At 47.6% G+C, this 143,702-nt stretch overlaps 1 protein-coding gene across 5 annotated transcripts; it reads right to left on the bottom strand.

Moving 5' to 3' along the window:
* Nucleotides 1-56,065: 56,065 nt before the first annotated feature.
* SYT6 (synaptotagmin 6) lies at nucleotides 56,066-113,458 on the bottom strand. 5 transcript variants are annotated; one of them, XR_001367229.2, is made up of 8 exons: nucleotides 113,211-113,458; nucleotides 102,099-102,447; nucleotides 100,032-100,590; nucleotides 68,363-68,483; nucleotides 64,412-64,583; nucleotides 63,089-63,239; nucleotides 59,376-59,444; nucleotides 56,066-57,746 (listed from the first exon to the last, which is right to left on the bottom strand). XR_001367229.2 is itself a non-coding variant. In XM_014566394.2 (7 exons), exons 1-7 carry the CDS (start codon nucleotides 113,371-113,373, stop codon nucleotides 57,675-57,677), a joined length of 1,587 nt encoding a protein of 528 aa, XP_014421880.2. In that variant the 5' UTR covers nucleotides 113,374-113,458; the 3' UTR covers nucleotides 56,066-57,674. The 5 variants fall into 5 exon arrangements, 3 of the variants coding, with proteins under 3 accessions (XP_014421880.2, XP_014421883.2, XP_032342879.1); XR_001367230.2 differs by having other exon boundaries at nucleotides 63,110-63,239; XM_014566394.2 differs by lacking the exon at nucleotides 59,376-59,444.
* Nucleotides 113,459-143,702: the final 30,244 nt, after the last annotated feature.

Here is a 143,702-nt window from a genome sequence, read left to right as displayed (position 1 = left end):
TAAAGGCATCAGTTTTGGGGGTGTTGGAATCCACATCGGCCAGGGTTGTGGGGTGATGGCTGATTGTGTATAACAAACACTTGCTTCTCCTTTCTTCAGTAACTTCCCTGAGCCGTGGCAGAGTCACTAGCAGGAAAGTGGCCCCCATCCCCACAGAGCCCAGTCCCCTGGAATCCACCCCATCTGCTCACCATAGTCCCTCCTTGTCTCGGGTGCAGGTGTCCTCGCTGCACGTTCCGAAAAGAGACACCTGTGCTTGTTTTCTAATTAAAACTATATAGGACTATAAATGCCAGGTGAACCCTTGGTAGATCCTCCCCATGAGGGAGTTTCCAGGGGCTCAGGCTGCTGCCTTTCACCCTGTGCTCTTTCTGTTGCTGGAAAAATACATGATTATAGTTACAACTATATATGCTTATTTAATATATATTATATATTATTCATTATAAATATGTATTATTTATTGAAATTAGATATATTTCTACGTACAGATATATAAAGATATAGACATAATAATACATATCTATATGTAGATATATATAAAGATATATAATATTATGAAGATATAATATTTGTGATTAATCACAAATACACTGTTTACAAAGCATCTATTACCTCATTTAATACTCACATCTCTAGTACATGTTGTTCCCACTATCCCATTTTCAGAGATGAGAAAATTGAGGCTCAGAGAGACTAAATAACTTCCCCAAGGTCACACAGCAAAAAAGTAGCACAACTGGGAACTCAGATCTCGATCTTCTGATCACAGATGCTATGGCTCATGCACAACACCCTATCAAGGGCAGATGTCCAATTTTCTCCAGGAGAATTCCAGGTTGGTGCCTGAGACTCAGCATGAAGATGATATTATAAAAGGAAATGGCTCACGTCTCACCAGTGAGTACCCTACCTGGGGCAACACTGTCATCCATCATTTAGCAACTCTGCCCTGAGCACTGCTGGGTGTGCAGCCAGCCCTCAGGTCTCCTTCTGTCTTCAGAGTAACAGAGTCATCTCCCAGTGAATCATAGGTGACTAATAAAAACGCATGCCCTCCTGGGCTCCCTGGTTAGCGTTTTCCCAAACCAGGGGTTGGGGGCGGGGGTGGAGTTACTGCACCATCTAAAGAAAGCAGAAAAGAAGGACAAAAGGAATGGAAGGGGAGAAAGAGAGAAAAAGACTGGAGGGAGGGAAAGAAAGAAGGCAGGAAAGAAGGAGGGAAGTGTTTGCCTATGTTTCTCAAGGAAAACCGGTAAACTTCCTGAGTCTAACAAATTTACATTTGCTTGCGTTTTATAAAGTGCTTGCAGGTATGTGACCCTATGAACCTCATCAAGAACTTGCGTTTTAAGTAAAATATTATTATTTAAAAAATATTTATAAACAAGGAAGTTGAGATTCTTGGAGGTTAGAGATCATTTAACCTTAGGAGTAGCCTAGAACAGGAAAGACCCTAAGTTGAAGCCGGGTAGACCTGGATTCGAATCCAGACTAACTATGAATTATAAGCATGGTCTTTGTCACATTCCTTGGCACCTCTGAACTTTGGTTTCCTCTTCTGGAAAACCGAAGGCAGTGACAGCACCAATTCCTCAGGGTTATTCTGAGGATTAAATATGACATTGCATGGAACAAGAGCTCAACAGATGCTAGCTATCTTATTTCTACTGATTCTGTATGTTTGCCATTATTACTACTATTACTGAAGTATCAGGCAGTATTAGTACTTATAATGGTATACACTCAGTAAGTGTTAGTTACCTGTACGACCCCATGTCCTCACTTCCCTGAGGTGTCATGGCAATTTCTTGTTGGAGGCAGGCTGACCATGGCTTTGACTTTACTACCAGTGCTCATCCGTGACATCTTGTTGCCCACCTCTCTTTTTATTTCTTTTTTTTTTTTTAACTGAAGTATAGTCGGCTTACAAGGTTGTGCCAATTTCTGGTGTACAGCATAGTGATTCAGTCATACATATACATACCTATATTTGTTTTCATATTCTTTTAAATTATAGGTTACTACAAGATACTGAATATAGTTCTATGTGCTAGACAGTAGAAACTTGTTGTTTATCTATTTTATATATAGTAGTTAGTATCTGCAAATCCTGAACTTCCAATTTATCCCCTTCCACCCTCTTTCCCCTTGGTAACCATAAATTTGTTTTCTATGTCTGTGAGTCTGTTTCTGTTTTGTAAATATGTTCATTTGTGCCTTTTCTTTTTTCGGATTCCACATATGAGTGATATCATGTGGTATTTTTCTTTCTCTTTCTGGCTTACTTCACTTAGAATGACAATCTCTAGGTCCATCCATGTTGCTGCAAATGGCATTCTTTTATTCTTTTTTATGGCTGACTGGTATTCCATTTTATAAGTATACCACAGCTTCTTTATCCAGTCATCTGTTTATGGATACTTAGGTTGTTTCCATGTCATGGCTATTGTAAATAGTGCTGCTATGAACATTGGGGTGCATGTATCTTTTTGAATTAGAGTTCCCTCCAGATATATGCCCAGGAGTGGGATTGCTGGATCACACAGTAAGTCTACTTTTAGTTTTTTGAGGAATCTCCATACTGTTTTCCATAATGGCTGCATCAAATCACATTCCCACCAACATTGTGGGATGGTTCCCTTTTCTCCACAGCTTCTCCAGCATTTATCATTTGTGGACTTTTGAATGATGGCCATTCTGACTGGTGTGAGGGCCCACCTCTCTTTTTAACACTTTTAAAATGTAACTAGATCGTTACTATATATCCATGACATTCTTATTTCTAAAAGGATATTCAGATATCATTAGATCAATTCTTCAAAATATCCAATTATTCTCTGCAGCTTGGGAAGGACGTGTGTGTGTGTGTGTGTGTGTGTGTGTGTGTGTGATGTACATCACAGCCTAGCATCATGATGTTTCCTCTAATTATTTTTAAGTTTCAGTAGACAATCAATTCCGTACAAACAATAAACTAGGAAGCCTGAAAATAATGGGCAGAGTTGAATGTTGATATTCATCTTAAAGCGAAGTTAATCAACACATAATCATCTTTGTGCTGCATGGTGATTAGGTAGAAATGAAAGCTATTTGTGTAGATGAAAATAGTAATATTTTGTGCAATCAAACAAAGCACTCGCAGGGGCGTTGAGGGGAAAGCAGCAGTACTGAATGTGGGTGGGTAATGCAGTTAGAGTTCCCAGTGTCTCTAACTTGCTTGAGGAAAGGATTGGCTACTTGGTCCCTAAGATGCTCATTACAATGCCTGGCAGTCATAATTGCTCAATCCTGTTCGCTCCTCCTCTTCCATGTCTATTTCCTCCCCTTTACTTCCCTCTTCCCATGATTATTATTGTTATTATTATTTCTTAGCCTTAACTAACATGGTCTCAGGATCACTACCTTAGTTCCCAGTGTTTGAGAATAAATAATTAATTGTGAGCTAGGGGTTTGAAGACCCTTGTTCAGACATTCAAAAAGAAGGAAAAAAACTACTTGGGAAAAAAATTGCTTTAGGATTCTTTAGAAAGTTCCAATAACAAATAATACATCCTCAGATGAAAAAGCAATAAATGAAGAGTTAGATTATAGTCATTTTTAACACTCCAAGGTTGCTGGAGTTAAACAGAACAGCAACAAATGAAAATGTGGCTCTCTATCTGTGCAGGGTAATAATACAGTGTAGGTATTTTGATATTATTGGGGATTGTACACTGTATTAGAGATTGCTGCCTAGCTCTCAGTGACTGTTGGTTCGAGAATCCTCCCTGCCTCGCCCCATCTACGTGTGGGATGGTTTCCCAGTATGTGTTAGTGTATGACCACTTGGCTGGAACTAGATTGGATCAGGAGTGGGTACTTGACTTGGCTGAGCCAATTGGACTTTCTCCTGGGAAACTGGAGCTGTGATTCAGGGACACTGGGTTCCTGTGTGTGGCTTGAACTGAGAACATATGAACTTGAGATCTGAATGACGGCTCTTAGGTAGAGAAAAGCAAAAAAGAAAAAGAAAAAAAAAAACGATCTGCTGAGAAAGAAAGAGAGAGAAGAATCAAACAGAGGTATGGAGAGAAGCAGAGATGGGTGTCTGTGTGATCCTAAAGTAAAAGAAAAACAGAAAATGGCTGATTTGGTTCCCGAGGGCTTTCTAGCTCTTGGTGTAGATCTGTCCTGAGACCCATATCCTCTCCCTAATCTTGGGTTCTGTGAGATACTCTTGTATCCATCTGATCCGTTTTTCTATTTTGTTTCCTATTTTGTTTGAATGGGTTTTTGTTATTTGCAACCAAAAGAACCTTACAAAACACATTGCTTAGTCAGACTGGTTTCCCAACACATTTTACCAAAGAAAGAGGAATTTGAACCATTTTGTTGAGAAAGATATTGCCCAAAATAGACATGGCTGCTTCCTTCTTAGAGGCTAATGCCAAGCACACTTAACTTGCTTTAAATCACTTTCCTCCTTCTCCTTCCTGGCCTGGAGTAATTAGGGAGAATGGGAAGGGATGAATATGGTGACAGTGGGGCAGGGACAGGATACAGACAGCTGTGCTGGAGACTTTGCTTCCTGTGTGATGTGTTCTCAGAAGACCAGTAACCACCCAGGACTCATCATCTAAAGCTCAGCGTTTCACTCATTGGACTCGGCTAACTGCAGACTTTTCAAGGTCTCAAGGAACCTGCTGCCACAGTTCTAGCTACTGGCTGTGCCTACCTGTTCCCCCCTCCCCCCCTCCCCCACTGCCCCCTCCCCCACTGCTCCCTCCCCCACCTGGTGTATTTGGAGTTAAGAACAGCTTTCAGAGGGACTTTAAAGTCAACGAAAAACAAAACAAATACAGAGTACTAAGGGGGATGGAGAAATCAATTTCCAAGAAATACAAGTCCACTTCCATTTATTACAAATAGATGTGGTGCATTGGAGAAGAGCACCAAATATGGACTTAATTAAAAAAAAAAAGTCCTTAGTGTTGTTCTATGTCCCCTGTGACAGAAAAACTCATTTTCCCGAGCAGTTTGGAGTGGTAAGAGATGCCGAATGACTGGCAAGGGTCTCCAAATGTGTTCTCTGTGTTGGAAGTAATTGAAAATTCAGAAAATATTTACACATGTGAGTTTAGTTAAAACAGAAATGTCCCAAGTTTGGGGCAGGTCAAGCCTATCTGTGTGTGGAGGATGAATCTGTCTCACTGAATAAAGACTTCTTCAGGGAACACGTTGAAGACAACTTTCTGAGTCGCATCGATGCACACTTGTGATGGATTTCTGAATGTGAAATCCTGGCACCAGGCAGAAAGTTCTCTATTTGAGAAGATCAGAAATTCTAGAAGTTTCTCCGGTCATCCAGCCAGCAAGCATTTGGTGGATGCGTGCTTAGGCCACAACACTGAACTGGGAGCAGCAAGAGACATAAGCGAGGCAAGCACAGCACAGATCCCACTTTGAGACGCTTTAACGTCTCATTCACGCATTCAGGCAATGTTTGCGAAGCATCTGTTACGGGCCAGACATTCCAGGCATCTGAATAAAGCAGTGACCCGAGCAGATGAGGTCCCCGCTCCCATGGAGTTTAATTTCTAATAGAGAGGGACAAAAAACAAACAAGAAAGTTAATGAAAAATACATACATATGCTAATTTTCAGAGACTAAAGGAAATGAAACAGGGTAATGGGATGGAGTGGGGTTGGACAAAGAGATTCTTTTATTTGTTTTTTTACTTGATGGAGATACTGAGAATTGACCCCAGGACCTTGTGCATGCTAAGCATGTGCTCTACCACTGAGCTGTAACCAACTCCATCTTTAAAGGGATTCTTTTAAATATGGTGGTCAGGGACAGCCTCCGGGGCCTGAATAATGAGGAGGAAGCAGCCAACTGAAGCTTGGGGAGAGCACTGAGGTGGAGAAAACAACAAAGTCAACGACTATTTGAGGACAGAAACAGCAGCCCAGCCTGAGAGCAGTAGTTGAAGGGGCTACAGAGAAGCCAAAGGCGGGGTCATCTGAGCCTTGCAGACCACGGAAAAGAGTTGGATTTTATTCCAAGTGTAATGAGAAGCCTTTGGAGGGTTTTAATCAGGAGAGTAATGCTATACCATTTGTTTTAAAGTGCGAAAGACCATTTTGTGGAGAGGGGATCCCGGGAGAACAGGAGAGGACCGCCGGGAGACTAGTTTGGCTAGAGCAGTAAGCTCGAGGGGGGATGGTGGGGGCTGGGGCTGCATGCCGGCTGTGGGTACAGTGAGATGAGATTGGATTTCATGTAGAACCTGAGGGGACAGGACTTGCCGGAGGGGCCTGTGTTGGCCATGAGTGGAGGGATTGAGCATTTTGGCCTGAGCAAATACACAGAGCCCCAGCTGAGACTGGAGATTAGTGGGAAGGAGATGTTTCAGTGGGAAACTCAAGAAGAGGTTTGGAGGGGAGAATGATGAATACCATTTTGTACATGTTACATTCGAGGTCCTTTATTATACAGCTTTTTTGGGGGGGACAAATATCAGAAACAGGCAAAACAACTCAAGTATTACTGAAGCCTGGTATCCAGAAGAGGCCTGGAATATATGAAATCTCCTTAACACTTAAGATCCTACAACAAAGGATCTTCAAAGCTCCAAGCTATTTACCTAGATGATTGTGGGTATGTACTTAACTCCTAAAACCTTATGTTCCCCACTTGTAAAATGTGGATAAAAATAGCATCGACTTCATAAGGTTGCAGTGAAGATTAAAAGAGATTTTGCACATAGAATACTTAGCACAGCTTTGGAGCCTGGTTTATCTTTCAATAACTATTAGCTATTGGTGGTTGTAGTCATTTCCCAGGGCTGTGCAAACAAAGTACACCAACTGGGTGGCTTAACAGGACAGAAGTTATTGTCTCCCAGCTCTGGAGGCTAGAAGTCCAAGATCAAGGTAGCATCAGGGCTATGCTCCCTCTGAAACCTGTAGGGGGCGATCCTTCCTTGCCTCTTGTAGCTACTGGCATTGTGGGCAATCCTTGGCCCCTCCTTGGCTTGTAGATACATCACCTCAATATCTGCCTCTGTCGTCACTGGCTGGCTTGTCCCTGGGTGTCTCTGTGTCTTCACATGGTATTCCCTCTTTGGGTCTTTCTCTTTCTCTTATACGGACACCCTTACCCTTCTTCAGTACAATCTCACCTTAACTAACTACACCTGCAAAGACCTTACTTTCGAGTAAGGTTATATTCTGAGGTACTAAGGGTTGGGGAGAGGGACACAGTTGAGCCCATAATAATGGTCTTAATAACATCACCGATTAGTTACTTCCATTTCTTGATAGAGGGCCCTGCCAAACAGAAAGACTTATGGCCAATTCTTTCAATTCATGTAATAGTCTTTGTCTCTAATAAAAACTTGATGATACGTGTCGTGGGATTTGGCAGACCAGTGCACAGGCAGTAGAAGAGTTTCCCAAGGATAAAGGATGAACATAGAAAGGGAGTTTATTAGCTATGCTCCATAGACAAGAGTGGGCCACACAGATGAGAGGGGCCTGTGTGAGCCCTGAGGCTTAGTTGCCGAGGTCTCTCATTGGGGAGGGTTACCTCAGGTACCGAGGGGTCACATGGTGCCTGATCGGTTTGTGCACAAGTCTCTGATTGGTTGATGTTTACCTAACAGGGAAGGGAGGGGGTCTTGAAAGGGTCATGCTATGTGGCTGGCTGGGGGCTGGAGGTCAGGCTTCTGGGCATTGTACAGATGATCATTATCTCAGCTAAGGCGGGTATGTATTAGAAAAGGAATGTTCTTTGTTATTTTTAAAGGGCAGCAGCTGGGCACCTGAGGGACCTTGGAGCAGAGGGGCTTTGGAACAGGAATCTGCCAGCTACCTGTGGACCCCACAGTATGTGGTTGGCCTTTTATCAGAAAGAGCTTTGAGGTGATCTAACTATACTTAGAGTCATGAAATTTTCAGAGTTTGAAGTGACCAGGAATAACTTAGTCCAACTCCTTCATTTTGACTGAGGAAACCAAGACCTAGCAATGGGATGGAATTTGGCAGAGGGCACATATCTGGACAGCAGCCAAGCCAACTCTAGGAAGCTTGTTTTCTCCCTTGTAAGATAATGTTTCTCCCATTATACTTATTTGATCCTGCAGCCAAATAGCAATTGAATTTCACTGCCTTCACCCCTTCCTAATCAAGTCTCCCCTTCCAATCATCTACCCAAAGTCCAAACCTATCTCCAAGAGGAAACATCATATGGGAAGATCCAGGACTCAGGACAGGGAAAAGATACCTCTGTCCCTCTTCAGCTGGATTCAGAATATTTATTTTTCACTTCCTGTTTGACTCTGGGGAGGCTAAGCAGCAACTGAGAAGTTGTAAAATACAAAACTCTAAACAAATGTAATGAGTTACCATGACTTCATCTATAGTTCCTGCAACCTGGGGACAATGTTCCTTCAAGCAACTCATTCTTTAAAAAGCAATTCTAGTGTAATAAAATGAGTTGGAGTTAGAATTTTTACCTTTAGAGTAAAGTGAAGGCTTAAATGTTATATAAGTTAGGATGCTTTCAGCTGCAAGTAACCTAATCACTGAATAAGTGTGGCAGAAGCAGTAAGGGATTCATCTTACATAAAAAGAACATCAGAGTGAGGCAATTCAACTCAGTAGTTCAACAAGGTCAGGGGGGCTGCAGTGGCCTCTTGGGGATCCTACTGGTTTTTTCCTGTGGTCACAAGATGACTGCAGCAACTTCAAGTCTAACTGTATTAATCACGCCCTTCCATTTTCTGTATTTCTGATGCTTTGACCTCTTGGACACTTGCTGACCCCAGAACAACTGCTTCTTCTGGAGCTGGCTGATTTCCTAGAGATAGTAAACTGATGACCTGCAGACAGGCCTTTCATAGGCTAACCAATCAATTCAGGTCCCCTACCTCATCCCCAGCTACTTCCTTTATTAGGCTCTCACCCTCTCACCCAGGACCAGATACCAGGCAGCTAGGGATGTCCCCAGTGCCACAGAGCCAGCTGAAATTATTCAACTAGCCAATGCTAAGCCTGCTTACCCGACCTCACCTGCTCTGCCTATAGAAACTGCATGAAGACTCTTGCCCACAATTTCCTCTGCTCCATCTCCCTCTGGGCTCACCCTGATTCTTCCCTAGTGCTCCCACCCTTTCTCCAGTGATGTGGCATGCTCCCTTCCCTTAGAAGCTGTGAGTAACTAGCTTTTCAATGGCAATTGTCTCTGGGTCTGTTGGTGTTACCATACCTGAAAAATAATAAAACCCACATTTAAAAAACAATAATATCCTTACAGGACAAGTTCAAAATGTGAAGGGACTGGGGAAGGGACACCTTCCTTGAGCACCTCGGGAGGGTGAACATCAGAATTAAATCTGAGCGCTGAGGAAAGGCAGTAGGGGGCCTCGGCTGTTGGATAGGCAATCCACACTGTCACAAGCCTGAAGGGAATACAGGCAAGAGAAAAGATCAAAGTTGGGTTGGACTAATCAAGGAAGGCTTTCTGGAGGGAATGAGCTTCTAGTGAGAGCTGGAAGTCCTAGAGGACTTTGGTGTGTGTGGAGTGTGGAGAGCAGGCAGTAGAGGCAAATTAGAAACCAGAAGTAGATGAGTTGCCCCTGGCCATGATGGTAAACAGACATACCTGGTGTGAGGTGAGAAGTAGCCTTGGCCACAGGTGTCTGTTTGAAGATCCTGGTCCTTCTTAACTTTAAATCACCTGCCTTTGGCATGGAGGAGGATAGCTCATCAAATAAACCAATCTGGCTGAAAGGAGCAGCCAGGTCCATGCCCACTCAGGAGTCCTGGTTAAAGATGCTCCAAGACAGTCTGTGACAAGGAACAGTGGGTCATAAGATCTATTTCTGCCTCCTGCCTCTGACTCATGGGATGACTCAAGGTGAATCTCTACCCATCTCTGAGTCCCTGGGCCTGTCCAAGAGGAACAGAAGACCACAGCCATATTCTCCTCTAGCAAGGTTGGCTCTCTCTGCAGGGGCCCTGTAAAGACTCCCAGACTGGCCTCTCTGCCCGCAGCTGACTCTCTTCAGCTTTTCCGGCTCTTTCTCCCCCTCCCACGTCCCCACTTTATTTTTCCTTTTCTTCTTTTCCAAATAGCACTGCTCCAAAGCATGTGTCCTGGGGACGGCTCTGCCTGTTGCCCCAGAGCTGCGGGGGCAGCCCTGCAATTGCCTCCTATTAGCGACTCCGTTTGCAGGATAAATAATGTGAACCCGAGGGCTGGCTCCTGTGGGCCCGGCAAATTCCCATTTTGCAGCGGGTCAGCTTCCATCCCGCTGGGGGGCTTTTGAATGTTAATAGGCATTTTTCCCCGGGTGCCCTTCTTCTTTCTTTACAGAGCGCCAGTCTGGGCGGAACCTTCCCTTGGAATCCTACAGAGAGACTATTACTCTTTTCGTTGTTTTCCTTACAAATTGGTTTCTGGATTTAAGGGGTTTGGTTGCTGAGCAGACTTAGAAAATTGGGGCGGAGAGAGTGCCCATTATGGGCGGCTGGTTATCAGCAGCCTCCGGGAGTGTGGGGCTTGGGATGTAGGTGCAACTGACTCTTGGAGACTTCGGGGATGGGATGGGCCTTCTGTTCCCCGGCAGGAATCATGTTTGTTGTTGTTGTATGTTTGGGGAATTTATAGATCGTAGCACTAGAAGACAATAGACGGAGAACAGGGACCTCAGTGGGCATGTGGCTCAGCTTGGGGGGGAAGTTTGGAGTGAAGAGTCAGAACTGGGGGCTGAGTGTTACCTCAAGATTATCTTGTTAATGCCACTGGCAGAAAGGACAAAAATCCAGCGATGCCAAAATGTGGGGACAAGTGCACACAGGGTGGGTGGATAGGGACAAAGTTGAGAATCACAGTTCCAGGAGGACAGGGATGGGAGGGGGCAGGAGTCTGTCTGGGTCACAGGGTCTGTGGGAAAACGGATTGGAGCTGGTAACCTGAGTGAATCATCTTTGACTCCTTTGGTTTAAGATGTGTTAGTCATCTCGGCAGTGAGCTGGACCAAGAGAAGCCCTTCACTCTGGCAATGGTGGTGGCTGAGTGGGAGTTCCCACAGGGGGCTGGAGCTTCGAAATAGGAAGACCGAAGTGGATGGTGGGATAAGCAGAAAGAAAACCAGCTATTATTAAAAGAAATTTGGGGATCAGAGAAATTATAATGAGGTGATGGTGCAGGCAGAAGCCTTTTCAGTTAATGAAAGATTCTTTGTAATAAAAACCATGCCAGGAAGTGAGTGAATGGTCCTTTAGCATAATAAGGCCAGGGCAGTTACTTCCCAGAGTCGGGTCAAAGCTGTGTTAATGGGGAGAATATGTACTTTTTCTGTATTCCAGACTGAGGTCTTTGGAAGAAAATTAATTATTGCTGTGGCAAGGAGTGTTTGCTTTTAGGTCATTCAGGGAAAAGCAGGCTGCAGCATTGCTCATGGAGAGAAGCAGAAATGGAGTTAGAACACCCATAATCTGCCCGTCAGCCCTCCTCTAACACACACAGAAGTGTGTGCGTGGTTCTCAGGGGACCAGCAGAGCCTGGGGAGAGGAAGACCTTGCTGACATCCTCCCGAAAAAATAGAAGGCCAAGAAGAGAATAGACTGAGTCTGTCATCATCCTATGGGAGGGAAAGAATATCCCAACAGAGGAAAGGCTATAGAGAGGACAGTGGGGAGGGGGGAGTGGGACAAGGAAGAGAGTTAGGGAACAAGGAACATTCCATGGGGCCTTGCCTCCCCTTACGTGCAAATAATAGTAGCTCTCATTTATGTGAGGGTCTAGTCTGTTCTAAGCTCTTACATCCATGGTCTTGTTGCAGGAGAATGGGGCCCTAGAGGATGGTCATGTCCCAGGTCTCAGATGAGTCTGTTGCACAGGACACCAAGTGAGGGTCGCTGGCCTTGCACCTGTAAGAATTCAACAGTGAGCCATAGTAAAGTGAAAGCAAGTTTATTTAGAGACACATTCCATAGACAGACTGCGGTCCTTCTCAGAAGAAAGAGCAGTCCTAGGATACAGGTTTGTCTGTTTTGGGGGGCTGGGTAATATATACTAACAAGTGGGAGGATTATTCCAACTATTTTAGGGAAGGAGTGGAGATTCCCAGGAATTGGGCCACTGCCCTCTTTTTGGCCTGTTACGATCAGCCTCAGAACTGTCCTGGTGCCTGTGAGTGTGCCATTTAGCATGCTAATGAATTACAGTGAGCCTGTAATGAGGCTCAGGGTCTACTGGAAGTCGAACCTTCTGCCATCTTGGGCCCAGCTGGTTCTAATGTTGCCGAAAAATCAGCCCCCGTCCCTGATGAGCCAAATAACTCAGAGACAGGGTCTTAGAACTTAGAAGAGACAACTTTATTACTTTGCCGGTCAGTGGGGACTCAGCAGGCTAGTGCCTTCAAAACTGTGAACCCACCTTGGGGATGGGGCGGGGTGATTATATAGCCATAGCTTAAACAATAAAGCATTGGTAACAATCAACAGAATTATTTTCTTCTCGTAAGACTCAGAGTGGCATCATGGTGTCCCCAGGTGACCAGTTCTACAGAAGCTAGTGGTTGTCCTCTTTCAATCTCTTCATCTTATCGGCGCCCAAGGCATGGTCTTCTTGGTAATTCAGGGTATTTTTTAAGGTTACAGTTCTGTGACCTTCTCCTTGGGAAACAACTCAGAAACCAAGTATGATTATTACTTTTGATCATTGGAACAAAGCAGAAACAGTAAAATTAATAGCTTTATTTTAACTATGGGCCTGGAGCTGTGAGTAGCAACTGGTCAGGTCAGTTGACCATTTTAAGGGCAAGCACAGAATAAGCAATCTGTTAGCCTAAGTGTGGCCATTTTATTAATCCTCCTTTATAACCAGTTTATGTTGTATCCTCTAAAGTTACATCATTCTTTTAAAGGTTGTGCCCTGCCCCTTACCCTCCTGTCTCACTCTCACTTAATCCCCACAACAATCCTAAGAGAAGGCACTATGTCTGTTTTATAGACAAGAAATCAAAGGATTAAAATCTCACATGACTTGCCCAGGGTCCTTCCACCAGTGAGTGGTAGAAGCAGGATCCGTCTCAGGTAGTGTGAGTCTGGACTTCGGCTCTCAGACCCACCACTGAACAGGCACGAGGAGACAGAAGCAAAATGGCTGGAACCCCAGTGCTTGGGGTCTTTCCATTTTTGGATGCCTTTGGTAAAGAACCACTTCAACTGCCATCCGAAATGTAACTGTGCAGCCCAGCAAAGACCAGCCAGGCCATACTAGGAGAGGGAGGGCCCACATTCAGTGATCATCTGACACCCCCGGTGAAAGCTTTGATTACCCAGGCAGAGAGGATGACCAGGTGGCAGGTAACTCCCCTGCCACTTGGGGATATGGAGTGACCTGTCGCATGGATTGCAGGGCTGGACCTAAGCCAGTGATGGTGATACCTGTCCACTTCATCAGAGACAGCTGTGATAGTGACCCAGGACAGCAGAGGCCACAGAAGAGCTGAGCCCACCTCGGCACCCGTTTGTCTGCTAAGTCAGCATTCTTCAGACAGCTGCTTGTGGCAGGAACAGGCCAGGGCCAAGGCAGGCCTTCCAGAGAGCAGAGCACAGACCTAGAGGAGTGGTGAGGGGCCTCTATTCATGCATTCATTCATTCATTCAATCAGAAATGTTCAGGGGGGAGAAGAGCTCAGTGGCAGAGGCATGCTTAGCATGCATGGGGTCCTGGGTTCAATTTTCCATTAAACAAACAACAAACAAACCTAATTACCTCTCCTACAAAAAAAAAAAAATTAAAAAAGAAAAAGAAAAAAATAGAAATGTTCTTTGAGCAAGTACCATGAGTCAGGCACTGTGGTATGTGGTAAAGATATTGGAACTGGTTTCTACCTTCAAGACAAACAAGCAAAATCCAACCAAGTGTGAAAAGTAGGAGGAAGCCAAGTGTGCTAGTGTTACCCACCCAAACTTGGGTCCTCCCACCTGCGCGCAGTAAAGCCCATCTATTAACACCAGGTTATAGTGAAGGAAAGTGCAGCATTTATTACAGGCTGCTAATGCAAGGAGTCCTGGACAGCTAATGCTCAAAAAGTCCAAACTCTGATGGGTTTTAGCAAAGCATTTCTAAAGGCAAGTTGAGGTGGGTTAGTCCCAGGCTATGTGATCAGCTTGTGCACAATTCTCTGGTTGGTTGATGGTGTGGTAACATGGCGGTGTCACAGGGGTTAAATTATCAATCCTTAGGTGCCAGTAGGTCTGGGGGCACATGATCATGGTCATCAAGTAGTTAATTTCTTCCATTTGGTGGGGGTTTTAACATCTGTAAACAACTCAGGGAATGTGCATGAGATACTATTATCTAGGTCCTTCAGAGAGGATACGGGGAGGGGTCTGTCCCAGGAAGGCCCCATAGGGTCCTGCTCAGTTACACTAGCTTGGGGCAGAGAGAGGTCAGGCATAGGCTCCCAGAAAAAGTGGTACTCACGCTGACACCTGAAAGTGAATAGAACTGAGGCAGTTTGGTGTGTGCGTGGAGGGGTGGGCAGTGGCAGGGGAGCGGGGAGGCGGGGTGAACTTTCCAAGTGGAGCAAACAGCATGTAAAAGTTCTACAGATGAGACAGAACTTGGACCACCTAGTTTTTTCTGGTTGAAAGCTGATGTCAGGAGAGGTGAGCCAAAGCAATGTCACAGATGGCCTTGTAGACTTTGTCAAAGACTGTGGGTTTCATCCTTGGGTGATGAAGGGGCTTTGAAGAGTCTCTGAATGGGAGCAGTGAGATCAGACCTGTACTTAGCAAGTCATTCCCGCTAAGGTGGGAGGGCAGTTTGGAGGGAGACTGGTTAGGGGGCTACTGAAGTTTCCCGAGCAGGAGATGATGGTGCTGTGATCCTCAAGTCTGTGTAGGACACCCCAAACCAGGGGAGAAATATCTGTAGGAGTGGTTTAGAGACAAGCCTTCCTTTCCCAGTGTCCAGGGATCAGGGCACAGTCCACAAGTGCTGGCATGGGCAGCTGCAGAGTTTACAAGCAGAAGAGCTCCTGCAGTGAGTGGGGAGATTTGGAAGAAGGTTCTGGAAGAGACCCAAACTTTCATCACATGTAGGAGAGGTGTCAAAACAGATATTCTTGGGCTAAAGTGAGGTAGCTTAGTCTGCCATCCAACCAGACAGGAAGTGCTGGTGAATCCCAAGGATGAGAATGGACTCCCCTGAGGGACCATCTAAGGGTGGGAGGGGGTCTGATAGCCATAGAACTAAGGGTGTGATGGTTTCAGGGAATCCCAGGGATGAAAACCTCTATCAGTTCTTCATCCATCTTTCTGGTAACTTAAAATTCCCCTAGATTTGCCATTTAAAAATTCTGTTTGCTTTGCTTTTCTGTAGGAATTAGCAATAAAACCCTTAAAATGCAAAGGAATATTACTGATTTAGAGAAGGCTGGTGGGGTGAAATTGGGGAGACTGCATCCTACTGGGTGGGGGGAAGTCTGTGAAGGGGTGTCTGGCTGTAGATGGTGGTGGCTAGAAAAAAGAAAACAAATCAATTTGGGGGTCTGAGGAAGAGGGATTGTGTTTGTGTTCGAATACATCCACTAATTCTTTGACACAATTCCCTTCAAAAAGTGGAGTCTAACTCCTACAGCCTTGAATGTGGGCCAAACTGAGTAACTTGTATCTAATGCCTAGAATGTGGCGAAAGTGATGGTGTGTGATTTCCCAGGCTAGGTCAGAAAAGGCATTGCTTCTTCTGCCATGTTTTTTCTTGAAATTATTCACTCACGGAGAAGCCAACAGCCATGTCTTGAGGATACTCAAGTAGCCCTGAGGAGAAGCTCACTGATGGGTTACACCTTTGTGAGCCAGGTGCCTTGAAAGCAGATCCTCCACCCTCAGGCAAACCTGCAGGTGAGTTCAGGACCCTGGCTTTTAAGTCATCCAGCTGAGACCCAGAGATTATGGAGTGAAGTGGAGATAAGTCATTCCTGGTGTGCCTTGTCTGAATTTGTGAGATACAATTGTGAGATAATAATTGATTGTCGTTGTTTTAAGCCCCCCAGCCATGAGCTGATTTGTTATGCAGTGATAGATAATGAATACAGGGATGAAGATGGATCTGGCCTGAGACCAAGGTGGCTCTCACAGTTTAATTAAAGAGAGGACCTTTTGTTCCCTTACAGTGGACCTATCCACCTCAAAGCTTCATCTACTGATTCACTCACATACCTATACATTCATCCATCCATCTATCTGTCCATCCATCCATCCATCCATCCATTTATTCCTTCATCCTCCTGTCCATCTATCCATCCATCAACCTATCCATTCAAAAAACATTTAGAGTGGAAACTCCCCAAGACCAAGAACTCTCTCTGCCTTATTCATTTTCATGTCCCCAGGGTCTAGGACAGTGCCTGGCACACAGTTAGCACTCAATGTATATTTTTTAAATGAAGATAATGAATTGCTTGTTCTTCTCCTCAGAGAGCCCTTAATGTCATGGTGGCAGACAAGAATATCATTAACTGGAACTCAAACAATCCTATTATAAAGTATGGGGTATTATAGAGGTCAGAGGAAAGGCTTGTGACTTGGGTTTTGAGGGGTTCAGTGGAGACAGGAGAGGCTCTGAAGCCTGAGCTGAGCTTTAAAGGATGAAAAGGACAGGCCAGAAAGTTGAGGCAGGGCCAGCATGAGAAAACGTGGAATATACAGAGGTGGCACAGTAGTGGGTGAAGGAACTTCTTAGGCCCTTTATTTGAAGGAGTGAGGGGTGGTCAGAAGACATAGGTGTGGGGAAGCCCCCTGACCTGGCTTCAGGAGCAGCAGGAACAACCTCTTCAGGGCAGTGCTGGGCCTTTCAGGAAACTCATCCCACCCACCACCACTGGTGGATTCTCACCCTTACTCACCTTTTCTCTACCTTTTCTTTTATTTTCTTATCATCTTGGTCTGCTCATAATTTTGGTCCTATTGTTGACATCGTTACCCTGCCACATGTACCTGATCACCCTTCAAGATTCAGTTTAATAATCATCCCTTTTATGATCAATTTTCCTGATCAACCTGCCCCCAGGGAAAACTGACCTATTCTTATGGCCTCATCTTTACCTGTCACGGTCAGTTTCAACACTCGCTGCCAACGGACTCATTCGTTTGGCTTCCTCCAGTTCAGAGTCCCCAGAGAGAGGACTTCATTGAGCAGTCATATCTAGTTACGGATTACTAGCCAGCTTAAAGCTTGGCTGCCCTTGGGACATGTTATGTAGCAAATGTTTGTGTCCTCTCAAAATGTGTATGTAGAAGCCCTTAACTCCCAATGTGGTGGCATTTGGAGGTGGGGTCTCTGGGAGGTAACTGGGTGGAGGTGAGGTCATGAGGCTGGGATCTCTATTAAGGGGTTAGTGTCCTTATAAGAAGAGACCAGAGCTCTCTCTCTCCACTATGTGAGGACACCGTGAAAAGGTGGCCATCTGTAAGCCAGGCAGAGAGTTCTCATTAGGAACTGAATCACCTGACACCTTGATCTTGGACTTCCTAGCGTCAAGGTGTATGAGAAATCTTCCTTCCTTCCTTCCTTCCTTCCTTCCTTCCTTCCTTCCTTCCTTCCTTCCTTCCTTCCTTCCTTCCTTCCTTCCTCTTTCTTTCTTTCTTTCTTTCTTTCTTTCTTTCTTTCTTTCTTTCTTTCTTTCTTTCTTTCTTTCTTTCTTTCTTTCTTTCTTTCTTTCTTTCTTCTTTCTTTCTTTCCAATAAATAATGTAACCCCCTCAAAACACACACATCTCAAATCAGAAGGGTGGTAATGCACTTCCGTAAAAATACTTTCCAGAAATAACTTGGAAAATATTTGCTTGTGTAATTTAGCCTTTTTCTAAGTCTCTTCCTGTCCTGTTTTGTGATTAGCTGTGATGAACTCCACACATTTCAACACATAACTGTCCAACATTATCTGAAATGCCTCTGGAAAGGAGCCACTTCATTGAGAAGTGATGGTGCGTGTCTGTCCCTGCTTCCCTTAGGTGCCTGTCCTCACTGAGGGAGGAGTGGCAAGGCAGCAGAAGGGGCCTGTGAACGGACCCACTAAGCTTCTATTTTTTAAACCAGCCAATCTATGGTACTTTGTTATAAGAGCCCAAGTTGACTAAGACAGGATAGGTGCCTGTCCTTGGTCCAGTTGGCTGTGACACGGGGAGGCAGGCGGAGCAATGAGGGACAAATGAGGCCCCTATAGGCTGAATCTCCAGCGGAGTCTAGTGGCAGGAAAACTCCCTTTGGAGGTGCTGTGAGCTACCCGAGGACAGACGTCAGGTGAAAGGTTTTGGATCTCACAGCAGATGCTCTTGGTACCTCTGATCACATCCCCCTGGGCCACCTCTGACTTCAATTGCTTCAGTGGTGGGAGGTTCTGTGCATCTCGCGTTCATGGCTCAGCGATGGGTTCCACCACAGGAGCCCTCCACCTGCCGCCTCTGAGTATCTCCGAGGCCACAGGAGCTGCTCCACTACCGGAGGGATGGGTGGTTAGTACACTTTGGGCCAACTTCATGCAGTGGAGGGGCCAGAAGGGAGGTGGTTAAGTGTTCTAACCTCTGTCTTTCAGGTGGATAACACTGAGACTCAGTAAGCATCTTGGGGTCTCTGTGAAACTAAGCCCTTCACCTTCAGCCATGGTGTCCCTATTGTACTGCACATTGGTTCGTTCCCTTTGTCTCTCTTCCTGCTCCCTCATTCCTTCTTTTGGACAATTTTATAAACTATTTGCACCCAAGACTCAATCTTTGGCTCTGTTCTCAGAGAACCCAACTGAGATTTATTCTGAAGGCAATAGGGAGCTCTTGAATCATGTTTTCCCCTCTGATAATAATCATGTAATGAACTCTAGGCACTCTGCTGGGCAGAGAGGATGCAGATATAATACATTTTTGTCCTTGAACTTAAGGAGCTTATAACCTCCCCTTCCTCCTGTAAATTTTCAGTGTTTTTTTTCCCTGTGATCTCCTGTGGCTCTCTCAGCAACCTTTCCAGGAAAGTAGTGCAAACATCATTATTTCCACCTTACAGAAAAAGCAAAAGGAGATACAGAAAGGTTAAAGCAGTTGACAAGGTCTCACAGCTAGTGAGTCGCCTTTTAAGCAATTAAAATCTTTGGCTGGGTGTATAAATGATCATAGTTACTCTGAGCAAATAACATGAAAAGCGACACATTTGCTGCAATTTAATTATTTGCTTGCCTTCATTATATTTTCTTTGTGTTCCCTGTTTCTCCTCAACTTTCCAAATATTGTACTGGCTTTTAATCAGTGCTTTACAATTTCTTCCGTGAAACTAGGTCAATGTACAACGTGTTAACATAACTTTCCTTTTACAGTTTAAACATTTTAGTAAAATTGAAACTTAAAAGGAAAAAAAAAAAAAAACTCTTGGACTGCCATCGCATAATTTTAAGCAGAACAACCCGATCAGATTTGCATTTTAGAAAGATGAATCTGAAGACAGGATGGAGGAGAGACTGGAAGGGCAGGATTCTACGTCTCCTCCCCCCGGTGGTTCTCTCCCTCTCCATGGCTTTAAATAACATCTTTATGCTGATGACTCATACATTTATATCTTCAGCCCCAACTTCTTCTCTGAGTTCCAGATTGGCACATCCAGCCCCCTCTAACTGACATCTCTCCTTGGATGTCTCACAGGTGCTCAGACTTAACATGTCCACAATGAAACTCTTAGATTTCACTCTTCCCACAAACTGTCCATTTTCCAACATTTCCTGCCTTGGCTAGTGGCATTACCATAGCCCTAGTTGTTCAAGCCAGAAACCCAGAAGTCATCCGGATCTCTCCTTTCTCATCCTCTGAATCCAGTTAGTTAGCGACTCTGGCATTTATATATTTTCCAAATATGTCTCAGATCTGTTTGCTTCTCCCCATCCTGGCCACCATCATCTCTTGCCTGAACTGTGCTTGTAGCCTCCTAATAGTTCTCTCTCCTACTCTTCCAAATATTGAGACAGGGGTCAGGGGAAAGGGGAAGGTTTTCCTTCTCACTGGTTTCAGTGGCGTGGCACTTTCATTAGGTGAACAGTCCTGGCCTGTCTCAGTGATCTGGGTGGTGAGTTTAGGAAATGGAATAGCTTGCATGGCTTAGCTTTCTTTAAAAATAATCTGCATGCTTCAGAGTGGCTGTATTGGTTTTCTAACGCTGTATAACAAATTGTCACAAACTTAGCAGCTTAAAATAGCACACATGTATTATGGCTGTCCAATCCATTTCCTTGCCTTTTAAAACATTTCAGATTTTCTCTCACTTGTAATACTGATGCCAACATGTTTGGGAGCCATCTTGGTGGAAGTCTTAGGTGGTCATTGGACATGATATATGGGTCAGAAATGCAGGACAGTCTGAGCTAGAGACAAAGACTTGGGAACCAGCAGTGTGTGGGTAGGAGTTGAAGCCAGTGAAGTGAATGGGCACCTAGGAAGATGTACACACTGACAGGAGAAAAAAGTGACAACATGGGTCTAAGGAGTGCCTGCATTTATGAGCTGGGCGAGTGAGAAGGGCCAGCCAGAGAGGGAGGAGGAAAACCTGTGGTCGGCAAGGCAGGTGGAGGCAATAGGGAGGTCAGGTGAGGAGAAAGTTTCAGGAAGAACAACAACCCAGATGCTGTAGAGATTTCCGGGAGGGTAAGAATGGAAAAGAGTCCATGTACTTAGCAGGTAGGAGGTTGCAAGAGATTTGGGCAAAGATAATTTCAGCGGAACGTGAGGGCAGAGAGTGAGGGGAGGAAGGCAGTGGAAGCAGTAGAGGAAGAATTCGTGCGCAAAAAGTTTGGCTGTGAAATGAGGAGAGGGGATGGTAAGAGAGGCTCGTGGAGTTGTTTCTAGTCCCACACCTTTGTGGTTCGACTTTTTGGTACTCCCAGGGAAAGTATGAGTTCCCTAATAATAGCTAATCATTTTTCTAATTACTCAAGTGGGTTCTGCTGCCTTTAATTAAGAATCCTTGATGAAATGGTGGGCTTGAGGAAAACAATGAGGGTCTGAAACAGTAATCGTGGAAGAAGGGAGAGGACGTTGAAAAAAATGTAACAGTGGAAGATATGTGAGCCTGGTTTGGTTTTGAAGGGACAGAGCCAATAGAGAGAGAGAGGAGGCTGAAGATGAAGGGTTCGGAAGACTGACTGGTGCAATGGTGCTCTGGAGGAGGGGGGGAAGGAGAGGTGGGGCCTCAGGTGGACGTGGCAGGGCTGGCCTTGGACAGGGAGGGGCGCCACTTTCACTGACCTAGAGGGAAGGTGGTGAAGATGGAAATAAAAGAAGGGAAGCTGCATTTGTGAGGAGGTGGAGGAAGTCAGCCCTGACTCCCTGTTGAGGAGGAAGCAAGATCGTTTGCTGGATCGTGAGAGAAAAGTGGTGACAGTTGGGTGTGGAGTACACACTTGCCACGTTACGATTCCCTGGTTCCTTTTTTAAATTTCTTTTTTCCTTTGAAATAACTTCACACTCAGGAGAGTTGCAAGTACAGTTCGAAGAGCAGTTTTTCTGAATCATTTGGGAGGAAGTTGTCAGCATGGTGTCTCATCAGCCTCAAATCCTTTATTGTGTATTTTCTACGAAACAGAATATTCTCCCACATAATCACAACATAGCCTTCAAAATAGAGAGACTCAGATACACTGCTACAGACCCTATTCAAGTTTCACTGATTGTTCTGATAGTGTTTATTTTAGTGAAAGGATTCAATTGAAGATTACATGTTGTGTTTTCTGTCATGTCTCTTCATTTAATCTGGAAGACTTTCCTAACTCTTTTCCTTGATTTTCATGATCTTAGCACTCTTGAAGATTACAGGCCAACTTCTTTGTTGACTGTTCTTCAACTGGGTTTGTCTGCTGTTTCTTCTTGATTGTATTTAGGTTGTGAACTTTTTGTACACGTACCGCAGGAGTGATGCTATGTTATTCTCATTATAGCCTTACCATGTGGCCTAGGGTTTCTGTTTGTTCCACTACAGATGGTGTTAACTTTGATCACTTAATTGAGATGATGGCTGCTGGTCCTCTCCACTAGAAAGTTAGGCCTTTTTCCTTTGCAATTAATATTTTGTGAGGAGGTACTTAGAGACTATGTAAATATCTCCTTCCTTATCAAACTGTAATTCAATTCATTCTTATTTATTTATATCAGTAGTGAAACCCTCATGGTTTTCTGTTTAATTCAAAGGTTATAATGTGTTGCTATGATGATTTTTTCCCCCTAGATTTTGTCATTGTGATTCCTTTAAACTGACTTCTGTGACTTTTTTCCTTCTTTTTTTGTGACACATCTCCATCATTCTTTGAGCACTTCCTTACTTTTTGGAAAAACAAGATTTTCCAGGCTCAGCTTATAGTTTCCCTGTTCCAGTTATGTGCTATGGACTCAATTGTGCCCCCAAATTTATATGTTGAAGCCCTAACCCTGAAGGTGACTGTATTTGGAGACAGGGTCTATGAGGAAGTAATTATGGTTAAATAATTAGATCATTTATTGTTCTTATAAGAAGAGACACCAGAGAGCTTCCTTCCTCTCTGCCATGTAAGGACACAGAGAGAAGGCAGCCTTTGGCAAATGAAGAAGAAAGACTTCAGCAGGAATGGAATCAGGCAGCACCTTGATCTTGGACTTCTAGACTCCAGAACTCTAATACATACATTTTTGTTGTTTAAGCCAACCAGTCTGTGATATTTTGTTATGGCAGCCCAGGCAGACTAAGATATCATGGAATTAGCTATTTCTCTAAGAAGCTCTGGTTCTTTTACTTGGGAATGGTACCTAGAACCCACCATCTTGGTGCTGCTGGTGCTCGTCACACTGGAGGCGTTGCTGTTCTCTCTGGAGACAGCTGGAGTATGCACGTGCATGATCACATGCACGTGTGTGTGTGTGCACATAGTTACGTATGTATTTAATTGTCTAATTATATTGAAACCCATGAATTCACACCAATACCTACACTTCAAGTTTCAAACCACAGTGTTGATTCTGGTTTTCTCCCTTTCCATATTTATAACTCCCATCTCCAACAGGGAGAAACCTAGCTCCATTATGCTTAATATTAATTTACTTATTTGCTCAGTATCCCTACATGTAGCCAGTCTCTTGCTGCTGTCCCCTCCTTGCTGAGTCACTGCAGCTGCCTCCTGTGTGGATGCCTCATCACCTTGCCTCGGCTCCAAACCTGCATATTGGTCCACCCCCATACCCAAACCCTCCTCGGTCCTTGAAAGCTCAAATACTCATGCTGGGATGTCTCTACCCCCATGTGAATATCCTTCTCACTCCTCTCAGGCTCTGACACCCTGCCCCAGGTCACCTCTTCATACAAAATCCCCCTTTACCCTGCTCAGGTTTTGACACCTTGCACTGGGTTGTCCGCACATGCATGCCATCCTCATGTTTTTTGACTCTGACACTATCTTGCAGGGACATCTCCTTCCTTACCCTGCTCAGGGTCCACTGTCCTGTCTTCCCATTGTCCCTATCTGATGCTTTCCTCACCCCACTCAGGCCCTTATACTCTGCACTGGACACCCACCTCCTCCCTGGTGTAGACAACCTCACCTCAGTTAGGCTCTGACATCCCATTCTGAGACACCACAGCTACTTGCCCTTCCCTAGTGCAGACTAGGGAATCAAATTTGTTTGGCCCATCTAATGCTTTTAAACTGAATTGTTGCGGGTGGGGAAGGGAAGAGGAAGAGGGGTGGAAAGAAAAAGAGAAATCCCTTACCAACTTTTGGACACTTTTCTATCTTTGGGAAATTTGATACTGCCTCTTGAAGACAGAAGCCAGAAGTACAACCCCTTCTTTTAGCTTCCCTTGCAGCTCAGACACAGATACATGAATCTACCAGCTAACTGAATCCTAGAGACTTTAGTTCAGGACTGAACCACAGGAGAAAGCAGAATCTACTTTTTTTTTTTTTTTTTGGTAAGAGAGGTAGTGGAGGTTTCAGCTCTTAATGGATGAGGATGGTGGAACTTCCTGTATCCAGTCCTCTGCATCATCAGTGAGAGCTTGTGAGTGGCTGGGACAGTGGTGTCTAAATAGGAAGACCCTGAAGGATGTTTGGGGCATTGTCCCTAACTGTGGAGCTTCTGAGCCCACTCTCTGGCTCTTCTAGAGATTCTTTGAATTATCTAATATACTTTCATAACTTCCTTTTCTGTTTAAGCTAGTTGGTGTGGACTCTGTTATCTGCAACCAAGAATGCTGATTTTTGTCTCTTTTATATCCCTTGTGATGCATTATAAATATTTGTTGATACAGTAATTCTGCACAAGTTTTTCTTTCCCAAGGGCCCTCTATTTCTCTAGGTAATATAGTAAACAAATATTTACTAAGTCAAAGGAGTGTTTATTAATGAACAGGCTGCTTAGTCAAACAAACAAGAATTTCTTTAGGTGATACTTTAATGTATCTAACACTACAGGATTTAAAGGCAGGATATAAGACACCACAGACACTGAAATTTTCTTAAAAAATATACCCCACTGCAGTGTTTTAAAATCAGGAGTATCTATAGATTAGTGAGGAGGTTTTTGTTTTTGTTTTCCAAATAACTGAGCTCCTTTCAGGGAAACTTGTATTTGGTAGGTCTAAGTTGGAGCCTAGGAAACTATGTTTTTTGAAAGCCCCCCAATTAATTTTGATTTACCATGGTGACAAGAACAACTGAAGGAATAAGTCCTGGCTTCAGTGCTGTCTATTTGATTGGGTGAAGAAAACAGACACTCGGGTAATCAGCAGAAAGTTAGGTAGGCCGTGGGGGTAGTGGGAAGAGTGCCAGGCTGAGAGCTGGGCCCAGGGGCTATGCAGTTAGGTCTAAATGTCATAAAGAGGGTCTAGTGTTAGCTTAGCAGCAGCGAACAACCCTCTAAGAACTTGGAATTAAGGTCGCCTCAGAGATAAACTTATGAAAACAACCTTCAGTGGTTGTGATTGTATGTCTGTGGAATAAACTAAGAGATTGTCTATAATGTGGGAATGAAGAATTTGGGAACACCCCAAAACTCCACTCAAGGGGTTATGGGAGGAATCCTAGGGAAGTAGGACTAAAATGTGATTGTAATTTAGTGGATAGTTATCAGTGATTAGGTTCTAATCATTGCATCTATTTTGAGAAAAATCTGTGTACACTGTAAAGGATCAGTCAGGTTCGAACATGGCTACCACTGGCCACTTTGGGTGGTCTCTGCACACGGTAAAACTTCCTAAAAATCCTTGCATCTCCCCACTATTATAGTAGCTATGCTTTGCAAAGCTCTCCTCACTCTCCTTCTAGAATCTTCCAACCCCTCTGGCTCCTTCATTTTTCTCTATTCTAATCCCCTTCTTCTTGCCTTCTGAGTCTCTCTCTCTCTCTTTTTTTTCCTGTTGCCATGTCTTTTGTAACAGACATCTGATTAGCTTTTCCTTTCTCCATTTCATCCATACTCTTAAAAAAAAAAGTGGAAGAATTTTCCCTAGAATACAGAGGGAAGGGGCAAGATTATAAATTCATTAATATTTTTGTCCCTATCGAAAATATAATGAATTATTAATTAAGGTTCTCTGGATTGAAGTAACCAAAACCAACTCAATCTAATTTAAGTCAAAAGGAGAACATGTCACACACAGTCATGGAATCAAAAGAGAAGTTGATTAACGAGGTTCCTGAAAAGGTAAGGAAAGGGCAGCTCTAGGGGCTTAATGTCAGATGTTTGTGGTCCTTCCTCCAGGAGAGAGGTCTCAATTTTTCACTGTAACTCATTTGAAGAGGAGCAAAACCCTTGAAACCTTTCAATGATCCCCAGTTTCTAGAGGATGAAAGTATTACATGATTTATCACTGTATTAGTGAAACTTTAAGGGGGAATATGCATGTATATGCACATATAGGGGCCTGATGATGTTAACTGAATTATAGTGCATAGTTTTAAAGTCTAATTATTGAAAAATGATAGATCTAAAAGATCACTCCACACCACAATCACAGTAAACTAATTATAAAGCTAAACAATCAACCAAATTTACAGTAATTTATAATTAATGTAATTTATAAGTAATGATCAATATAATTAAGCTAGCAAAACCCACAGTCAATTCAAAACAACACTGATGAAGCCCTGACAATAAAGTGTCATTACCCCTGATTGCAGGAATTCCAGCTATCTCTGCGCCCGCGCTGTGAGAGCATCACGTCATTGCCAGCTTGGCCCAGCAGACAGCTTCCTCAGCAGAACATCAAATTAGAGTTCTCAGAACACTTTTAAAATAATCACTTTGTTTGTGGATCCTAAATTTTAGTAATCCACAATGACCCATTCCATAGCTTATTAGGTAACAGCCCCTTGTTATATATAAAAATTTATGGCATTGTGTAGAAATGTCATTTGCTCATAAGAATAGAAGCAAGGACTTGCATTTTGGGAGGGTTTGAGGCTCACTGAGGGAGTTCCCACAGTACTTTGGAGTCACTGCTCTGGAAATTTACTGTGATTTCCAGCAACTAACAGCTCCTCTTCTTCAGATCAAAATCTCCAAATCTCAAGGTGCAGATTCCAATTGGCCCAGCTTGAGCCAGGTGTCCACCCTGGACCAGTCATCCATGAGGTAGGAATGGGAGGAGAGGGAGCAGGACCTCTTAATGGAAAGACGATTTGTTTGTTAGGGCTGCCCTATGGGTGTGGAGGGCCATTCCCACAGAAGAGGGGCTCCACAGATGACAGCATCCACTGATAACAACAACGACATGAAATACTGAGCTAGGGTCATAACACTTATACCATAGCCTGGACATCCAGAGGGAAGTGGAATCTTTGTCTCCAGCCTCTGAATAGCTGGAAGAAAAATCTAGATTCAGTTCAATCTAGGCAACAACGTAAACAATACCTCTGGGAACTATTCAATCACTGTGTGTAAAAACGCTCAGTCTCCCAGTTTCTAGAGTCTTCTGTCCACTCACCCTTACCCCGAGGCCTCCTTGGAATCATGTGGTGGCATCCTTGATCTCCAGGGCTCTATCTCCTGTCTCTAGGCCCGGTCTCTGCTTGTACCCCTAAAGCCAGCAGCGAGGGGGATTTGTGATTTGGTCCTTCTCAGCCTGGTCAGGGCCCTACCTCACCCCCTGGCCAACTCAGGCTTTCTTTAGCATTCCTGACTGGGTGGAGGTCCCTCTGAGTTTCCGTTGTGTCCCTCATGTGGCTCACCAACCTTGGTTGTCTTTTCATAGACCTCTCTAGACCCTCATTCTGCCTCACATGACTACTTGATCCTCATCGTCTATGCTTTGCCCAACACGTCTCTGTGTCCTTAGTGCTTTTCACTTTCTGGGTGTTTCAGGTCAGTCCCAGCAGTGGAGTGTGTGGTGGGGTGTGTATGTGGTGGGGTGTGAGGAGTGTGTGATGTGTGTGTGATGTCTGTATGTATGTGTTGCGTGGTATGTGTGTGTGTGATGAGAGAGGGGAAGCTTTCTCCTTTGTCTCTTCCTCACCTCCTCTCCCCATAATCCCTCAGGACTGAAAGGAAAGGCTTCCATCACTTTCTCTATGTAACATCCCTCATCTACTACAGAGAGAGCTTCACGGCTTCACTGGCACTTTAAGAGCTTGTTCTTAATACAATGAAGAGGAAGATAAAGAAATTTGGAAAGTGATAGCCTATGTTTATTGAATACTCATTACGTTCCAGATACTTTCCACCTGCTGCTAAGTGTTACGGTGCTTGATATCTAAAATCCAATTTGTTTTATGTGTATTAGCTTATTAAATTCTCATAATGATCTTCTGAGGAAGGTACAATAGTTACTCCCATTTTACAGATAAGGAGACTAAGCCATAGAGAAATTCAGTAGCTTTCTTAACGTCACACAACTGATAAATGGTAGAACCTGGATTTGAATCCAGACATTGGGCCTCTGAGTCTGTCATTTTAGCCAGTTGTCAATTCTCACTCTTTCAAGATAATAGCCTAGATCGAAAGATTAGTGTCTTGGTGAGAAATCTCATTTTAAATGTCTGTAGCAGAATATTAATTCTTTATTTCATTTTGTATTCTTCTGCAATGATTTAATCTCTCTCCAGGCAGATGGATGCTTGGGGCTAAGTAAAGGGAAGGTTATATCCTCTAAAAGGGAAAAGAGAATAATTTTAATAATTTTAATAATAATTTTTAAAATAATTGACTTCATCATCAAAAATAATTATGATAGAGAAGCATAGAAATAGGAATGTAACAGTGGCAAGTATGGATGATGCCCATCCAAACACTGTCTAGTGAAAGGAACTCTTGGCCAAGTAGACTTACTGCTAAGATCTTCTTGACAAGGCTGCTTCTGATGCCTTGAGAGGTCCTCAAGCTACTTAGCTGAGAGATATGTCCCAAAGTGATGAGATCTAGAACTGCTGGGGGTTCACTATTCACCAAGGGACTTTCTGGCCCTGCGGCCTCTCAAGTTTCTCGTCCACGGAGAGAAGAGGCCCTGACAAGGTTCACTCACATCTCTGGCCTGCTTTATAGTTACGTTTTGTATGGTAACTAAAGAGGTGGGTATCCTACCCTGGTGAGCTTGGGTAGCAAAATCTGGCCCTGGGAGAGAGCCCCTATTTGGTTCTGGAAAAATCAAATTTCTGAACCAAGAAGGCTGAGGATAAGACATGGAGGTTGATGAATTAACCAAGACCAGTGCCCTCTCCTGGGACTGACCTGGGTAGCCAGGCATTCCTTGGGGTCACCTTTTCTGTCTCTGTCTGAGTCTGAAGAGCCGAAGACAAAGGCTTACGTGTGAGATTTTCTTGGAGAGTGGAAACTAGAGAGCGTGAGCAAAAGTCAGAGGGCGCGCAGCAGGGACGGGGAGCGCTAATTCAAAGGCGTGTTGTCAAGTGGGCCACTTCCTGCTTGCCCGATTGTGAGGGACCTCCTGAGAAGCCCTACGACAGACATCTCAGAACTGTCTATCTGGAGGAAAGAAAGAGAAAGCATGTATCCATCAGTTCTCATCCGCTCTGGTTTTGTCCCTCCACCAACTGGCCAAAGGTTACCTCCCCAGCTCTTTCAGGGTCCCCTCCTTGTAGGCAGAGACATCCTACCTGAGGAGCAAGCACTGCTGTGATAACGGCTACCAGGCTTAACAGCAGGAAGGTGGTCTCTGCCTAGGGAGGCCTGATTACTGCATCAGGAGAGACAGGGAAGACCAGGAGTGTCTGCAGAGATGTATAGGCAGTGCCTTCAAACCACCACAACCAGCAGCGTGATCTCAGGTGGGTCATTTCAGCCCTCAGGGCTTTATTTCCCTTGTCTACGAGGTGGGGGGTAGGTGAAGGGAGATGGGGCAGTGAAATCAGTCATTGAGGCCCCTTTTGATTTTGACATTCCACATAGAACAAAACTTCCAAATGGGACCTGGGGGGAAAGGATGGGCCAGATACCAGACCAGCAGGAAGGAGCAGGCTTTGTGGGGAAGTTGTGTCTTGGGGGTCAGATGAAGGAAGTGTGGCTGAGGTAGAAGATGTGGAAAGGATACTGTGATATGGGGATAAACAAAGTACAGTTTGTGTAGAAGAGGAGGTGATTTGGGGACTGAGCAGAGATGAGGCTTTGAAGGTGTATGGTGTGACAGAAAGAGTGGACAGGGGTCTGGGGTCAGATTCCAGCTCTAACTCTGACCCTGAGCAAGTCAAGTGCCAGGTCCCAGTTCTTCTTCTGTAAAGCAAAGGTGGCATTTCAGGGCTCTCAGAGGCTTGTTTACTCACAGCAGATTGGGCCAAAGTGGAGGAGCCTCGCTAGGTGAAATTAGCATCTGGCAGCTGACCCAGTTATGGGGTGAGTGTGACCTTTTTATCTCCCCAAAATAGGGAGTGGGTATCTTTACCGATATGACCGGCAACATCTAGTTGTGAAACCCCTAATGAGATAGCAAGGTTTCTACAGATAGGAGAGACCCTGAGGGGAAGCTGGACTGAGTAACAGCTGGCACCAGAGAGGTGAGTCTGGGATGAGTGGGGCTCAATATCTGGCTGGGGCCATCATCTGGGTGCCATTCTGCTGGGAAGAGGACTTCTTTATGCAAGCAAGACAGGCTTTAGTCTGTCCTTCATGTGCCTCCTGTGACAGCTGTGGTAACCAATCACCAAAGATTCAGACTCCTTCCACAGTGCGGCAGTATTGTCAGGACGCAGCTGCCTAACGAGACACCACGAGCCTTAACCCATGTGTCTCCAACATCCTTGGGCCCATAGGATTAGCTCTGGCTGGAAGAACGGAAGTAGAAATGAAGAGTGTGATTTCCCAGCTGCAGAGACTGACTATCAGCCGTGCCTTCCCCCACTCCCGCCCCTTCCACCGCCGTCTTGGAGGCCGCCTGTCCAAGATGGCAGCATCGCCGCAGGGAAGGGGCCTAGATCCCCGAGTCACCGCTTGGAGGCCAGGTGCCCAGGAACGTTCTCATCGGACTTTGCATGAGCAGGAAATACACTTGTATTGTGTTAATCCAATTATATTTCAGGGTTGTTACCATGGCCATTAGCCTATCTTATCTAGTACAGCCATTCTAGAAACTTCCAATAAGCCCCAAAGCAGAAGCTCAGTTGTTTGAGTGTCTTCAACTTGAGGAACCTAAGGATGAGCCCACTGGGCAGTCTTGGATGGTATTTGTTTTAAAATATTTATGGGGTACTTACTATATGCCAGATCCTCTTTTCCGTCCGGGGAGTCAATGTCAGGATGACAAAGTCCACAGTCTTCTGAGGCTTACACATCAGCAGAGGGAGACAGATTACAAGCTGACACGCTTAAGTACATGACTTATAGGACCAAAGTGGTGGTGATCTTTTCCCGCAGTGCAAGTGTGGGCAGATCCCCTGATCTGTCCACTCCTAGGCTATAGACAATCCTTTGCTCAATTTCAGTTGTAAAAACAGCCTCAATTTAAAGATTTGATTGCCTGGTGCAAGATAATGATTAAATGCTCCAGTTTCACCCAAAGGTTGAATTAAAGCCTCGGAGTTTTGGCCTGTGGATGGCTTCCTGAGTCCAGAGGAAGGGATGTAGCCAGCTTCTCCTTGCTCTTATTTCATCTTCTTCCCCATCTCACCTACTCACCTCTTCGGGGCTAGCATTTTGCTTTTTTCAGGTGGGGACTGCATGTGTGAGGGGGAGAGGGTGTGTGTAGTAAGGGGGTGAGGCAGTTCTTACTGCCCTGGGAGAGTGTGTTCTTTGGGCCTGGCAGATACTTCAAGCTGACTCTTTCTTTGGAGATTCTAGTCACTGAAGTTCCTTTGGCCCAGGGAGATGCATCTTAATTGTGACACATTTCTTGGCTTTTCTTCCTTAGTCCCTAGAAACCTGGCCTTCTCTTCCAGCTTCTCATTGTTGGGATCACTGCTCTGGGGGCCCCCATCAGGCAGAACCCAAAATGACCCTTCTCTGATTTTCCTCACGTGATTCACATTGGTCCATAGGAAGTACTCTGGCATCTTGTATCCCAGCAGGCTCTGGAAGTGCAGACTGAACCCAGCACAGCACCCTCCAGTCTGTTTTCCCAGGCTAACCACTTTAGTTTTCTTAGGTGAGAATCAGGCATGAGTCCAATATCTCACCCTCCTCCTCCTCTCTTGCCAACCTGAGGAAACACACAGGAAGCTCTCTAAGTGGTCCTTCAGGCTCAAAGGAGGTGGAGCTCCCCATCTTAGCCCTCCCCCTTGGGTGGAAGGAGTTGGCTCTCTCAGGACAGCAACAATTCTGTCCAAAGAAATCCTCTATAAATCTCTCCTTCTTCATTTTCTTTTTTTTTTTTTCCAAAAAATATATTTATTTTTATAAATTTATTGGGGGGGAATAATTAGATTTGTTTATTTATTTATGTTTAGAGGAGGTACTGGGGATTGAACCCAAGATCTTGTACATGCCAAGCATGTGCTCTACTACTTGAGCTATTACCTACCCCTTCACCTCCTTCTTCATTTTCTTACCTCTTTTGTATATACATAATCTGGCTGAGAGCGCCCACAATTATGGAAATGTGTTTGAACACTTCCTTTGTAGATTTTGTATATGGTTATATAGCTTTGAAATTTCATATCTATTGCCCTTGGTGTTTTGGTGGAAACTTTCTATTTTAATGTCCCGTTACACAGGTGAACAAACAAATTAACAAGATCGTTTCAGATAGGAATAAGCTGCATGGCATAATGAATATGGGGTGATGTGAAGAGCTCATTTAGAATGTGTGATCCAGGATAGCGTCCCTCTCTGAGGAGGTGGCCACCTGAACTGCGACCTGAAGGTCAAGGAGGCAGTTCTGCCAAGATCTGGGTGTGTGTGGTGAGGGAGGACACAGCATTTCAGGCAGTGGGAACAGCAAGCACAGAGTCCCAGGTGGGAGAGTTTGGTGTGTTCAAGGAAGGCCATTGGGGCAGCCAGTGATGAGAGAAGATTGGAGAGGCGGGCAGGGCCTGGACCATGCAGGGCCGTGGGCTTGGTGACGGTTTTAGATTTTATTCTAATGGCATGGGGAAATTGTTGGAGGGTTTTGAGCAGGAAATGACCTGATCTGGTTTATATTTGAAAGAGATCAATTAATGACACAGAGGGAAAGAAGAAGAGGGGATGATTATAGAATAAAAGAACCTTAAAGACAATGAAATACAAAGTATAGACTGGCTTTGAATTCTTATTCAAACAAACAAATTGTGGAAAGAGAGCTATGAAATTTGAATACAGAATTGGCATCAGATGATGTTAAGTAATTCTTGTTTGTTTAAGTGAGTGTGCTAATGGCATGCTTCTTAGGTTAAAAGAAGTTCTGTGTTGGTTTGAGATGCACGAGGTGCAGGTGTTTATGGGTGATTTGCTTCGACATAGTCCACACACATGAAGACAGCAAAAATCTGGGCTTCATTCTACTGTGTTATCTACTTAGGTATCTTTTTTTAAAAATGCATATTAAAAGTCACAAAGAAAACATTTTGTCTGTTTTGTGGAGAACAAATTGCAGGGGGCAAGAGTGGAAGCGAAGAGACCAGTCAGGAGGCCTCTGCAGTAATCCAAAGAGAGGAGAGAGGCGATGGCGCCTTAGAGTAGGGTGGGAGGGGTGGGGGTAGACATGGAAATAAAGATAGAGCTTACTTTAGGGGCTGACCCAACAGAGCTTGCAGGCTGGGTGTGAGGGAAATGGTATCAACCCAGGGAAGACTAATAAGAATGACACTGGGGACAATGAGGGAGCCCGTTTTTCCACACCAGGGCTTGCATTCTCAAGCTAATCCCCACTAGATTGGGGATGGAGAAATGTGGAACTAAGTCTCTTGAAATTATTGATGTCACAGGTCAAGTTGATGTTCTTGGATATGCGGCTGGGCTGAGCCCAAGTTAGCAGTGCAACTGTGGGATGCTGGCAAAGGCAGGGGGAATGGAGGACCCGCTGGAAAGTTTGGAATAGTTGCAAATTCTGTAATTCTACAAGGTGGGCAATTGGAAGAAATCACTTCCCATTAGGAGCTGTAGTTCTAACCTTCAGGTAAAACCCTTGGTTTATCCTCTCCTGGAATAAATTGTTTTTTCCCCACACTAGGCCCTTCCATAGTACATTTCAGCAGTGAAAACCCAGAAGCACAGATCTTCAATTTCCTCTTGGTTAGATCAATTGTGCAAACATCCGCTTATCCACTAGAACCACTGTGTCAGCATTTAGGGAGCTTTAATTCAGCCGCGAGTACTGGTCCCAGCAAAGAAACTCCTGACTGCCTGTGATCTGCCCAGAGGCAAGCTATTTGTTGGTAGCTGTTTGTTTTCGGAGTCCCTCTTTTCTTTTTCCTTTCTGTACAACTGGTAAGACAAATGGAGATGTGCATCTGTCACTGTTTATCTATCAATGGCTTGGGTTTTCTGGATATAATCATATTTAATGGAGCCAGGACCTCTTTTTCCCTGAGTTTTTTTCCTATGTGTAAAGCATTTTTGTTGTTGTTTTTGCTAAAGTGCTCTGATGTCCTAGCGCTAAAATACAAACACACACACACACACACACACACACACACACACACACAGAATTCTCTTATTGATCATCAAGTGTGGAGGCTTCCATTATGGAAAACAGTATGGAGATGCCTCAAAAAACTAAAAAATAGACTTATCCTATGATCTAGAAATCCCACTCCTGGGCATATATTCGGAGGAAACTCTAATTCAGAAAGATACATGCACCCCAGTGTTCATAGCAGCACTATTTAAAATAACCAAGACATGGAAGCAACTTAAATGTCCATCAACAGATGAATGGATAAAGAAGATGTGGTGTATTTATACAGTGGAATACTACTTAGCCATAAGAAAGAATAAAATAATGTCATTTGCGGCAACATGGATGAACCTAGAGATTATCATATGATATCACTTATATGTGGAATCTAAAAAAAAAGATACAAATGAACTTATTTACAAACAGAAAAGAACTCACAGACATAGAAAACAAACTTATAGTTACCAGAGGGCTAGGCAGCAATGCCCAATGCAGTGTACAATCCCCAATAATATCAGAATATCTACACTGTATTATTGCCCTGCACAGAGAGCTATGTTTTCATTGCTGCTGTTCTGTTTCTTTAACTCCAGCAACCTTGGAATGTTAAAAATGACTATAATCGGGCTCCTCATTTATTGCTTTTTTTATCTGAGGATGTATTATTTGTTATTGTAACTTTCTAAAGAATCCTAAAGCAATTTTTTCCCAAGTAGTTTTTTGCCTCTTTTTGATTGTCTGAACAAGGGTCTTCGAACTCCTAGCTCACAATTATTCATTCTCAAACACTGGGAACTAACCGTGTTAGTTAAGGCTAAGAAATGATAATAAAAATAATAATCATGGGAAGAGGGAAGTAAAGGGGAGAAAATAGACATGGAAGAGGAGGAGTGAACAAGATTGCACACTTACACTGCCAGGCATTGTAATGAGCATCTTAGGAACCGAGTGGCCAATCCTTTCCTCAAGCAAGTTAGAGACACTGGGAACTCTAACTGCGTTACCCACCCACATTCAGGACTGCTGCTTTCCCCTCAATGCCCCTATGAGTGCTTCATTTGATTGCACAAAAGATTACTGACTATTTTCATCTACACAAATAGCTTTCATTTCTACCTAATCACCATGCAGCACAAAGATGATTATGTGTTGATTAACTTCACTTTAAGATGAGTATCAACATTCAACTCTGCCCATTATTTTCAGGCTTCCTAGTTTATTGTTTGTACAGAATTGATTGTCTACTGAAACTTAAAAATAATTAGAGGAAACATCATGATGCTAGGCTGTGATATACATTACACACACACACACACACACACACACACACACACACACACACACACACACAGGTCCTTCCCAAGCTGCAGAGAATAATTGGATATTTTGAAGAACTGATCTGAAGATATCTGGATATCCTTTTAGAAGTAAAAAGAATGTCATGGAGATATATAGTATGATCTAGTTACATTTTAAAGGTGTTAAAAAGAGAGGTGGGCCCTCACATCAGTCAGAATGGCCATCATTCAAAAGTCCACAAACAAGAAATGCTGGAGAGGGTGTGGAGAAAAGGTAACCCTCCTACACTGCTGGTGGGAATGTAGTTTGGTGCAGTCATTATGGAAAACAGTACGGAGATTCCTAAAAAAACTAAAAATAGACTTACCCTGTGATCCAGCAATCCCACTTCTGGACATATATCTGGAGGGAACTCTAATTTGAAAAGATACATGCACTCCAGTGTGCACAGCAGCACTATATACAATAGCCAAGACATGGAAGCAACCTAAGTGCCCACTGACAGGTGACTGGATAAAGAAGCTGTGGTATATTTATACAATGGAGTACTACTCAGCCATTAATAAATAATAAAATAATGACATTTGCAGCAACATGCATGGACCTGGAGATCATCATTCTAAGTGAAGAAGACCAGAAAGAGAAAATAAAATATCATATGATATCACTTATAGGTGGAATCTAAAAAGACACAAATGAACTTATTTACAAAACAGAAACAGACTCACAGACATAGAAAACAAAATTGTGGTTACCAGTGGGGGAAAGGACGTGGGAAGGGATAAATTGGGAGTTTGAAATTTGTAGATACTAACTGCTATATATAAAATAGATAAAGAACAAGTTTCTACTGTATAGTGCAGGGAACTATATTTAATATCTTGTAGTAATCTGTGACAAAAAAGGATATGAAAAGGAATATATGTATGTATATGTATGACTGAAACATTATCCTGTATACCAGAAAGTGACACAACATTGTAAACTGACTAGACTTCAATAAATTTTTTTTTAAGCAAAAAAAAAGAAAAGAGTAGAGTCTTGGAATGGTGCTTAGAACATAGTTGGGACGGTGTCGTGTGAGATGGGCAGACCCCATCCTTCACAGGCAGCAGCTGCTTGGCCATCTTCCCTGGTCCTTGATTTCCTCCCTCTGCTTGGCCTACCCTGTCATGTTGTTCTCTAGAAAATCAGGTCACCCTGTACCTAACTTTCCCCGGTCAGTGATTTTTAGCCGCCTATTGAGCTTGTTGTGTTGGATCTAATCCTTGCTCAGCCCAGCCACATGTGCTGCCATTCAAAAACACTACAAATTATCACTTAAGGACCATAAGATCCACTCTAATGGTTGGAACACAAAGTTGCCCCCTCCCTCCGTGGCAGTTGTGAGTTCCTGCAATAGGTGTCTTGTTACCTTCTTAACAAATTCAGTATCTCCTGAGTTAGGGTCTCAAATCTCATTACTCATAATAGAGTTTTCTTTAGAACCTGCTCATTTATGTGCATTCTCTGCCACCAGAGTCTGGCACCTGCTCCCCAGCTGTCACCCAGTATGAACAATCCCTAACTACTTGCCATCAGGCAAGTCACTTAATATATTTGAATCATATTTCCTTTTTACGTAAGTAAAAGTAACATTCCTCCCTTCCTTCTTTCTTGGCTGGAGGGCTGGCTGGGATGATCCAATGAGACATGACTTGTGAATATCCTTTACAAAATATAAGACCCTGCACTAAAGCTAGCAATCGTAATAAGGTATAAGCCTCTGTAAGAAGCCTCTCTAGGCAGTGGGAGTTATAATAAACAGTAACAGGTAAGTGTGTCTTTTTCATTCAACAAACTTGTATTGAACATGTGCCAAGTACAATAATTAATATGACATAGTCCCTGTTGTTAAGAAATTTAAAGGGTTGTGTTGTTTACAGATTAGAAAAAAGGTGCTTACAATTCAGAGTGATAAGAACTTTAATGAAGCTAAGTACCTTGTGAGAGTGCACAGAAATCACTTCTAACCTAGACTATGACAGGTCAGAGAAGACCTCTTGGAAGAGGTGTTGGGCACATGCAAAGCTGAGCCCAAAAAGAGACTGGAAACTTGTGGCTTCAGTGGTTCAATATGGCTCTAAGAGTGAAGCTCAGCAGCATAAGGCTGGAGAGGTAGACAAAAGCTAGATTATGGAGAGTTTGAAACATTGGGGCACTACCGGAAGGTTTTAAGAGTGACATGATCAGATTTGTCTAAAAGCCATATGGGGACTATTTTGGAAGGAGGAAAGACTGAATGAGGAAGATCTACAGGGATAAGCTAGTTACAAGATGAACATTATCTTAGATGGGCTGAAGAAAAGTAGAAGAATTCAAGAGACATTTGAGAGGTAAAATCAATAAAATCTGATGTTTTAAATCTCAGCAATGTTCTCCTAGGGCAATCTACCCAAGCAATAGAAATAAAAGCAAAAATTAACAAATGAGACCCAATTAAACTTATAAGCTTTTGCATAGCAAAGGAAACCATAAGCAAAACAAAATGGCAACCTACAGAATTGGAGAAAATATTTGTAAAAGATGAGACTGACAAGGGCTTAATCTCCAGAATATATAAACAGCTCATACAACTTAATAAGAAAAAAACAAACAACCCAATCCAAAAATGGGCAGAAGATCTAAACAAGCAATTCTCCAATGAAGACATACAAATGGCCAATAGGAATATGAAAACATGCTCAATATCGCTAATTATCAGGGAAATGCAAATCAAAACTATAATGAGGGATCACCTCACACCAGTCGAATGGCAATCATTCAAAAGTCCACGAACAATAAATGCTGGAAAGGGTGTGAAGAAAAGGGAACCCTCCTACACTGCTGGTGGGAATGCAGTTTGATATAGCCGTTATGGAATCCAGTATGGAAATTCCTCAAAAAACTTAAAATAGACTTACCATATGATCCAGCAATCCCACTCCTAGGCATATATCCAGGGTGAAATTTAATTCAAAAAGACACATGCACCCCAATGTTCATAGCAGCAAAATTTACAATAGCCAAGACATGGAAACAACCTGAATGTCCATACAGATGACTGGATAAAGAAGCTGTGGTGTATTTATACAATGGAGTACTACTCAGCTGTAAAAAAATAATAAAATAATGCCATTTGCAGCAACATGGATTGATCTAGAGATCATCATTCTAAGTGAAGTAAGCCAGAAAGAGAAAGAAAAATACCATATGATATCACTTATCTGTGGAATTAAAAAAAAAAGACAAACGACCTTATTTACAAAACAGAAACAGACTCACAGACATAGAAAACAAACTTATGGTTACCAGGGGGAAAGGGGGTGGAAAGAGGTAAATCAAAATCTGATTGGCGTAATTCATTTGTTTGAGCCAGCCACTGGGCCACATGAAAGTTGCTGAGATGCAGTGAATTGGTCCCTCATTGTCTGCTTGAAAGGTCTGAAAAGATGGGATAGACACAGATTAATGAAAAACCAGGTGACCATGTCACCAACCCTGAAAGAGACAGAGACAGAGAAGTTGCCTGGTTCACTTTCTAATTTTTACTTTCAGTTTCCTGGCTGTCCTTGTTCTTTCTCTCCCGCAGTCTCTCCCCTACCCCCTTTCTCTGTGTGTGTGTGTGTATACATATATATACATACACATATGTATAAGTGTTCAATATATTTAAAATTTTTTACTTTAATTCTTTTAAGTGTGCAACCAGAAAAGTTGTAGTCAGGATGGAAATTGGTACCAGGAGTAGGGTTTCAATTGTTAGAGCCTTAAGACATGAGACTAGCTATGGTATTATATTGGAAAGAGATATAATAAAAATGTTTTCATTACAGGAGAAGAAGTTTGCAGTCTGTGAGTTTGGGTGGAAAAGCAACTAATTAAGTTGTCACCTGCTATCCCTTGAGACCCAAACTGTAGGCACACCAAAGGTGAAGCTTTGGGAGGCTTGATGTCTGAATGTAAGGATAATGAAGCAGACTATTTATTGCTTATAACCTGAGACAAGGGCCGGCAACAAAGAGGCAGGTTTCTGTCCAGAATGCCTGTCTATGAGCACATAAGAAAAGCAGAATGAGGTGGGGAGGGTATAGCTCAGTGGCAGAGTGTGTGCTTAGCACGCACAAGGTCCTGGGTTCAATTCCTAGTATCTCCACTAAAGACAAACAAACAAAAACCTAATTACCAACCCCCCAAAAACAAACAAAAAAATTTAAAAAGAAAGAAAGAAAGAAAGGAAAGCAGGGTTATTATATAACTGGTGCAGGAAGCCCATTTTGCCTGTAGCTGGAGCTCTCTGATTACTTAGGGCCAAGTCCAGAAACTAATGGGCCCTGCCAAACTTTGGTCTGGTCCTAATTTTCTGTTTCATTGAGTTTCTGGTGCCAAAGTTAAAAGTTATGATTGACAAAGATGGATGTTCAGGCCATTGGGAAAGAATTCTTTGGGAGGAGAAGGGGTTGCCAGAGAAGATGACACCCTCACAAGCTCTTTGTAGGCATTTCTCACTCTGCTTTCCCCAAGAGGAACCCTCCCACCACCGAGAGGCAAGTCCCACAGCTAGGGCTGGAACATGGATAAGGAAAGATAGATCAGGAAAGGCATACCTCGTGTTTCCCAGCTACCTCCCTTCTGCACCATGTACAATCAGCCATTAAGAGAAGGGCAGTCAGATTGAAGGAGCTAATCCTGGGTTCTAAACAACAGAAGATTTGTGACCTGGTCCTCAGGATTCATTTGGGTTCTTAAGCATGGGCAACCTCCCAAGGACACTGGCCCTATCATGCCAGCTAGGGGTCCCCTGTTCCTTCAGGATTTGATATATGCTTGGACCAGGAGCCACTGTATGATTCTTGTCCTAGAGATTTCTTGCTTGCCTCCATTTTTCTAAGGAAATGATTTTTCCCCTGCTGTCATCCTGTTTTGGGTGCACTGTTTGGTACTAGGGGAATGGCAGAGTTATATTTACCACTTAGGTCGTAGGTTGTAGAAAGTGGGTGGTCTAATCTGGACAATATCTCACAGAGACAGAAGAGGAGTAGACAGAAACTGAATATTGTGGATTCTGGGGCAAGCAAGTGACCTCTGAGATGGCCTTGTGATACTCACTGACTCTGAAAGAGGAGGTGAATGGGACATCATGTTGTTTCTGTTGGGGAGATGTATGATTTGTAGCCATAAATATGATCAACTTAGATAAGAGCATCTTTGGAAAGGTCTGAAGGGGGAAAAGGTTATGTGTACCAGGCAGGCAAGCAGAAGAATGAAGTGGACAGTCTTTCATTGTTGGTCCTGTCCAGTGATGCTGGAAGGGACAGCTCTATCGATCACATGACCCCTCTCCCTCCACAGTGCTGCAGCTCTTGGACCTGCGATGGACACCTAATCCCAGGCGGCCAATCCTAGGACTTCTGTTGTATGGATTGAGACATGGAATCCCTTGCCATTTAGAGTGGGCTCTGGAGTTGGGGGATAATGAGCAGGCAGGGGAAGGTGTGAGGTATGAGATGAGAACAGAGCAGACCCTAGAGAGGGACAGACAGATCTGCTGCTTCTTTTCTCAATGGGTTTCTCCTGATTTCAATTCCAGATCCTCTCATATCTGGCAATGTTTTATTTTCTCTCCTTGGAGTTCATTGGATTTCTGCTTTCTTAAAAAAAAAAAAATCCCAAAATATAGCAGAAATCCAGAGTTCAGGAGAGAGATCTGGGTGAAGATATGGTTTGGGGGCCCATCCACATTTCCATAGAACAAAGACCCTGAATGTAGATGGAATCACCTAAAGGAGGGATAGAAGGAAACAGAAAATGGTGCTATTTTGATCATTATAAATACTTTACATGTTTTGAAAGATACTAAGTGCTTATGTATATTTTAGTTCCCCTTCTAATCAACTCTGTGAGGGAGCTATTATTATTAACCTACTTTTACAAATAAGGATGGGTGATAATGAGGGTTGAATCACTTTGCCCAGGTCACACAGCCTCTAGCAATTACAGTGATGTGCCCTGTCTTTTGACTGATGCATTTTTAATCTCCCACTGGGGACAGATAGGGATTCACAGGGCCAAACTATTTGCTCTGGATTGCAATCTGGGGGAACAGTTCTCCTCTTGAGGTGGGTAGTGCTTTGTAACTCTAAGGACTGGCATTGCCTGGTATTTGCAGAGAAGTTGGCAAGAAAATAAATGGAGTGAGGGAGTTTGTCGCCGGAGCCCCTTGTTTCCCTTTGTAGGTTTCCAACTCCCTAGTTCCCATGCCCAGCCACTCCAGACCTTTGGGGGAGACCACTGATGCCCCATCAGAGCAGGGAGGGGCCATGCTCCAGTTATCCCTCCCAAGGTCAAGTCCCAGACCCTTGGAACTGTTTAATGCCCCCAGATTTGACTGGTTGGGGTGGGTAGTGGGAGAGATGGTAAATGGTATTTTGTGGACAAAGGGTTAGTTTGGGAAATGCTGAGTTAAATAAACATGAAGAGATTTCTCGACCACGGTTCTCTCAGAGCATTAAATGTGTTAATGTGCATCTCCCCGAGGGGCATATTACGGGAAGAATTTCCCAAACCTACTTGACCACAGAGCATTTCCGAACGTGGAGGTGTTTAAAGCAGTGATGGGGAGCGGGAGAAAGATAATGTGGAGGTGGGGGGCCGGAAGCGGACAAGGATGCCTCAAATCCACCTCAGGTGTAAGCAACCACCTACCCCCCTGTGCGCCGCGCACTTGGCCTTGACTGGAAGTCTTTTGCTTGCTAAGTGTGTCTGTGTGTTGAGCAAGTGTACCGGGCAGGTAGGCAGAATTCCTTGCTCTCAGCTCAAAGGCAGGAACCAGATTGATAGGTAGCACTTAGCTCTTAAGGTCTTTCATCCTCTAATACTTGCTCAGGTCCCTCTGAGGACTCCCTGTTAGGTAAGGCATCACCTGCCTGGCACGGTTGAGGGGGTGTGTGTCTCTGGCTGGTTGGAGCAGGATGGAGCGGGGCGGTGAGGGAGCTCATTATCATTCTTAAAAGTCTAGGCAGGGAAACAAGTCAGGTTAAGAGGACACTTGGGCCCTTGCTGCTGGCCCTGACCCCTCGGGGTCTCTCTCTTGGGCCTGCCCTACCTACTGAGGACAGGTTGGAGGAGTTTGCAGAGAACTTCTCTCAAATTGACACTCTCTGTTTATTTTCGCACCCCTAATTACCCTTACAATTCGCCCTGGTTTATTTTTAGAGGTTTCTCATCCACCTCATTAACAATTCGTAAAAGCTCCTGTCTCATATTTCTACCATTTATACCCTTAATTAAACACCGTGGCCTTTGTTATCTCTGAATACCGGCCTTGTTAGGATTTAAATGGGATGACTCGCAGCTCTTGCCTTCCTGATTTTAAGCCTTCCTTCGCCTTCCTACAACCCTTTTGTGTGCCACAGGGTTGTCCAGAGCCCTGTCTCCCAGGGTTCTCTCTGTTCCCTTGTGGTTATTCTTTTTTCGTAATCAAGGGCTGCGCTTGTAAAAGAAGGTGTGAGATTCTGGCTGCTCTGTTTTGTGTTTTGGTTTTGTTTTTTTCGTTTTTTGTTTTTTGGCACCCTCCTTCCTCTACCCCAACCCGGAATTATGAGAAGAGGTTGGTTGGGATTTTTTCAAGCTTGACCCTCCAGTGTGTGAACAGAGGCGATGCTTAATTAAATGCACACCAGGACTCAGATCCCTGATCTTACACCTGCTGATCCTCCCATCTCATCAGGAAAGTGCTGCCTAATTACCTTTTCCTGCTGGCCCAGTTTGTATTCAAACCTTCTCGGTGGGACTGGCCAAAGTACTGAAAGCATCTATCATCAGAGGCATCGATCCCAGACACCACTTTGCAGAGGAAGGAAGGCTGGTGTCGGGCAGAAGCAGCCCTTTCAGTCTGGTGACATTCAGTGGCCTGGGTCCAGGTTTCTAGGGCAGAAAGGAAGATGCTTCCTGTGCAGTGTTTGGGGCCTGTGGAGAAACCTGCACTTTGGGCAGAGCAAAGAGCCAGTGGGCTGCCCTTCGTGGCTTGTCCAATTTGCCTTGTGGAGCTCAGAGCTTCCCTGGCAAGAGATAAATCTGTTGACTGTGCTATTGTCCCTGATGGCTCAAGGGTGCACGAGGGGGCCCAGCCCTCTAGCGACAGGATAGGGTTGGACTTACCTAGGTTTTATTCTCAGCTCCCCACCTTGGCCTTGGGCAAGTGGCTTGACTTCTTTACTTGTTTCCTCATCTGTATGAGATAATACTAATAGTAACTACCTCATTGGATTGATGTCAGAATTGACCGGGTAATGCATGTAAAGAACCTGGCATGAGACAGGCACGGCATAATCATTTAACAGATAATAGCTGCTTTTACTAGTATTACTGGAAGATAGTGGCCAGTGTGGTCCTAAGTGGCCACTCTAGACCACAGGGGCAGTAGAAACACTTAGAGAACCTTCCAAAGATGTATTCTTTCTGGTCTATTTCTATTGGATGTTGTAGGATAATTCTGGGTCATTGTGATGATGTTAATCTTAGTCTAGAGGAGAAGTCATCTCATTCATTCACATTCCAACTTATCCAACAAGCAATTATTAAGCACCTACTATGCAAAGTGCAGTGGGGACATCAGCGCTCAAGCAGCCTCTGCTCTGACAGGGAAGATCGTAACTATGATGTACATCAGAATGAAGTGTGTTCTAGGAAGGAGATATAAACGTTGGACTTAGAGGGACAAAGAAGGAGCTGTTAATCTTGATGTGGGAGGTGCAGAACTCAGGGAAGATGAAGGAGGGAAATGTGAGCAGCAAGATGAAGGACAAGAAAGGTTTCAAGGCAAAGGGGGAGTGTAAGAACAGTCCAGGATGAGGGAACAGTGTTGGCAAAGTCATGGAGAAGTGGAAATGCATAGGTTTTTGGGAAATGCAGCCTGTGTGGAGAGAGGCTAACATGGCGCTGGACTTGAATGCCCTCGAGGGAATCTGAAGGAATGGGGGAGGGTGGCCAGAGAAGTGACATTAGACCATTGTTTCAGAGAGATGGCTAACTGGGACTGTGAAGACAGGTTGGGTCCACAACGTTTCATCACCAGGAAATCCCTTTCATTAATTACCTCCATAGATCTCAGTTTGATTTCTGCCAGTTAACGTATTATATTTATTAATAATCCATGAGGCTTTATTGATGTAAGTGAACAGTTTCTAGTAGTGCTTTTAAATATTGAGGATCTCTAGATAATCTGCGTGCCAGGTGGGGAATTAAGAGGGTAGAGAGGTCAAAAAGCAGAGATTAGCAGACCCCTTAGTAAATGCCCACAGTCAGCTGGGCCAGAAGTGATGGGGGCCTGAGCTAAGGTAGGAGTGTGGTTTCTGAAAGGTGGGGACAAGTGTGAGACTGTAGGTGCAATGGACAGGACTTGTGAGTGATTGGGGCCCAGGAGAGGGAGGAATAGAGAGACTGTGATTCAGAAGCCCTGGGGCCTGGGATGAGAATATCGATGGTGTGTTGACCATGGGACGGGACACAGGAGGACTGGAGGCTGGGAGGGAGGAGAGTCAGCAGCGAGAGAAATGCACTGAATTCAAGGTCCCTACAGTCATCTACGTGGGGGTCCCCAACAGGAGGTTGGGAGCTTGGGAGGCATCTCAAGACACTTTCTCATGGGCAAAAAAACAGGCTCAGTTGACCTCCCATCCTCAGACTCAATTCATAGGGCCAGTGGGTGGGAATGGCACCCTCCCAGACCTCCATCTGACTCTTACCTTCTGCTTCAATCAGTCCTTGATCACAGAGTCCACCTCCTAGAATTCTCTGGGATCTGTCCCTTGGAGCCTGGCCAGTGCTTATTGGCTGTAAGCAGGAAAAGATTGGGTTAGGAAGTGGGGTGGGGGGAGGGGCTCTGGGCAGCACTCCACCACCACCTCTTGCCCTGCCTGTGCCCAGCCTGCGGTCAGCCCGGCTTAGAGCAGATGCTCTCTGTCATGATCAACCTGTCTGCCTCTGCTTTTGCTCTGTGGCGACAGAACAAGGGTGTGGGGATGGGAAGCAGATGGCTTGCCCTGCTGTAGCTGGGACTGAACTGCAGTATCATTGATGGGGGGTGACCTTTGGGGTACAAGGCAGTTTCCAGACTGGGCTCCTTTGCTGCTAACACCCCCTCATGTTTAGGTCAACAGTGTGCTGCTTGTGGGGCTGCCAGACAGATACCTGGTGGGGGGTATAATCCCACCCCAAGACTGTCCACGAATGCAGCCCTCTGTGACGGCCTCACATGTGGAATTCAGGAATTCAGAGCACAGTCACCCTGTGAGCTGGCTCTGGGTCAGGGTCTTCTTGATTAGGAACAGCTGTTCCACTCCAGGTAAAGCCAATCTCTAATTCTGGGACCAAATGGTCCTCAATGCGCGGGCCTAGATTTCACTGGCATCAGAATCACCTGCTAGTTTGTTGAAATACAGATTCCTAGGCCCCACCCTCTGTCTAGTGCATCTGACTCTCTGTGGCAGTGACTGACAGTTTTAACATGGTGTCCAGGTGGCTCAAATGCACAGTAAAGTTTGACAGCCACTGCTGGAGACCATCCTCATTACCATTATGCTTGGTTTTCTAGAAACTGTTTCCTGAACCACACATTTGTGTTCTGAATCTGGGTACTTGACTCTGGTCTTGGCTCATGTGTGCACTCCCTTCTGGCTGTAGGTGCTTCCTTTCTCACAGACCCATCCCGATGGGGCACCTGGACACACAAGGCAGTGGGCAGGGGGCACAGAGCTAGACAAGAAAAAGGCTCCAAGCCTGGTCACTGATGGTGGGAGAGTTGGGAGTTGAGGATCAAACTAACGGGACAATGCTGAGGTTCACAGACAGCCGAGGGAGTTGGCTTGGAGAGAAGTCTGCTTGGGAAATAGTGGGTTTTGTCTGCAGCAGGATGTCTGAGGGCCTCATCTGTGACAGATGGCAGTTTGGGCCTGGTACGTGGAGGGTCGTGGAAGCTGGGTCATGGATCAACATCAGCACAGGCGTGGTAGGTTATGTGGGGGATGGGGGTGATGAGTGAAATTGTCCAGGCATGGCATGGAGAGTTGGGGGGAAGACCCAGCACTGGGCCTGGGGGCCATCTCACTTCTAGGGGTGTGTATATAAGAGTTGGGGTGACTGCAAAATGGGATCGCATGAGGGAAACCAGAGTCAGGTAAGGACAGGACCTCAAGGAAGGACGGCTGATCATGCAGGAGGCGCTCCATCCGGGAGCCACAGAGATGGAGTGGGAACACTTACTTTAATAAGCCATTGGCTTTGCGTGCTGGTGAGGAGACAGTGGAGGCGAGCACTCATGTGCTTGGGCGCTGCTCTAAGTGGGGGTACACTTGGGCGGGGGAGCACCTGTGTGTTTGGCTTCCCTGAGCGGCTGGCATGGACTCTGCACGAGCAGGTGACGACTGGGCAGTGAAAAAGTAGCCTCTCCCCTGTCAGGTCACTGTGGGCTCCCTGTGCAGCTTGGCTTGGCCAAGGCTGAGTAGCTACTGTTTGTCCTGAGCTGGCTCCCCATGCCCGGCTCCCCAGGCAGCCTGGAACACCGTGGCCCTTCTCTGCTTCACTGGCCAGAAGATGCCCTCTGCTAAATGAGCTGGAGTTGCTGGAACTTTCCCGTCTGCCTAGGCCACTTAAACTTCCAGGTTGTTTGAACACCAGCCAGTTTTCCACTTGGGTTTGCGTGGCTCTGTCTCCTGGTACCTCGACACCCGGTGAGGTTGAAGAGACTGGCCGCTCAGCTGTGGCTGGAAGTGGGGGAGCTCATGCTGGGGGGTAGGGCTGGGGTTGGGGATGAAAACTGATCCGTGCTGCCTGGCTTCACGTTTTCTCCCCAAAGTGAAAATCCAGCTGGCTTGTTCCCCTGGTTTGTCTCGGAAGCAGTATCTGGTATTTATAGAGGACTGAACCAAGGGCCAATCAGCTCGGAATGGAAATTCCTGAGCCTGGAGTTCTCTGGTGCAACCGGCTCTTGGCTTTCTCTCTCCCCGGAGTTCAGCTAAGGTTTTCTCTTGAAAACTCTCGAGCTCTGAGAAGTTTGAAGAGGCACAAATGGGGGATGGACACGAAAACACACTGTCTTCCTCTTGGTGCGGATACCTTGTGTGTTTTTTGCACTTGCTGGCCAGAGGTGGTTGAAGGGCCAGGAGAATGGGTCAGTGGGTGCCCCCAAGAAGCAGCTGCAGTGCCCCCCTCTCTGGGGGAGTGGCATTGTCTCTTGTTCCTGCAGCCTCTAGGACCTCCGGCTTCTGAAATTATGTGCCCGTGCTAACCTACCGGGCATCAACCAGAGGTGGTGGCGGTTGTTAGCACAAGCCTTCCAGCTGCAAAGGAAAGGGATTGTGAGAAATGTGACATTTAAAAAGACAGCTGGAATGAGTGAGATATCGGCTGACACATTCACTAAATGTCACCACTTTTGTTTCTTTTCAATGTTCAGTGCTTAAGTTATTCTAAATTAATTACACAGCCACTTGATTTATTCTTTACCTTCCCTGCTCCCTCCCACCTCTTCAGACTTAAGAGTTGCGTGCTGGCTTATCCCCTTTGCTCTCAAGTTACCCAGTTGTGAAAGTGACAGGCCTTCTAGGAAAAAGTAGGTGGTCCAGGCAGCTAGGCTGCAATGTGCTCTCAGGGAGCAGTTCCGAGGCGAAGCCTGATTACCACCATCAAAGCAACTGACACACCTGTCCTACAGGTGAGGGCAATGAGGCTCAGAAATGTTAGTGATGTGCCCAGGGTAGACTGGGGGAGCTTGAAGAGCTAGGACTTAACTCAGATCTTCTGGCTCTAGGCTCTTGCATTTTCCAAATGTATTGGGGTCAAAAAGATGAATCCATCCTCAAATGGCAAATCTGGCAGGAAACAGGCAGCTGCTGGGATGAAAAGACTGGAGAGTACAGTTCCACCCCTCCTCCTTCATTACCAGGGAGAGGGCCCCTGGGAGCATCAGGGCAGCTCCAGGTTCAAGACCAGGTGGTATAGGAAGAACTTCTCTGCATAGTAAATCACGCATATTTGGATCATCTGGGAAAGAAAGTTCCTGGTAATTGAAGGAAGACGGTGTCTGACACTTGTCTGGCCCTTTGATTTCACAATCCATTTTAACTACACTATGTCATTGTCAGTAATTTCTCCTGGGAGATGAAAGACCATGGTATAAAGGGCCATGGCCCTTTCAACCTTGATTAACAAATCCTCTGTCAACTCAGGGACTCACATTTCCAAAAACACTTGGAATTTCTAGCCATGGGTTTTCATTCCTTATTGCTCCAGCCTGAAGCATCCCCACAAACCTGACTCAGGCACAGACTGTGAGGTGAAGCCACAGAGAAAAGAATTGCTCCATGTCTCAGAATGCCCGAGGCACCTGCCCACATTGGTGCTCTGTGTCTTGCTGGATAATCCCTGATGTGTCATCCCAATCTGTGCAGGAAAAAGAGTCACCTGAGGGAAAAGAGTCACATATCTCCCCACTCCTCCCCCCAGCACTAATTTACTGCAAGTTAGTCGTCCTCAGCTGAGTTCCCTGCAGGAGGAGGCTCACCACTCTGTTTCTGAAAGGAAAGAGAAGCAGGGAGGCAGGAGGTTGAGCTTGCCTGTGTGAGTTCCTGAGTTCGCACAATTCCTCTGAACCCTCTGAATTCATCTGTCCTCTCCCACAGCAGCTCGTCATCAATTTCCCTTTCCATCCAGTCTAATGGCATAGGCTTTGTTTGGAGCTCTACACTGTAGAGTGATGAGCCCCTTACTGAGCTCAACACCACTTTCCAGTAGAGCTGCTAAGTTACAGCGAAACTTCACTCTTTCCTGCCTTGTCCAACATGGAACACATCTGTGGGCTGACTGGCTGGGGTTGGGTTGATGGGCAGGCTCTACACCTCTTTAGTTTTCCCTGGAGGAGTAACAGATGTAGGGGATTAAATTAATATGCATGACTGAGGGTTCACAGAGTGGCCATTGTGGGCCTCTCTCCAGGAAGGGATGAGGCTGAGGTCTCAGAAGGGACATTTAGGGGAGCACCATGAAGGGGTATGCATTGACGGCTGGGTTAGGCCATCCTTCTCTAGGATGCCTTAAATTTCTGGTATATCTCTAGCTTTGCCCTTACCACATCGTAGAATAATGTCTTCTCTTTATGTACCTGTTTCCTCTGAAATGTGAGCTCCTTGAAGAGCTATGTTTTGTTAGAAGGCAGTTTTGCATTGTGTTTAAGCATGTGAGCTCTGGGATTTGTTATCTGGGTTCAGTTGTGTCACCCTTGGACAAGTTTTTAACCTCTTAGGGCTAGAGGGAGAATTAAATGATGTAATGGATGTAAAGAACTTAAACAGTGCCTGGCATATAGGAAATGCTTAGTGTTTATTAGTTATTATTGTTATCATTAATTTGCATGCCTCTAGTCCTAGCATGTTACCTGATATATACTAGGTACTCAACACATGTTTGTTGACTGAATACCTATGTGCATTCAGGAAAAGATGAGCCTGCATTTGTGAAAATAAGTCCAGCTGAAGTTCTTGAGTGTTCTGGAACTGAGTAGGGCAGGAAATAGATGTTGGGCTGTAGGGTTGAGTTTGGTCCACAGGTTGGGAGTTGGGCCAGAACATTTGCAGTGGTGGGAGATGACTTCTACAGAAAATGGCAAGAGTTGAGCTTAGTATAAAAGGTCTGGTTAGCTTGTTTGACCTCCCTGACTTGGTCTTGCATCAAGGATCACAATATGTATTTATTAGTAGGAACCCCAAAGGTGAGGATGCATTTGTGGGCAGAATGTCAGCAAATGGCACTTCAGGTGATTACAGTGTTCTTAAGAGTTGGATCCCTGTCAATACTACCCAAAGCAACCTACACATTCAATGCAATCCTTATCAAAGTCCCAATGGTTTTTTTTTTTCTGCAGAATAGATTCACCCTGAAATTCACATGGCATCTTAAGGGACCCTGAAAAGCCAAAACAATTTTGAAAAAGAACAAATTTGGAGAATTTACACATCCTGATTTCAAAACTTACAAAGCTATAGTAATCAAAATAGTGTGGTACTGGCATAAATACAGACATATAGACCAATGAAACAGAACAGAGAGCCCAGAAATAAAACCTTACATATATGGTCAAATGATTTTCAACAAGGGTGCCAAGATCATTCAATGGGGAAAAGACAGTCTTTGCAACAAACAAGGTAGGAAAAACTGGATATCCATGTGATAAAAGAACGAATTTGGACCCTTACCTCACAGCCTATATGAAATTTAACTCAAAATGGATCAAAGACTTAAATTTAAGAGCTAAAACTATAAAACTACCAGAAGACGACACTGGGGGAAAGCATCATAGCATTGGATTTGGCAATGATTTCTTGGATATGACACCAAAAACCCAGGTAACAAAATTAAAAATAGACATATTGGACTATGTCAAAATTGAAAACTTTTGTTCATCAAACGACATAATCAAGAGTAAAAATGAGAGCAGCCCACAGAATGAGAGACAACATCTACAAATCAAAAATCTGATAAGGGATTAATATCTAGGCTATATAAAGAACTCCTAAAACTTACCAACAACAAAATGAAGTAAAAAATAAGCAAAGACATTTTTCCAAGTGGGGATATACAGATGGCCAATAAGCACAAGAAAAGATACTCAACATCACTAATCATTAGGAAAATGCAGATCAAAACCACAATGAGATACCACTTCATGCCTACCATCAAAAACAGAAAATAGCAAATACTGGTGAGGATGTAGGGAAATTGGAACCTTTGTGCACTGCTTGTGGGAATATAAAATGCAGCTACTATGGAAAACAGCATTATGGTTCCTCAAAATATTAAGAATAGGATTACCATATGATCCAGAAATTCCACTTCTAGGTATATACCTCCCAAAATTGAAATCAGAGACACGAAGAGAAACTTGAACACCTATGTTCATGGCAGCATTATTCACAATAGCCAAAAGTGAAATGTCCATTGATGGGGGAATGGAAAACAAAATGTGGTACATGCATACAATGAACTATTACTCAGCCATAAAAAGGAAGGAAATTCTGATACGTATTATAACATGGATGAACCCTGAGGCTATTATACTACGTGAAATAATACAGACACGAAAGAACAAACATAATATGATTCTACTCTTACGAGGTTCCTAGAGTAGTTAAATTTATGTAAAGATAGCAGAATTATGGCGCTGGAGGCGGGAGAGAGGCAGGGATGGGAAGGCTGCTGAATAATGGGTATAGAGTTTCAGTTTTGAAAGATGAAAAAAGTTCTGTGGATGGATAGTGGTGATAGTTGCACCAAAATGTGGAAATATTTAAAGCCACTGAGCTGTACATTTAAAGATAGCTAAAATGGGGGCGGGTATAGCTCAGTGGTAGAGCACATGCTTAGCGTGCATGAGGTACTGGGTACTGGGTTCAATCCCCAGTACCTCCATCAAAAAAAAAAAGATAGCTAAAATGGTAAATTTTATGCTATGTATATTTTACCAAAATGGAAAAAAAAAAAAAAAAAAAGGCAAGAGCATAGCTGAGGTGGAAAAAAATGAGGTGGGTCCCTGCAAATGTAGGTGAAAATAGACTTGTGAGTCAAGTTACATTTAAGCACCTTGGATTAACTTGTTATAAAGAATCATTTTATGTAGCCCTTGATTGATCTGTTTTTGTTCATCAGCATTTTCATCAATCAGCCTCGCTTGGGCACACCTCCATTATTATTCACATCACTTCCCATCAGCTTGACCTCTAAATGTTGATGGTTCCCGAAGAACATCTCTTTGAGACCCTCCTTGTCTACTGTTACTGGCGTGGCAACGCCAGCCTCCTGTCTTCACATCTCATTTTGGTGTGTAAGCTTTCTATCAGTTAATATCTCATGTCTCACCTCTCTGCCAAGCTGCGTGTTGGACTGCAGCTTTCTGCTCGACATCGCTCCAGCATCTCAAACTCAGTTTGGCCCAAACTGGACCCATCAGTATTTTCCTTGTTCTGCTGAGTTCCTGGTTTCCATGGAAGGCACCATCATTGTTTTGGTGCCTCAAGTGTGAAAACACAACAACTTTGAATCCCATTTCCCTCTCCTTTCTTCCAGATCTGCTCAGCTGTCAGCTCTGTTGTGTTTTCCATCTGTCATCACCACATCCTGTGCTGGTGTCCTTGTTTGCCTGTGTTTGCCTGTGCACTGCCTATGCTAGCTCAGACCTCGATCCACTCTTCAGTTTTTTAATATTTCTTAAATTTTTTTTTATCTTTTAAGTTGAACCTTAAATTACTTTTTTAAAGCTTTTGGTGGGGTAGGTAATTAAGTTTATTTATTAAATTAATTTTTTAAATGGAGGTACTGGGGATTGAACCCAGGACCTTCAGCATGCTAAGCACATGCTCTCCCACTAAGCTATACCCTCCCCTGCTGCCCTTGGTTCATTCTTAAGTAGACCGCTGCAACTGCCTCTTTGCCTCCAGTCTCTCCCTGTGGGCTTGCCACAGCCATGCCAGAAGTGCAGCTGTGAATCAGCCAGAGGAAAGCCAGGGAGACACCAGTCCTGTTCCCTGTACTAGAAAATCGAGCATCTGGGTAGAGTTCACTGGGAAGAGGAGCAGAGCAGGACACAGGACAAATCATGAAGTTCTGAGGGTCTTGTGGCTGAGAAATAGCCCAAGGAGGTGAGGCTGGGTCAGTGGATGAGGTGTGGCAGCTAAACTGAGTCTCACGTTCAAATAAGTCTTGTGGTTCCAAGTGATCAGCCCTTTTGGGAGCAGAAGCCAAACCTGCAATGGAGGGGGCAGGGGCAGCAGGTCTGTTTTCCAGGGGAGGCAGCTGGCAAGAACTAGGCAGGGCCCAGGGAAGGGGCAAGATGCACTCCTTGGGCAGAAAGCCAGCACTCTGCCTGGGCTGACCAGTGCAAGCAAGGGGGCTGTGTTGCTCAGGGGGCTCCTTGTCTCCCCGGGATGTAGGGTGCTTAGCAGCCCTGGGAATTCCTCGGCTCTGGGTCTTCACCTGTATGGAGCACTTAGCCTGGGACGTGCATACACCTCACAACTTCCACATCCTCCAATCCCACCCATCCTTCAAAAGTCTAGACCAGTTGCCCCTTCTTCCTTGAAGCTAACGCTCCACCTGCAGAGCAATGACATTCTTTCCTGGACTCCGGTAGCCTTTTATCTCACCTCCCTTTCTGCACTTACCATTTTCTACCTTAGACTATCATGACTTAAGCTGCCAGCTTTCTAGACTAACAAGCTTTTTGTGGGCAAGATTCAAGCCTGAGGCTAGCACAGTAGTATGGCCCCATGTATAGCCACGTGGCTCAATGCACAGTCCTTGATTTCACTCAACAATGAACACACTAGTTTCCCTTTGTTAGTTTCTCTGAATCAGCCCTTCGGGAGCTGTCACCCTTCATGGGTTTGTTAAGTTCACCGGGGTCTTCCCAAGTGCTGATGACCAAACATTCCTAGTTCTTCTTCCTCTGAACACTGAACCTCTTATGTTTTGGAGGCCACAGGAGTAGTTCTAGGCAATGGACTGTGAAGGAAAGTGACATATGTTCCTTCTGGCCAGAGCATTGACCGGGATGCGACCCTTCCCAGTGCTCCTTACCCTTGGGTGTGGCCATCAGCAACATCTGAGATGTTGGCTGCTCTCATATCCTGAGTTCCCCTGAATCAGTCAGAGGAGCGGAGCCCCCCTCTTGCTGACCCGCGATGAAGGTCTAGTGTGAGTGAGAAATAAGCCTTTGTTGTTTTCAGCCACTAACATCTGAAGGTTGTTACTGCTGCATAACCCAGCCCAGCTAGCCAGATGTATTCAGCCCGGTTGATCTGGTCTAGATGTGACTAGCACATCACCAGATCCTGGTGGCTGATGGGTGACCTGATGGGAAGGCAGAAGCCAGGGGAAGCTGCATCTTCGGGCAGCAAGTGCTTCTCTCAGCAGTTCAGCTTCCTTGGTGGCAGTGGCGGTGGCGGCTCACTGGGGAGTGCCAGTAATTTAGATGCAGATGTGCAAGAAGGGATGGTATCTCCCACTCTCCCCTCTAGGGGCTGCCTTCTAAATTAATTAAAAGCTGGGGGTGAGCAGAGAGGATATTCTATTAAGTTAGAATGTTCTCTTAAAATTTTTGAGCCTGCAATAGGATTTTCTCATCAAGTATGTTTTACGAGAGTTAGCAGGATTCTGCTCCTGGTAGGCAAAAGCATCTCACTTTCCACATATAAGTGTGTGACCCATTTCCCTAGAGAGCCTTTGGCATCTGGAGGGGCTGCTTGTTGAGCTGAACAGCTGAGGAAACAGCAGAGCCCCGTGTATCAAATGCTCTGTGAGCTACAAGCCTGACAAAACACAGGTAGATCCCAGCTCTCCAGGGCACACAGGTATTCCTTGGGCAGAACAAAAAACAAACAAGCCCTTCTGCTGTACTTCTGATTGAAAGGAAGTGGTTATCTATGTGAAAAAAAGATTTAAAAAAAGCTTTGTAGTGTCCTGTGTATGTGTATGCAGACTGCTAAACCTCAGGAACATTTACAATGACAAGAGAAATGGGCAAGAGACAGAGATTTAATTGAATAAAAACTCCAGGCTGTGACAGGGGCCGGAAGACACGAAGCAGTAATTAACAACATAATTTTTTAAATGATGATGCAATTAATTAACATCCTGAGTATGGGGAGGAGGGAGGAGGAGAGAGACATTCTTCAGCCTAGAAATGCTGCTAAATAAAGGAGAAGGGGACTTTGCATTTAAAAAAAAAATCTACGTGCAAAAGACCTTGGTTATCATGACTTCAGCAAAGCTCACATCACCAACCTGAGAAAGAGGTTTCTCATGGCAGAGGAAGCTGACAAATGAATCAACCTTGTATTTCATTTTATTCTGCAACTTGTAATCATTTTATTCTCATCTGTGCCAGGGAGAGATTGGGGTACATAATGAAGCTGGCAGAAATTCAGGTTCCATTCATGCTTTGGGTTGAGGACTAGTCTCCCCTGAGGGTACTGGGGATGGGGCCCCAGGAGCTGAGAGCCTGAAGACATTTACCAAGACTGCTGTAGCGGCAGTGGAAGCAGTGGGTCAGGGTGGTGTGGAGGCTGACCGTAATCTGCTCAGGAAATGACTTTCCAAAGCCACCGGGAGCCTCACCTGAGTGAGATGGCTGCTTGGACATAAGAGGAATGTCTAAGAGCAGTAACTTCCATGATTCTCGCTGATCACATTCCCTTCTCTAAAAGGTCAGAGTGATTGTCCTTATCTGTCTACAGGTTTGAAGATGACGGCTGGACATGCATTTTAAGCTCACTTTTGGAAGGACCCCCTCAATCTAATTTGTAGGCTCCTTATGACCCAGGAAACTCAGTTGTCCCCTTCATGGTTGTAGGACCCACAACAGCTACCCAATGATTGAGATGGCCACTGGGGTCATTCTAGTGTCAAGAAACAAAATGAAGTTCCTGGCCTGTTGGAAGTCTTGTCATGACCTTGGGTTTTTTCCTACTCTCAAGAGAACATCCAGCTGCAGGACCACTTGGCTGGGAAGGCTGATCAATCACAGGACATTTGGGGAGAAAACTTTATCTTTATACCAATGACACATTAGCTCCTAGCCTAAGGCTCAGTACAGGGGTCTGGGTTTATCTACATTTACTTTCTTTAAAGCAGAAAACCTCTTTTGTCACAATATCCTGTTACCTCCTGCCCAATCTGGTCATTTTTAGGACCAGTAGACACTACCCAAAGTTATATCAGCACAGAAACCTGATAACTTGGCTTAAAACGAGGGTTACTTTATTGAATTGCTGCTCTTGAAGAATAAAGAGTAAGTAAGGAAAGAGTAAGACACAAGGTGTGTGAACGGTTTTATGTTCTTGGGCCTCCATTGTTGAGAGAAGCAGTTCTTCAGCAGACTTGCCTCTTGCAAGTCACACACACGGCTCTGGAAACTGGCATTTCACAGCCACAAACTGAAGTGAGAACCCACCCCCACGCATCTACTCCTAGGGCTGTACAGACTGAGATGGGGCAAATCAACCTACTTACAAGGGGTTGGTGGGAAGGCCACTCTTAACAGAAACGTACGATTACAACACAGAATAGTTCAAACATTCTTTTTTCCTAATCTGAATTTGGCCTATGGTAGAGATCTAAAGGGAAAAGAACAAAAAACAAACAAACTTCTTCACTACCACTGAAACAAACACTTAAGTACTTAGTAATTTATAGAAATAAAGTTTAAGATGAACATTATCCCAGAGTCAAGGGGGCTGAAATAGACTTAAGCTGACTTGGTTTCAATCAGGAAGATACTCTTCCTAGAAAGATAGACTCCGCCCATCACTTGGGATTTCAAAACTCTCCATTCAGAAAAGAACATTTTATGCAGGTTTTTCTTTTTGATCTGTTCAGGCATTTTAAACAGCTTGCTTGATACTTCATGGAATTATAAAGCTATATATAATGCAGAAATCATTCTGGAACATATGTGCGTCCTCTTTTTTTTTTTTTTTTCTTTCTCACAATGAAGGTTATTTTCAAGAACAAATATCCTGTTTTCAAACAAACGTGGTCATTAACCATGGTGTGTCAGAAAATATACGGCATGTTTCGTGTCAGTAGAATCATTCCTAAAGAAAGTAACTCAGTTTCCGTGAGGAATCGAGATATGGTCAATTCAGGGGGAAAGTCTGAGAGGAAGGGGAGCCCGGAGCCCTGCACGACCAGCTGAAGGTTAAGAGACACCTCGGAGCCTCATGGTTTCAACACGGGACCGGGAGTCAGCATCTCAGTTTATAGCACATCAGCAAAGAACTTCTGAGTCACAAGTAGCCTTTGTAAAAGCTCTTCACTAGACCTGCGCCTTCCCCACTGGCTCCTAGGAAAAGCAGCTGTAGCTCCGTCCCACTCCCTTCTGCTTGGGGGTAGAGGGGCTCGGTGGAGACACAAAATTTCAGAAACTCAAACCACCTCCCCCCAAAAGACTATTTTACATTGTATTTAATAGAACCCAGTGTCTGGGCTCTTCCCCTTTGTCTTTCTCTACTTTTTTTTTTTTTTCTTCTTCTTCTTGACAGCAGATCCATAAAAAGTGAAAAGACCACAAAAAACATCACCTTGGGAGACAGAAAAGACTAAGACAGCTCGGACCACAGGACAAGTGTCTTGGCCTTGACCTACACAGGGGCAGCTAAGTTTCTGGAGTGAGAGGCGTGCTGCCCCCGCCGCCGCACAACACTGTGTTTAGACGTTGAACAAGTGCAAAAAGAGCACTGCTGAGTCTGGTTTGTGTCGCCCGGCCGTGCAGCTCACGGTGTCGGAGGTGGTTTCGGAGACGGGCACGAGCTCTCGCTGTCGAAGCTGGCCGCCTGGCCCTGCCACTGCGGAGAGGAGAAAAAGCTGCTTATCCATTGCCAAGGGACCGGACATTTCAACTCTCCAGACTCATCCGGCCCATGCACTGAGTTCACCCTTTCCCGGCTTTTCATAAGCTTTCTTGAATTTTGCTGTTAGCCATGCAAAAACAAAAGGAAAACAGCTTCTGAGCTTCTGGTTTGGAAGACCTGATTTTTAAAAAAGACCTACTGCAGAGATAAGGGAAGCTTTCTTGCACGTGTGGAGTGCATGCGTGCGTGCGTGTTAATCAGGTGCTCTGGCTGGACCATTTCTGAGTGCTTCAGCCATTTTTCACACTGAAAATCAGAGGATGTTAACAGCAAAAGAGGCCGTCTGCAGAGTATGCCCTGACTGCCAAGAACCTGCGATCATGAATTATTAGCAATTTGTCTGGGAGCTGTTAGTACAGCTAAAACCCCGATATTGCTTCGGTGTTGGGCTCTCTTCTTCAGTCTCAGTGCTTCTTGAGGTCTTCACACCCAACTTGTGAAGGGGTGGGAGGTGCAAGGAGATGGAAACCCCCCTGCCATCCCCATGGGATGTCTCCACCCTTTTTCTCCTCACTCTCCTGTCTCACAGGCTGCTTCCCCCAGGCTGACTCTAACCCCTCAGTGAAGATGGTGATGTAATGAGGCGTAATGGGATGAGGAGAGGGCAGAGGATGGATGACCCTTCTTTAGGTTGAAAGGCATAGCTGGAGCAGTGTTTTCTGGGCAACGATCTGACCCTGTGAAAATTTCTGACCTGTCTAGGGGCTGTGTAACTTCAAAGCGAGTCAGTGTCCACTGCTCACTCTACCCTTTCTGTGAGCAGAGGAGACAGTATGCCCCTAGGTGCCTGCAGGACATGGCTCCGGGGAGAGAAGTTAAGTAGAGAGATAAGATGGCCTTTCTGACCCTGAAGTACAGGCCTTTCTATTTCTCGGCCTTTCTGACCCTGAAGTACAGGCCTTTCTATTTCTCGTGGGCTTTCAGGGTCTCCATGGGGGGTGATGGGGCTGAGGAGAAGCCTACTACGCATTTGGGCATATACAGGGTAGGGGGGGGCACAGGTCTCTCCCTCCTCCTCCCCCGCAACACAGCCTTTTCTAGACAGAGCCAAGCCATTTAAGGGTTAGACCATCCCATCCAGCCTATGGGAACCCACAACGCCGAGGAGAGACCCAGACCTACTGATTGCCTTCACCTTCCCGGATCTAAGGAAAGCCTCTATTACCCCTCCCCAGGCTCAGTTCTTCATGGTACATTAGTACCCCCTGAACAGGCCAACCCGCAGATCTTTACAGCCAAGCAAAGGCTGGACAATCAGGTAGTGATGACCACCATCACATGACCTAGGCCTGTGCAGTCTTAAAACGGAGACCCAGAGGCAGCCCTGGGCATCATCCAGGCTAGCTCTTGTTCTTGCAGATTGGAAAACAAAGATGCAGAGAAGTCAACGCACAGCTAGCTAGGAGCAGAGTTAGGATCTCAAACCAAGTCTCCTAACTCCATGCTCAGTGCTTCCTCCACTCTGTCCTGCTGCCACCTTCACACCTGGCCACACCAGGGGAAGGAGGAAGCACACAGTGGAGTCAGAAACCTAAGCTCTTTGGGTCCATACCAGGTACTTACTCCTAACTCCGGGTGGCAGTCTCTCTGCTTGCAGCATCCACGTGAATGAAATCACAACCGAGGGTTTCCCTGGTGAAATATTTTAGATAAATAAATGCCTGGTTGTTGAGCCCACTGTGACTTCTGACTCAAGTGTTGCTTAACCAGAAGGTGACATAAGGTGATTACTAATGCTTTCATTTAACAGATCTTTATTTTCGAAGTTCAACTTTTTCTCTTACAACCTTTAACGTCAGTGAAAGGTACATTGTAATGATTGGCTTCTCCCCTGGGTAAGCATGCCACTTAAACAGGCTTGACTGATAGGCCAATTCAGAGGAGAAAAAACGAAATGGCTACACAGAGCCCCCTCTTTTTTCTTTACATAATGGCTCAAAAAGAAGTCACATAGAGCATAATTGTTTATCCAGGACAAATGAGGAAGGCACGCTGGCTCCCCTGCTAGCCCCTGATTTTCCCTATGAAGATACACAAAGGGAGGAGATGGGGTTTGTGGACAGTGGGAAGGTGAATGACTCCTGCAGGCTTATCATGGAGGCTCTGAAATAGCAGAGAATTGGTCTCCAGCACACCAAGGAAGATGATTGTTCTGGGGTGGCTGTGTTCCATTGAGATCTTTTATTGTTCTGAAATGGGTCATTTTCCAACAGAGATCTAAAATCTATGGCAGATTTTCTGAATTTGGCCCTTCATAATAAAATGCCTTGGAGAAGATCGCTGGTCAACCTGGGCTCTGTGTGTGTGTGTGTGTGTGTGTGTGTGTGTGTGTGTGTGTGTTGACAGCCACGACATGCAGCACTGAGCAGGAGTGCTGAGAGGGAAGGGGCCACGGCTGCTACCGGGGAAGGATGCTCACTATGGCTTAATCAATTTTTATTCATGAAAAAAATCCCAGCAGGGAAAAATACCTTTTCAGTTAATTTGTTCTCTCAACCTGATTGTAAAACCCCAAACAAGCGAGCAAGTATGGGGTTTTCTGTTCTCATTAATAAAAAAGAAATGATTACAGCACTTGAAACTCCTCTAAAAAGGTACAATATAAATGCAGTGTGTTATAGATTCGATGCTGTTTCTCTTCCCGGGAGCAGGAGAAGAGATTTCCTTATGTCTCATACAAATAGGGGAAACAAATTCCCGGAGCAAAGCTCTTGCTCAACGTTCAGAACAGTACCAAAAAGAAGGCAGGATGTGAGCTCTAAGGACGACTGAGATGGTAAATATTCAAGTACGAGGCACCACATGAACACAAAGAGGGGTTACTTATTATTAGCCTGGTGGGTTTTTAGATGCATTTTTATAAAGGTGCTTAAACTGTGGTTGCTAAAAAGTGTAGGCACAAATTTTTACGAATTTGTACTGATGAAACGCTAAGTTGCCCAGATGAATGTCATTTTCAGCTTCTTCATACAGAGAAATGCCATCAGCTGAGCAGAAAATGGAAGGATACGGAGTGGGGGAGGGGCAGTCTCAGGAACTTGTGTGCAAGGTCGAGAAAAAAGTAAACCCAAAGGATATGAATCAATTTATTCTCTTTTCGTTTTCCATATGCTGTTACTTTCCCTTTTCTGTCTCATCAAATATTCATTTTCCAGGGCTTGATTCTACTTCATCTTCCTTTTGTAGTCTGGACTAGTGAGTTGGAGTTCTCAAAGAAACAGGCCTTGGAATCAATTATTTTGCTGAATTAGGTTGTATTTATCACGGAGAGCGATGCTGGGCCAAGTCTGGCCCCTCCGTGCTACTCTGCACCCCACCTCCAACTCCAGCCGCTGCCGATGGGTGACTCCAGTTTGCGTGGTACAGGCTAGCCCGATCAGGGTGATGAGGTATTGCAGCTTCAAGATTAGAAAAGCGATGCAAGATGCGGGCTCACCTGCCACCCCTTGTCTGTCATTTAGGGTCAGTTTCCTAGAAGTGCAGAGATGGGAGGAGCCCACCCCCTCGTTTACCAACCAGGTGACTGAAGACCTGGTGGGGCGGTGAGTTGTCTGCGGCCCCGCAGCCCGTCACAGGCCTCTTAGCTCCCATTCCTTGCCCCTTTCTCATGCCATCCTGAACATTTAGTATACTTATCGTATTCTTAAGTATCTCCAAAGGTTTAAAAGGGGGGGAGGGGCCGTGCCCCTCCCTAGTTTGAATCTGCTGCGCAGTCGCTGAGGTGCTCGACGCTGCCTCTGCCCCCTAGCGGCCTCCTGTGTAGGTGGAGGCTGGCTGCGGTACCTCACCCACACCCTGCAGAGAGGGCCTTCCGGAAAAGAAGGGGCAGAGGCTCCCCTGGGGGAGGAGGGCCCAGGAGCTGAGGGACTGGCCTCGCTCATTAAAGATCCACAGCTGTGGTCAAATCAAGGCAACCACTAGACAGAAGCATGAGGCCTCAGACGAACAGCAGCTTTCTGTCTGGGCCTTACTCCTCCATGCTGGCCTCACTGGCCACAGGCAGGAACGTCACCCAGCACATGCCTACCTGGGGAGGCAGTTCTATAAGCCTGGACCCCCAGAGGCCTCTCTCCCACAGGATCCCCTGTGTCCACTGCCCTCAGCTGTCTCTCTTGAGACACCTGGCACTGCTGGAAACAGGTGGAAACAGGCTTGTCCACCCAGAGAAAGAAAAAGAGCCAGCAGGTCCTCTGGGTTTGCTGCCCACACCTTTTCCATGTCGCAGAACACGGGGAAGAGAAAGGGATTACTATTTTTAAGGTGACTCTGCTTTAAAGCTGAGGGGCCATGCAGTGTAAGGGTTAAAGCTTTATTTTTTTTTTTTTATTAGTACATTTTCCAAGTTAATACAATTCTCTGGACTTTCTGGCTTGAAGCCTATTAAAGTGAGTGAATGATCACTTGGCTTTCTAAGATGCAGACTGGGGTCTGAGATACTCAAAATGAGGTTAAAACTTGCCTGGCTACCCCTATGTCCCAACCCATTTGAGACAAAGCAGGCGGGTGGAGGGGGACCACCAAGGTGATAAATGGCTGGATGTTACACTGGCGGAGTTTGGTGGAGGCGGGGCAGTCTGTAAGTCTCACTGAAGGGAACATTTTCTTTGCAGCTGAGAGAGCAATAACTAGCTCAAGATTATACGGCAAGTGAGAAAGGGACAGTATTGGAGCCCAAGTCTCGGGACTCCCGGGCAGGGCTGCATCCAGTATGTCTCTGTCAGGATGCGGCCAGACGAACGTGTCACCTTGAAGCCACATTCTCTTCCCCAGCAATGGGGAGAACCAACATTCACCAGAGGAGGGTCCTGTCTCTGACCAGCTCTGTCCACGCAGTGAAAACTTCCGCAGGACAATCTGGCTAGAGCCTCAGGGAACATACTGCTTGGACAGGGGTAGAATTTCTTGCCAAGTTCTGATCTCATCCTCTTGGGGCTTTCTCCAAAAAGACTGACTTGGCCCAGGGGCTTTGTGAAAGCATTCTGGGCCTGGCACTGTGGCTGCTCGGAAGGCTTCCTCCAAGTTTTAATTTTCCATTTAGAACTCAGTGTTGGTTTCAATATACTCAGCATCAGAGGCTTTTGGTTGGGCAGCTTCCCACCGTCTTCCTCCATTTCTTTCCTGCCTGTTACACCCTGAGTGACAAGTGTGTGCCCCCAAACCCCTCCCAGCCCCCGGAAGGACCCCCGAAGGTGAGGTCTCGCAGCAGCCGACTGCCATTCTCCAGCCCACGCTGCCATGCTGCAAACATGCCAAGGGCCAAGCGCGACCTCACCCACCTCTTTGAAGGATTTCTTTACCTCCACCAAGGAGTGCCAGTGTGCGATGGGCTTCCGTGGGTACGCCAGCATCTCATTCCAGTGGTCCCTGCCCAGGCCCTCGGCGCTGATCCCCACACGACAGACTCCGATGATCTCGTTGTGGCCCACACTAAGGGAGAAACGAAGCACCTGGCACTGGTGACCAGACATACTCTCAGAAGGGGAGGTCCCAGAGGCTGGGCCTCAGCCCCACAGGTCTAACTCAGAAAGCTGAGCTCTGTACAGAGGTGCTGGACAGGGCCTTGGGGTGACAGTGGCAGTGAAACTTTGCCCAGCCTCTTTGGGTGGATATTGGACCCAGACAGATGAGCAACATGTTCTAAACTTGTTTGGAATCTCAGGAACTGTGGCAGACGGCCTGACTTTGGGGAGTGGGAGAGGGTAAATCTCTTCTTTTATTGGACTCAGTGAGCGCCTAAGACATCAGTGCTGTTTGGAAATAAATCAACCTGCTCTGAGTACGGTTTCTCCAAAACCAGCGGCTGTGATGTGATCTATTCACACAGCAAGAACATCAATCATCACTCACATTTGTTCACTGAGTGCCTACTATGCCTGAGAACTTGTGCTAAAGATGCTGGATTGAGGCTTTACTGCATGTTTTTTCCCCTCCTTCAGCTAAAGTGACAACTGGAGAGAGGGAGGAACAGTGGCTGGAGTAGTTGGAAAATGTGTTTGAGAGCCAACCTTGATGGGGTTTGGAAAGTGGAAGAGAAGAAGCATATCCAGGGAGGGGAAATCAAGTTGGACGGATCTGCTGAGGCCGGGTCTGGAAGTCCTTGAGCGTCCAGGAGATGAGCGTGGACAACAGGAGCCGTTGATTCTTGGGAAGGCCAGGTCCAGGAACAGAGTGGTCTTTTGGGAAAGTGTGCCTTTGGCATGTTTGCTGGGTTGGGGCAGGACTGATAAAGGCAGGGGTCAGCTAGGAGGCTGCACAGCCATCCCTACATGGGAGTGATAGCAGCAGTACAAATGGAGAGAATAGAGGGATTCTTAAGGACAGAGGCTCAGACTTGGGCCAGACAGAGGAATGGGAATAGTTGAGGGTGAATTCAGGGAAACTGATAGGGGTGGGGCAGCCCCTGATGGAAACGGGCCCTGCTGGGAAGCAAGTTTGAGCTTCTGCTTTGGGGAAACCTGTGCTCCTCCTTGGGTAGAGCCAGATTCAAGGCCAGTGAGTGGCTGAGTCGTGAACCACAAGGTCCAAGGTCAAGGAGCCCTGTGCTGTATTGGAGTTGGGGTGAGGGGCAGGGAATTTTGGCCTCTGGTACCTGTACCTACCGATCGTAATCCATAACCGAGATAAGCAGGCTGACTTGATCCATATTCTCTGGGGGAATGTCAAAGATGATGGCCTCATTGTAGACGGGGTTAAGGGTGTTCTTCTTTATGGTGGTTTTCTTTTTCTTCAGTCTCCGCCCGTCACAAAGCAGGGACACTTTGACGTATGGATCTGTGCCAAGGGGGGCAGTGGGAAGGGAAGGGAGTGTGTTAAACAGGTGTCCTCAAACATCATGTGCCGCAGAGGCATGGAAGCCCCAGACCTACTGTTGTTCATCAGATGGTATCAGTGGGTTGTTAAAATAATTAAACCACCTTGTACTTACATTGCACACCTGTCTCTGAGGATGCTCCGTGCTTAATAAACACAGAGTCTTTAGGGACCTCAGGCTTCTTAGGAGAGTGCTTAATGGACTTTCACTATTGGGGAAGCTGGCCCAAATCAGACAGGACACCTGCCCATGAGTGTGCAGTTCACAGCCCTCAATCTCAGCTCCCCGGTGACCGGCTGGCTCCAAAGGGTGGCAAAGCTGGACAAGGGCACTCTCTTCCTTCCTTCCTTTCTTTCACCTACTTGGAGCATTTTCTCTGCAGGGGCCTTGTCAGCCTTATTAACAAAAGGATAAGGAAAGTAAAAATAGAATCGTTGACACCCAAGGAGTAGCAATGTGACAAAGTAAATGAACAGTGACAATCACGACGCTTTTTGGGTCCTCCCCACCTGACAACAGGATTATGGGTCTCCTTGTCCCATGAAGCTCACTCCATCTGGCATCAGGAAGGGGAGCATCTCTGCTTCCCCAGAAGCCATTTCCTGCCCACTCTGGGCAGCGGAGGAGGAGAGGGCTGTGGCCGGGGCAGTGAGTGTGGTGGCCTCCTGAGACTCAGGGTGGCCGGTTGGCATTTCATTACTCGGTGAGATCTTGGACTCCCTCCATCCCTCGAGGAGATGTCTTTTTAACTGAAGCTCGATGTGCCTCCCATTTCTGGTCTTTCTTTAGTTTTCTGAACGAGTAATTTCATGGTCATCTTTCTAGCCTGAAATTTTCTACTCATCCAAGTGAAGTGACACCTATTGTGTCTCATAGCACAGGTGTCTCGGTCACCACCATAATTGTTATTTATGGTGCACAGCTCAAGAAATGGGAGGGCTACTTGTAGGTAATAACAGCTTTTGAGACACTGATGTGCTGAGACACCTTTCTTGCCCAGAAGCCAGGGCTCCTGTGAATCTGTCAGGAGGTGCGGGCCAAGCAGCAGCTCCCGGCTCCCCAAGGCACTGGCGTATGGTTCTATCTCCTGGGCACCCAAGTGCCCACTAGGCCCTTGTGCTCCCGGGAGACTTGTTCAGATGGCAGATGAGGCGCACAACCTTGGGGTAGCTACAGAGAACTGTGACACTTGATGAGAAGCTCAAGCCTTAAAGGCATTTCTGTAGACACCCAAGTGAGCCACTGACTAACCAATGTGACAGCTGCAGCTGTGCCTTAGCCAAGGGGGCATCGGGTTTATGGGAGGCCAGGAGAGACCATGAGGTGTGCAATCACCCTGCTGTCTCTGACTACCCATTTGCAAGGGCTATCTCTTGGGGGGACGTTCAGTAAGAAGGAAGGAGTCCCCACAACTTCTCCCCAGTTTCCGCAGGCTCCATTCTCTATAGCTACGCCCTAGACAGTGTTCAAGTCCAAGATCTCCCATTAGCATGGCAACCTCTACACTCCTTAAGAGTGAACATTGCCTTGGAAAGTGTCTTCAGACTCCAAAGTTTACATCTGTAACTACTAGACTCAAAGCAGGACAGAGCAGATGTGGCAGAGAGGGTGGGTTTATGCACTCACCACCCCTTTGGGGTGTACTGATCCTTGTTATTATCTTGTATTATTTTTGTTGTCATGGTTCCAGTGGCTAGACTTAGAGAATTGATTCACAGCTAGTTTAGATCAAGGAGAACAGGAAGACCATTGGTTTTAGAAGTCAAGGTCATATAAATCAGAAACAGGCAATTAATGAGCTCCATTCACCCCCTAGGTTAGTCCAACATCAAAGGAGGCTGAGCTGGAGGCAACCTTAAACTTACCCTCCAAAACAGGAGATTTAGTTTAAAAGGCCCCTAGCATCATGCTATGACAAGGTTCCTTATGCTATAAATCCATTCATTCATTCATCATTCAATACATATTTATTCAATGCTGATTGCGTTCCATGCACTGTTCCATACACTTGCTTATATCAGCGAACAAAATAGACAGAAATCCCTGACAAAGAGAGGACCACTGAATCTACAGAATCTAGCTGAGATTTAATATCAGATTCGCAGGTAGAAAAGAGAGGCAATTGTGAGAGGGAGGTAAGACCTTAGAATGAGAAAACTCTCTCACCCTCAACCCTCTGATTTACTATTACCTCCATGACTTTGCCACAAGCTCTCTCTAGCATCAATTTAATTACACCAGAGAAGATAGTGTGGGGACTTGGGCACAAAATCCTATTTCCTCCAGCAGTCTGGAGAGTCCTCAGTGAATTTCCGTCCCTGCATACACTTATTTTAATATTAAAATGAAATCTACATCAGTTGTATTTTTGGAGGAAGCCAGCTTGCTGCTGCCTAAGTGCTTTGCACGTGTCGGAAGAGGTTCTTTAAGCTCCTCACCATGTCCCAATGTGTGATGGCAGCTCCAGTGGAAGGAGAGGCATGAGGACAGGTGTTTTCTGGGGCAGCTTTTGGCCTGGAAGGCGTGAGTGCTGCAGAGAGACCATGGGGACTGGGAGCAGAGGCTCTGAGTGATTCAAAGCCACCACAAATACACCTTACTTCAGCGTTTCTTGACCACCCTTCCCTGAAACCTCATTTTTCGAGGCCTAATATCTGATCTTCTTCCAATTGTACTCGGCCTGGGCCCAAGATGTTTTCAGCTGGACTGTCACCTTTTTATGGCAACTGTGATTATACCAAGGAGTCTTCTGGGAAAGAATTAATGAATAAAAGGAAAAATCTTACATATACTCCCAGCCAAGTTCAGAGGCACCTCTGGAGTGGATTTACGTTGGTCATCGGAATCTTCAGAAAAGCCTCTTGGGTAGGGGTCTAGGGAAACAAACCTAGCCTTTCCCTGCCTTTGCTACCCCGAGTGAAGCCCAGGCTGTTCAGCGTGTCTGGCTTTGGGATGCCTTCCACCCCAGTTCACTTCTTGGGCTATGAGAAAGGGGGCTCCTGGGACTCCTCTGTTACAGCAAAACTCAAAAACCTTCTCTGACAACGACTTGCAAAATCGTGGAAAATGATCAAACCTCTCATGCTGTATCCAGCCTGCAGGCTCTGAGGCTGCGTGCAAGCCAGTGTCTCCCCAGTTGCTAGAACAGGATTTGTTGCTTCCACTGTATATAGCGGCTCTCCTAGTGCTGACGCAGAGGCCCAGAGCCCTGCAGGAAAACCTCAGATACAAATGCACTTTGCTTTTCAGTGGCTCTGTTCCTTTGACTTCGTCTGCAGGGCTGCCGCAGGGCTGCATGGACTTACAAACACTAGACACTCCAACTTGACCTGACCCTTAGAAGTCCTGAGGCTTCACATAAACTAGAAAGATTTCCCTTAATTTTCTTCTGTTTATTCTTCTTCTCTCCCTCCTCGAAGAGAAAGAACGATAGTATCAGCTAATATCTTAAGAGAGCTCATCATGTTTTTTGCATATTTTTAAACACTGACACGAATTAACTCATTTATTTTTAAAACAACCTGTGTAAATAATTTTTTTTCCGATCAGGAAACCAAAGCATTATACAGTAAGGATGTGGCAAAACTGGGATTCAAAGCCAGGCCGTTTGCTTGCAGGGCTGGTGCCCCTATTCTAAGAATACCAGCAATTGTTCCCCCTTCTCTCTGAACATCTTTGTAGATGCTAATGTCTGGGCTGCTGGGAGGCCACGTGGCAGGCACTTGGGTGGGAGAGGTACCTGAATAGCCTGTGATGTCCATCGCCTTAAGGTTCCGACATTTGATCACGGTGAGGGTGAGCCTGCCTGCCGTGGGCAGGTAGCAGAGAGAGAACATGATCTCTCCCAAATCCACACTTTCCTGCAAAGAAGCAGAGAAGAGGGCAGATGAGGGATACGCAACTCCTGGGCAGCTGCAGGGCCACTCCGGGGCCCAGGAGAAGGCCCTTCGTGTCAGAGTGCCATGTCTGTAAGACCTCAGGGTCTGGCCTCCGTGCTAGGAGTAACTGGGTATAAAAGGCAAGGAAACAATTTCAGCTCTTCAGTAGAATCTGTCCCCTTCAGTATTCCATCTCAGTTCTGATCAGACTCTGGTCCAATCCTCACCCTCCTGCTTTGACCTCACCTGCCCTACCTACGCCTCTTGGCTGCAGCCTCCAGACCCTGTGTGGCCCAGTCCTATTCTCCTCCAACTCATCCTTCTCAGTCACTGGCCCTCTGGACATCCTGTCCTGCCTGGCCTGTGGTCATGACAGTGTTGTGTACAAGAGGCTCTCGGTCATCAGGGGGTCGCCTCTCCCTGCAGATCTGCTTCTAGCCCTCCGCTCAGTCATTCATCACCAGTCCCTCTGCCCTGGCAGTTTCCTTGCCTCTCCTGAAACACACCTAGCACTCCAATTCCCAGCCTTCAGCTAAAAGCACAGGGAATCAGGACCTACCCAGGACATGCTGCCGACCAAGGAGATGTATGCTCGCCACTCCACGTTTGTGCCAGGTCTTGGAACCACTTTGTCCTTAAACGTGGTCATCCTTCAAAAATGAACCCAGCATGGAGCACACACTCTGCCGCCTCTCCTGCCCCCAGAAGCATCAAGGACAGGGATCCCAATTCTAGGGAGTTTCTGAGCAGCAGGAAATAAGAAAACTTCAGAGGTGGTAAGCACGTCCGGCTGTTGAATGAAACAGCACACTGCTGGCCGCCTCCTCTTCCCGCTCCCCACCTGATGGAGGAGGGTGCTTTCACTGCAAAACCTCTCCTTCAGGCTCTGAGACTGATGTGGGACGTCAAGACATGGAGATGTTTCCTCCCTTAAAGCCCACAGCCCCAGGGTGGGAGAGGAGGAGGTCAGGATTTGGGTGGCTCTGCTTTCAGATGGGGACATGTGTTCATTTATTCATTCATTCAGTCAACAAATATTAATTGAGCCCCTGCTATGTGCTGAGTGTTGCTGTGTATGCTGGAGATACAGAAAAGAACAAAATAGACAAAAATCGCTGCCCTCATGGAGCTTACATTTTACGAGGACAAAGGATGAGAGAGAAAGTAAGTCAGTTAGATAGTAAAAAGGATCAAGGAGAAAAAAGTAAGGCATGGAAAGAGGCTAGGAAATGCTGGGGAAGGCCATGGTTGTTGAAATTTTAGACAGGCTGGCTGGGGAGGCCTCCCCGAAGAGGTGACTTCTGAGAAAGAGAGAAGTCAAGGGTGACACCAAGGTGTTTGTCCCTTCTCCTCAAAGAACCTCCCTCAACTGGGGACTCTCAGAGAAACGTCATACTTAGCCCCACCTGGAGAATAATCCCCCCACCCTTTCCAGAGCATGTGGTCCCAACAGCCTCCTCTAGATGGCACTGATACCCACCCTTTCCCTAGCCCAAGACTGATCCTTTTCTTACCCACCCCTCCAATCAAATCCCAGGAGTAGGAGAAGAGGAATCCTCTCAGCTCCCTGGGCGTGGGAAGTGGGGTGTAGGGGTGTGGCGGAATGCCATCTGGCTGGGGCAGAGCTGGACACACCGCAGACAGAGCCACCCCCCCACTCCCCCACCCCCAGCTCACAGAGCCAGCGAGCGGAGACCAACACCCACGAGCTCCTGTGCCCCGCAAAGCTCTCCCATTTCCACCTTGGGGGGTCGCAGCAACTGTGAGAGGCAGGGAATATCGTCATTAGTCCCTCCACCTCACAGACAAGAACTCAGGGTTGAAACTCCAGGGTAAAGCTCAGGGGTAAAGCCCCGCCCAGGCATTGCGCAGTTGGTGGGAGGCGCAGTGGGTGGGAGGCGCAGCCGGAGTCTGACCCTTAGGAGAGCAACGCCCTCCACGCTCACCTCAGGAGCTTCTCAAGGTAACCCTGGCGCCTCTAAACTTTAGATCACAATTTCACCTTTCCTTGTGTTTGTATTTACTGAGACCTGCTAGAAGTTCCATGTTTTGCGGGGTGTGTGCTGTCCCCCTGTCGACGCGCACGCAGCCTGGGGTTGGGGTGGGGGGTAACCAGTTAAAAGAAAGTGCCAGAACCCCCATTTCCCTCAGGCGCGTCTCCTGTCTTCCGAGCCCCTGGTCCAGGGAGAGAGACACAGGAAAAGGCCCCTGACGTGCTGTCGTGGGAGCCGGACTGTCCCCTCACGCGGCGGGGGTCCGTCCGCGGTGCACTGGCTGAATGTTGCGTTCCCGGCGGAGGCATCGAGGCCCAAGAAAGCCCCCAGCTCCCTTTATTTAGTTGTAACCCTCCAAGGTTACATCCTGCCCAAAGTTAAAGAAACCCTTTCAGACTCAACAACAGCAATAAGAACTAACGTTACTGCGGGCACACCAGGTGCCAAGTCCTTTGCTAAATTATCTCAAGTCTCACCTCAGCCTGGAGAGGTAGGTGCACACAGGAGGAAGTGACTGCTTCATGAAGTCAAGCAACCTGCCCAGGGTTGCGCAACTCTCTAGGGCTCTGGTGCCAGACTTTCATAGACCAGTGCTGCTGCTCCAGTGCTCTCAGTGGCTCCCTCTGTTTGGCTTCCGGAATCAAGGCTCATCTTCCTAGTTTGCATTCAGGACCCTAAACAATCGGGCCCTCTCTTACCTCCTCACCTGTGTATTTCTCTCTATTCCTCCATGCCAACCCCCTGCTCCACATGGCCCGTGTATCTTTGGTCCCTTTGGCCAAAAGGCTTCCTCCTCTTATCCTTCCTTGGACAACCCCAGGCATCTTGTAGGGCCCAGGGTCATGTTCCCCACAGGGATCCTCGTCCAGGATCCAGACCACAGAGAGCATCTCTCCCCTACATTCTTGCAACACTTTTTGCCCCTGAGCTGCTCACAGATATTACCAAATCCTCGCTTTGCTGTAGTTGTGCCTTCCTGTAGCATCCAGGGACTGGAGGCCCCTCTGGGGCAGGGGCTTTGCTCTACACCACTGTGCGTCAGAGGTACCCAGTAGCACAAGAGGAGACACACAGATGCTGGAGAAACAGAGGGTTACATTTTAGTCAGAAGAACCCTTGAGAGGGTCATTCTCCATATCAGTGTTAGGATCAAGTTAGGGCCCTGGGAAGGAATTTAGAAGCTCCTACAGCCCCTCTGAGAGGGAGGGAACAAAAGGCTGCTGTCACTGGGTCCCTACATGGGGCTTCCCACGTGGCCACCTGGCAGATGCAGAGACGAGCCTTCAGAGGCTGTCTTATTTCAGGAAGTCTAAGTTGATTTGTTTGTGACCTTGGGAGACTTGCCTGGGGATGTGGGCAATCCTTTAAGGCAAACAGAATCACCTGTGGCTCCATGAGGTGCTCTCAAGGATGTCTTCCTCCAGGGAGAGCACCCACCTAACGGTACCCCTTCTTTTCTCGATAGAACTATGGCAACTGTGGGCATGCTCAGTGCTGAGTCTGCAGTGTGGTTTGGAACCCCCACCCTCATCCTGGTCCCTGCTTTCAACAGTGAGCTCCATCCTCCATCACTGGGCCTGAACAGGCCAGGGAGTGGGCCAAGATCCCACTATGACTTGGAGGCAGAGAGGAAACAGGGGTTGGGGGGCCGGAAGCCCAGTCCCAGGACCTTGTGCTGTGGGTGATTGGGTCTCTTTGGACCTGACAGAGAGATGGCTGCTCTTGGTTCAGTGGCTCAAGGGGGATATTAACTCCCCTGCACGCGTAGGCAGCAGAAGACTGGGTTATTTGATAAAGGAAAATAAATAGGTTCCTTTTGAGTAAATAGAGAGATGGGGCTAAGCAAACAGAGAGTTGACATCTCCTGGTAGCCACCTTCCTCTCTCGAAAGCCAGGCCCAGCTCAGCCCCACAGGCAGCCTGGCCAGGTCCTCTCTGCACCATTGCCTATCTGAGGAGGTTCCAGCCTCAGATCTTGTGCATCTTGCCTGCCTTTTATCCTCACTAGGGATGTCTGAGACTTTGGCTTTAATAAAACCAGGGGTGACCAGAGGCTGCGGAACAGCCAGCGTGTTATTGCTTTCATCTTCACCCTCCATCTGGGGAGGCCGCCGTAGGGCCCCTGGCTGGTAATGAGCTCTCTGGTGCTGGAGAGGTCACTGCTGGCCAGAAAGCTGCAGAATCCAACGTGGCCCTCTCTGCTGCTAACCGGGGGGCTGATGGGGGAATACGAGCACAGTAGTAGCTGGTAAAAGTCTTGGCTAGTGCTTGAAGGGAGTGGGTCTGCAGCCAGGGAGTGGGCTCCTAGAGAAGTCAGTCCTTAAGTACATGCAGCTTGTCCACCTGACATTGCTGCCTGTCATGGTAGCACTCTCCCCTGGCCACAGGGCCCAGGTGTCCGGGCAGTAAGATTCGTAAAGGCCCATCTGTTGCGCAGCATTGCTCTTGCTAGTTTCCCATCAGCCCATCTGCAATAGCTCATTAAAGCACTTCTCTCTCCTTAATGCATGCACACAGCCCTGGGCATAGGAAAAAATTCCTATCCGTGGACTGCCCAGGAAAGAGCAGTGAACCACACGTCAGGAGACTTGGGCCTTAGTCCCTCCACTACTAACTAGCCGAGAGCCATTGGGCTTATTTCACAGTTCTGGGCTTCAGTCTGTAAAATGAGAGCATCTCACTAGATGTTGTAGCCTTAAGGTCCTTGCTAGCCATAACAACCATTCAAACTGGAAAAGTCTATCTTCAGCCATCGCCAATTGAGATGGCCCAAGAATGCCTAGCTGGTGTCTGTCTATTACCCGCTGCAAGGAATCTAGCAACTTTGTTTTGAAATCCAAATGCTCTCATTCCTTCTGTTCCCACTGCCCCCGAGTGCTTTGTTCTTCTCCAGGGCTAGCCTTCCTCCTCCTAAATAGGCAGTGAGTGGCGTCAAAGCCTCTGCGTCTGTCTTGGGAATCCAGGCTGAGCAAAGCAAGAACGATGTTCCCCTGTCTCTTAGAGAACACTTCTAGTCTCTTAATCATTAAGTGGCTTGTCTGAATCTCTCATCATCAGCAGAGAAGCATCCGCTACACTTTTGGGAAAGCCACAGGAGACCTAAAAGAATCTCTGAAGCACTGGGCAGGAAGTGCTGTTAAGTTACCCTGGGGTTGGGGGCCTGGAAGAGAGACGGGGTGGAAGCCAATTTGGCCCCAGTGGGTAAAGAAACAGCCAGTGAGCAATCCCTTCGTGTGGGCCTGGGGCTTGGAATTGGGGGTAGAGTTGAGTCAGATGTGGGGGCCGGCCGCCGAGACTGGGCTGACTGCTCTGACACCCGCCCCCACAGCACCACAGACCTCTCCAGATCCCCCGCCACAGCCCCAACTTTCATGTTGATTGTGGGGATTCTGTGATGAGTTCTCATTAGATCATGGGCTCTTGGGGTGCAGGGATGGGGCTGGCTTCACTCATCATCATACCCCTCGTGTCTAACCCAGGGCCGGACACACAGTAACTGCTCAGGAAACACTGGCTGATGAAGGAATGGTTGAGCATACAGACTGGGGGCCAGGCAGCTCTGGGTCCAGGTTCTAGCTCTGCCGTTTATGAGTGTGACTTACTTTAATCCTTTCATTGTCTGGGTTTTCTAATCTGTGAAATGGGTACCTACCTCTTAGGATTGTTAAGTAGAGATTAAGTGAAGTAATCTGTGCAAAGTGCTTAGCACAGTGCCTGGCACCGAGTACACGCTCAGGAAGCGTCAGCTGCTATTCCTATTACAGCAATTACCCTCATAACGACTGCTACTCTCAGGAGCTCAGCCCTGGGGCAAGGGCAGGAGAGAGAAAGGCCCATAGGAAAGCAGTGGTTTCTGGCTTGATCAGTGCTGCCAGAGAGGTGTGGACAAGACGTGGGAGGTAGAGGGGGGATTTCAAGGGAGGCTTCGCAGACGGGGTAATATTCGATAGGATCTGGCAAGGTGAGTAAAAGGAGTTTACAGCAGAGGAAACAAGTGCATTCCAGGCAGGGGGTCAGCAGGCACATAAGGACACAGAGAGGAGGCCATGCAGGTTCCACGTGCCTAGAGGGCCACGCGGAGGTGGGTGCTGAGAGCAGCCCAGATGAGGTTGGCAGTTTGCCTTTGACCCTGCAGGTGACAGGAGATGTCTCTACACCTGCTCTTTAGCCCCTATTTCCCACTCAGTCCACAGTGTCGCCTTCCACCCAGACGCCCACACCAGAGACCATCTCCAGGTGTGTCACTCATTCATTATCCGCCTACTTAACATTCGCAAATACGGAGAGACAGTAGTGGTGAGACAAAGACCCAGCACTCCAGGAGCCTGTATTCTGGGGGAGGGAGGAGACAAAAATAAAGCAGGAGAGGCTCTGAGGGTGCTGAGTGAACCGGGCTTGTGACAGAGGGGAGCGAGTAGGGGCGGGGCAGGGACAGGGGAGAAGTGCAGGTGGGGGAGCATCAGACCTGAGAGAGGGAGGAGATGACCTGCCAGGAGGGAGGAGGGCATTGGCAGAGGGGACAGCAGGGCACAGCATGGGCCTGGCATGGAGAGGTGAGAGGCAGCTGCTGAGCTGGGATACAGCGGGGAAGGGAGGCAGGACCAGGTCTCAGAGATCCTGAAAGATGTTTGGATTTTATTCCCTGAGAAAAGCAGGACCTCAGCAGGCTTGCAGAGAATGGATGGCCTGGGCTGGGGTGGGAGTGGAAACCGGAAGGATCCCAGCTTCCTCCCCTCGGGGAGCCTCCACACACAGTAACAGTCAGTTACCCAGCCATACTGTTCTGCCTGCTAAGAGTCCCCAGACCCAGGCCCGCTCTGCTTCTCCCCTCAGAGCTCCCTTAGCTCAACCGCACCATCTCTTGCCTGGACCTCCCAGCTTTCTGACTCCCTCCACCCACCCCTCCGATCTATCCTCCTGAACAGGGAAATAGATGTGAACAGGGGGTTGTTCGTCTGCTCAAAATCCTTCAATGGCTCTGCATTCCAAACTTAACTTGTAGTTGGAGAACTCTTCTTCAGATGAAGGATTACTAGAAGTCCAACTATATACGAGATGAAAAGTGGCTCAGAGATGGGACACCCAGAGCCATCTTCCATCCCTCAGCGGGCCTCTTGGAGCTTCCAGGAGCCAGCTTGAATATCACTTAGCCACTGGAATCGAGTGTTCAAGTCTCTCCATGATTTGGCCCTTGCCCTTCTTACCAACCATTCTGGTCCAGGCGCCCTATATGGGCCATCCAGTCCTACGTGCTCATGTGTATCAAGCTCTTCACCAAAGCCTTATGAAATGGTGCAATTATTGTCTCCATTTTCTACGTGGAGACACTGGAGTACAGAGAGGCTGAGCCACTGGCCCAACACACAGCTACTAAGTGGCAGAGCTAGGATGTGACCCCAGGCAGCCAGGCTCCAGAACTCACAGTTTTAGCCACTGCCCCGGCCTACCTCTCTATGACTCCCTCTCCCCAAACCCTGCAGGTTCTTTCACATCTCATGCCTTCATCCTGTTCTTTCCACCACCTGAAATAACCTTTCCCTACTTCTGACTACCGGTCAACACTCATCTTTCCAGGCCAGCTGTCCATTCCCTCCTCTTGGGTAACCTCCCCTCACTCCTCTGGTCTGGCTTGGGGCGCGTCCCTGGGTCTCATGGCCTAGGGACAGGTGTTACAAATGCCCTGAAGCAAGGCAAGTCACATCTGATTAAAAAATCAGGATCTGGTGGCCCAGTGGCTGGGGCGGGGGGCCTGCAGTGGAGGAGAGTGGAGACTGACACCCCACCCGCCCTGCGCCCCCACGGCTGCTCAACTCTCTGCTGGGAGAGGGGAGTCAAGGGGGTGGATGCTCCTTCCTGGGGTGCTGAGAGGGGGCTCCTGCTGTGAGCAGCCGGGCCTGGCTGATGTGGGCTGTTCCCCGCTCCTCCTCAGGCCTGGGCTTCCAGGGCACGAGGACGATGCCGGGGGTGGCCGGGGTGGGAGGGCCAGCTGTGTCTGACGTGGGCTCCCTGCTGGGAGTTGGGGCAGGTTCTGTTTGTTCTGACTTCCATGCCTGCTTTTTCTCTCAAGTGCGTTCTGCCCCAAGGGCTTTGCAGCATTATGAATAAGTGATCTAGCAGAATTGAAGCTTCTTTAACGAACTCCAAAGACTCCAGCTGCAGCCCGTGGTGTGGACACTGAGAGCCTGGGACCGGTCCGTGGAGAAGAGGGGGGCCCTCCAGCTCTCAGGGAGTGTGGAGATGCAGGAGGAAGTGGGTGAGGTCCTCGAGGTGGGTTTGGTCCCAGAGGACCCCTTGAGAGACTACAGCATGTCAGTGGGAGGCTGATGTTTCTCTATCTGAGCATCTTCAGGGAAACAGACAGTTTTATTTAGAAAACTTTTTCACAACCTCTCCTTCATGAACCTGCCCTTGAAAACAGGCTTAGTGTTTCACACGCACCATTACTTTTGGGCAAATATCTGTGAGTCAGAATCACACTGGGAGGTGCAGATTTCTTCGTAATGACTTTTTAAAAGGTGGGTGGAGAGGGAGAGGGGCTATGAGGGGGTGGAAGGAGTTTGAGGAGAGCAGAGTTTGGAGAAGTTCTAGAAGAGATGGAGGCAACGCCTGGTCAAGCTGGCAAGTCTGCACCAGGGGTGCTTGTCTGTGAGAGGCCAGGCCCGAGGACCTCACCTCCACTCTGGGCCATCCACTGGCATCCTCACTAATGAGAGGAGTAAATGGCACATTAATGGCGTTAATGATGAGAATCTGTCTTCATTTCTTGCCTCAAGTGGTCCTGCCGTGCGCCTGTCAAACAGCTGTCAGTTTCCCCTGGAGAGAGCGGGCAGCTCAGTGGAGGGTAGTCTGCTCTCTGGAGGGCCTCTTCTGCAAACAGGTGCCTTAGGGGTCCCAACAGGCAGGGCTTTGGTCCCAGCCCAGGACACGTGCTTGAACCCTGGGGGCTTTCACTGCTCTGTGTCTTTGCTGACCCGAAGTTTAGGTCTTCACCCGCGCCCCTGCTCCAGATGCGCCAGACCTCTGGGTCTTGCTGTGGTGAGGCTGCTCTGAGAAGAACCTCTTTGTGGCCTTTCAGAGAGTTGCCCATCCTACTCTTGAAGCATCCTCTTCTTTCAGTTCTCCTCCCACCTGTCCCCTTACTCCTTCCCAGTCTCTGCTGGACCCTCCTCACATCCCTGCCTCTATGCAGTGGGTTCTAACACTCCTCTCCTCCCCTAAGCATAATGCTAATGCCCATCTCCATGCTCCTGACCCCCGAATTCATGGCCCCTTCACAGACCTCTCCTCTAGACTCCGGACTCCTTTGTCCAACATGACAGCCCAGTCTGGCGTCTCACAGAAATCGCAACTTCTCAGATGCTCAAGATGAACCTGGAGCTTCCGCTGACATTTTTGTCTTGCTTTCCCTTACTCAGGAAATGGCCCCATCCAGTTTCTCCAGGCGGGAACAAGACCTCATTGCTAATGCCTGCCTTCCTCTCTCCTTTGCATTCAGTTCATCACCAAGCCCTGTCAATTCTACCTCCAGATTCAATCTTGAGTCTACCCACCTCTCTCTGTCTCCAGTGCCGCACAGAGGGCAAAGTCACCTCTCACTTGCCCACAGGCCACAGCCTCCTAACGGCCTCCCCCCACCTTGCTTCCCTCTGTCCTCCTGTCCCCACTTTCCACACAGCAGCCAGAAAGCTCTTCCAAAACTGTAAGATGGATCATGTCACTTCTCTGTTTAAAACCTTCCAGTGGCTTCCCCTTGCGGTAGAAGAAAAGCCAAAACCCTTATCGAGACCTACAGGGCCCTGCATGACCAGGGCTCAACCCTTTGCCCCCTCGCTACGCATTAGTCCCTCAGGCTCTTTCAGCTCAAGGTTCCAGGTTCTTTCTGCCCCCGGGGAATTTACACATTCTGCTCCCTCTGCTTGATCATTCTTTGCCCAACTCTTCACAGGACAGGTGTTCATCCATCCTTCAGGCCACTTCTTCCAAAGCCACACCGCCTGCTCCGGACTGTGTGCTCCTGAAGGACAGGGACTGAGTCTGTTTTACCAGGTTCAGGACTTGGGCAGAGCCAACCAGGTGCCCAGGGTACAAAAGCAAAGGTGGTGGAGGCCCTCACATTTAGGTTCATGTGTGCCTCCGGGAGCGAATGCCTCCTTAAATTCTGCCCCATGGGGCCTTGCTTACCTTACCCTGGTCCCTGCCCTGTATTTTACTCACAGCTGTATTTTCAGGATTGAGCACAGTGCCAGGTAAATAACACATGCATAACACATGCCCAGCATTATTTGTTGAATTAATGAGCAATGTCGTTTTGTGGGGTACACCTGGTTAGAAGGCGGTGAAAAGGATTGGTGTGGGTCCTTGCTTAACTTCAGCCTCGGGTCTGTCCAGTACGGTCCCTGTGGGTAATAAGATGTGGGTAACAGCTCATGGTGGCATCTAATAAGGTGTTCCTCAGTGTGAGGGCTGGACATCTCCTGCATTAGAATCACACGGGGAGGTGGGGGCTTGACTCTTGAGCTGGGCCCAAGGTCTGTAGAGTCAGAATCTCTGACAGGTGGGGCCTGGATGTGAATGATTGACAGGCTTCCCAGGTGATTCTTATGTATCCTCAGTTTGTAACATAAGGCAAACAAGGAGATTCCGAGGTTGTCCTGGACCATACTTTTTTAGAGTCTCTCTGACCAAAGTCGCTCAATATCAGTGTTGCCAGGCAAAAGTTAGGCTCAGTAGAAAAGCCCCCTCTCCTTTGTTAGGTGCAAACAAGATTCCAGTGGGTCAAAGCCAAGCTGAGCACCTGGAGCACAGGCACGCTCTCGCCCTTCACCTTTGCTCTACACACCTCAGGCACGCTGCATAGCTAAGTTTTAGCAGAAGGTGCCTCACCCACATTTAGAGGGTTTAAGAAAACTAGACAGTGTTTTAAAGATACCCGCCACCATTCTGTAAATATGCCTTATTGCGGTGGTCCTCCAAGTGTGATTCTCTGACCAGTAGAGTCAGCGTCACCTGGAACTTGTTAGAAATACAAATTAATGGGCCCACCCTTACCGGGCGTGGGGCCCAACACTGCGTTTTAACAAGCCCTCCAGGGAAGTCTTAGGAACTGAGAACCACAGCCTTATGGAGTTAGAAGAATCAGTTGAGCAACCACACTCTGGTTAGGGTTTTGAAGTTTCTTCTGATTATTTTTTTGTGATCAAAGCCAAAGTCAAGAGTGAAGGGGACTACTTGTTTGTACAGGCCAGGCTGGGTATTTAACATACTCTACTTAATTCATTTCGTTCATACAGCATTCCTCCGAGAAACCCACAATTATTGCCATGTTGAGGTTCATAGAGGTTAAGTGATCGCCTAGGGTCCCACAGTGATCAACCACTTCTGGACTTGGACTCCCGTCTGCTGACTCTGAAAGTCTCGCTCTTCTCCATCGTGTCACCCAGCCTCCTCTCCACTCCACGCACCTTCTGCCCCTGTTTATGGAGGCTCATGCGGGCGAAGGACCTGTGTGGGTTTTGAAAGCAAAATTTCTCCATGTTCTGGAAGCGAGAAGCACTAAAGAGGACATCTCTGAGGCTTAGAGTCTTTGCTTCCCTCTGCCTGCCCCAGTCTGATTCCTCTTGAAAAGGGACAAGTGCATGATGTCAGCCCATGTTACAGACTGCGAGGGGACCCACCTCCTGCTCACTGCAACCCCCGGTGCCGGCATCCTGGCCTGGGCCAGCCGTTCCTTGTGAAGGGCACCTGGACATCATCGCCTCACCAAGTGCTGAGTTGCTCCAGGGGACACTGCCTCATGGAAGAAGGTTGGAGGAGGAGTCCAGCAGGGGAAGGAGATGGGCTCTCTCTGCACAGACCTTCCTACCTGGGCTTCTCTGGGGTGCAGACACCAGGACTGGGAGGAGGAAACCCTTCATGAAGAAGTTTTGGGCAGGTAAAGTGTCTCCCGCTGTCTCCTGCAGAGTTGGAGTTATTTCCCTCACTTTGGTTTTCTTGCTTCCTTAGTTCTTGAGCTGGGGCGATGGTTTGCAGTCCCCATGGGCCTCTGGGGAGAGTTGCAGGTGTCAAGGTATCTCAGGATTCACTCCTTTGGTGTGGGGTCCTTGTGGATCAGAGCAAGACAACCCCAGTCATTTGTCCAGAGGTCACATGTCCAATCCCTGCTCTACTGCTTTCAAGCTGCGTAACCGTGAGCATTGTTGAACTTGCCTGACCCTCTCTGACAGCATCAGCTATCCTCGAGGTGGCTGGACAGCTGCTGAGCCCCTGATTTGGAGGTTTATGAGGAAACCACAAGGAAGACTTTGCCAGGTGCTAGTGGAAAAAATCAAGATTCATGTGCAGCAAACATATAATCTGTTTGTAAACCTCTTATTCTTCTGCCATATTGGGGCAGGCAGTGGCCCTGCACCCACTGGCTGTCCCATCCAAAGGCCACCTGGTGGGCTGAGGGGCCAGTGTGCCCTGCAGATGTTGCAGTCAGCAAGAGGAGAAGGAGGGGCAGGAGTGTTCCTGAACAGAGGGTGGGAGCGAGGACCTCTTCCAGGCTGGGTTTCAGAGGCCACAGCTCCTGGCTTCAAGGCCCATGGGAAGCATGCTGGCTTGCAGGCTGCCTCTTTCTTTCCTCCCAGCCCTGGGCCTCCTCACCCAGCAGTGTCTTCAACAAGTGGGTTTCAGGAAGGCACCTGTGGGTCTTCTCGGGCTCCAAGCTCCAGCTCAGGTGTTCCCAGCAAAAGGATAAACTTAGAGGTGACACTGAACTCAGAGCCAGGAGGCCTAGGTTCAAATCCTAGCTCTACTGCCAACTGGTGGTGTGGTCTCGGGTGCATCCCGGGGCTTCCTTGAGCTGCGGTTTCCTCCACTGTCAAATGAAGGTGTTGTTCCCATGGCCTCACTTTCTCATCTGTAAAATGGGGTTAACCGAAGGTGAACGAGTGTGTGTGCTTAAGCCCCATTGCCTGGTGTTGAGGGCAGAGCAGGCTCTTTATCCATGTCCTCAAACTCTCAGGCCCCTTCCTGCGTTGTCCTGCTGTGGAGCTGCATTGGCAGCTGGCCAAGCCTGGCCTCAGCCGTCTCCATGCTGCATTCTGACCATCCATCTCTGGAAGGAAGAGCTACTGGTGGGAGAGGAGGGCCCGGGAGTGGGGAGCATGGCTCCAGGACCCCTAAAGATGCCCGTGGAAGTACAAAGCTCTGTGCTGGAAGGTGGTTCTGAACCAGGCCCTGGGCCTCCCTTCCCCCTCTGCTCACCCAGGAGCGTGATGATGAAACACCAAATTAGCTCCATTATTGTAACTCCTCCAAAAATTGTAGGCTGCGTGTTCTGCCAGAGCCAGCTAATGTCTCCCGCTGGTGAGCAGGTGACACTAATGGTTATTCCCTCTCCCAGGCACCAAGTGCAGAGTGGCAGACACAAAGAGGGAGGCTCGGGCTGGGAGGCAGCCCCAGGGGTGGAGAGGAGAGGGCGGTGGAGCCGAAGCTTCTGCCTGCCCCTGTGCCAGGGCCACGGCTGTGCTGCCTGAGCTCCTGGCAGGAGTTCTTTCAAGTCTTTCCCTCTCTCTCCAAGAGGAACTGCCTCTGGGCACTGGATGAGCCTGGACAGCCCCCAGGCTCAGGGAAAGGCCAGCCTGGCACCAAGGCAAGGCCACACCCCTGGCCCAGCCCAGCCTCAGCCCCCCAGGCTGGACATTCCCAGGGTTCCTACTATTCCTGGTGTGGCTGCTGCTACTCCCTGGACCTCCCTACCTCTCAGGTGCCAAGTCACAGCCCAGCTTTTCCTGGCCTCCCACACTGTGGCCAGCATTTCCTCTCTCCCCTCTTCCTCCCTCCCCCACCCCCATCTGCCTCCCCTCTCACACCAGACCTCAGCATCTCCTGTCTGTGTCAGCTGAGGCCACTCTTCCTCAGGGAGGTAGGCTGTTCCCAGGCCAACCCAGGCCCATTCCCACTAGGCCAGGCAATGGGAAATCACACATTCCAGGACTTGGGATGGCTCCTAAAAACCAGCATTCATTACCATCCATCCACACCCCCCATGGCTCTGCAAAGCACCCGCAACTGTGTTCTAGTCCACCCTCTTCTTAGAGACTAAGATGGGAACTGGGTCTCTTTATAGAATTCCTAGCCAAGTACCTTCTGCCATTTCTGCAATTAGTAGTTTGAAAGTTACGACCTCTCGGTGATAATCGACATAAGAGCTCAAGGGTCCTTGGATATGACAAAGATCCCTTCTCGTTTTATAGATCAGAAAATGGAGGCTTGGAAAGGCTGTGAGGCCCAGTTGATGTTAGATGGAGTTTTTCCAACTCCTAGGTCACTTTGGAATCCCTTTCTCTCACTTTCCAGTTTCATTCCACCTGGAAAAATTGAGTACCTACTAGATGGAGCCCAGGGTTAAGGGCTACAGGGGACAAGCACATCAGTAAGACCGATGGTGGCGGTGGAAAGTCGAGAGCCCTGGATTCCAGAGACTCCTGCGTCTCCCTCAGTGAGGACGAGGACCAGGAGGAGCCTGCAAGATACAGCTCGTGGCTCGCCTTCACTGAGCGCTTGCTGTGTGCCGGGCACTTGGCTAAGAGCTCTGTGTTTACAGAGTAGGGAGTATTCTCGCCCACACTTTACAGATGAAGAAGCAAGCGCAGAGATATTCACAAAGATGTTAACCAGTCCACTTTGCTAAAGAGGAGGGAGATGTGGCTCAAACCCACGCAGCCAGACCCCAGGGCCCACCCTCTCAACCACCGTGCCAAACCAGCTTGGTTTTCTGAAAGCCTGTCATTGGGAATCATATCCGCTACCCTCATTACCCAATGTTTTGGTTTCCTCTACTGCTTCTGGAGTCCTGGTTAAGTAGTGTGTGACAGGGCTTTATGTCTGTTATCTCAGTTACTCGTTTTTAGAAATCTTTTTAAAAAGAACCTCATTTATGTGTCACAACAAACTTATGAACGAGGTCTTAGGGTTACCCTCACTTTGCAGACAAAGAAACGGAAGCTGAGAGGTGTTCATGAGGTTTTGGAATTCAAAGACCATGCTCTGAGCTGCCCCCGTGATGTTGTGCATGATCCCCCCCATCCTAGGAGCAGGACTAGCTTTGTTTTTCCCAAGCATTTGGTTTGTGTTTATTTCATGGACACAGAATTCTGTGACGAGGCTTCCCTTCTCACAGAGCTGCTGGAATGTTTTGAGGCAAGTGTGAATCTGCTCCAGGCAGCATTTGGGTGGCAGGGCCTACGTGCTGGGTAACAGCCTCTCTGGACTCCATTTGACTTTCTTTCATTCCTCCTTTTGCCACATTTGTCTGATGTTGTACATTTATTTTTAATCATGTTATAGGTTTTGTGAGCTAACTAAATCCTTTTTGGGCCTACCCAAAGTGACAGACAAAAATAAATGAAAGTTTTTAGTACTTGCTGTGCAACCTTCAGGCAATTCACTCTGTCTTGGCTTAATTTTCTCTGCAGAATTGGGATAATGTCCCTACAAAGACTTGCTGAGGATTGAATGAGACAGTGTGTGCAAAAGGGTTCTGTAGGTTCAGTAGTGCTATATGAGGGCAATGTGGGCTTGTTAGTAATATTCTTACAATGACAAGACGAGGTCCCTGCCCCTGGGGCACTCGCACCATGAGCAGTCTGGACCCAGGGATCGGTGAGGAGGGCCTGACTGGCTGGGACGTAGTCCTGCACGTTGGGGAGACACTCAGAGCTGCTGATGGGTTTCTCAGAGTGGCCCAGTGCTGCCCTGGTAGGGTTAGAGCCATGCCAGACCACACTTCCCACACCTGAGGCAGGGCGTTAGTTGAAGCTGTCCCTGCTGCTCTGCCCACTGGGAAGCCAACTGGCTAAAGAGGGACAGGTGATATCCCCAGAGTCACCCCAGGCCCCCAGGGATAGGTCTGCTGGTCACTGTGAGGTTATAGGGCTCCCCAAAGGGTCTTCCAGGATGTCAGCCTCATCGGCTAGGAAGAAGAGGCCACTCCTCCTGACTCAGGGAACTCAGGGATCCACTGATAATGGATGAGCCGTGACTGTGGTCCCCAGTGAGAAGGCAAGCCTGGGGTGCACCAGATTCCTGAGCTTGTCCTCACTACCCCACCTCTGAGCCTCGGCCCTGCTCGCCCAGCAGTCTCCTCCCTCCTGTTCTCCACATCACACCCTTCCCTTCCTTTCAGCATTCTTCCAGAATCACTTAATCCCAGAAACTTGCAGGCCTAACCTAGCCAATCCATCAACCATCTCAGTCTCCAGAGCACTCCTGCCCCTCACTGCATTGTGTGATTCTTCTAAGTAATAGGAAGATTCTGGATTTCATCAAAATGTTACTGGGGGTTATCTCAGGATAATGGGCTTATAGTGAATTGTATTTCTTTCTCTTTCTCTCTTTTTTTTTTTTTTTGTGGTTTTCTGTATTTTCCAAAATATCTAAAACAAGAATATAATGCTTTTCCTTAAGGCAAGGAAGGGTAAAATATAATAGAGTTGTACAGCTTTTAAAGAAAAATGATCTGAGTTTTGGTTCTCCGTTCTATTGCTTTCAAACTGACTCCAGGGAATTTCCTCAGTTTGCCTCATGTATAAAATTGAAATGCTGATTTCTTATGGTGTCACGAGGGTTAAATGAGATAATGTACTTGGAGCATGCTCTGTAAACAGTGCCAGGTATTACTGTTGCTAGAATCAGGAGCAAAAAACTGTAATAAGAACCTCTGGAGGCACTTTCTCATTGATATTTCACCTCAACCTTGTGAAATACATTTTATTTTCTGTATTTTACTAATGAGGAAACAGAGAGGTGATGTGATTTGTCTAGGGTCACACAGCAGAGGCAGGATTCAAACTCTGGTCTTCTGAACCCAAGTCCAGCTTACTTGCAGGTTCTTGTGGGCTGCCAGGTGTCTGCTAAATGCCTTGCAGAGGCCTCATGGACCCTGACTGACAGCCCAGAACTGCCTATGTGACCTTGAACAGTCCTACTCCCTCATCAGTGCCTCAGCTTCCCCACGAGTGAAGAGATAATTCTCACCCTCCCTTGGCAACATGTCAGGGACAGATTGAACTGGAAGAGTGAGGGCGCATGACAGTCACCAATGTAGGGATATAAGATTTTTCTCTTCCAAATGCAGTTTCTTAGGGCAAGCAAGAGGTGTCCCTCTCTGGGGGACTGGAGTCCTCTGGGAGGGGAAGTGACAAAGCCAATCAAGCAAGATTGAGTGGGAACAAGCTCCTCGCCAGGTCCCCAGTGCCTGAGGGATGCAGCGTGTGTGTGTGTGTGTGTGTGTGTGTGTGTGTGTGTGTGTGTGCACGCCCACACGTGCATGTGTAGGGCTGCTGAGGTCTGGCCCAGGGAGGCCCAGGCTGGCTCCAACTGGCCAGACCCAAGATGACCAGGGGACCCTGCTGAGATTCTCCCTTCCTCTCTCACGCAATAGAAAACAGTTGCTCAGCCAGAGCTTCTCTGATAAACATGGCCCCAGTTGTGTTGGGGGAATATTTTTCCTTAGGGAACACTCACTCCCTGAAGAGAGCTGGGTGTCTGCCCAGGCTTGGATAGGATTTACTAATACAAAAAGAAAAAAAAAAAATGGTCCTGTCAGCAAGAATTGGAATTACAAACGCACTCATTGCCTGCCTTTTCCTCTGGCCCCCTTTTCTTCCCAAATCTACCAAAAATGGCCCAGAAGCAAGAAGAAAGTTTGGTCCCATGTTTTTCCCCTTAAAAGCCACTTCAGAGTCCTAACTCCCACCTTCAAAATACCTATGCAGGGTCTGCCTCCCAGGATAGCTTGCCAGCTCCAGAATTTTCCCTAATGACACTGCCCGTTCCCCACTGCCCTCTGGGCACTCAGAACTTGTCTGTTCTGTTTGCTTTCTTCCTGCTTCTTCACTTTCCAGCTAACTCTCAGCTAGTCTGATGTGCTGGTTTTGGGAGATGGTGGGGAGGCCCCCTCAGAGTGTCATGCTAGCAGGGCCCTTGGGGAGTGACTCAGCTGGGGATGATTTCTGACAATGTAGGGGAGGCATTTTCAAGCGGGCGCCCCAAGTCACAAAGCCAGCCTGCCCCCAACTTCTCAAGAAGGGAAATGCTTATCATGTTTTCATGGTACACTGCTAGAGCTGTTTTTCTCCCTCTGGAAGCTGGGCTGTTCCGAGCATATGGTCTAATGTGTCACTACAGAGATGTGGATCAACCAGAGGCTCTCAGAGGAAGTGGACGCACTCAGCCCCGTGGGGAAGGAGCCCCAGGCCAGTGCTGTTCTAGGCTGGGATGGGGAACAGTCTCTCCCCATCCCTCCCCGCAAGGGCTCTGGAGGGCTCTGGGGAGGGCTAGCCTGTGGGGGAGGTGCTGAAGCAGCACCTCTCTTGTCCCTCACCCCGAGCTGCCCCATCTTCTCTTCTGGGTTTTCTCTTGGGTTCAAGCTGCCCCATCATATTCTACATTCTCTTTAAAGCTCCAACCCAAGTGTAGACCCAAGCCTGGTCTTCTGGTTCCTACAGCATCCCTGAAATTGTCTGGCAACGTGAAAAAGAACTGCTCCAAAAACTAAGGGTGAGCGAAGGAAACCCCAGTGGAGTGCCTTTGGAGTCTTCAGGTCCTGGGCTCCAGGCCTGCTGGGCTGGGACGACTTCAGAGGCCCCTCCCTGGCAGCTCTCCACCCATTTCTGGGGAGTGGCTCCTCATCTTTTCTGGACACTCATCTGTGGTCTCCTTCCTGGCCAAAACCTCATCCAATCCTTCTGCTGGCTGGAGCCTCCCTTTAGGCCTCATTTTGGTGGACCAGGCAGTTTCCTTCTCAGCCCACTGGCAGAACTGGGAGGGCTGGGATGGAAAGTGATTCCGCTTTCCTGGCTCAGGTAGCAACTTCACCTGTCCCTCTAAGGAGGGGTTTCTCCTGCATATACAGGGACAACCCTACATGTCCCTTTATGACTCAGAGAATGCCAATGGCCAGAGTGGGTTTTAGGTATCAACGGAAAACAAATGTTATTTAAAACCACAACTGCCTTCTATGGAGGGTGGTGCCCAGCAAAGGCAATAGACCAGTCTCGGGGTCCCACTGCTGTTGGATAAGATGGTCTGCCATTCAACTAAGTACCTTCTTGGGTTTTGTATGTTTGAAAATGGGGCTGGAACTGAGCCTAGGCTTCAGGGCTGGTGAGAACTAAATTTCCCAGGGCAGTTTAAAGAGGGGCGTAGTGTGTCTGTGTTTGAGACATGGAACCTGGGGCAGGTGGACAGGAGCCAACAGGATGATGGGAGCTGGCATTCAGTGGGAGGCATGGTGGGGAGAACCTCTGGGACCAATGCCCCCAGCTGCCTTCCCTGCCACGTGAAGCTGCGCACTGGGCAGCAGGGTATAAACACCCAACTCCCATGAGAACAAACCTCCAGTTGGAGTGCTGACACTCATTTTGTGTGGCTTGGAGTGGGATGGAGCTGGGGCTTGTGTCTCGTGACTGGGATCAATGAAAGAAGAGCCACCAGAGGCCAAGAGGAGGACACTTCAGAAGAGGCAGAGAATTAGAGCTGGAGGGGACAGGAGAACATTTGCTGTCCCCGGCTCAGAAGAGGCAAGCTGTTGGGGAGAGCCCCTGGGAGCCAGCTCCTGAGACAGCAGAGAGTTAGGAGCCCATACAGTGCAGCCAACTCACCCGGCTTGACTCCGGGCTCTGCTTTCTGCTGGCTTTGTGACCTTGAGCTGGTTGCCTGAGTTCCCTGTCTGGAAGCCAGATAATCACAGTACCCACCCTGCAGGGTGGCGGAGAGGATTAAATGTAAGCTTGTCAAGCTTGGCGACATGGAGGCAGAGAGGCCCCAGCTGCTGGCCTGCTCACCCCTGCAGTCGCAGCTCTGTATGCAGATGGTGATCTGAGGCCTGTTCTCTCATCCGCTCCCATCTCACCTCCATTCCCTCCCACCCCTCATGCACTCAGACACACGATTTCTGATCACAGTATAAACCAGCTCCTGGAGAAACCAGTTTCATCAACATTGGTGCCCTCCCTGAACTCCAAGCTGTGCCAAGTCCAGACTATCAGCAGGAAGACATGGAAGTCTTCTGAAGCAATCACTGATGCTTCTCAGGCCACGACGACCCAGGGCAATGCCGGCCTCCACTGCCCAGAGAGAAGTGAGCAGTAAACATCTTGCCCTGGCCTCTCCCATCCCAGGGGCTGTCTCCCTATTCTAATTCCACATCTCAAGGCCAGTGGCTTCCATGGAAAACTTCATCCCAAGTTTTGCCACAGCCCTAAAGAGACCTGCAAGGTCTCAGAGAATTTGTCTAGAAAGGAAGGCATTAAATATTCATGGAGAATGAGTAGGTGTCAATTCAGACCTGAGAGGAGAAGATGGCTCCAGGGGACAACTGATGAGGATGAATGAGGACCAGATGGGCACAGGGCTGGCAGGGGAGTGGGGTGGAGGGAGGCCCCATCTTTCTACATTGTTGCTGACATTGAAACACCATAAAAATATGCTAACCCTTGGACAAGGTTGACCCAGACTCTACAGCTAGCTTTGTCTCCTTCCCCCTCCAAGGCATAAATAAGTATGTACGACGGGAGGCTTGAAAGTCAGGGGTTAGTTGCCTTAGGGTCCCAGGCATTTTGATATGTGGCTTCTCTTTCCTTCTCGGTTTTCTTGCTGTGTTGCTTGTTGGTTTGCCTATTTCCACTCCCAGTAGAGACTGGAAGTCTCTTGCATGGAAGAGACTATGGCAGAGAAAATGTCGTCTTTGCTCTGTACCTTTGACACGCTGTGCCTTAGACTCCAAGTCTTGGCCCTCTTCCCTACAGGACAGAGAGGCTCACAGGCACAGAATGGAGATAGTGAGTGGGCAGAGGCCTCGGAAGGGAAGAGGGGAGGGAGTGATTAAAAAAAACCAGGGCGAGAATTCCCTATAAAAAGCTGGAGATAAGGAGGCACAGGACTGGGTCTCATGAGATCGGGGCTGGGGTCCAGATTTGCATGGACTCAGCGAGCCATCCCAGACAAGTTGTGTGACTTCTCTGGTCTTAATTTGCTCATCTGTGGCCGGAGGACATTGGGCCAGATCATCTCTGAGGCTCTTTCAGGTTTGACTTTTCCCAAGTCCATGAGTACATGGAGTCAGAACACCATGGTCTGCAGCAATTAGAAATCCCTCAGGGACTGCCCCAGTACTTCCGAGTTGGTTGCCATTCTGGTCATAGTTATACCCGGTGACCCCAGTCTCTCTGGACTGCTGCTAGTCCAGGGGACCCACTGCAACCCCTTCCTCCCAAATAAATCCTGGAGTTCGGGTGTCCTTGACGGTGTCCAGAGGGGATGTTTGGCTGTGGCTTCCCTTTTGACCAAATAATTTCTCTCCAGGAGAGAATGTCTGTCACTGTGGGTTATCAGGTGGTAGAAGCAACAGGACAAGCGCGGGTGCTCTGCACAGCAAGGTGGGGGAAGCACGTAAAATGCACTAGCGTTGGAGGAATAGATTTTTCTTGATGCATGAGCCTGTTGCCTAATGATTTCCCATTCATTCTCTTGTAAGGGAAAGATTAGATATTTATGCCACTGAGATGTGCCGCATACTAATGTGGGCACGTGGGGCTGGGGCAGGGCAGGGTCGGCTGGCCCAGCCAGCTCGAGCAGAGGAGGGAGGCAGAACCAGGCTGTGCTCTGGAGGCCAGTGGGAGCTGGCTTCTGCGGGAAGCTGGCCAGAGTGGGCAGTGGGGCTGTCTGGATGCTAGGAATTTACCAACAGTGAGAAGGGAACTGTCTCCAGTGTTCTGAGCCTCTGGCAGCCTCTTAAGGCCACTTCTTCTGAAGCTGCAGGGAAGGACCTATTGTGAAAGGCCGAGTTTAGAAATGACTTAAAAGAGAACAGCACCCAAGGCCAGTGGAGCAGTTATTGAGCAACTCTGCTTACAGCTGGGTCAGAACCCTGTCTGGATGAATTAGCTTTCTTTTCCAGCACCGCCTGGAAAACCTTTAACCCCGTGTACCCAAGAACAGCTACTGGTCCCAGTTGGCCCAACTGATGGGGTGTAGAAGGTTGGTGTACATCCATCACCTCTGCTGAAGGGACAACTCACGGACCTGGACTTCTCACCTGTGGTGCAGGGACCCCGCTGACATTCTGGAGTTGTGTCCCCTCTCTCCCATCAGACATACTGCCTGTGGGGTGGAGCTCGGACCCCACACCCTACCTCTTCCCCTTTCTAGGTGGGTTCTTGATGGATTTTCAGTGACCCTTTGCTAGAGGAGCCTTGGCCATTGGGGTTGTCCCACAAAATTCAAGGTTACATTGGCTTCAGAAACTGGGGCCTGGCAGGGTGAGCCACACTCTAAGGACCTGAGCTTTGAGCATGGACCGACCCCTGGTGCACCCCCTCCCAACTCCCTCCCTGTCATTATAGGACATGAGCTCGGAGGGCAGGGCTGTAGTTCTTACTCTGGAGCAGGAAAAGCTGCTCCTGGCTTCATCAGCCCCTATCTGACCAAAGCATCCTTGTGGGGAGGTAACCAACCAGGCCCTTCCCCTCCTCCCCTCTTCAGGGAGGAGAGCAAAGGAATGATCTGAGCTGCCCTCTGCATTGTCAGGGGCTGAAGGAATAAACTGGGTCGGGTTATGGACTGGACATTTCTGCACACACAGCCCCACCACCACCGGCCTGAGGGTGGGGGTGCAGGAGGAGAGCTCAGCGTTCCAGAGAATGAGGATAATGAGGCCAGGCCTGAGGGCTGTGGGGGTAAGTGAACATTAGCAGAGACACCAGCTCCAGCTGAGCAGCAAGTAAACAGGGAAGCCTGTAGCCCCACAGCGACCCAGGGGCTTCTGACTCAGACAGTGGGGCCGGGCGGCCGGGAGGGCACAGCCAGGGCTCACTGCAGCCAGGCCACTCAGAGAGCCAACAGGGCCGGCCGTCTTCATACCTTCATACGTTATTCAGAGCAGCTCTAGCCGAAGGACTTGGGGAACAATCTTCATGGGTTTGGGCAGCCTTACTCCTTTCACACCTCCTGGGGCCTCCAGGTAACCCTGATCTGCCCTTTCGGGCCTCTTTCAGAAAGCTCTTGCTGCTCCTCTCCTGGCTTGGTCCTGCCACAAGAATCCAGACACTCAGGAATTTAAGGCAGAATTCTAGGGACACCTAGTCTGGCTGCAGATTCCTGATGTAATGTGCTGTCTTGGCCTGCTGTGCTCTGAGGGACCAGGGCTGCTCACTCACTCCCCCCATTCCCACCCCAACTTTTCCCCAAGGAACGGCCCACACATGGATCTAGCCTGCTGGCACCCAGCAAAACCAGCCTTTGGAGTCCTTAAAATCTCATTTCCCTAAATGATACATAAATGATAAACAAGAGTTCTCCTGAAATGATACAGCCCATGTCCCAGTCTTCCGCAAATGATCTCTTCTCCAATCAGCCTCCACTGAAATGGCTCTTAAGGCCGATGCTGAGCAAAATCTTACTGGAGCCATCACAGCATCTGATACAGCCTCTGTTTCCCAGGACACTGAGCTTTCCTGGTTTTCCTGTTTCACTGGCTGCTGGTTGTCAATCTTATTTTGCTGATTTTTCCTCGCAGTTCCCATGTCTAAACATTAAAGTGTCCTAAGGTTCAGTCTTGGATCCTTCTCTAAACTTGGGATCTCAACTAGTCTCATGGCTTTTAACACCATTTATATGCTGACATCTCCTAAATGCATTTCTTTAGCTGAGTCCTCTCTTTTGGATGCTACACTCTTTACCCAAGTTCCTGACCAACGTCTCCACTTGGATGTCCAGTGGTATCTCAGCTATGACATTTCCAGATCTGAGTTCTTGATCTTCCTCCCCATGGGTTGTCCCTCCAGGATTCCCCAACTCAGTCAATGGCAGTTCCACCCTGAGATGCTCAGGCTGATTTTTCTGTTTCTCTAGACCCTAGGCCCTATACTCAATCTGTCAGCCAATACTGCTAGTTCTACTTTCAAAATATATCCAGAGTCAAGCCACATCTTGCATCTCTAGCCCCATCCTCATCCAATAGCCTCCCAACTGATTCCTCTGTCTTTCCCTAGTTGTATAGTCTGTTCCCAACCTGACAGCTACAGCAGTGTTTTTCAGCTTTTGACTGTGGAACTCCATGAACCTTTCCTGCCCCTTTACTCTCCCGCTTCATCTCTTATTCTCTCTCCTCCCCAGCCACACGTCTGCTTCAGCCACACTGGGCCCTTACTTGAACAAGCCAGGCATCGTCCCACCTCAGAGTCTTTGCATTCTCCATTCTCTCTGCCTGGACCTCTCTCCTTCTGGATACCTGCCTGGCTCTCTCCCTCTTGTCTTCCAGGCCTACTCAGATGGCCCTGTCTCAGGGATGTGTCCCCGGACCGCCCTGTTTTACCCTGTAATCTTCTCTCCAAGCCACCGTCTCGACCCCAACAACCCCCACCACACTCCCCGGCTTTATTTTCTCCATGCCACTTCCCACTCTCAGACACCCTATTTACCTCGCTTATCCATTTCTCTCCCCCTACCAGAGTGTAAGCACCATGAGAACAGGGACTTCATTTATTCCTGCATCCCCAGTGCCTAGGGCTGCACTTGGTACCCCGCAGATGCTCGAACAGATCACTGCTGGATGCACATTTCCCGAACTGTCCCTCCTTTACCTTCCTCAGTTCTCTTGTCTCTTGGCTCTCCCTGCTCTGTACCCTTTGCTGGCCCCACTCCTCCTTCTTCTTGACTGTGGGTGTTCCCCCAAACTCAGTTCTTGTTCTCAAATTCTCCTTCTGCCATCTGCATCCCCTATTCCACTTCCTCATTCTCCCAGTTTCAAGTAATCACTTCTCTTCCCCTTTTCCCTTTTAATACAACTTAAAACATTGTGTTCTTTTGATGACATTTTTATTTGCTCTGAAATCTCCAGCCAACTGTAAGCTCCTTGAAAGTAAGGACTATGTTTGTTCCTTCAACACCCAGTGTTCTTGGACCCAAATAAATTCTTTGAGGGATCACTGAAGACATGTTGAGTGGATGAAGGTTCATTACGCTGCCCTCTTGCTCCTTCCCACCCACCACCTGACCAGCATAGACCTGGAAGCCTGAGACCCACGGGGGGCACTCTGAAGGCGTTGCGTCAGGCTGCTGGTCAACGAGCCTCCGGGAGACTTCATCCCAGGGTGATTTAATAAGTCACCGTGAATCAATTTTTTGGATTCTTTGGCTCTACTTGAAAAGGTCTTCTGTAAGCTACCCTTGGATCTCACTGGACTCAAGGATAGGGGTGTGAGAAAAGGATGCAACTAAATCTTTTCTGGCAGGAAAGACAGTTTCATTCTAGGAGGCCAGCCCTTCCTCAGTGTGCCGGGACTTGCGTGTCCCCCGGATCAACAAAGCTGCTTCCCTGCCTCCCCCATTAGACTGTGAGGCTTTGAGGACAGGACTAAGTTGAAGTTATTGTATTCCCAGTGCTAGCCTGGTGCCTGGTATACAAGAATTACACCGCAAGGAGTTACTGCACAAAGATAAGGAACACATCATATATGAGAGAAGTTCTTTCTAGATCTTCCCCACAATCCAAAGAAAATAGAGAAACACTCTCTTCTCCCTCTGACCCATCCTCTTTTAGCACTCTCTACCTTCACTGCCATCAAAGCCTGGCCGAAAACTTTCCCTTTCTGACTCTGATTTCTTTTCTGCATTTCTCCTCAACACATCTGCATGTGCCTTGAAGTAGAGTGGTTTGCATGATGTTGCGGTGAGCATCCTAAACAGGTCTGTTTCCAAATGTGTGCCCTGTGTGTGAGGGGGTGGGGGGCTTGGGGGTCACTGGGCAGGCCCTACACTTCCCATTAGCCCGGGCTCTTGGAGGTGGGGGCTCTTTCTTTGCCAGCCTTTCCACAGCTCAGCTTGTTTCCAACACGTGCTGAGAGACTGAATTGACATCGCAGAGCTGACACTCAATCCATGTCTGTGGAATGAAAGAGGAATGAATGTCAAACTGCGTGCCCACAGGAAGCACACTGGGGACATGGTAACAGAATCCCAGTGTCAGCACAAGAGCTGCCCCTGAAACGAGAGGAATGGACCAGGCCTGACAGAGAAAACAAACCAAACACTCTTCTGGATCTCTTGACAAGCTGCACGATTTCAGGATCTGTCTTCCATCCAAGGAGCAATGGAATCACACTCCCCTCAGGGCATGCAAGGACATGGGCTCTGCTGAAGACGTGGATTTGAATCCTGGCTCTCTACCACTTTCTGCCTGGGTGACACTGGGTCTCCCTTAACCTGGAACCTTCCCTCCTTTACTTACATATAAGGGACAATAATAAGGCTTATGGTGAGGATGAACTGTGATAAAGTTGGTTGTGCTCTTGGCTTCTGGTAGGAGCTCAGGTAATAACCTGCATATTAATAGCCAGTAAATAGGGGACCTGAGAGGTGGGGGGGGGGGGTCTGAGCCCTGGTGAGGAACTGTGCATTGTGGGAAAAGGAGGGAGACAGCTTGTTGGTGGGGGTCTTCCATGTGGAAGGAACCCCCTAGAGGACATTTCCCAGCGACTTGAAGAGAGGACTGATTTTTAACTGACATTGAAGGGCGGAGGGTAGGTCTGGAAATTCTGCCCAGGGGCCTATCAACCTGGGGTTGAGGCCTCTACTAGGAAGACGGCTGTCCCAGGGACTGGATAGCTCTGCTTTGAAAGCTAGAGAGCCAAGCACTTTTCTATAGGAGAAGCCAAGAATCTCAGAATCTTAGACCTTTGCAGCTGATTTCTGAGGAAACCGCAGCCCAGAGAGGGCAAGTCACTTTTCCAGGGTCACACAGAGAACACAAGTTAGGACAAGAGATAAAATAAAGAAACAAATAAAATAGGAATAATAATAACCAACAACTTGTTGGAATAGGTGGTCTGGATCAAAGTGGGGGAGGGGGTCAGGCCTGGAAGGGGTACTAATTGTGAGCTACAGGCTGAGTCAGAAGGAAGGTGCTGTTAGAATGGGGCTCAGGAGGCTGCTCTGTGATGGTGCTGTCTAGGCATCTTGTGTATTTTGTTTAATTTACTACATATAATACCACTATGATCTGTGTTTCATTACCATGCCCATTTTACTGATGTAGAAACTGAGGTACGGTTTAGATAATGGCCCCAAGGTCTCAAAGTTAGAAAGTGCAGAAGCTAGAATGCTTTGTTTGGCACCAAAGCCTGAGCTCTTTGTATGCAGCTCTGCTCATTCTCAGGCTAGAGAAGAGACTGTTCTACCATGTAAGGCCTCCCTTCCTCCCTGCAGACTCTGAGTCTAGGCCCCCTGGAAGTATACAGAGCACGCCGTCACCCCAAAAGAAGACACACACATACACATGCACACACACACACTCACTCTGACCTGGCAGGGACCCCGTAAGGCAGGAAGATGGCCAAGTCCATTAACGCCACCAAACACAACACATATTTATGGCCCCAATTACAGCCTTCACCTCCCGCCGCCATGCAGGATCGGGAATGGCGACGGGAGCGATTGTGTGCACTGGGGTCTGAGGCCTCTGTAGCAATAACGACAAGATTACAGAGATGTTGGCAAACCCTGGTGACGGCAGCTCTATTATAATGATAAATCTACAGCTTTATATAGAAATAATGAGACTGGGGGCTGGAGAGGGGGGAAGGGAAGAGCAGGATGATTTCAGCCAATGGAAGTTCTTGGAGGAGGGGAAATGGCCAGCCTCTGGGAATGCCCAGGAGAGCACCAGGGGACCTCAGTCAAGCAAGGCAAGAGTGGGGCAGCCCCGCCCAGGCTGGGCTGCATTTGATGAACTCCCACAATTTCCTTCCCACACCTGAGCTTCTGGATTCCGTGGAACAGTAGAGGCCTCCGACTGTCCTGCAGGTCTGGTTTGCCTGTTTCTCATCCTCCAGCGAGAGGTATGTTAGCTCTGTTACTGCCTCGGCTTCCCTCCCAAACAACCTGGGGGCACCAAGGTGAGTATCCCTCAGGGCTGAAGATTTGCAGTTAACAAAGGGCTAGCCCCTGCCTCACAACTCCCAAGCGCACCTCCCCTTCACTAGCCATGAAGCTCCACGTTCAGTGGTTGTGAGAAAACAACACAAATACTCCAGGCTTAGCTGCTTCAAACCATCTCGAGCACTGGGGCACGGGCCAAAACAAGGAACCTGCCTGGTTCCACCTGCCAGGGCTGCATCTGATTCTCTCATACAAGGATGAGGAGCGAAAGAGGACAGCATTCATGGACTATCGTGACCTCAGAGCAGCCTCCTGAACATCCTTCTCACGGAACCTCTTCTTCTACCCACACTGTGGGTCACGGACCCTCCACTTCAGTCCAGACTACCTGATCTGGCTGTTTAATCTCTTTGCTACTCTGGACATAAACCAGCTACCCGAACCATACCTCTGAAGGAATGTGTAGCTGGGGTCTCCCCACCATGCCTAGCTCTATCCATTTTCAAAATGCTACTTGACTTTCTCCTCCAGGAAGCCTTCCCAGGTTAGCTACATCCAAATCTCATTGCCTCTTTACTAATCCTTTCCTTGTGCGCCAATACATAGTTTTATTTGAATTAAGTAAACCATTGGTCATTCATCAAGAATGTGCTGAGTTCTTACGATTACATAAAATGACATACTCAGCCCTGAGGAGAAAATACAAGAGAAAGTCAAATGTGGGACACAAGCCATTCCTGAGCCATTGGGAGGACTTTGCAAGACAGAATAAGGCTCGGCGTATAACTGAGGGACCCAGAGATTAATCTGGAGGAGTGATTGCCATGAGAGCAGAAAGGCTTCAGGGAAGCTTTGAAAGGTGGATTGATTTGGGCCAAGCAAGCAGAGAGGTGGGGGAGAGGCCTGTCTGCCAGAGGGAACCTTGGCCTTGGGAACAAAGGCAAAAGGCAGGAATGCCAGGCGTGTTCAGAGACCAGCCTTCGGGGCAGAGGAACTCGGGGCCAAAATGCAGCTCTAGGAACGGAATCTGGCCCCCCACGGCACTGGCTGCAGGATTTCATATACACTCAGTGCTCAATCATTCCTCAGGACTGGGGCTTGGGCCTCCCTGGCTTCCAAATAATTACAGTTTGAGTCAACACCAAAAAACAGGTAAAAGCACCAGCCTTCGTAGTTCTCTTTCCCTTCTTTTGCTTGACTCTTCGCCCCCCCCCCCCCTTAACCAGGATAAAGAGCCTGATCCTGAGAGCCTGCCTGCTGGACAGGCTGCAGAGGGGAGGGCCCTAGGGGCCTCCACAGGCAGAACATTAAGCACAGACAGACTGCGCGCAAAACACGGTGTGTGAACAGGTCACCTGCTCTCCAGCTTTGGGAACTCCTGGGCCTGGACTCCCCGTGCATCACTAGCTATTGCATGAACATTTCTTGCCTCTGTAATTAAAGTTCTGTGGGTCAAAGAGACTGTCTTCTATCTCAGCCCCCTGGCTCCCCAGGGTCTGGCCCAGTGTCCTGCTTAGGAGGTGATGGAGGAGGGCTATGATGGAACTGGCTGAGGCTGATGAGGATGGTGACGACTTATTCAGCTCCTTTGAGATGGTCTGCCTTTTTCTGAAGCTGGGCTGGGGAAGAGGGGGTGCGAGGAGGGCAGGGACGGCCGCAGGTGCTAGGAGGCAGGAAGTTAGCATTCAGATGAGGGGCCTGCTTGACCACGGACTGCTACTCCAGGACTAGGGCTTCCATCATGCCCGGAGCTGAAATCCCGGGAAAGGAAGGTCTCTGGGGTGGAGAAGGGAGGCTTCTCTCAGGGCTGAATTGAGCCCTGCTTTCCCCAGCCCCTGGCCCCCAGCCCTCCCTCTCTCTGAGCCCCTCAGCCTCAGCCTCAGTGTGGGGAAGATGGGGCTGCTTTTCTCTACCTATATAGTCACCATAATGAAGCTGCTGCCTTACGAGACCACAGGGGAAGAGCTGCACCAGATGTAAACTTCAGAGTGATTTATAGAGCAGAGCTCCTGGGCTTGGGGCTGGTGCACAGCTGCTGTTCCGGCCCGCCCCGTCTGCCCGCCTTATCTGCCGGCTCCGCTGCTTATGCTGTTCTTGGGGATGACATTTCAGGAGAGGAAAGGTGGGCGAGGCACTGGGACATCAGACTGGACTGGTCGAAGTCAGCACCAGCTATGAGGATGGGGTGTCCCAGTGACCCTCCCTGGGGCAAGAAATGGAGCCCAGCAAGCTTTCTCTCTTTGAACAAATCAAGAGTCTTACTCTTTTCCCACCAGCGTGGGGCTGACTTCCCCAGCCCCCCTCCTTACAAATTCAGCACATAGATATTGAGTATTAACTATCCAAATGGAGGGTCTGCAGACTGAGTGGGGTCACCCAGAGAAATAGTGCAAGAAATATCCCAGGAGACACTCAACCAGCTAGCGCTCAAGACGCCAGACACAAGGCCACTGGTGCTTGATGGCAATGCCCCTGTAGGGCTCTCAGCAGCCTGGCTGGGCTTAGAGGCATGCCACCTACACCTGCGGGATGCTATGACCCAGCTTCGTCAACACACACCCAGTGGACCAGAGAACACTGCCTATACTGGACCAAAGGACTCTGGAGATTCCCTCTTAATTCTCTGTGCCAAACCTATCTTCCCTCTTAAAACCCAACTTGAGCCCCAGCTCCTTGAAACCCTCCTGGTTAATTCCAGTTGACCGTGAGCAGCCAACCACCCCCTCTCCCATGTGCAGATTAGCCAGGTCTCCCCTCCCCCACCTGGGTAGGCAGTGCCTAAGAGCAGAGGCTCTGCTGCATGGTAGTCATTAGTGCTGGTCATTAAATACCTCAGGTCCCCGTTCTGGACACGTAGTTGGACTGCTTTGCCCTGCCCCCTTGATATTAGGAGTTGCCATGTGTCTTGCTTTGGCTAATGAAATATGAGTGGAAGTGACATGTGTCACTTGTACAGGGAAGCTTTCAGAAACAGTGCATGATTGGCCATATCCTCTTCCTCCTGATGTGGCAACTGTGGGAGCACAGGTCAAAATGCAGCCTCTGTCCACTTGGATCCTGGGTAACAAGGTGGACTAGAACCCCAGGCAAGCTGCAAAGCACGTGTAACATGAACAAGAACTAAACCTTGGCTGCTTTAGGTTACCAAATCCTAGGATTGTTTGTTGCTGCTGCACAACCTGGTTCATCCTGATTAATACAGCCTGTTCTTGGTTGCCTGTTCCAGGCTTCTAGTACACGTCAGTGCCCTTGGCAGATGCTGCTGTCTGATCCAGTCCATGGCCCTGGCCCAATCCTTACCCACAATTAAAGAGATACATTATTTTGTAGGTGGTAGACCTGAGGCCCAGCAGGGAGAGAGACTCACCCCAGAACATGCCATTGGAAGCAACAGACTCAAATTCCCTTCTCTTCCCACTGGGCTGCCCCCACCCCAATGTGGGGCACAGTGCAAGCACTTTCCCAGGGTGGATTGCACATTTAGTCAGAATCCCCTTCACATCCTGAAGGACAAAGTCCCATTTGTCTCTCGGAGTGAAGGGGGTGGGGGACATGTCCCACTCAAACCCAGAACTACAAATCTTCAAGAAGCCTGGGGGCAGGGCTGTACTCACACTTGTGGCATACTGGATGTCCTTCCAGATGGAGGTTTCCCGGGACAGGTCGGAGGCCTCAAAGAGGTTGTCCAGGATGACCTCCCCAATCATGTCATGGCGGGAGAAGCGGTCAAAATCAAAAACACTGAGATGCAGCTTGCGGTCGGCCAGCTCCTCGTAGGGCACAGGGAAGTGGAAGTTCTCATCGAAGATGGGGTTCAGGGTCTTGCGGTGCACCCGGGTCTGCAGTTTGCATTTGCGGTCGGGCAGGAGGTAGATCTTGACGTAAGGGTCAGAGCTGCCACAAAAGTCCTTGGCAGGGAGGTCGAAGGCCTTCAGGATGCGCACGATCAGGGTCTCGTTCTCGTAGTCATAGCGCAGGCTGAAGTTGATCTTCCCACAGCTCTTGGCGGCCTCGGATTTGGCATCGTCCCCATCCACTGACTTCTGCTTGTAGAGCTCGGGCTTGATGCGGCCAATGCTGGTGGGCTGCTCTGCCGCAGGGGGCAGCTCATTGCCATAGTCCACACTGGAGACGTGCATCTGCCGCGGCAGGTGTCGCTTGAAGGACGTGTGCCTGGTGGAGGGTGGGAGGGGGTGAGTGAGGTCAGACATCCAGAGGTTGGGGGTCAGGGTGCAGAGAGACATGGAGGTTGGGGGGGGGTGCAGGCAGACACGCCCTGCGGCCCTGGTGCATCCTACCCCTTGTGGGGCCCCCTTTTCCTCCTGCTAGTTGACCCACTTTCCTTGTGCACACGCTTTGTGTGCATGACAATATATGTAAAGTAGTTGGAATGGGGCCTGGTATAAAATAAGCTTTAGTAAGTGGTAGCCATTGTGATCATTATCACTTTCCCTACTTTTCTACCATCTGCTTTCTAGGTTTCTTTCCTAGTAGACATGACTCCGGTTCCCCCATTATACCATGAGCTCCCTTATTGAGAAGGACCAGCCTTTCTCACCTTCAGTGTGGCTTCCCTTCATCACCCCCACTACCATCACCATCACATAGTTAACGTGGATTGTGCTTTGGAGCCAGACAGACCTCATAGGTGAATTTTAGCTCTGCCACTTTCTAGCTGTGTGACCTGGGACAAGTTATTAAACCTCTCCGTGCTATAAAATGAGAATAATAAAAGTAGCAAGTGCATAGGATTGCCTGGGGATGAATGCACATAAAGTGCTTAGAACAGGGCTGGGTGTATGAGCGATCTATCGCTAGTGCTGATTATCACGTGGATTCTTTCACTGGCTCCTCACAGCAACCGTATGAGGGTCATTAGCCCTATTACACAGTTGGGAAAAGTGAGGCTTAGGAACGGTGAGCAACACGCCTGAGGTCAAACAATAAACTCTGTAAATGTGACCCAGCACTTTCATCATTTCTGGCTTTCAAGCTGAAGAGAAATCCTGCTTCCCTTTGGCTGGTCCCTGGGAGCCTTTAGGGACCCAGGAAGCCACAAGAGCCCCAAGTTTTTGATAAATATAACACTTCATACCTGCATGTACCACATCTTTTGTAAGTGTGTTTCTAAATTTAGAGTAGGTTTTTGTCATTAAGAGGCAGTGGGTTTTTTTTTTTTTTGTCGTTTTATTATTTCAGTTAAAGAATGCCATGTATATAATAGCTGTCATGCAAGGAACACTGTCAAAGACTATCCTCGTTCTCAAAGTACTAGGAGTCTCTTGCTTTATCTCCTGGCACTGCAGACTTCATCTGGGAGGCTTTATCAACATACCCCTAGACGCATCATGAACTTTTATGCCTCTGCACCTTGCATATTCTCTTCTCTCCACTTGAAGTCTTTCCTTCCCACCAAACAAGGCAACACCTCCTACTCACACACATCCCAGCACTTACCCCATGCACAGCACCCCACCTCAAAGTTTGCACTCTCAGGAAGTCCTTCCTGGTGCCACCTCCTAGTTGATCACCTACCATGGAGCATGTCATCTGATACAGTCTCCACGCAAAGTACCCATGTGATTATTTCTAGTCTCTGATCCTCATGGGCTGCAATCTCATTAATGTATTGGATCCGGAAATGTGGAGGGAGGGAAGGGAGGGTTCGTTCCACCCCTCACCTGGTGGATGACGCTGGCTCTGTGGTCTGTCGCTGCAGCCGCGTGTGACGCATGATATGCTCCTTGACTGACATCTGCACCTCGGCTGGGATATCTGGGGACGTGTGGCTGATCTTCACAGCCGCCTCTAGGAAGCCCAGGGTGTTGGGGTCCTTCAGCTTGTCCGCCATGTTGCCTCTGGAGCTGGGGCTCTGCAGGGCCTCCGGGGAGGGGTTAGCAGAGGAGGGACTGGAGGCCTCCTTGGTCCTCCAGGGCATCCAGCACAGCTTCCAAAAGAGAAAGAGAAAAACTGCCACCAGGGCCACGCCACACACAATAACTACCACTGCGAGGAGGCTGACAGAGGCGCCTGCCCTCAGCCAGGCAGGGAGGGACAGAGACAGACAGAGGCGGGGAGAAGCGGGGAGGGGTGTTCCAAGAGGGGCCACACAGAAGGGACAGAGACGGAAGAAGAGAAAAGAATGGTCATGAGAAATCTGCCCAGGCAGAGGAGAGAGAGATGGTTGCAGGGCTGGTGCTCCATAGTCCACCTCGTGAAAGATCAGCAGCCTCGCCTTCCCCTCCGTCTGATTCCCCCCAGCCCAGCCCCTCCCACCTCCGCTAGCTTGGGGAGCACCTGGGCTGCCTCCCCTACTCCCTGCTGGCCTGTGCACGGGGAGGGGAAAGTAATTTAAACAGCAGCCTAAGCAAATGTGCAAATTCCTGAAGCATTCACATTTGGATGCTGTTTGAATTTCTATGAGAGCTGTTACTATGGCCAGACTTGGAGCAGAGTCGTTTTTGTACCCAGCTCTCTTCCTCCACAGGCTGTGAGGCCTTGGGGACGGGAGGCCATACTACCTTCTTCTCTTCCCTTATCCCATGCCCGCCAAGCCCACAGCAGGAGCTAACATATAGTTATTGAGTTGACTTGAAGCAAATGAGATTGGGCATAATCTTGAGGGCATGGGCGAGGTCTAACCCTTTTTCTGTACTCCCAGAACTCTGCACATAGTAGGTTCAATACAATCTCGTATTAAGTTGGAATCTAATCCACACGGTTTACTTCAGAGCTAAATACAAATGATTCCTATAGCTGTCTTTTTCCATTCCTGTGGCTATCTGAGAACTTTGCTGTGAAACTGGTATTTTTATTTATTTTTTTTAATGGAGATACTGGGGATTGAACCCAGGACCTTGCGCATGCTAAGCATAAGCTCTACGGCTGAACTGTACCCTCCCCACTAGACTGGTATCTTTGAATATCGTGGTTGGTTCAGAGGTAGGCATTCATTGTCACACCCCCAGCCCACCTCTGCCCCCAGCAGGATGCCCATTACCCAAGAAGAGCTGTGAGCAAGGCCTCCTTCTGGGAGAAATCATTAAGCAGGCCTCCCACCCCACCTTTAGGAAATGAACCTTTGAGCCCAAGGCCTCTTCTTTCCCTGAGAGGTCAGAAGGCTCTGAACCAATGGGTTTGCACCAAGGTCACTTGAGGACAAGCCATCAGACGAGTCTTGTTTGGCTTGAAAGATGATTGAAAAATTGAGTAATTCCATCATCACCATCTCATCATCACACTAGATTTCTGGCTTCTCTGGAAAAGGCCTGAGGACTTGAGAGCTGGACCTGTGCTCCTGCATGGTTGGAATTGGTGATTCCCTTCAGAAGGGTGTGTTCTCACCAGCTCCATTCCCTGTTACCTGTCTGGCCCCTGCAGCCCCTGGATTATCCTGTCCCCATGCCTTAAGAATCTTGGGATTTAAGGGGAGAAATGACCCTGTAAGTACCAAGGCCAGGCTGTGCTTTTGCAGATGGGAGCAGTGGTCCAGAGAAGGATTTGCCTGGGCTCACAGGTCAGACGCAAGGCCTGGACCATGGTCCAGGTGTCCACTGTCCAGCCTGGGGCTCGTTCCACTGCCCCAGACTCTTTGTCCCTGATTAAACTGTAGGTTACTATAATCCTGTGTTTTCTTTTATTTGTCTGACTGAGGGCTCAGCATAGAAACTGGCACATGAGAATGAATGAATGAGTGATTCAATGGCACATAAAATAGCTGTCATTATCTCTCAACCAACATTTACTGACCACAGTGCCATATTCCAAGTGCTAAGCTACTCTTGGAGTACAGAGATACCAGATCCCTCTTGGGGTTTTGGGGGGGGGGGTGTCAAGGGTACTCTCACAGCACATGGGCCCCAGGGAAAGCTGTCCCTGGTCCAGAGGGATCTGAGAAGGAGGCAAGAGCATCAGCCATCCTCTCTGGGGAGCTAGCGCTGCCTCCTGACTCCCTGGGTGTAGGATACTGGCCTTGATCAGCTACCACCGTCAGGAATAAGGAATAAGAGCAGAGAATTCTCAAGTCCTTAGCCACCTACCTGTGCCCCCTGGCCCCCGCACAGAGACATCAGAGCCTTTCCCCAGCATAGGAACTGAGATTAGTCCACCAGACACTATCAGAGACCAGAGAAGCTGATTCTAAGTTAACTTCTAGACTAAAGATCTCCAATTAGGTGAGCATGCATCCTGGGAGCACAAGGGAAAAAACATCGGATTGCTTTAATATTTATTCATTATAGTAAAAATAAGAAATCAAAATTATTATATACAGGTTGATAGTAATAGGAATGATAGCGTTTTATTACTGGATTTAGTCAAGTTATTAAGCATGACTATGTCCAAGGTACAAAGTGCTTTTTATATATTCACTCATTTAACACTCTCCAGTGAAAATAGGGATGATTATGATCCTCATTTTGCAGATGAGGAAACTGAGGCACAGAAGGTTAGATAGATTGTCCAGCGTCACACAGCTCATAGTGTTTGGACTGAGATACAACCCAGGCAGCCCAGCTCTACAATATCCCTTGTGTACATGTGTATGGAACGTGGGAACAAATAAACGCATACTGGAGATACTAAATCAAAATAATGTTTGCTGTTATGAGTTCATGATCTAAATGGTTTGGAGACTGTGTCTTTCAGCCCCTTTTCCCCCTGGGGTTCACCAGGATATCACAGATCCATGCGTTCTTATTCTGTGTTATCGGGCCATCTCTAGGCCCTTTACATCTGTTCTCTTTTCCAGCTGTTCCGGGGACATTCTCTGTAATATGAGTCACCTTAAAACAAAAGGTATTTCTAGGGTTTTGCTTTCCTTTGATCATACATCTGACTTGCTCTGGGAATAATTAGAATTTTAATGAGCAAGGGGAGAAATGGCGGTGGAGGGGAATCCAGAGAGCAGAGAGTGCATTTAAATGTTCAGCCTGATGGAAAAAAAACCCTGAATTCATAAATGAAAAGAGAGGTGGAGGAATCAATTTTGCCTCGGTGTGGTTGCTATTTTGAATGCGTCTCCACGTGACCCCCGCTGTTGTTCCCTGGGAGCTGTGATTAGGGAGGGAAGAGGTATGGATTATTGGGAATCAGCACCCAGTGCCCAATACCGGTTCTGTAAGACCCGGAGGCCCTTCCGCTGCCTGGAGAATCTTCTTCCAGGATATATCACAGGCAGGCAATGCAAGGAGAATTAGGTCCTGATGCTGAGTGGGTTCATCCCCAGGGGGGAACAAGGTGGTGAGTGAGGCCAGTAAGACCAGAATTAGGCCAGGGCGGATTGTGATTATTGTACAGGATTTAGCCCCTTTAAAGTCACTACATGTGGCCCTGAACTCAGCCAGCCCACATAGCCTGGTGGAAGGTGCACTGAGTCTGGAAGGGGAGGCTCCTGTATGGCCCAAGGGCTGTGCAAAACCCCAGATGACCTAAGATATGTGCTTTCCTACCCTAGGCCCACTGGGGCCAATCTACCAGGGTGTGTTGCCATCTAGTAAATCACAGGTGCACAAGCAGCCTTCAGAGCCTTTTCCTCACTCATGTCTTGTTTGAACCTCAACCCTGTGAGGCAGGTAGGATTTTGATGGGCAACTTACCCACCTTTTGAGTCCTGACCCAATGTTCTTCATATTTATCCCATACATGAGGTTCATGGTAAGAGGTAAGCCTCCTGCTAAGGGAGGAAGCCCTTAGCACAGCACTAAAAAAGAGAAAGGACTTCCTAAATGTTTGTATTTGTATCCTTCCTTCCTCTCTTTTTCCTTCTTTATTTCCCCTTCAGCCTGGAGAGAAAGAAGTATTGCCCTGGAGTCAGACTTGGCTCATTCAATGTCCATCTCTACTGGTTTTTAAATTGTGACTTTTTCTCTCTTAGCCTCTGTCTCCTCATCTGTAAAATGGGTATAGTAATAGTATCTACCTGATAGGGTCACAATGAGGTTTAAATGAGATCAGTGTATCAAAAGTGCTAAGGACAGTGTCTCGAATGTAATAAGCCATATAATGAGTATTATCTGTTTGTTTTAGAATTACCTAGTTCTGCCCAATCTGGTTTTGAACACTGTTTTGAAATTTGTTCAGTGGGCAGAGCACATACAAATCAGAATACTAATAAACAGAGATAGTTTTAAACTTATCACAAATCAGGAACAATCTTACTAGTAGAAATAATACAACTATGTCATATATAGCTAGGTCTCTGTATCTCAAGACAAAATATGTACTGTGTTAAATATCTCACATCTACAAGTTTTTCTGTCAATACTCATTTATGTGCTACTTGTTCAGTTGTTTTGTCATTACTGTCACCAGCCAGCTGGTGAACAGGAGTGAGCTCCAAAGGAATAAGAAGAAATTCATGGAAGAAAAATGTACAATTGAGAACATGTTATGCTTTTGCAAAGTTTTCCTGGAAACTGGGGAAGTCCATTGCTCAATATTAGGTGTAAAACATCTTCATTTAGGTATCAGAGGAGGCCAGGAATCCATGGACACCTGGTTTGGGAATCCATATTGGCCAATTACCCAGCAGCCTCTGGGAGAGCAAAGAGCTATGGAACTTGGCTTTGGAAACACACCCAGTGACTTGGTGCTCTGCAGGGCACATGGTTTCTAGCCCTGGCTGGGGAAGTAGACTTCACTGGGTGCTCAGACATGGGGCAGACATCTCAGCTGAGCATCAGCACCAGAATGACCACAGAGCACATCCATCCATATTTATAATTGTGTAACCTTAAACAAGTTACTTAACTTCTCCAAACCTTGGTCTCCTCTTTTATGTAATGCGGATTCTAATAATCCCTATTTCACAGAATCATTGTGAATATTACATAAACTAAGGATTTGAGCAGTGTCCAATACAACGTGAATGCTCCCCAAAGTAAGCTGCTTTTATTTCTTCCTATTGTTTTTTGTTTGTTTGTTTTGCTGTAGTTTACTGGGTACAGAACAGACCCAAAGCATGGCCATCTGAAGCAGGAAAGAGGGACACAGGACCAGACAGCAAATCATCTGAGAGACCTCAGGCCCCTTCTCTCCTGGGAAGTTAAGATCCCTCTGAAGGCCATCAGAGCAGGACCTGCTTGTCACCTTAAGTGAGACTGTCTGGCAGGGTGATGGCTCATGGCCTTCCTCTCTGGAAAATGTTATGCTATTAATTAGCAAGCCAGAGCTTTCTTATCTCCCCACTGACACTTTCTCCAGAGACAGCGCCTGGTGCCCCAGTGCCCCCTCCCCTTCTCTCCACCCATACTGTTAGGATTCATCAGCCATCCTTATCATTTGCTATTGTTCCCATTTTTCTAATGGGCTTTCATGTCAGGAAGATCCATTTTGTAATATTAACAGACATTTTCACTAACAGATAGTAATTGGAAAGATAAACTAGGGAGAGGAAGTGAAAAGAAAGGACCATTTTCCCTGCTCCCCCAAAGCCAGAGAAGGCTGGCTTCAGGGCCCGGGACTGCTGCTGGACCCTCAGAACCAGTAAAGGCTGAGCTCTGCAGAGCAGGAGCTGCCTCAGCCATGGAGCTCCCATTTGAACGCAGACAGAGGCACAGACTAGTGCAACCCAGAGACCAGCCAGTGAGAAACTCAGAGGCCCCAGAGCCTAGAAGGAACAGTGTCTAGTCTGGAAAGGGAAAAGACTCTGGGCAGAACCATTAACATCACCAATACTAGTAATATTATTTGTTATTTACTTCTACATGGTAAGCACAGTGCCCCTTACATGATCTCATTTAATCTTTACATCCTCCCCAAGAAATCAGTATTCACCTTGCAAAGACAAATTAACTAAGTTTAGAAATGTTACTGAAGTAACTTGTTCAAGGGTACCTCAATTAGATGGAAGAGCTGGGATTTGAACCTGGGACTTTCTGATGTCAAAAGGTCAAAGTCCAGAATCTTGAGCCAAGCCTCTGCAGGTTGAGCTGAAGAACTGCAAAATTGAAGGCTGGGCAATCATTTCTTCACTAGAATCAGGAGAGGGTTGAGGGGCATCGTCTGCTCTTTGGCCTGACCCTCTGAACCTGGGCAAAACCATGGGGGGACTAGGATTATGACCAGCCTCCTCATTCCCCATCTTTCTTCTTCCCTGGAAAGTGCGGACACTGCAGCCACCAGGCGAGTAACCAGTAGTCCCCAGAAAAGTCTCATCCAGAAATGTACTTGAGAAATACCTGAGTGGGTGTGTATGTGTTGGGGAAACAGGCTATTCTGTTCTGAAACACACAGACGTCCTCCATTACTAATAGGCTCAGCTGTAGCTTGTAAATTTATTAGGAGAACCTGGTGTAATTAAAATTCAGGGTTGGGGTAGGGGAGCAGAGAGCCTTTGCCTCCTTTCCTTCTTTCAGAGATCCAGGCTGAGCTACCAATGGGGATAATTAGCAAAGTCCAAACAGAGAAGGAATTAATGCTCTTGGAAAAGCTATGATGAGGAGAGACAATGCTGGGCTAATTACGGCCGCACCAAGCTTTATGACTGGGCGCCTGCTTCCACCATCATTAGGGGATTCAGGGATAAATCGGAGACTAATGTGAAGTGTTACAGCTCGCAGAGCTTTGGCATTAATTTAGCAATTATTAGTATTATGATTTTGGCAGATGGTAACTATACCTTTCTGCCTAATTGGTCAGAGCATGTGGCCCCTCTGAATGGGGCAATCAAGGCTCAGGTGATGGGGGAGAGGCAGACAGAAAGCCAGAAAGATTCATTTTCCTCTACCTCCCTCTCCCTGTTTATACCTGCAACTGATGAGAAGAGAGATCTGCCTGGGTCTTCGTTGGAGCAAGAAAAACAGCTCAGTGCCCCCAACAGAGAGAAGGGAGGGATGAGATGGTGTCACAACCTGGACCATCCAGAGCTGGATGCTCTGCTCACCCTTACTTTCAGCCCCTTGGCTTCCAGTTCCTAAGTGTGGCTTCAGTCCTTCAAGGCTTCTTTTCCTAAGCGTGCCCGGCGAGGATACTGACTGGCTTGGTTAAGACTTTCTCTTATCCTGATTCCCCATACTCCAGACAGCCCTCTGCAGACCTAAAGAAACCTGGCCTGATCCAGATGCCTCAGTTTTAGTCCTAATTATTTGCAGTCACACATGATACCCCAACTCTATGGACAGAGGGGACGGAGTAACGGTAGAACAGTTAGAAGGGAACACATCTTTTGTACAGAGCTTGGAGGGATGGAGCATTCCGAATCTACCATGCCAACTCTTGACGTCCCCTCAGTCAGTGAGAGAAGAGAACTTCTAGAACTGTAAACCCAAGGGCTCTACAACTCCTAGATACTGAACCCTGGTTCTAGAATCCTACAGCTCAAGACACACCACAGAGTCCGAGTATCATCACCATCGATTCTAAATGATTGAGCATTGCACCTTGCCCCAAAGAAGGAAAAATCTGCAGAATTCCTTCCCTCCAGCAAGGAGTGAGGGAGTGATTGATGATTCAGTTATAGAAGCAGGACTTTTGTGTTTTGATGAAATGCTGTGCATTTAATTTGGCATCAGAAGCAAGAAAAATACTATCTGTGCTGCAAAAGGCCAACTTCAAAGCCAGGTGGCTGAATCACAGAATATCTCCAGAGTCATTAGAAAAGTGAACAAACATCACATACATCTCATGGCCATAGGTAAGCCGGAGAATAACCATTCTTGACTGCCAGCCTGGGAGGGGCAGGCCAGCTCAGGCTCTCCCATCAGATTCCTGCATTTTTTGGAACAGCTCTGTACCTCTGTTTACTACCTTGAGAACCATGCTACCAGAACCCACACTACTCACACCTTACACTCTGCAACTTGGCCTATGGAAAAAATTTATTCACCTCCATTAGGCAAATGACACACAGAAAGGTGGAGAATTGCCTGTCAGTGTCCACTGGACAAGGAGGGTGGATATTAAGAAGGAATCCTTTGCCTTTAGAGTTTTAAATAAAAGCAGGGACTTGCTTTTAGCTCAAATAGTTTGTGTAGCGATTTTTCCAAGTCAGGGTCTGACTAAGATTTCCTGTGCAATTCCTAGCACAGACCTTGGCATATTGGAGTGTCCCAGTAAGTGACAGTGGAATCTGAATCTCAGTTGTTGAATCTCAGAGTGTTACTAGAAATCCCATGAGCTAGAGACATGGAGAAGTAGGAAGGCAGGGGAAAATATACAGTGGTAAAGGGATTTGAGCATGCTCTAGTCACTTGCATTTTTCATGAAAGTGCAAATGAAAAGATGAAGCATTTCTCTTGACTGGAGAATCTGGACCCAGATAGTGGCTCGGGATACAGGGAGTAGTCCGGGAGGGGGAATACCTGGGGGCCTGGTCCTGAATTCCACAGCGTCTCCCCAGACCCCATCCTCACTAAACCCCCAAGATCCACAAGCCACGCTCAACTATTTTCTTTTTTCTGCTATGATCAAGGGGCTCTTTCTGCCTCCCCCATCCCTTTCAGCCCCCTAGCTTGGCCCCTAGGCTTCCCAAGGCTTGTGACTCAGCAGCCAAAGTTAAAGTTCCCCAGGGCTGACAACTCAAGCTCACTTTCTGAAGCAGCCTGCGGGGAAGGCATACTGATTCATCTGGGCCTGCTGGCTATCACTCCTCAGCCTTCTCTCACCCCCAGCCTGGCCTTCCAGGTACCTGTCATTCCAGACTACGGAGTATCCCTCTGGAGTCAGAACACCAGTGCCTCCCCATGTCAGGATGTGCTACACACATATACTAGCCGTCCCCCACCCCCCAGCATTTCTGCTCTAAACAGACCTAAACAGACGGGAGGAACAACCTCCATCCCAGGTGGAACTCGACAGGTGTGTTCCCACCTTGAATTAGCCCCTTTAGAGTATGACCAGGATCAGGACCAGCATTAAGAGCCCCCCTGGAGATGGATCATTGGAGGAAAAGATGGAAAGGAGCTGGGGAAGCAGGCAGGAGAGACTCCCTAACTTGGGGAAAATTGTGTGTCTGGTGGGTATTGGGAGTTGGGTAGTGTAGGAGGTGATGGAACCAGAGAACCAAAGCCTAATAGTACTTGCTGAGCCTAATCTATCCTGAGATTCTTCAAGAAGAATCAACCTCTCCAATCTCCATCACTGTACCACCCTTTAGAAGTTCTTCGTGTCTAACCTCAGTCCCTTCTGCTGCAGTAATCAACCCATTGATTAAACATTGCCAGTATCAGAGAAAGAAGAGAGCGAGCAGCGCCCCCTACAACCCACACAGGGCCGTTGTGGGCTCCACCCACCCCTGGGCTGGACACAGCCCCCTCAGGCATACAAGCCTCCCCTTGGCCTCACTAGCCTTCTCCCTCTCCCCTATCCTCCAGCGACCCTGTTCCTAACCCAGGACCTACCTATATCTCTGACCTTTAACCTCAAGTGAAAACAGGGCCCTAAAACCTGCGGCCTCTTACCCCAGCCTGTACCTCCTCCCAGAACCGAGTCTCGAGTCCCAGCTTCTGGTCCCAGGAGAAGCGCGTGGAGACGAAATTCCCGCCTCTCGCAGCCCCCTCCTCGCTTTCCCGCGTTGCTGGTGCGCAGTCGCGGGGCGACCCCAGCTTACCTCTAGGCCCGGAGCCCCTGGGGTCAGGGTCGGGGTACAAGGAGGGTTGGAGTCTGCGGAGCCCATGGTACCCCGGCGCTTTGGTCCCTGCAGGATCTCCCCACCCCCACTCCGCATTCTCTCGAGGCTTCGCACTGCCCCCAGCTTCTCCCCGCCAGAGGGAACACTACCCGGTACTCTCTCCCGCCCAGGACCCTCCAGACGTCGGGATCGGGACAAAGAAGCCCGGCTGCAGCAAGGGAGCGCAGCCGCGCTGCGAGGGTGCGGCAGGTAAATAGCCGGGGCTGGCCGGCCGCTACGCTGCCCACCCTCCCGCGGCTCCGGCCGCCGGGGCGCGACACGCCATTCCCACTGTCGCGACTCCCGGGAGACGCTGCAGCTGTGCGCCGGGCCCCGGCCCCGCGGGGCTCGGGCTCCGGACTCACCGGCTCCGGCGAGCTCGACTCGGCTTGGGCTCCCGCCTGGGCTCGGCGGCCGCCTGGGGCTGCGTCCGGCGCAGGGTCCGCGCGGATCGGGCAGGAGGCGCCCTCTTGGCAAAGTCGGCAAGAGGCACCGGCTCAGTTGCGAACCGGCCCCGAGTCCGAGTGAGTCAGAGAGAGACCGAGGGAGCGTTATAGGGGCGGGGGGTGGGGGGAGAGGATGCCGCGACACCCTCCCCCACCCCGCCCCCCGCCCCCCAGTGGAGACGCAGAAAGCCACTCGCAGTCGGAGACTCCCGGACACAAAGACCTCGTGCCAGCCGTGCCAGCCGCAGACCCAAGTTTCTCCCTGAGAGACCCCGGGGCCTGGGATCGCGTTCCCCGAGAGAACAGATAAACGGACAGATCGACCGACGGCCCCATGGATCTCTACACCTCCAAAGAGACGAGTTACTTTTTTAGCCGAGATGTCCCTGATCGTCCCACGGACCCCTCCCCTGGCAGATCGCCCGCAGGGCGAGCAGAGAGACGCGAGGGAAACTGAGTCCCCGAGGAGCGCCGCGTTCCGGGAGCCCAGATTTCTGTGGGGACCCCACAGAGTCACATGGGAGGGGGCAGCGGCATTCTCTCCCTCCAGGGTCCCTTCACGTCTCTCTGCTTGCCCTACGGGCGATGGGCCAGGGCACTGGCCGAGGCAGGTTCCGAATTCAGAATCCTGAGCTGGAGTTCTCCATCTAGATTCCGGGGTTCCGCGGCCAGGGCTTTGGGGAGCGGGGATAGCGAGGGCGAGAATCCAGGAAGGAAAAGGGCCTCGGCTTTCCTGTTACCTGCGTGGGCTGCGCTCGGACTCCTCTCTGGGGGCTCTAGCTCGAAGCTCCGACAAGTCTCCACGTCCAGCCCGAGAGGGGGCGGCCGGGCCCGGCACAACGAGGCCAGGACCGCGAGCGCCGCCTGGCACCGAGGCTCCCCGGTCCCCCACACCCCGCTCATGCCCCGGACACCTTGGCCCTCCAAGCAGCCGCCCGAACCCGTGCCGCAGCCGGACTAGGGCGGGGCAAGGCGGCCCCAAGAAGACCCTCCCCGCAGCGTTCCCCTCCGGCTCCGTTCGGTTTTTAATCACTTCCCCTCAGGGTCTCCGCCCCTCACGTGGCATCCCGCGGCAGCTGGCAAGTCTAGCGCCTTACGGCCGCCCCCTCTACACTCAGCGACCGGTCTGAGTCCAGGAGGTTCAAGGCGGGGGAGCCGGGTTGTCCCGCATCCTGGAGGGTGCAAGACTCAGGCGAGAGTCTGGGATGTGGCTCCGCATTCACTGCCTGATGTGACCTTGGGCCTCTCTGAGCCTCAATTTTTCCTCTCTGTAAAAGGGGTGTGATGATTACGAGTGCTTCACGGGCTGCCTAGGGTTGTAAAGACAGTGTTTGTGAAAACACTGAGTAAATTGCCACATTCCACACAAGCGGCAATGAAATAGATAAACGTATTTCAAAAAGAAGGATGACCCCACTGGGGGTGGGAGGACCTTGGCCAAGGTTCCTGATGCGAGAAGTTAGTCAGGCTTGCCCCAGGTTCCAGCTTCGAAGGCAAAAGACCCTAAGACTGCGGGGCGATGCGAACTGCAAAAAGACTTTGAGCCCCGCAATCCTGCGGTCCGCGGTACCCGCACGTTACTATGGCGACGGGAGGCAGCGGCCGTCTCTCTCCATGGCAACGGGAGGGGAAAGTTTCTGGCGAATAGGAACGGTGGGCGTTTCAAGAGGGCGCTCAGTTCCCGCCAGACCCATCTCACCGCATCGGTGCAACACCACCGGAGATAATGTATGTTGCTATTAAGTGTAGCAAGGGCCAGAAAGGAAGAACTAAGCGGGAGGACTGAGGCTAGACAGGGCAGAACTCCCCTCCAGGAATTGTGGCAGGCAGTCCTGGAGCAGATTGATGAGGGCGCCTCACTCAGCTCTGGAGGTCTGTGGATAGCTATCGGATCGCGACCTTGTGGGGTCCCTGTCACGGAGGTCGTACGTCCTCGGCTGGACGGCAGGTGGACTCCTTCCTGTGTGGGGTTCATCCAAAACTCCAGACTCAAGTCCCTTTGCCTTCCCGAAACTGGGAAGGAAACTTTATCTGGAGCCTCTGGAAGCCGCGAGGTTTGTGTGTATCAGGGTGGCGGGTGGAGGAGGAGGGTCTTTCCTCCTAATTAACACGCTAATTGGAAGTGGCTCGGGTGGTGACTCACGTTCCGAAGGGAGGAGATTCGGAGCCTTAGCTCCTGGCGGTCTCCATCGTGCACCATCTGCTCCAGACGCGCTAGCCCGCCCTTGACAGCCCCGGGCCGCTAGTGCCCCCGGTACGGAGGGTCAAGCCGAGGCCTAAGAGGGCCCTGGCCTAACTATGCTGTTTTTCCTCTCGGCGGGCGCTTCCTACCTCTGTCCACGGTGCTGAAATCCCATTTGGTGCGACACTTGCGTGGGCACCGTGTTAAGGAAGGGGGGTGGGGTAGGCAATTGCGGCAGGTTCGAAGCTTCCACCTTGACTTCAGGAGCTTGCAATAGGGAAGGGCTAGGAACTCTGGCGGGAAGACAGAGCAGGCATGGTCCCGGCCACGCAATGCAATCCAGGCCGCCGTTCTGTGGGAGGCACTCGGTTGTGGTTCCTAGAACAAGTGAGTCTGTGGAGTCCCCGTTCTCCTGCCAGTGATTTTAGAACACACCCGAGGAGCCATCACTTTTCCCTCTACCACTGGATGCAGAGCTCAGTACCTGGGAGAGATTGGCGCTCAGAGGCCCCTTGTCACACGCATTAGCCGTTTCTCAGGGGGGTAGGTTTGTGTTTATGTAAAATAACAAGTGGAGAAGAACTGCTCTCTGCCCATGTTTATGGCAACGCTGTCACTCCGCGGCAATTTGTCCCTCCTCCTCTCGAGTTCCCGAGGAAATTTGCAGAACAAAGCGCCTTGTTTTGCCTTTGCAGAGAATGAAAAAGGTCCATTCCAAGGGCCCAGGCCTGTGATGCAGGGAAATCAATATTTTACTTTACAACGAGTGGGGGAATTTCCATCCTAACTGAAGGCAAAGGAGCCTGTTCGGAGCAGAGCAGGTGGCAGGAACCGAGAATTAACAGATAATTTCTCATTGTTCCCGGATTCAGCCTCCACACTCGGCAGGCGGTTCTGCAGCGTCTCTGGCACCCCGGACCTGGTATTTCTCAACCGAACAGGGAGAAAAAGGTTCTGCTCTGACAGGGCTGCGGGAAGGGGCTGGAACTCCTGGGTCAGTCGATAACTATTGAATTTGGAATGCGTAAGGGAGTGTGTGTGAGAGATAGAAGAGAGAGACAGAGATAGAGATAAGAGAAAGACAGGAGACACATGCAGAGGCAGAGGACAAGAGAGACATATAGAGAGACAGATATAGGAAATACAAAGAGAGATACAAAGGTGGGAGGGTATAGCTCAGTGGTAGAGCATGTGCTCAGCATGCACAAGGTCTTGGGTTCAATCCCCAGTACCTCTTTAAAAAATAAACAAATAAATAAATAAGCCTAATTACCCCCCCAAAAGAGATGCAGAGAACAGAGACACAGAACTGACACCCATATAAAGGACCATACAAAGGGGCACTCATTCAGAAAGAGAGATAAAAGAGAAATGTAGTTTTTTCTTACAGTAAGAAAAGAGTCATACCCTAATCGTCATCTTCCGGCCCTCTCCCCAACAGTTAATTGCTGATACCTGCGGTCACGTAACCACACACAAAGCAGAAAAAAATAAATCCTCTTGTAAAGATGGGACCCTTTCCTCTCCAGAACCCTTTGGCCCTACAAGCCCACTCCCAAAACACATCTGTGTTTCTTCCCATATGAAGAGACCAAATTCAGACTCCAAGGATCCTACTCAGACCCTGGGAGGGAAGGAGAGGGAAGAAGTGATAATGTGGCCCTTCAACACTGTCTCTCAGAGGAAGACCATTCTGAGGTTTGGTATAGGGGTGGGGATGAGAAGGAGGAACAGAGGCAGCCAGTGTGGCATAGGCAGACAAGGGCACTGGGCAGTGCCCCCAGGAGGCTGGGTTCCAGGACTGTTGCACCAGACTAGCCCTGGAGCAGTCATGTACCCTGTCAGGGCGTTGGTTTCCTTATCTGCAAAACAGTGAAATGGGATGAGGAACCCTTACAGGCTCCTTCCAGCAACAACACTAGGATTTTACAGGAGGGGAAAGGAGAAACTGAGCAGGGAAAGGGAGAAGGGACTGAGGAGCAGTTTTTCCTGGCTCTGAAGAAGAGGGTGTGTCACAGATGTCCAGACTTACTTTGGGCTTCCCCTCCCTCATTACTCTCATCTCCTGTACAGCCATGGATAGACTATCCTGGGTCTGGGGCCCACCAGGCCAGACTGCTCAGAAGCAGGAAGAGGGGCTGGAGGTGGGGCAAGAGGCAGATGAGAGGAGGTTTGAGGCAAAAACCAGCCTCCCACTCCTATGGCCTCCTCTTCTCAGTAATAGCCCAAGTACACTTCCTTTGCCGCCCACCCCAAGTCTCTTAGGCAGTGACCTGACTACCCTTGGACAGTTTCCTGACCCTGCTCTGAGCAGCAATGTCCTGTTGAGTTATGCTACAAATAAAATAAATTAAAACAAAATAATAATTTCTAAAAAAATATTAAACCTCAGTAGGAAATTGCTAATGCTGTAGGCGGGAAGGATGAGCTCTTTTGACATGAGCCAATGTGTCATATTGTCTTTCCATCTCAATGCAATTTCTAAATAGGGAGCCCTTTCCCCATTCCCTCCTCCCCTTCAAACCCCCAGCAGAGAGGTAAAGGGAGTAATCTGACATTCATAGCTGGATTGTCTGACACACAGGGAGAGATACAGAGAAATAGATACAAGCAGACCCATTGCTTTCCCAAGCAAATTGGAGTCAAGAGGGCTCTGACTCAACCTTGAGGACCACTGATCTCCTGTGCCCACCTCTCCCATCTCCTACTTACTGAGGCATCTGGCCACTTTCTGCAAAAGTTTTAAGTTTACTCTAGGAAAACAGATGTCAGTTGAACTTGTTCTACTGCTGGTGGAGAATTAAGTTGATGTTCCTGAATTGGGGAGTGGGAGTAACTTTATACCATTATTTGGAACAAACTCTTCTATGGAATCTCCATGGGATTTCAGCCAGAACATCTTTATCAGTATTTCCAGCAGATGTCACCTTGTGTCCCCCCCGACCCCCCACACCAGCATAGCAACTCTAGCCAAAGCTGGGGTACTTCTGCAAACCATGTCCTTTCAAGCCATTATACGAGTTTCTGGGAATTCCTCTTTGCCTGAAAGATACAGAAGACTTTGCAGAGCCCTGAGTCAATGCCCAGTGTTTTTGAGAGTCCAGTCTTGCTTTTGTTCTAGGGAAGGTCCTTGACAATGCAAACCTCCTGAGCTGAGGGTATATTTGCCTCTTTCTCATTCCTTCCCCATTTCAGAGGCTGCATCTCTGTTCTGTGCTTTCTGCTCAAGCACACAACATTCCAGATCAGACTTGGAAAGACTGGATAGGTTTTGCTGCTTCCAGCCTGGCTTTGTGGGCTAAAGCAGGCTGGGGACCAGGAAAGCAGATACAGGTTCAAGGGCAGAAGGCAACATCATCCCTAAAACATTTTTAGAGCTGGACCTAACCATGGTGGGTTCAGGGCTTTCCTGTATTACTTGAGAAGTGAGACTGATATTAGAGGGGAGAGTCTAGGAAGGAAGCCAAGCACGCTTCTCTTCACATTCACCTTGTGTAGAAGAAAAGCATAGATTTTGGAGTTAGACAAACCTGTGTGCAAATCCCGGTTCTGTCACTTAGCAACGGTATCACTTCCAGCACTGTACTGTAGCTCTCTGAACCTCAGCTTCCTCATCTATAAAATGAGACATAAAAGTCCTGCTTTATAGTACACAAGGATTATATGTGTTCAGTTAAATGTCTACTATACTGTGACTGATTCATGGCAGGTGTTCAAACAAGTAACAGTTCCTGTCCCTTCCTTCTTGCTCTCAGATCGTAGAGGGAAGGCCAGCAGACACACTGTCCAGCGGTTAATCCATAGACTGCAGATTGCCAAGAGTGAAATTATCTCATTTAATCTTATAATAACTCTAAGAGACAGAATGGGTAGAAGCTAGTAGCCCATTTGGTAAGTGAGGGGATTAAGTGACTGGTCCCTGGTCACACAAGCTAGGAGGTAGCAGATAACTGGAATCTACACATTCCGATCCCTGGTGCGTGTCCCTTCTTTCTACCAGGAAGGATGAGGAGGGTATGAATAATTTTTTTCTTTTACAAAAAAAAGTTATATTTTTAAATTGACTTCATAATAAATAAGAAATATTTGGAAAGAAATTGCAGAGCAGTGAAAGATTCACTCCTGTGTCTCTTTGCAAAGGTCTTGGCCCTCTGACCTTAGCCATCCAATTACCCCTTGGACTCAGATGCTGGTGTAGAGGAAAGACAGTGTCATTGATGAAACACAGGGCTGGGGCCAGATAGCTTCATGGCTCAAGACATGCTTGGCTGCTTCACTCTTGACAGAGGGAGCACTTCTTAGAGGGCAGCTTGGGGAGTCCCTGCTGCAGCTGGGTTGTGTCCTGAGGTCATAACACAGCTTCCAGGAAAGGGCCAAGCCAAGATTCTTGTAAGACCAGGACCCCAAAGACTGAAATTTTCTCCAAGGAGCCTGGAAAGAGTTTGTAATCCCAGGACTCTGGCTGTTCCACTAATGAAAAGAAACCAGATAAAATGCCAAGACTAATTAAAATGACATATCCAAAAAGGCCCTGTCAAAACTAGGAAGTCTTAATCCTTGATTTCAATGAAACCCAAGCAGGAAGAATCAACAGAGCATGCTTGGGGTCAAGGGCCTATAGCCCCCCCGTGCAACTGAGGGACTGGAGCCCCTGAGGGAACAAATCTGTTCCCTAAATTTTAGCCTCCATCCACTCAGTAGGAAAAAAACAAAAAAAAAAAAAAAAAAACCTTTTCCATCCTAGCCTTCAAGCCATATTTACATGTCTGCTTTTTGATAGAGGTACAGTAAATGGTCTTACTGATGCAGGCCCCACCTTCCTTACTACTCCTGTACATTTGTAAACGGTACAGTTCACACAGCACTCACATATGTTGTCTCATTTCATACTCACAAGAGCCCTAGAAAGTGGGTATTATTATCCCTAGTAAGGACTCAAAAGAGGCTAAAAGTAACTAACCTGGGATCACAGCTAGCAAGTGGCAGAGCCAGAACTTGAACCTGTCTTTTCACATCATTCATTCATTCATTCAGCATTTACTGAGGTCCTACTAAGACTCAGTTCTATACTGGGCACATGAGACATAGTTCTGTGTTATTTTCCATAAGCATCGGCCTCCAGTCACACACAGCGTGCAGGGCCCTGAGTACATGGGCTCTGTCCTGGGGGAGTGCGCATAATTGGTTGTGGAGAGAGGCCACATGTGAGATTGGTTTAAAATGAGTTCTTTGACCTCTGCTGCAGAGGTGCCCATGTCCACATCAACTGTGAAATTCTCTTCTGTGATATGACTTTCTCTGGATTTCCTTTCTTTCCCTGATTCTCTCACTCTCTCCTCTACCTCCTCCCAACCCTTCCATTTTCTCCAGGGCTCAGCTCTCATCCCTTCTTTCTTCTGTCCCTGCACACTCTCTCTGAGTGATCTCATCCACTCCGAGTGCTTCATCAAATACTAAATAACACTAATAGGAATAGTACTAAACACTTACCAAGACTTATCCTGTTTCAGGATCTGTGTTTCTTGCTTCATATGGATTATATCATTTAATTCTTACAACAACCCTATTATTATCATCTGCAGTTCATAGGTATCAAGCGATGGAGGCAGAATTTGAACCTAGGCAGTCTCACTCCAGAGCCCAGACCCTAAGGATTCCCAATTCCGTATCTCTGACTCCTCTCTCACCTGTTGGTTCTACACATGCATTTCTGAATTCCTCTTCTGAGTATTTTTACCCCAGACCTCCTGAAGCGGACATGTCCAAGACAGAATTCATATTTTCCTTCCCAAACCTGCTCTACCTCCTAAAAGCAGGACATAACTAAACCAAACTAAACTCCAAATCTCCTTGTTGATTCTTCCCTCTCCCTTCTCCACCCACATTCAGTCTATCACTGAATCCTCTTGTTTTTATCTTTAAAATGACTGACCCCTGTCCTCCCCACCACTGTCACTGCCCTAGCTTAGGCATTCAACATCCCTCTTCTGGATCTCAGCGGTCACCCTAAGGGCTACTATGATTATGACACCCTCATGCTTAAAACCCTTAGAGACTTCCTGGTACCTTCAGGATGAGGCTGACACTCTGTAGCATGGCATACAAGGCCCATCAGACCTGGCCTCCTTCCGCCCATGTAGCCGCTTCTCCAGACACTCCAGGCATCCCTGTAGGCTGCCTGTGCTGTGGTCACAGAGTGAGAATTCCTGTCTCTCATCCTCACACCCCACCCAACTTCCATGATGTTACTGATGGTTCCTGCAGGTCCTTTCTCCTCTACTTGTGCCCTCTCTATATTCTGAAACTTTGCAATTGCTTGTCCCTTTGCTTTGGACACGTTTCCTCTTTTCCTCATCGCCCAGCTGGTTCCTACAGGACTTTGTGAGGCACTGAGGTTAAGATTGTGGGCTTTGGAGGCAGGTTGTCTGGGTTCAAATCTTAGATCTGCCTTGTTGTAGCTGTGTGGCCTTGGGCAAGTTACTAAACCATTCTGTGCTTCAGTTTTCTTGTCCATACAATGGTGGCGATAATAGCAGTCCCTCTCTCATCAGTTTACGGAGAGAGGTTTAAATGAGTTGATATACACTAAGAACTCAGAACAGCCCCTTTCATGACTTCTAAAGCTGTCTCAGATGTCCCCTTTCCCGTCATCCCAATGCTCACTTTTCACAGAGTTCAGCAACAGCACATCATTGACTTGTTACTAGATTGTGAGCTCCATGAGCTGGGGTCTGTATCTCATTCATCTTGACTTCCTCAGTGCCTCACACCTAATCCACGTTCGGTGAGTGACTATTGCTTTGAAGAGGGGTAGACATGTGAAAGTAATACAGTGCAGAGCGAGTGTGAGTGCTGGAAGAATCACAGAGTAACATTAAATGGGACAATTTAGGGAAGGCTTCCTGGAGGAGTCAAGTTTTGAGTTTCTTAGGCAGGTGAGACTGGAAGGAATTGGGGAACACATCTATTCCAAGCTGCAGGAACAGCATGACAAGGCTTTCAGGCAAAAATAAGCATTCCACGTGAATGGGGAGTGAGCAGATTTTCTTGGCTGGAGCCCAGGTGAGGGACAAGGTGGGAGAGAGGACCATCAGCCCTCACGCATTCCCACATTCACTGCTGGGAAGCTCAATCTCACTTGGCTGGAATTTTACGAAGAGCCCAGGTTTGTTTCAGCCACTTAAGAGACCAGCCGAGGAAGACCCCATCCCTGCCCTCAGGGAGACTGATGAAGCTTCAGGAGCCTGGGAGAACCAGCTCCAACCTCCTCTGTGAACACCTGGGTTTGGGGCATGAAAAGTTTCTTCATGAGAAGAAATTGCTCATTTTCCCAAGTGTCAAGCCAACTCTGTGAAGCAAGTATGTGTCTGCTGGGACAGCTGACTGTTTTCCAGGATAGATTTCTGAAGATAACACAGAGTCATTACTGTGCAATTAGCACTGCTAATGGGGACCAAAAAGCAGCCCCCCTCACCACCACCCCACCCCCCACCAGCCTCCCGCCCTTTCTACCCTCCCGCCTCCTTCTCACCCTTGCACACTCGGTCTCCTCTCGTCTCTCCCTCCCATCCACTCCGCTAGCTGTGGGAGAAGGGCGGACCCAGGATGGGGCTGTCAGAGATTGGATTTTGGCTCTCAGGCCCCCCAGATTAGCGAAATGCAGGTGGAGCTAGGAGAAGGGCGGAGAACAAAGAAAAGAGGATGAAGGGAAGGTGGAGAATGACCTTAGATGAGAACACCTGTAAAATTAGAGAGGGAGGCACCCCGCAGCCCGTGGGGACAATCTGTTCAGGGTATTCAGCAGCTATCTGCCACCCTAGGACCGGGTCTGGTGCCCTGGTACTAGGAGGGTTTGCCCCAGGGGTGCGTAGACAGCCCAAGGCTGAAGCCAGGTGATACATTTTGTTTGTTTAGGCTTCTGGTAGGGACAGCAGCTAAGCTTGTTGGGGACATATTTTGCTTCATTCTGAGAAATTCTTTCACACACACACACACAGAGTCTGCATGGGCTACGTTCAGACATGCCCCCAGGGATTTTCTCAGCCTTGCCCCTGAAAGCACCTGACAGTTTCTCTGACTTGTTCTCCCTCCGGGAGGCTATTGAGTTTTTAAGAAATCTCAGCAATCTTTGTAGGATTGAAGGGGACAAGTTTTGAAACTGCTGAGAAAATCGCGGAGGGGAGACCCAGAGCCCAGAGCTCTCCATTTCTGAGTGGGCTTCTCCTCGGTTGCCCACTGACCCGGCAAGCAGAAACCAACCCCACCGCCCAGGGGAAAAGTGTGCGCAGAGGGCAAACAACACTGCAGGAGGAAGAAATGGTTAAGCCTAGGGTTTAAGGAGGAGAGATTTGGGGCAGGAGGCTGCTGAAGTGGGGCCAGGAAGCTGGGAGAACTTCCAGGTAGAGCAGGCATTGGGGTGGCAGCCGGGCCATAGCTCCGCAGCCCCGGGGGAAGCCGCATAGAGTGAGCGTGAGTGCCTCCAACCCCAGCAGGAGGAGTGGATGGCCTGGCTTTTCTCATTTCCAATTCTTTATGATTCTTGTGCATGAAAATTGCCGAAAACCAATAATTTTCCTCACAGCTGTGCTAACCTGGGGTGGAAGGTGGCAGGGGGCTTTCCATTATTCATTGGATTAAATTGTTAGAACCAAACAGCAGGACAAAGGGAAGTCAGTTGCTCTCCCTCAAAGCCATTCAGATTTTCCTGGAGGCTGCCTTTGGGTTTGTGAGCAGAACTTGGGCTCCACTTTCCTCAGTCCCCTCTGGCTACCCCTCAAACCCTGCTCAGACAGTTCCTAGGCCAAGAAAGCAACTCCCATGAACTTGCCTCAATTCCAACTGCTCTCTCATTCCCAACAAGGCCCAGAGATGCAAATGCTGAGCCTTTCCTTGTTTTGAGCATCTGCTTTCGGAGGAGGGTCCCATCTTCCTGTCTTCCTATCTGGGTGACCACCCCCCACCCACAGAGCCCTTGATAGACCCTGTATTTCTGCTGCTTTAACTGCCCTCAGATTTCATGGTAATGACTTAATGATCTGTCTCCTAGACCAGATAGATAGGGACCAGACCATCGGCAGTGTGAGGGTGTTACTAAGTCCAAACTCATTCTGTTTGCTGCACGACAGGCCAATAAATCGGGAGATGAGGTGTTAGAGCAAGGAATAGCGACTTTATTCAGAGAGCCAGCAGACCGAGAAGATGGCAGGCTAATGTCATGGCAGAACCATCTTCCCCAATCATAATTCAGGCTCCTTTTATACTAAAAAGGGGAGAGGTTGTGCTTGTTGCAAACTTCTTGGTGTGAGAATCCTTTGTTCTTGCAGCTGTCCACTTGGGTCAAGTCATGGTGTCTCTGTAAACTTCCAGCAAAACAAATGTTATTTTCTATTCTGCAACTTTTTATTTTTATATGAATGGGAAAGTGTTAATACCCTTAAAGATCAGAGCCTTGAGAATAGGCTATCCTGTATATTTCAGGCTCGAGGCAACATGCTTTTACAAAAGGGGCAGAACTAGCCCAGGAAACAGAGCACAGGGTTAAAGCCAAAGGAAAAGATCTAATGTGGAGTTAGATTTGTTCTTTTCTGTTACAAGGGCAAGTTCTGCATCTGTTTTGTTTGCCTTGATTTTCCTGGCTCTTGTTTAATGTCTATTACCTGGTAGGTGCTCAATCAATTTTAATCGAAGGAATTAACTGAGATAAGAGTTTCAAAATTGGCACTGGTGATGGGGGAACTGTTTTTAATTGGATCAGTTTCTCCTTGCCAGTAAGGGAGGGAAGAACCATGAAGTGTGTAAAAGCAAAGGATAAGTTTGCAGACCACCTAACGGGAAAGGGACGCGTCCTCAACCTGGAATTTCTAAAATCAGCTGCATGGTGAGAGCAACTGCTTTGAAGATCTACCAGGTAAAGCTTTGAGATCTCAGCTCAGTCACCTGGACCAGAGCCAGGGCCAATCCTCCAAGGAGGCCTTTGCTTCCCTTCTCTGGTCTCCTTGGCTCTGATGCTCAGTGCCCCCAGAGATGTAGTCCAGGACAGGTGTTGCCTGACTGGCTTCACACTCTGGAAATCCTCTTCCTTGAACCCCGTGCCTCATTTCTTCTGTTCAGTTTCGCCTGGGAACTATTGCTGATTCCTGCCACCACTTCCATGTTCTGATTCCAGGAGGAGCTCTCCGTCTCTTAATACTCCCACCCAAGTGAAGACAGAATCCTCCTCTTGGGGTCTTCTCAGGGTGTGAAGACAGGCTGGCAGTTTGAAAGAGGACCTCATGAATAACTCAGGAAGGGATCTGAGATCATATAAAAATGCTTGGGGTCGTTAGATTTCCAAAGCACAGCCTCTAATCAGAGTCACCACACTCAAGCCAGAAAGAGCAGGTGCAGTCCCGGGGGCCTCACTGGGGTCCTGGCCCCCTGAGGTTGAGCCAGCAGGGCTGCACTGGAGCTGAGTTCTTAGAGATCACCAGCTCAGTGGCAGGAATGAGTGGGCCCTGATATTCACCATCAGCTCTGCAGCAGCAGCCATTTGGTTGCTTGTGTAATACCAGAGGCCCAAGCTTAAGGCCACCAGGACCAGAGGTGAGAGCTAGGGTCTCAACCGCAGACCCAGAGTGTCAGAGGCCAGCAGGGGTGAGGTCAGCACAAAGCAGGCCGAGCCCCAGGGTAAGTGCCACCAAACACTTGTGAAAGTTCACGGTTTGCCTTCATGGGGAGGTGCGGGTATGCTGTGGGGTTGAATGGCTTGAAGAAGATGAAAGAACTTAGGGCAGAGCAGAAAGCTTCCTTTCCTTGCAGTCACTGCCAGCTTTCAGATGACCTCTCTGATCAAAACATGAACTCGGACCATAGTAAACTCACCCGGAGAGTTGGATGACCTTCATCTTCAGTCCAGGACAGTTGTCCATAAGCAAGACCCAGCAGAGGCTGAACATGGGCCTTGGAGTCAGAGATGGACATGAATCCTGGGGACCTGATTCATTCCATGTACGTAACCCCCTCCCAGCCTCCATTTCTTCATCTGTAAAAGGGGTTAGTATGACACCTGTTACAGGTGTCAAGAGGACTGAATGTGGCAATATCTGAAAAAGACTTAGTTCACAGTAAGTGCTAAATAAACAGCAGCTCTGTGGTTATTGTTCAGACTTGGTAAGTGATTACCGAGTTACCTCAAATATAAGGGGGTGGCCTTGACAAAGTCCTCTATTACAGGCCCCCAACTGAACACCTTAACCACATGAGAACAGTCGTGCTCCAACCTCACCCACCGACTTGCTCCAGAAATTGTCCTCAGCCCCGGCAGAAGCATTCTGCCCCCAGGTAATGTAGGTGGGTGTCCTCACCAGCATGGAAATCTTCAGGTGGCCCCTTTCCCTCAACACTGAGGTGGGCACCAGTGGAGGAGGGGACTGCTGGTTAAATCGAGCCATTTAGACATAAATTATGAATCGATGACCTTTCCTAGCTTAATTACGCCCACTGCTGGGGGGCCTGGGCTCTGGTGCTAGGCTCCGGGGGGGCAAATTCTGCTCACAGTCAGCAAAGCCCAGGGCCTAGAGCTTCTGCTTTCATCCACTCTGGTTTGTGTGACTATTTCTGTGGGAGGAGAATGCTCTCACTGTGATGAAGTTCACGCCCTAGGTCAGGGGCTGGCCCCCTTTGGGTTCTCCTAATCACTTGACCTTTGCAAAATCACCTTATCATTCTTTAAAGCTTGATACCATTGCCAGCTCTTTTTCTTAAGTTGCACCTGAGGGTTGTTAATGAAGCTGTGATACTAATAGATCTGTGAGTTCTTGAACTGGTACACAGAAACAAATGCGTTCATACAAAAAAATGCACAGGGCACTCCATGAAGGGGTGACCCCCTGGAACCTGGGGGCGATTCTGTTAGTTTGCAGTCTCCAGAGGGGAGAAACCAAGAGACTGACCTTTTTCTAATAGGAAATTTCAAACAGATGTTAAGAGGGTAAAATGATCCTACCTACCTACCTCCCGGCTTCAAAAATTATCAACATCCTCCCAACTTAGTTCATCCTTTATTTTCCTGAAGTATTTTAAAGCAAATTACAGATATTATATCATTTCACCCATCAATCAATTCTTCTGAATGTGCTTCTAACCGATAAAAACCATAGGTATTATATATATATACATAATGAATCTAACAAAATAATAATTCTCTAGTATTACCCAGCCCATATTCAAATTACCCTGTTGCCTAAACAGTGTCTTTTTATAGTTGCCTTGTTTCAATTAGGATCCAAAGTGGTTGGTTTTTAATGGCTTTCTCTATTCAAATTTGGTGACCCAGTGGAATGACCTAGAGAAAAGGCTGGTAGTCATTAGCATAGGGTGGGGATGGGGACATGGGGAGAAAATCTACATTGTCTAGAGACGAAGCCGGCACCCCAGAAAATTGTTTTAAGCTTGAGCTTTTGGGGAATGTGTCTTGGAGCCTTGGTGACAGAGATATCCCTTTGTCATGTATAATAGCCATCCTCTGGGACAGGTCTCACGTGGTCACTACAGACTGGGCTGGAGTCTTTGCAGAGCCTTTGTGCTGCTCAGAAGCTGTGGCTTCCATTCCTGATTGAAAGGATGGTTATTGGGCATCTGTTCTGAGCTGAGAGCTGGGGGAACAGACAAGGAGCAGACACAGGCTGGATGCTACAGGCGCTTAAGCCCCTTATCAGTTGTGTGCAAAGAGCAGCAGAAGCCTGAGGATGGAGTCACTGAGTCTGCTGGGCGTCAGGGAAGACTTCCAGAGGGAGCCACATTTTGAACTGATTCTAGAGGTTTGGGGGTTTCAGAGGGGACCAGTAAGTCCAGTCTTTAGTTTTTAGTTATTAATTTATTTGGGGCATTGGTAATTAGGTTTATTTATTTAATGAGGGGACTGGGGATTGAACCCCAGACCCTGTGCATGCTAAGCATGCATTCTACCCACTGAGCTATATCCTCCCCTACAAATCTTCCATTTTTAAATCAGAAACAGACACAGAAATCAGAGAGAGATCAAATATCTGCTTTATTATTGGTGATGCTGAATTGGAGAAAACAGCTTAGATCCAAGGCCCAAAGGGACTACCTGCTCCTCATCCTGGGTGATTTTAAGTTGCATGCAATAGGGAAGCATAGAGGTTGCAGACAACAGAATGCAACATTAGAGAAATGCCAGGCCATTTGTAAAATGTTACTGTGAATAGATCAGAGCTGCATTAGCGTGGACCCTGGAGAGTGACACTGAGAGGCTTGTCTTAGTCACACGGGCCAAGAGAAGCTGCGGGTAAGTCCAGGGAGGTCTCACACATGAAGAGAGAGGAAGGCTTCCAGTCCAGTCTGTGACCTCCAAGTCCTTGCTCAAGGTGCTCTCCCACCTAGGGACCCTCCCCAAATCCTCTCAGCCATATCATGCCCTGCACACACCCTTCTTCAGGAAATCTCTTGCATTGTTTGTTGCTCTCCACGTCAATCTTTGCAGACCTGCCTACCCACAAGGCACTCAAAGGCTGCTGTGGAGGCCCCAGCACTTCCCACAGGCTCTTCCACATTGTACAAGTACTTGTTGCCAACGCTAAGTCATCTCCCATGGAAATCTGCATGTAGGTGGTTAGGTTCAGATGAGGTCATGGGGGTGAAGCCCCTGAGATGGGATTAGTGTCCTCATAAGAAAAAGAAAAGTCAAGAGCTCTCTCTCTCTTCACCATATGAGGATACATCAAAAAGGCGGCCCTCTGCAAGCCAGGAAGGGAGCCTTTACCCAGAACACTTACCCAGCCAGCACCTCAGTCTCAGACTTGCCAGCCTCTAGAACTTTGAGAAATGAAGCTGCTCAGTCTATGGTATTTTCTAAAATAGCAGCCTGAGCTGACTGAGACAAGTGGAGACCTTGACAATGGCTCTATGGGTGGAGTGGTTGGGAGAAAAACATGATGGGGGAGCATGCAAGAGAGAATAATTGGTGAGGTTGTGGAAATAATGAGTACAGTCAAATTTTTCAAGGAGTTTTGATTTAAGGAGGCACAGAGCAATGAGGCACTTGCTGGAGAAGACTGCAGTGCTAAAGAATAGCTTTTTTTTTTTTTAATGTTTTTAAATTTTTTTTTAAAACTTTTTATAGGGGGGAGGTAATTAGGTTTATTTATTTATTTATTTATTTATTTAATGGCCAGTACTGGGGACTGCACACAGGACCTCATACATGCTAGACACGCAAGCTACCACTGAGCTATGTGCCCTACCCCCAGGATAGCTTTATTTATTTATCTATCTATGTATCTATGTATCTATCTATCTATCTATCTATCTATCTATCTATTTATTTATTTTAACATTTTTTATTGAGTTATAGTCATTTTACAATGTTGTGTCAAATTCCAGTGTAGAGCACAATTTTTCAGTTATACATGAACATATGTACATTCATTGTCACATTTTTTTTTGCTGTGAGCTACCACAAGATCTAGTATATATTTCCCTGTGCTATACAGTATAATCTAGTTTATCTGTTCTACAGGATAGCTTTATTTTTAAGATGAGAGATATTACAGATGTTTGTATGCTGATAAGGATGACCCAGCAGGGAGGAGAAAGTGATGATGCAACAGAAAGAAGAGTTTGTGCAAGAGTGATGCCCTCGAGTGGGAGAGGCGGAGATCCAGTACTGAGGGAGAATATGTGGCCTTTGACGGCAGCACAGGCACTTCATTCCTGGTAACAGGAGGAAGGTGGACTCTACGCATTCACTGTGCAGGCGGGTAGATGGACACAGCAGTGGGACTTTCTATTCTTTCAGTGATGCTAGGGCATCAGCTGAGAGTGAGGATGAGATCACAGGTATAAGGGGTTAGTATGAAAGAGTCCTCTTGAAGAGCAGGAGCGTAAATCAACTACATGCATGTAGGAGCCCTACCTGGCAGCACTGAGGGTTCACTTGAGGTTTGTGGTCATGAATTTAAAATGAGAGAAATCAATATGGGTGTGTGTGTGTGTTTTTAGCTACAATTGCAGGGGAGGAGTAGGAAGAGTTGGATTTAATCAGGGTTGGAATTTTGCCAAACAAATACCAAGAATGAGACAAAGCAAGATAGTTTATTACAATGACGCAAGGTGCTGATTCTAAGGATGGATGTGGGAATCTAAACTGGGTAAGGAGGAGGCAATAGAAATAAAAGCAAAAATAAACAAATGGGGCCTAATTAAACTTATAAGCTTTTGCACAGCAAAGGAAACGATAAGCAAAACAAAAAGACAACCTACCGAATGAGAGAAAATATTTGCAAATGATGCGACTGACAAGGGCTTAAATTCCAGAATATATAATCAGCTCATACAGCTTAATAACAAAAAGCAAACAACCCAATCCAAAAATGGGCAGAAAACCTAAACAAGCAAGTCTCCAGTGAAGACATACAAATGGCCAATAGGCACATGAAAAAATGCTCAATTATCAGAGAAATGCAAATCAAAACTGCAATGAGGTATCATATAACACCAATCAGAAAAGACATCATTCAAAAGTCCACAAACAATAAATGCTAGAGAGGGTGTGGAGAAAAGGGAACCCTCCTACATTGTTGGTGGAAATGTAATTTGGCACAGACACTGTGGAAAACAGTATGGAGATTCCTCAAAAGACTAAAAATAGACTTACCATATGATCCAGCAATCCCACTCCTGGGCATATATCCAGAAGCAGCTTTAATTTGAAAAGATACATGTACCCCAATGTTCATAGCAGCACTATTTACAATAGCCAAGACATGGCATATCTATATCTGTATCTATATCTATATCTATATATCTAAATAGATATGAATACTACTCAGCTATGAAAAAGAATAAAATAATGCCATTTGCTGCAACGTGGGTGGACTTGGAGATCGTCATTTTAAGTGAAGCCAGAAAGAGAAAGACACCACATGATATCATAACTCATATGTGGAATCTTAAAAAAAAAAAAAGACCCAAATGAACTTATTTACAAAACAAAAACAGACTCACAGACATAGAAAACAAACTTATAGTTACCAGAGGGGAAAGGGGGTGGGAAGGGATAAATTGGGAGTTTGGGATTTGCAGATACTAACTACTTATATAAAATAGATTAACAACAAGTTTCTATTGTATAGCACAGGGAACTATATTCAATATCTTGTAGTAACCTATAATGAAAAAGAATATGGAAACAAATATATGTAGGTGTATTTATGACTGAATCACTATGCTGCACACCAGAAATTGACACAACATTGTAAACTGACTATACTTCAGTAATAATAATAATAATAATAAAAAGAATAAACTGGGTAAGGAGTGGGGGCAGTAACAAGCAGGGAAGTGAAGGATGAGGGGTGCTGGAGTCAGAGTGACATTATAGGTAAAGACGAATGGGAGGAAGTGGCTAAGGAGGGAAACAGGACTGGGGCAGAGAGCAAGCCAAGGAACTGAAAGGCCTGGGACTTTAATATGGCTATGGAAGCCACCAGGAATTGTGACAGACAGAGAAGGTGAGTAAAGCAAGTCATAAATAGTCCGTGAATGGGGGAGTCTTTAGGAAGGACACTAGATAATTACAAAAAGGGAGGATATTGGGTGGCATCATCTGATGGCCTATGCACCAAAGCAGCTGAGGAATTCTAGGAAGGAAAGAGAGAAAACCGTCTGAAAGTGGCAGAGGTGTGAGAGCACCGCCCTAAGTCTGGGTCCAAGGACGGGTCCATGGTGTTGGACTCTTGGTGCTGGGAATGTGCTATGGACCAGACAGGCATGGATTTTATGGCAATTATATTTCAATTAAGGAAGACAGATAATATATGAGTACATAAATAAAGATGCAAGATAATATCAGAAAATGAGAAGTGTTACGATGAAAATGAAAAGGGTGATGTTATTGATGGTATCTGGCTATTGGGAGCAGGTGGAGCTGCTTTGCTGTTAGGGTGGCCTCAGTGAGTTGGGGATCAGACATTTCAGGAAGAGGGAAAAGCAAGTGCAAAGACAAGTCAAAAACAAGATGTGCTTGAAGCAAGGTCAGAAAAGATCAGGATTCCTCCAGACTCAGGGGACTGGGCTCCACATCTGAATGAGGAACTCAGCTGAACAGAGCCCCCCAAGAAACAAGGATCTGAACTGAGCTTATTTGTCCACAATGCCTCAGGATGTATTAAAAGTAAAAGGAACATTCTTGAATCCCTGTGTGGCTCAGAAAAGTTACAGTATTCCCAATACCCGCTTTTTATAAAGTTCTACAATTGATTTTGCCCTTAACTAAATTCTTCTTTGTCAAAAATTGAAGAACATTTTTATTCTGTTTGCATTGTTGGTGGAACATTGCATCGTTGGTCTTCTCATTTGCTCTCATTTTTTATTTTATTGTTATTCAGTACAAAACAAAAAGCTGTGATCATGAAAAGACAATAGAGGGATGGCGGGAGGAAATTTGTCCAAATAACCTTCTGGTTTAGAAGTTTTGCTTATGCGCATCCCTATGACTTTCATATGCATAAAAAGGCTAGAAATTGATCACAAATGGCAGAAAATTGCATTCCGTTCATTTTAAAGCCTTTGGCTCAAACAGCTCACTCTTCAAGAGCAGTTGCTTCTAGGATGTTCAAGAAAACAGCACATTGGAACAAAAGCTATTTTGCTTATCTGTTTCATAGTTTAGATTAATATATTTCAGTATATTTTCCAGAGGGATTTTGCTCAGAATCTCCTCAGTTTATTTAGTGTCAGCTTGCCTGCACAAGCCCTTGACTTCAACTTGAAGACAAGAGCTTAGATATTGTGGGTAAGGCTGGTGAGAGAATCTCTTACAGGAACCAAATTAAGGAAAGTGAAATGCCTTTCAGAATGAACAGAATTACTTGAGAAGCAGAGACTGGAAAAAAAACTCAGCGCCTTAGAATCAATACCCTCCCCCCACCACCACCACCACTGTATCCTGCATGTTTGTTCATTCAACCTTTGCTTGCATTTCTCTAGCGACAAGGAACTCACTACCTGTGAAAACAGACTATTCCATTTTTAAGCAGTTTTAACTGGGAGAAGTTTCTTTCCCTGTGAGGACTTAACAGTCACATTCACCTATTGACTGGGTTCTACCTTCCAGAGCCTCCCACACACAGCAATTTTTCATACATCACAAGGCAGCCTTTCCATCTCCTTTGTGTTCAGCATCTCTGATCACTTCTCTTTGGGACTGCCATTTTCTAAGGTCTCTTCTGCCCACAGCCTTCTAAAATCCCAAATGGCAAAACTCCAAGATTAGAACTCAAATTGAGACATGTGTTTATCTCATTGTGTTTGGGAAACACTGGGTCGAGGGACACATGATCTGCAGAGGTTAAGGGCCTGGAAGGGACTGTCTACCACTCAGTATCTCCAGCAGATGGCTGGTGCTGCCCTACAAAACCAGAACTCACTCCCATCCCCACCTTCTCCACTATGGTCAAGGCCAAAGATTACATAAGCACATGAATTCTGTACGCTTTTTGCGGTCATGAACCATTTTGAAAAGCTGGTAAAAAAGCTATGGGCACCCTCTCCAGAACAATGAACATGCACATAAAATACTATATTCAATTTCATCAAATTTACCCACCCTAGCCTGAATCCCATGCATGAACTGCACCCCCTCGCATGGAGTACAAAGACTCCAGGTTAAGGAGCCCTGCTTTAAACAAAGCTGACACAGCATAGCACTAGGTCCTCCAGGGTATTTCAAAAGGGTTTTCAATAGAGACTTAGGAATGAGTCACCCCATCCACCCCTCCTTTCAATCAAATATGTCAAGCATGTGTTACGTGTCACACACCAGGGGATGGCACTGAATAGGATGCAGTCTCCACTCTCGGGGAGCTCCTAGTCCAATGGGCAGAGAACAAGCAAGCAATCATGCTTACACAATTATGCTTTTCTAAAGACAGCACTGGAACAGGTACAAGGTCATGGCATGCACCATGGCAAGGCACGTAACCCAGTCCAGGGTGTTTCCAGAAGAACTTTTCAGAAGACACTGCTAAGTCCTCCAAAAATTTCATATTTAGGTACATTTCTTTAAATCCCAGCTTTGGTACAAATTCAGTAGGCCAAACTGGCCATACTCTTGGCACAACACAATTGCTCACAGCCAAGACTCCCTTGTTCATCTGCTGGCCAGGCTGCCAGCCCCTAGCCTCACAGTAAATACCCCCCAAAACCACTTTTCCTTGCCTGTCATGCTGTCTCCTCCCTGAGGAGCAGCTGCTGTCCCTTCCAAACATCACTGGCCCCCAGGCAGGTAAAATTGGGACACAATTCTAGTTGCTAATGAAGAGATGATGTTCCTCTAATGAACACAATGGTGCTGGGATCCCACTATGGATGAGTAATTACATCCTAATTAAACACTGCCTTTTGTTTCCCACTCATTTACTCGGTATTAAATGTGAATGAAGTTTGCTTCATGTGAGACTCAGCTCTGACACATTTCTATGGAGCCACCAAGAACTTATTTCTTCAGTGATGCTTATTAGACCACTTGGTGCTGTGCTCTTTTTAAAAATCAGGATGTATATATAACCTCTGTAGGTGGAAAATGTTCCCTAGTAACTCTGGATTCTCTTCGGACATATGATCTGTACTGGGATTTACTTTTTCCTTGCTTCTGGGTTCTCCTTGGCACGATCGCCTCCACTGGTGAAACCCATTCTTCAATGCGATATTGACCAACTTTACTTACTCTTCATGCCACTGAAGCCAGGAAGGGAAGGGTGAGAAAAGATCTCTTTGGCTCAGTTCTTTGTGTAAAGCTAAGAAGGGAGGCAGTCATTTCCCGGCACAGAATAGGGCTGACTTGGGAGAGTTAGACAAGTTTTCTAGGGGTTTTCTTCATGGTTTGATGGTATCATCTGTTCAGAAGCTCTGCAGTTTCTCCAAACATAAGACATCTTCATATTCAAATGCATTTCAAAGCCCAGGCAGGATTTTTTCTGAGCTAAACAGGCCTACCTGGACAGCTTTCTCTGGCACAGAGCGTCCAGATTTGTCTGTGTTTTGCAACCATCATGACCCCAGGTGGGCAGGAGATAGTGCGACTGGTGAAGAAAAGGGAATCAAGGAATCAGGTCCCTCGTCCTGTTTGCCAGGATGGCGCTTCCGGGTCTCCTTGTGTTTGGACCCACATAGTTGGTTTGGGCCAATGAGTTGGAAACAAAGGAAACACATGACGCTTTCACACGGGAGCACTTAATCGCTGGTGTGAAAGCCTGCAGAGCATTTGAACTGGAGGCAGCTCCATCAGCAAGGGCCCCTGGGTCCCTGCAATGAGCAGACCTGCTCTTCCTAAGTATGTGTGAATTATACACATGCACCACCATAACTCACTAATGCCTCAAAGTCCCAAGGGTGACATTCATCCCTAATAAAAATGAATGTGAACCCACATTTCAAAAAGTGTTTGATAATTTCTTTGCTTTTCTTTTCTTTTGGCTAATGTCTTGTCAGACCTTATTAGATCATCGTTGTTTTACTGCAGAATGTGGCAGATGCAGAACTCGTATCGGGAGCAGAAATGTCAGTTTTGCGTCTTTCTTACGACTCACTCAGGCTTATATTATTGGTGTTAACTTCAAACCACAGGAATCCTTTCAGACCACTTGTCTATTTTATGAGGGCTATTTTGGCTAACACTGGATAACCTAATCTCTAACTCAATAAAAAATAAAATTATGGGAAAACAAAGAAAAGCACACTGACAAGCAAGCATACCACATTAAACCCTCTGGATGTGCGGTCCCCCACTGTTGCTTCTGAGTCTCTCTGGACCATACAGTGTCTGTGTAGTAGGCCGAATAATAGCCCCCCAAAGATGTGCATGTCCTAATCCCCAGAATTTGTAAATAAATTATGCTGTGTTACTAACAACTGACCTCGAGATGGGAAGATTATCCTGGGTTATCTGCATGGATTGAATATCATCACAAGGTTCTTACAAATCCAGGAGAGAGGCAGGAGAGTCTGAGCGATACCAGGTGAGAAAGACTCCATCAGAGCTGATGGGAGGAGCCACGGGCCATGGAATGTGGCAACCTGTAGAAGCTAGAAAAGGCAAGAAAACGAGTACTCCCTGAGTCTCCAGAAGGGAACACAGCCCTGCCAACATCTTGATTTTCGTGAGACTGATTTATGAGACTCATTTTAAATTTCTGACCTCCAGAACTGTAATATACACTTGAGTTGTTTTAAATAACTAAGTTTGTGGCAATGTGGGTGTTACAGCAGACATAGAAAACCAGTAGTCTGTCTTTCCCTGTAGATCCATGGTTCTCACTCCAGCTACACGTTAGAATCATGAAAAATATTTAAAAATTACACATGTTCATTTCATCATGGACAACACATTAGGTTCTTTAAAATAATATTAACAGGAAAATAGTTGATTTACAGTGTTACATTAGTTTCTGGTATACAGATAATGATTCAGTTATACACACACATATATATACACATATTCTTTTTTATTATGGGTTACTACAAACCACTGAATATAGTTCCCTGTGCTATACAAGAGGACCTTGTTGTTTGTCTATTCTGTACATAATAGTTTGTATCTGCTGATCCCAAACTCCCGATTTATCCAATTATCCTAATTTATCCCAGTTTATCCCGATTTAAAGACAAATATCATATGATATCACTTATATGTAGAATCTAAAAAATGACACAAACGAATTTATTTACGAAACAGAAAGAGATTCACAGACATAGAAAACAAACTTATGGTTACTTGGTGGGGGAAGAGGGAGGAATAAACACAGTAGGATTTTTAAAAGCATCCCGAAGTTCATGAGCTCCTGATTTCATCATCTGAGAACTTGTTAGAAATGCAGAATTTCAGGCCCTAACTCAGATCTACAGAATTAAAATCTACATTTTAAAAGATCCCCAGAAGACTCGTGTGAACATTAAATATGAGGAGCATGACTCTAGCTCATGAGCATTTTGAGGACAGAGGCTGTGTTTCCTCACCTGATATCAGGGCCTGACACAGAGCAGGCACTAAGTAAATATTAAATGAATGGTTAACTGAGTTCTGAGCAAACAGAAAGCTTGACGGCTCTAGAGCGATACACCAAAATAAACTGATGGCTTCAGAAAGATCTAAGATAATGATTTTCAAACATTTTTTTTTTTTTAAGTAGAGAAGCTTTTTCCTTTTAACTGAAGTCTTAAGTAGAACTTGAATCTATGAGATGAAAGTGTCACCAAGAGATTTCTCACTCAGCCTCTCCGCTGGCCTCTGGGACCCCTCCCTAGGTGGTACCCTGAAGCTTGGAGAACACAGCAAGGCACTCTGGTTAGAGGAGGGGACAGGGAGGGCCTGGACAGGATGCTGGGTCCAGAAGTTCCAGAGCAAGAACAGGCCAGGTGGCAGCGTGACCCACAGCAAATGTACGAATAGGACGCTTATATAGATAAAAAGCAGTGCAAGTTCCCTGGAGGCCAAGGTGTCAGGCCTGGTCAGACACAATAGGCCCAGTGTGAAGCCATCTAAGGTCAAGGCATGGAGGTGATGACTGGGTGGGGGAGGAAAGCAGACGTGGAGTCCCCGCACCCAGACGGGGATAAGACCAGGCAAGAGGGAACAGACAGTCCTGCCACCCATTGCTGTTTCCATTCCTGTGGCACTCTGTTCCAAATTCAGAGTCTCAGAAAACAGAGTCCAGCTGGTCTAACTTGGAGTCTGTGCCCTGCCTGGCTTTTATAATCCTGTCAAAACTGTCCCCAGCTGGAAACAGTTAACCCCCCCACCCGCCCCAAAGGAAATCAGCGTGATGATAGGAATGAGCAGTGAAAACCAGCGCATGCCCTTTACAGGCAGGCAGCATTATCTGTGTTTTAGGAGCCCCCTTCTTGATGCCAGGAGGGAATTACTGGCTGATGTTCACTCCCCCTTGACTCCAGGCAGGACTGTACAGACCCAGGGCATATTATTCCCAGAAGCTTTTGGAACATCTACCGTGTACCTAGCAGTGAATTCCAGCTCTCACAGAACTCACAGGCTGGTGAAGGAGAAAAATCTTGTCAGTGGACTATTCTACAAGGCTTTTGTTGGCATAGTACATGCAGTTTAACAGTGGTTCAGAGCCCAGATTCTGCAGCCAGATTGTACTGGAATTCTGGCCCTGCCACTTACATGCTGGGTGACCTTGAGCAGATTGTGCAGGTTTTCTGTGCCTTTCTTTTCTGATCGATAAAATGGCATAATATCAGTAACTACCTTCTTTCTTTTTCTTTTTTTTATTGTAGTATAGTCAGTTTACAATGTTGCATCAGTTTCTTGTGTACAGCGTAATGTTTCAGTCATCCATATATGTACATACATATTTCCTTTTCATATTCTTTTTCATTATAGATTACTACAAGATATTGAATATAGTCCCCTGTGCTATGTGGTATAAACTTGTTTATCTGTTGTATATGTAGTAGTTAGTATCAGCAAAACTCAGACTCCCAATTTATCCCCTCCCACCCCAGTAACTAACTTCTTGGTTGTTATGAATGTTCAATGAGTAAATGTTCCTGAAAGTGCTTAGCAAGTATTATGTAAGTGATTGTAAAATTACGCCATTAAAAGTGAACCCAGGGCGCCAAGGAAACGCAGAGGAGAGATACCTAACCTGCTTAGAAGCTTGAGGGTCAGTCAGGGATGCTCCCTGGAGTCAGGCAGTTAGAAGTTCACAGAGGCTGCTGAGGAGCACAAAAGGCCAGGGTCCTCCAGGGAGCATTTATGGGATGTCATTAGAGGAGGTGAGGTGATGGGGTGGGGGCTTCGGCTCCTCTGGAATGTGTCCCCGACTCTTCCTGCAAGCACAGTGGCAGGGAGTACGGGCCAACTCAGCCATAGTGGATTCTTGGAAGGGGAAAGATCAACAGAAAAGACACAGCCCAGTCATAGCCCCTGTGAAGCCTTCTTATTGCCTGGAATAGGGTGGGTCTCTCTCCTGTTGACACGTCAGTTGTAAGATTTTAATCCACGTCCAGCTCCCTCGGGTTGCCACGTGTAACCTCTGAGTCTGGGTACATCCAAGGGATTAAATAATTAACAAGCTAAGTCTGATTAGAAACCCAAGTCTTCTTAACCCTATCCCAGTGTGACTCCCACCACCCAAATTGTTTTAATCATCTCCCAGGCCTTCCACAGCCATCCTGTCATGTCCAGATAAACTACAGTTTAAAAATCTGTCCATGCCCCAAGGACCCCACTGCCAAGGGCATGGATAATTAAAGCAACCTGATTCTTACAAATTTTAACAAGAGCCACCTTGAAATGAGCCTCACAAACACTAATGAGCTTCTTCGCCGAAGAAGGTGGAGAGAGGACCACAGACGTGGAGTCAGAGGCACTGCCTGCAAAAAGGCAGGGAGCAGATGCCAGTTACAAAGCTTCTCTCTGGGGTGTGCAGTCAGAGATCGAAGCTGGGGCTCTCATCTGACCAGGCCACTCCTGAATCTCTTGGTCCATGCGGAGCCATGGTCCCCTCTGTCTTCATAAGTGCTCTCCGGAGTATCGATCCGATGAGATCTCTCATTATTTCCATTTCTTAGCTTGTTGAGAATTTGTTTCTTCGTTGTGCAGTGAGTGAAACTAGGGAGAAGGCGACGTGCGGAGAAAGGCCTCCCAGCCTGGGGTGGTTTGCTTTTGAGATGTCACATGTCCTACAGGCCTTAATGAGGCCGATGCACAGTGAATGAGAAAATTAGTTTCTTGGCACGTGTTGTTATTGGTGAACGCTTAGTCTATCGATGCGTTGAAACTGCCACAGAGCAGGCCACTAAATGGCTTAGATCGGGAGGTAAACACACTCTGGAGTGAAGTGGAGGTGAGATGGGGGAGCGTTTGTGTGGAAATTAGGTTGGCTGGCCAGCTGGAATCCCCACTGGCCATCCATCCCAGACAGGAGCAGGCCACGGACCAGAGAGCGAAAGGAATTGCATTAAAGCAAAGATGCAAGAAATGATTGAGCTTAGCATTCCTTCTGTCCTTTGCTGGAAGCTTCTTAAGAGCCAGAGGTGTGTCTTTTATTTATTCCAAAGCCAGCCTTCCACCTGATGCCCTGCCCACCTCTGTTCTCACCCAAGTGGATTCAGGGCTGGGCAGATACTTCTGCAACGGAAGAGGAGAGGGGAGAGCTTCAGCCAAGGTCACACATGGCCACGGAGGGTGGAGGGTGAGAGGTGTAAAGATGGCCGTGACTGGGGTAATGTGGTCTCTTCCTTTTGTTTGCTGAGCCTTACTCGGGGGTAGGCGGTGTGTAAAGCTCAGCCCCCTGGGGAGTGCGGTGCTTCCAGAATCCCAGCCGCCAGGGTCTTTCTCCTCTGGTGGGGAAGCTGGACAAGCCGGGTGGCAAGGCCCAGAGGCCCCGACGCAGGCTGCCCGGAGCCGTGTGCCCCACGCGTTTGTGTTGTTCCAATACACATATGTTAGGACGTTTTAGTTTAATCGTCACAGCAACCCTTGGGGGGCAGGAGCTACTACTCCCGATTTGCACATGAGGAAACTGAGAAAAGTCAAGGGGTTTGATGGGCAGGTGGTGAACAGTGGAGCTTGGATTCAAACCAAGCCCTGCCTCTCCCCACAGCTAGTGCGCTCATCTGTCCCCCTACACATCCACTTAGTGGAGGTTCAAACACCCAAAGGGTCTGGTCAACAGGGTGCGGAAAAACGTACCTGTCAGATGGCTGGAGCGCCCTAACTTCCTCTGGTGGTCAGGAAGCTAATCATAATGCAGTTGTGTGAGAGCCAGGCTGCTGTATCTGTTCCATTCGAAAAGGAAATAATGCCCCCAAACTGAGTGCTTTAAGCATGTTTAGTAACAAATTATTTGCAACACCCTGCACAACCGGTTATAACATATGCCTCAGGGTTCTTGAAGGACTTGGTGTCTCAGAAGCAGATTCCTGGTCCCCACTGATGCTGGTCTAGTGGGTCTGGGGTAGGCCTCAGAGAGCTGCATTTTTAAGCAAGTTTCCAAGGCCATTCTGAAGCCAATTGGTTCTTGGTCCCCACTCGGGGGTTGGGGGGGAGAACCCCATTTATGAGTGTGCTGGGTCTTCACTCGCAGGTTGTGGGTTGGGAGAGAAGGGCACTAAGACTGGGATCAGTCCTAGGTTGTGACCTCAGCCAGCTACTCCTGGTGGTGTGGCCTTAGGCTGGCCCCTCTGGCCTCAGTTTCTTCCCGGGGCCCTAGACGGGGTGATCCCTGAGTTCCCTTCAGCTCTAAGAGGGAAGGATTCTTTTCCGTGTGTGTGTGTGTTTCCTCATTTTATCACTACTGGTTACATAGGTTAAAACCCAAGTCCCTTCCCTCCCCAATTAAGAGATCTTAATTAGGTTGATTATCAACATATGACAGTGTTTAAAGCCATGTTATGATTTCAGTTAAATTTCAAAATCAAGATGTACAGAAGTTATTAGTATACAGTGTCCCTATCTCTTTGCAAAGAGTCATGGCTCAGGTTTAGAACTCTGGGGCCACCTCTTACCATTCTGATGAGAGTTAACTAGGGCTCCCAGCTCTGGTCTTCCAGAATTCAAGAGGGAAGGCTTCTGAGGCAGAGCTCCAGTCCAGCCCATCAGGAGTAGAGCTGTGTGCTTTCTTTAAGAGGGAAGGGAGCAGAGGGAGGGGTAGTGGACGGATGTGGTCCTGCCATCCAGTGAGCAGGGCCCCAGCACCAAGATGCTACAGAGCAGTTGAGTCACCCAGACCTGGATTTCTGGAAGCTCAGTGCAGTCCAGCCCAAGGAGGAGCCGACTTACTGGAGTCCCATCCCATCTACAGAGTCCAGGGGGAAATATTCTGGACCATACAGGTCCTTAGAAGGGAGTCTATGCAGCGGGAAGCACTTAGGTGAGAGTGGGGAGCCCTGGGTTCTTCTTGCTCCAGCACGAACCCTGAGTCCTTTCCCAAGTTCCTCTACCTCTTCACTTTAGGAGCCAGCTCCACCCTAAAACAAGGCTCTGGGATTAGATCGTGTCATGGCTCCTTCCCAGTCTGTGGTCTGATGACTCTGAGACATCCTTCCCGCCCTGCAGAACACTGTGTCTCGTAGATCCTGTCACGGCTGCCAAGCTGCTGAGGACAGCCCTGCGCTGCTCCACAAACCAAAGTGAATGAACATGGATGGCGGGCGGAAGCTGTCACAGCCTTAACTCTATACGAATACAATGTCTACACTCAATTGCCACTCGTACCTCTGCACACGTTCAAAATTAATGTGCCGTTACTGCTTGACAGCCTGTTCCTAAAACTGCAGCCGAAATCACTTTGCTCCCGAAGCAACGTTAGGAGTGGGTAAAGCACAGAACCAGCTGTGCCTGGGAAAATGGCTTCGTGTTGGAAGGGAGAGTCCCTTGATGCTGACAACTGTTAATCCGGGCTGCAGAGAAATCAACGGACAGAGGCAGTGCCTGGAGAGAGGGGAAGGCAGGGGCAGCCCTTGCAACTAGCTTCAGCGTTCTTGCCTCAGCCTGAGCTTAGCCAGCTGTGCAGGGGGTGGAGGGGACAGTGGAAGCTATGTCTTGCAGGTGCCCATGTCCTGAGCCCTGGGGGCAAGAGCCATGAGGAAGCAGGGGGTGCTTCTGGCCCCCCTGTAACTCTGACTGAGGAGTTACAGAAGGGTCAAGCCCTGTGCTAAGTGTAAGAGATGCCGAAAAGAATCAGGTGCCCATCCCTCTGAAAAGCAGCCTTGAAGCACATCTCAGTCCAGTTCCTGCCACCAGGAGCTGCCTGCCAGGCCCAGCTGGAGGAAGCCAGGCCCACGGCCCCCACCACCCCCGCAGTGCAGGCCAGCCAGCCAGGCAAGTTGATGCGGGGAGCTCATTCCATGTGATCAGGGGCTGCTGTCCCTGCTCCCCCATTTCTCCTAAAGCCGCCTGAATTCAGGTCCTTTTGCATCCTCACCTGGAGGTTTCAATGGCTGCCTCACAGTGGCAAAGCCGTGTCCTAACAGCAGGATGGAGACATGGGGATGGGGGCCCATGCTGTAAATTGATGGGTCAGTGTTTAAGAGTCTCGCACTCCAAAGTTCTCTTTTTTTTTTAAAATCAAAGTCTTAAGAGCAGCCTTGTTAACATACTTCTTCAAATTATGGAAGAGGCAGCACACTGAGGAGCTGTGCTGGGAAGGGATGCCACCCCCTCCCTGCTCCCTCTTTCTTCCTCCTGATCTCCAGGCCCTGTCCCTCTCTGGTCCTCCTTAGCTCTGCCAGGTAGACCTCTCCCAAACCCATGGGATAGGTTGCTGTGCTACTCACAGACTGCTCAGATTCAGGCTCAATTACAACAGTGTGTACAAGGACAATGTCACTCTCACTGTCAACTCTCTGCTAAGTTTCAGAAGCTGTTCTGGATACTTTGAGTGCATGACCTCATGTAATCTTCACCCCAACATATTAGGCCAATATTATTACTAATCCTATTTTACAGATGGGAAAACCGAGCTTCAGAAATGGCATGAAAGTGGCAGAGCCCGGATTTGAACCCTCAGCCCACACTTGCCCCTGCACTTCAGTGTTTCTCTGTCCTTCCATGTGTCTGCCAGGTAATATCATAAACAGGTCCATGCTGACAGGCAAAGGCCAGAGTTCAGAATCATAAACAGCTAACTTCTAAGGCAGAATTTCCTGCGGTGTGTCCTGGGACTAGTGGACTAGTCCTTGAGATGCTGGGCAGAGAAGGAGGTCTCAGGTCAGATGCACGTAGGAGAGGTTTTCCATCTGCCTCCTGAGAGGTTCTCTGAGAAGGGGCCAGTCTCTGCTTGACAGGGCAATTTATTGAGATAATACTTGGCATTTTGTTCTCACTCTCTTTTTCCTCCCTTAACCCCATCTCCGTGCAGAAGTAACCAGCCTTTTGTTCCCTGTGATGAGAGGAGATTGGTTCTGTAGATTTTAATAACCACTTGTTAACACATCCTTTTCCACCTTTGGGAGAAAGTCTGCTAGATTCTCCCAGAGAGAGCAAAAGCAGAGACAGGTGCTAGACATTCTTTATGATGAAAGT

Source organism: Camelus ferus, chromosome 9 (genome assembly GCF_009834535.1).
Source record: "Camelus ferus isolate YT-003-E chromosome 9, BCGSAC_Cfer_1.0, whole genome shotgun sequence".
Taxonomy (NCBI): Eukaryota; Metazoa; Chordata; class Mammalia; order Artiodactyla; family Camelidae; genus Camelus; species Camelus ferus.
The sequence above is the reverse complement of the archived record's forward strand: the minus strand, read 5'-3'. Positions and strand labels throughout refer to the sequence as shown.

Excerpts from the sequence above, each read along its gene's own strand:
- SYT6 (XM_014566394.2), bottom strand. The coding sequence starts at position 113,373 with ATGAGCGGGGTGTGGGGGACCGGGGAGCCTCGGTGCCAGGCGGCGCTC. Across the intron at positions 63,240-64,411 it reads TCGGTTATGGATTACGATCG|TGTGGGCCACAACGAGATCA; the intron begins GTAGGTACAGGT and ends TTTCTCCCTTAG. Across the intron at positions 57,747-63,088 it reads TAAAGAAATCCTTCAAAGAG|TGGCAGGGCCAGGCGGCCAG; the intron begins GTGGGTGAGGTC and ends TCCTCTCCGCAG.